At 42.5% G+C, this 144179-nt stretch overlaps 5 protein-coding genes across 6 annotated transcripts; 3 read left to right on the top strand and 2 right to left on the bottom strand.

Annotated features, from left to right (window-relative positions):
• The first annotated feature begins 30070 nt into the window (after positions 1–30070).
• Positions 30071–90955, top strand: USP24 (ubiquitin specific peptidase 24). 2 transcript variants are annotated; one of them, XM_075181721.1, is made up of 67 exons: positions 30071–30448; positions 50044–50209; positions 52179–52246; positions 52540–52683; positions 53771–53893; positions 53979–54014; positions 54487–54552; positions 56754–56819; positions 57486–57560; positions 59384–59542; positions 59713–59827; positions 60197–60300; positions 61226–61333; positions 61567–61662; positions 61737–61898; positions 62164–62271; positions 62454–62603; positions 62917–63048; positions 63358–63469; positions 64134–64210; positions 64528–64668; positions 64759–64812; positions 65091–65206; positions 65419–65485; positions 65886–65996; positions 66249–66347; positions 67240–67410; positions 67754–67839; positions 67952–68045; positions 68126–68269; positions 68514–68611; positions 68972–69067; positions 69151–69379; positions 69469–69631; positions 70509–70664; positions 71133–71203; positions 71290–71450; positions 71892–71953; positions 72410–72601; positions 72705–72822; positions 73442–73586; positions 73991–74110; positions 74580–74705; positions 75518–75616; positions 75791–75873; positions 76387–76528; positions 76856–76975; positions 77511–77728; positions 77943–78067; positions 78231–78372; positions 79042–79189; positions 79300–79395; positions 79630–79733; positions 80561–80674; positions 80833–80929; positions 81011–81127; positions 82037–82129; positions 82214–82316; positions 82840–82955; positions 84185–84298; positions 84931–84996; positions 85434–85497; positions 85635–85713; positions 86208–86283; positions 87027–87113; positions 87335–87445; positions 87949–90955. In XM_075181721.1, exons 1-67 carry the CDS (start codon positions 30194–30196, stop codon positions 88009–88011), a joined length of 7719 nt encoding a protein of 2572 aa, XP_075037822.1. In that variant the 5' UTR covers positions 30071–30193; the 3' UTR covers positions 88012–90955. The 2 variants fall into 2 exon arrangements, with proteins under 2 accessions (XP_075037822.1, XP_075037821.1); XM_075181720.1 differs by having other exon boundaries at positions 68123–68269.
• A 3266-nt stretch (positions 90956–94221) lies between these two features.
• PIF1 (PIF1 5'-to-3' DNA helicase) lies at positions 94222–102613 on the bottom strand. Its single transcript, XM_075184000.1, has 13 exons — positions 102502–102613; positions 100662–101232; positions 99447–99576; positions 98892–99017; positions 98226–98379; positions 98033–98147; positions 97071–97177; positions 96104–96243; positions 95838–95944; positions 94993–95080; positions 94753–94898; positions 94468–94659; positions 94222–94338 (listed from the first exon to the last, which is right to left on the bottom strand). The coding sequence occupies exons 2-13, from the start codon at positions 101226–101228 to the stop codon at positions 94300–94302; spliced, it is 1911 nt and encodes a 636-aa protein (XP_075040101.1). The 5' UTR covers positions 101229–101232; positions 102502–102613; the 3' UTR covers positions 94222–94299.
• Positions 102614–105270: 2657 nt separating this feature from the next.
• On the top strand, positions 105271–108329 carry CFAP144 (cilia and flagella associated protein 144). The gene is made up of 4 exons (XM_075181719.1): positions 105271–105456; positions 107350–107409; positions 107713–107816; positions 107898–108329. The coding sequence occupies exons 1-4, from the start codon at positions 105306–105308 to the stop codon at positions 108009–108011; spliced, it is 429 nt and encodes a 142-aa protein (XP_075037820.1). The 5' UTR covers positions 105271–105305; the 3' UTR covers positions 108012–108329.
• An 842-nt stretch (positions 108330–109171) lies between these two features.
• On the bottom strand, positions 109172–115145 carry EBNA1BP2 (EBNA1 binding protein 2). Its single transcript, XM_075181717.1, has 10 exons — positions 115059–115145; positions 112392–112473; positions 111928–112011; positions 111653–111807; positions 111320–111443; positions 111008–111097; positions 110812–110887; positions 109939–110029; positions 109574–109748; positions 109172–109493 (listed from the first exon to the last, which is right to left on the bottom strand). Exons 2-10 carry the CDS (start codon positions 112458–112460, stop codon positions 109443–109445), a joined length of 915 nt encoding a protein of 304 aa, XP_075037818.1. The 5' UTR covers positions 112461–112473; positions 115059–115145; the 3' UTR covers positions 109172–109442.
• Positions 115146–115166: 21 nt separating this feature from the next.
• On the top strand, positions 115167–139053 carry CFAP57 (cilia and flagella associated protein 57). The gene is made up of 23 exons (XM_075181716.1): positions 115167–115295; positions 117634–117815; positions 118749–119065; positions 119313–119599; positions 120655–120814; positions 120945–121097; positions 123192–123331; positions 124397–124562; positions 125507–125620; positions 127684–127896; positions 129320–129493; positions 131142–131303; positions 131625–131780; positions 131891–131984; positions 132277–132467; positions 133212–133385; positions 134148–134306; positions 134965–135108; positions 135784–135900; positions 136311–136445; positions 136958–137101; positions 137182–137317; positions 138801–139053. The coding sequence occupies exons 2-23, from the start codon at positions 117659–117661 to the stop codon at positions 138983–138985; spliced, it is 3678 nt and encodes a 1225-aa protein (XP_075037817.1). The 5' UTR covers positions 115167–115295; positions 117634–117658; the 3' UTR covers positions 138986–139053.
• Positions 139054–144179: the final 5126 nt, after the last annotated feature.

Here is a 144179-nt window from a genome sequence, read left to right as displayed (position 1 = left end):
TGTAGACAAAAGGTTTGGAGAACAAATGTGATGGGTAAATATTATATCAAAGTTAGAATAAAATCCTTTTTATTGATATTTATCACATTCAGGTCTAACACTTCTCATATGATGCTAGTGTGCTCTTATGGCCAATTAGACTTAGTTAGACTGAGTTATAGTGGACCACACCTATGACTATCCATTAGATTTAATTACCTTTAAATAAAAATGTATTTCTCATATGCAAGCTAATTACTAGTTCCATAAAACTGCAAATATGTGTTTGTGAATTAATTCATAGTTATAGCTTGATAAGGCTCAGAGGAACTCTGTGTCCATCCATTGGTTAAAACCTGAAACCTGAATCTAAATTAATGTATCCCTTTGTTTCTACACTTTTCTGTTTTCCCCATTAGGTATTTATGGATAAGAGAGCCCAGACATGTGGCTACAGACGAGTGTCCAGTACCTTATTTATGGCTGAGGTCTATGAAATTCAGACACCTCAACAAGAGGGCAGGGGGATTGGTAGGGGGGCCAGAGCAGCTGGAAAATGTGTGAACGAAGGGAAATAAGAACACAGGAAAATCTAATATTATATTTTCCCAAATTTCATACTTACAGGAGTCATGTTTAGTATGGAAATAAATGGAAAGGTGTGACCTGTTGTGTGGAGGTTTAAATCATCCTTGTAGGACATTCTGGTGAGAAGTTAGGCCTATGTACAGAAAATCTGAATTGATAGGTGTTTGCACAGAGGTCATAAACAACTAATTTGCATTTGCACAGACTTTGTACTTCTGATATCACAGTTGAAGGGGAGCTACGGGTACCTGCAGCATGTTTAAAAAGGTCCTGTAACTTTAAGAAATTTGTACACTTCTTTTGTGAGTCATTTTGATATTGGGAAGTGTCCTTTTATTTCATGCTCTTCTTCCAGCAAGGCAGAAACTGATCATTTGTAGGTTATTATTTCTGTTATCTTATTCCTTTTTTATTTTACTAGAAACTATTGTATTATATCTTTGTATGTCATTTTGTTAATTGTTTTTATCCTAAGCACTGTGGACTTATTTTGCATATTAAATAACATTTAATAAGTTCGGGTCTCTGAGTTCTTACGATTACAGATTCACATGTCAGACTTAGCTTGGTATTCTATGCTACAAAGTTGAAATAGATGAGACCATTTGGTTTATGATAACTCTCTGTCAGGGAGTTCATTTTGGTTTATGATGACTCTGATGAAAGTACATCGTGATAGATTAGGTTAAAGGGAGAACAGAAGGCTTCCTGAGCAAGAGAGTCAGCTCTTCACAAAAAACCTTGATGATAGCATAATTGATAAGACAAAGTTAGTGTGTGGCATAGACAGGACCAGGTGGTTGTTTTTAATTAACCCTTTGTCACACACATCTCACGCAGGCTCAGGTGAGTCCTGGATCTTAACATTATTTATGTTCCGTCTTTTTCTTATGCGCAGATCTAAACAGAGGGTAATACCATCTTTTGGGTGGGACATTTTACAAACTAACTCCCACCTCCCTTGCTACCGCTTACCTTAACTAAAAAGGTCTTCTGAGGCCATGAAGAAACGTGGGACTGAAAGAAGAAAGACGCATGTCGGCCCCGCCTCCTGTTATTACAGCGGTTTCAGCAATTAGCAATCAGGGTACACAACCTAATTACCCTCTTTCAGGCAAACTAGCATTCTCATTATTATTATTATTATTATTATTATTATTATTATTGTTGTTATGATTATTATTGCTATTAGCATTTATTCATTATTATTAACATTAATTTATATAGCGCCAATATATTCTGTAGCGTGCTACAATTGGGAGCAAACATAGTAATAAAACAAGACTGGGTATTAACACACAGAGTAGAAAGAGGGCGCTGCTCACAAGCTTACAATATGGGACAATGGGAGTGTGATACATGAAGGTAAGTGCTACATAATGCATATTGATCCAGTCAAATTGTGATTGTGTGATTGGGTAGAGTAGAATAGAGGGATGGTGATTGGTTAGAATAGAATAGAGGGATGGTGATTGGTTAGAATAGAATAGAGGGATGGTGATTGGTTCATATAGAATAGAGGGATGGTGATTGGTTAATATAGAATAGAGGTGATTGATTAGAATAACTTGAGAGGATATTTTGGGAACTTGATAAGCTGTCTGATGAGATGAGTTTTCAGGGAGCGCTTGAATGTTTGAAGGCCAGAGGAAAGTATTGTTGTGCAAGGGAGGGAATTCTACAGGGTGGTTGCAGCCCAAAAGAGTCCCCCTGTTCACTGGTATGGAGAAAAATTACACTTGTTTAATGCTATTGTGGCAGCTGAACTGCTCTCCATACAGCCAATGAACTAGAGAAATAGTCCCTTGATATAAGAAAAAAAATTATGATAGATAAATACTGAGAATCAGGTTATATATCAGCTGTCCTCAGAGGTTTGTGGGACCTCACAGATTAAAAACATATAAAGGAATAAGAGGTTTGCGCTGTAACCTGGTATCAAGGTATCATCACTCTAATACAAAAAAAAGGTTTATTAAAAGTGTTCTGCTGGGACAGCAGTCACCATAAACGGCTGTCCGGGCAAACACCTATCTCCTAATGTGGGCGCCTTTGCGATAGTGACCGGAGGGGAAGCCAGCGCCATATTCAGATGGCGTTAGCTATCAGGCACAAGTTCTGAAAATCTTTGACTTTCAGAACTTGTTCAATCACGAAAACTAGCAGTCCTCATAGAAGCTAATGCTTACGATAACAGTTATTAATAGTCATTAATTGTCATTAATAGAGGGGACACTTACATTTGTGGTGGATTAGGGGTTTGTTAAATAAGCCCCTTAGTTCTTAGTACAGAGTGTACAATTCAAAATGATTCCATATAAAAATATGTATGCAAGAAACCTCACAGGCATACAGTGCTAGCGAAAGTTTATAAAGTTTATAAAATGCCTGTACACATCTAATTTAGGGAAAAAACACGAACTCCAGACAGGTGCTTAGTTTTCAGTCTGAGCATCTCTTAAAATAGCAAATCTTATATAGGACCATCCCTGCCCTACAAATGGTGCTGTCAGACAGGCGATCTGAGCCTCTCCGCAACTTTAACGCTTATATCACCATCTGCTCATAAGTGGACTTGTCAAAGGTCCAATATAAAGATTTTAGAAGAGGAGCGGCCTTGACCCGCTTCTGTGCAGTAAGTACTGTGTTTTTGGAGTGTGGGAGGAAACCGGAGCACCTGGAGGAAACTCACACAAACACGGGGAGAACATACAAACTCCACACAGATAAGGCCATGGTGGATTTGCACAAGAATCTCACAAATCCATTTTTATATTTCTGTTGTGTAATTATACCTCTTTGCCACCCATCATGAAACAGTCGATATCTAGATACAGAATAAGAATGGACCTGTAAGATCTTCTGATGAAGACAGATAATCTCCTTCAGAGACTGGTCCTTGTCTCAGCAGCAATCCAGATTGTCATAACTATCCATTAACTTGTACTAACAACGCTGTCATTTACCTCCTTGGCCTGGTGACAGTACAGGCCCCTCATCGGTCCGCCAGTAGGACAACCTTGACCTGTGGGAAATGTAATCAACCTGTTCCAGAACAATTCACAAGAGTTAGATATCAGCTCCCGACATACGATCATAGACCACATCCCTGCTTCAAATAAAGGAGGAAACAGGGGCATTGAACTTCTCTGATGTAAAACCAGATGGATTCATTCCTTTGGAATATTGTCCCCGGGTGGTCTGAATGAAACAATACACCTTAACTTTTTTGGTTTTTGACTGATACTTAATTTTCCTAACTTTTATATGATTCTACTTTTATGCATAAATCATATTACTTACTTAGATGTTTCTATCTCTGTTGTTTTACACTATATTATGCGTTACTACTGTACACTGTCGCACTAGATTAAGTCTCTAATTTTCGTCTTTTTCTGTTTGTTTTTTTTTACATTCAGTTGTAGAGTTACTAACTTCTACCTTTCTTTATATATTTTTAGACTTTTTTATGTAAGTTGTTTTTTTTTTGTTTTTTTTAGTATATTCACATACATTATTATTATTATTATTATCATTTATTTGTTGGGCGCCACAAGGTTTCCGCAGCGCCGTACACAGTACAAACAGTAGTACAAAACAGGGTGACAAAGTACAGAACAATAAACACTAAGTACCAATACTTCAGGAACTCCAGGAAGTCATATGGAGTAAAGACGGAGCGGAAGAATCGGTATGGAGACAGGAGGGGAGGGGGGGTCCTGCTCATACGAGCTTACATCCTAAGGGAGGGTGAAACAAAAACAGGCACAAAAGGGAGCCAGTGAAGCAGGGGGGAGAGGGAGAGTGAGAAGAGTGGATGAGGCGTTAAGTGAATGGTTGGTAGGCTTTGAGGAACAGGTGGGTTTTAAGTGCCCGTTTGAAGGAGCACAGGTTGGGAGAGAGACGGATGGAGCGAGGGAGGTCGTTCCAGTGCAGGGGGGCAGCTCGGGAGAAGTCTTGGATTCTGGAGTGGGAAGAGGTGATCAGAGTGGAGGAGAGGCGACGGTTATTGGTTGAGCGCAGGGAGCGGGCCGGGGTGTGAATGGTGAGGAGGTTAGAGATATAGGGGGCAGTAGACTGGGAGAGTGCTTTGTAAGTGGTGGTGAGGAGTTTGAAAAGGATACATATATATATATTACCATACAAACACATGTGTGGCCTTTCTACTTGTCAATTTGTCATTGTGTCCTATTGTGAGTTAATTCAAACATTAATTTTCTATATAGGCAGCCCTTATACTTTATTGCTTATTTCTTCAAATTCTGTTCACCAAGCACTGGTTAGTACTATGTCAGGGGGACCCCATGCTGTGGATGTTCCTGCTATAGTACCACCAGCCCTTGTTGGCGTAGCCTAGTTTTGGGATTGTCAAATACAGAAGGACCCCGCGCATTTGGCCCATCCAATTTTGCCGATACCAGACGAGGCTGACATCTGATTTGTCTTTATTTGTCCGTGCTAATGATCATCATCAGTGCACTATATAGAGGAAGAAACTGCATCAAACTGGAGCCGTATCTGCAGCAGCTTCCTCCTCTATATAGTACGTAAGGCTTGCTGTTCTCGGGCTACGCCAGCCTCCCCCGATCCACCACTCTACAAAGGCCAAATACGTCTCAGTCTGCATACAGATGAGACGTGCGCCATTTTACTGCGCGTGTACAGTACGGAAAAACGCATCTTGCGCTTGTGTTGTGGACTTGTATGCACCTCTACATGAACCCCGTGATCCTTGTCATTAATACACTTCTACATTCTATCATCTCTTCCAACACAAGCAGAAAAAAGGAGATGTACAAAGTACAATACAGCCCTGATATATAAATGTATATAAACGTCTTTTCTGCCTGTCCGGTGACTAATGGGTAACTTACAGATCACAAATACTTATATGTATGTATATATATTAATTCCACCTGAAAGGGGGGCACTGGTGGCATCACATTAGGGGCATGGTCACGATCTCACATCTAACATGTTTCTTACCTGAACATCTGAGGGTAAATGTATCAAGCTGAGAGTTTTCCGGCGGGTTTGAAAAACCAATCAGATTCTAGCTATCATTTATTTAGTACATTCTACAAAATGACAGCTAGAATCTGATTGGTTGCTATAGGCAACATCTCCACTTATCAAACCCACCGGAAAACTCTCAGCTTGATACATTTACCCCCTGGTGTTTGTAAAGGTGATTATGGGACATAACAGGATGAACAAAATTTAAACGGACCACACAAAAGTGCTGGACACACAACAAGAACACACAGCAAAATCATATGAAAACTAAAGTGCGCTCTTGACATGTTTTAGTGACACATTATAATATGTGTTACGTGTACTTTTCATGCGTCGAACTTTCACCAATATACGTGCATGTTAACGTGTGAGTAAGAGGGTGGGCTGCTTTCTAACATTTTAAACACAGCATTAAAACTTTAGAACGCAGCGGTGGAAACAAGACCCTACATAAAACCCTCCTTTTAATGCCCTTTAGTTAAGGTTGAACAGCGCATAGAAAGTGGATAGGTGGTGAGAGAGCCCTAATAGATTTGAGACATCTGAATAAATACATTATGCTACAATATATTAACTGTTATTGTATATTTAGACTACGATATGTATGTTACTTTTGCAAAGGACCTGTCACCAGTGGGAGAAGGGGTTTTAATTAATGGATGGGAGCCCAATAACTGGTACAATCTGCAATACTAATCTAAGCATGACAGTGCCCAAAACCTCCACTGCCAGCCCCCCTCAGGGGAATCAATGCACTTAGTACTTTTTAGAGCCCAATGACAAGTGTCATACACTGTGTGGGATGGGGGTACAGTTCTAAGGGGACACAAACCTTCTCAGCGGGTACGGCCGTGTTCCGATTTGCAAAACATAAATGTTGTCAGTCGTGCGCTGATGATGAATTCAAGACATAAACGAGAAGTGTCATATAAGATAAATATACAAGTTTAAGTTCATGAAGGAGATGCTCCCAAAAAATGGTCGCAGGTTGAATTTTCAAGCGACATTTTCCCTGTTTCCACTATTCGCATTTCAGATCGGGGATAAATGTATCAAGCTGAGAGTTTTCCGGCGAGTTTAAAAAGTGGAGATGTTGCCTATAGCAACCAATCAGATTCTAGCTGTCATTTTGTAGAATGTACTAAATAAATGATAGCTTCAAAACTCTCAGCTTGATACATTTATCCCCAGATCCGCAATTGTGCACAATGGACATTCATTTATACAGAGAACATCTGCACAACATTGAGTGTGTAACATCACACCAGCATAGAGATCTGTTCTCACAGCAAAGCACTGATATATCCCTGGTTTAATGTGCTAACATGACACAATATTAGGGTAAATAAATAAAAGATTTGAATGCACATGACATAAATAATCTGCTATAGACACTGACAGTAGCAGATGTAGGTGAAGATTTACATTATGTACATTATGATGTATTATCACAATTATGTGTAAAGTACCAATATGGTTGTAAACAGTTCCATATCTCCTGTGCTGCCCCCATCTGCTGATAGCCAGAGACCACATGGGAAAATGTCCTGACGTCTACAAATTCTACTCAGTATGTGGCTGCTTAGTCAGACATTATAAGATCGTGGCATCTGTCTAACACGGGAGAATATTCTTACTAAGTAGGAATGCACCAAATGTATAATACTTTAGAAAATAAATGTTTCAATCTTCTGTCCTGGTAAATACACCCACAGCCAACGTATGTTTTTCCCCCAATAAAACATAATTTTTTTTTGCAATAAGTTCATACATCTTCCTTCATTAAAACCTGGCAGCGTCTGGCAATTACAAGTCAAAGGGCTAGATTTACTAAGCTGCGGGTTTGAAAAAGTGGGGATGTTGCCTATAGCAACCAATCAGATTCTAGCTGTTATTTTGTAGAATGTACTAAATAAATGAAAGCTAGAATCTGATTGGTTGCTATAGGCAACATCCCCACTTTTTCAAACCCGCAGCTTAGTAAATCTAGCCCAAAGTCTTCTTGGGTTTTTTTTTGTTTTGTGCTCAAAATTACAATCAGAAATAATATCAAAGTGATTGTTGCATTTCGAGGTAATGGAGGCCGCGGACGGCATCCCCAATTTATCTAGCAGTACATTAACTGAATGGAACAAGATATGTTTGGAGAAATGTAACACTCTGAAAGTCCAGTAAGAACATTAGTGAGTGCGCTGTCATTGGAAAGTCATTTATATACTGTACTAATGTTAGAAACACTGGTGCGCATCCCCCAGGCAAAAAAAAGTTACAGGGAACCCCCCCCCCCCCCATAACACACACACACGTTACTTGCACTGATGCCCCCACAAATCTTAATCCGACCTAGTTATACAAGTATAAAAATATTCATATTAAACCTGTATTTAAAAAAAAATCAGTTTGAACACTTTTTCAGTTACGTCCGACAAGAGTCTAAGCACCTGATAGTATTCAATTTTCATCTCCTGCATGTCCAGGATGTCCTTAGTTGTGAAATGAGCAGTGACAGAGCAACTTGTAGCCACAGTTCACAGCAGCACAATTTATTTCAGGAGCATTGTCTGCTGTAGGTGGTGACATGTCCACTGATGTGATTGTGTTAGTGAGGACAGGGCTGCATGTGACAGGAAGCCACAGACTGAGAGTTATATAGTGGAAGGAGCAGGGTCTCCCAGCAGCACAGAGTATATCAGGAGATGAGTGATGTGTTAGTGAGGACAGGGCTGCATGTGACAGGGGCAGTGACATGATGTGAGGAGGGGAATGGAGGCAGCAGGAAGCCACAGACTGAGAGTTATATAGTGGATGGAGCAGGGTCCTCCAGCAGCACAGAGTATATCAGGAGATGAGTGATGTGTTAGTGAGGACAAGGCTGCATGTGACAGGGGCAGTGACATGATGTGAGGAGGGGAATGGAGGCAGCAGGAAGCCACAGACTGAGAGTTATATAGTGGAAGGAGCAGGGTCCTCCAGCAGCACAGAGTATATCAGGAGATGAGTGATGTGTTAGTGAGGACAGGGCTGCATGTGACAGGAGCAGTGACATGATGGGAGGAGGGGAATGGAGGCAGCAGGAAGCCACAGACTGAGAGTTATATAGTGGAAGGAGCAGGGTCCCCCAGCAGCACAGAGTATATCAGGAGAAGAGTGATGTGTCAGTGAGGACAGGGCTGCATGTGACAGGGGCAGTGACATGATGTGAGGAGAGGAATTCATATTAGAAGAAAGCTACAGGCTGAGAGTTAGATAGAAAACACAGGGTCTTCCAACTGCACAGATTAACCATGTGAGGCTAATGTCACACTAACAAGCTCATACATCAAACTTGTGCCCTCACATTGTCACAAGTTAAAACAGTATTTCTCTGTCTATTTGTGGTTTTGCTCTCTGTTTACTGAAGAATCCATCAACCATATTGACTCGTGGTTGAACCAAATCCATACCTATAGTCACAACTGAGTGGACCTCTAAAGGGATGGGGCGTATGTGAAAGTGGGCAGAGTTTCGCCCAAAAATGTGTGTTTCTGGGTGGATCAGGGCGTGGTGTATGTGGATCGGGGGTATTGCTTACTTTGTCCCAGTCATGTCTAAGCCATCTTCTTTAGTAAGGAGACAATGGAAGCCACCAACCAAAGACAATGGATACTACCAAGAAGGTTCTACCTCTCCACACCGGCAGCTATTCTAACATGGATGGTGTTTGGGTATAAAGTATTGGAATGATCCATTGCTCTGTCTTGTTTAGTCCTGAAGGACAAGCTGTGAATGTGCGCACTGACAGTACTGACGTAAAGTGCGGTCACAACACATCAACAACAGTTCTTAACAAAATGAATAAAATAAGTGTCTCTCCATTATTTACCAAGAGAACTGGCTTGTGTACAACAGTGTAGTATTAAGTGTCTGCATATGTGACACGGTCCAGTTCCTGGGATCAAATCCTAACGCCGACCGACTGTCGCCTCGGTATAAGCAGTAATTGTAACTGTGCGATAAGACAAATATGTAACACGCAAAGTGCTTACGATAAGGACAGGGTGTCAGGACTGTAATCCATGATACCGTGCACACATTTCACACATTCTCCTGCCTTATTATACCACAGAGGCCCCGACTGGAAGTGAAAGGAAGCCCCATTAAACTGTTCCCGGAATTCGCTTGAGGTGATGCCGTTTCCTTGTGTCAAATCAATCAACGACACGACGCGTGACATGTGACACCCACAGGCCTCCTTACTTGTCCAGTGTATGAAAATAATATATACTACTTCTCTGCTGAAGTTTATTTTCAACCTTCATAAATATCCATATGTGTCAACATCTCTATACCTTGAAAGACCTTGTTAAGATATTTGAAATTCCAGCTGTGGCGCCGATATCAGTTCACAGGAGAGAGAGAGAGAAACCGTGGTTCTCTGTGTATTATAATATGCACCTGTCCTCACAAGCTCCCTGTAACTTTTCCTGGTCAAGAGAAGTATTTGGGATAGAGGCAATTTGAGCAGAAAAGTTTGCGTTTTATTGTTAGTCATAAATTTAAGTCCTAGTAAAAAGTCAGTAAGAATATACAGGGCGAAAGAATGTTGAAATTATAACAGCAAGCCGTACGTCCCTGCTCCCCACCCAAATCCAACCCACTCACTTCCCAAGGAAAGGAAAATAACCTCTGCAGTAGTCATATATGAATTACTAAACGCACGGAATCGCTTTTTTATTACATGCGGAATTTTTCTGAGCATCTCGGTATCTCAGAGGTAGAATATTTTCAATTTTTCATTAAAACAATTTTTTTTGTGGTGCGGGGTCTATGGATTTCTAGATGGCAGTACCTCTTATGGCCACTAGGTGGGGGTGTAGCTATCAGCCATCCCAGGAAGATGATTTTGCAGCAAGATCTATATCATCAAAATGCAGCATTAAGAATCATTTTTTGTCGCCATTTATCACGGTGGGAAAAAAAGCAACAATTATTGCCACAAGTTATTAAGAATATATAACGGGCCTGTGGGCGATACTTAGCTGCTCTGGCAATAATGGTGCGGAACGGTTTGGGTGAAAGCATCGCTTCAACGGGCGGTCTATGCGCATGGGTGGACCGGCTAGCAGATTTGGCTCTCAGCTTCACAAATAACAAAAATAAATAGTAGAAAAAATGTAAAAAAAACCAACAAAATGCAAAAATAATTGCAGATTGAAAAAGTGTTTTATTCAATAATTAAGCATTTTTCTTTCATCTGTTATCGCCATTGTCATACTTCCTGTTACAATGTTTGACTAAGCATTATGGGCCTGATCCACGTTCAGACGCAACCTGCGCACAACTTCCGTTTAAAAAACAAGAAGGAACTTGAGCGCAGTTATAACCATTTTCAAAGCCAAGCAAATCTCAAGATACGTTTCCAGTTGAATCTGGGTGTAAGTACGCTCTGGCTATACGGTACTTGCCGTATACAGACAGATGTAACAGACTACAAGATGCGCACATACAAATGTACAATATAAAGTCGTTTCAGAATGCAAGCAAAAATAAAAAAGTCTATAAAATAAAATAACAACTTGTTATTCTATAATAAATAAAAATGTAATAACAAAAATGTGTTTTAAAGAAATATTTTTAGTTTTCTTTCTGTTGTTTTTACATTAAATACATAAATGACGGCCATTTTCTTGTAGCACACCTTACTTTATTTACCAGGAGGAGGTGTGCTACAACAAAATGGCTGCCATTCTCTAGTTTCAGAGGTAGACCTTAACTACTCTCCTCTACCCAGTATGAGAGAGTGAGAGACAAATGGGGAGAGGGGCTGAGAGATAGAGAGAGGGAAGGGGGAAAGAGAATGAGGAAAACAAGGGGCGGGAGAGGCAGAAAGTGGGCAAAGGTGGTGAGAAGGGTTGGGGAGCAGCAAACCGTCAGTCCAGTCAGTTCTTTCCGTGGTTAGAGACATACCGAGCTACCGAATATGTTGGAGATTTAGAAAGGAAATTGGCAATTCTGTCCTTCAAACAGCAAAATAAATATCTTTTTATATTTTTCCTCCACTATTTCCAGAGGTCGTAAGGTTTCGGCCACATCTGGTACCGTCTGCCGACAGAGGGTGAATGGTTTAGTTTCGCTCCAAAACTAATAAGGCCTATTGGCGTGGGCCTAACTTGTTATCTCTGGACCTGCGAAATATCTCTAGGAAGGAGCGAGAGATAAACCCCTTAATCGTCAGAGGTTCTGAAGCCAAAAATCATATTTGATTTCATGCAATTAGTAAATAAACGTCTCTTTCATGTGTGAGCCAGCATTGTGTGCAGGACGGGGGTCCTATCGCTCCGTGGACGGGGTAATGACTTCCTGTGTAGGTTCCACTAGGACTGATATCATGGCTGGAGCATTACTATGGCTACCAGCATTTCCATGAAGCCTTATTTTTTCGGGGGAACGGAAAGATAATGTTTATCAGACGTATTATTCCAACAGCTTTGGTTCAGAGAAACGCTTTTGTGTAATCAGAAGTAACAGCTGGACACAGTTTCATGTCGGAGATCTAATGCTACAAATCTTATTTTTCCCTCTGTGAACATTATGTAATATTGATTTTAAAGCCCAATAAAATAACATTATAATATACAAATAATGTTAATATAAGTGTAAACATCTACATAAACCAATGTAATCGCTGCTGTTATTGTCTCGCCCCAAAACACATTATCCTCCTGTTCCCAACGTTGTGCACATTTAAATGTTAAACGCGGTTAAAGAGTCATTGATATAAAGCTATTATTATTGACATTAATAAAAACCAAAGACTGTGTATTACTAATACACATGAAATAGCTGGAGTCTATATACTTATCTAATTAATATGCCCATAATCACTAAACTCCATTAGGGTGCCATGCTTGGTTGGAGGTATTTCGCAGATCCAGCAGGCAGAGAGTGACTGACAGCTAGACAGACCTGCTTTACAGGAATGGACTGTGTGGATTGGTGGATTCATACGCAGGGGCGGGGCCAGTGATGTCACAGTCACTCACATTGCTGCATCCTGTACCAGATCACACAGTCCTTAAGATTTGGGAGGAGCTTCAATAATTTATAACTGAGCTGCAGTGGAAGGTCAGGGTAGCACCAAGCAGAGTATCTCACCTCGATGCTTCAGCTTGGAGCTTAGTGCTCCTCCGTGCAGATGTGGCCTCCGGACTTTAACATTTCTGTTTGAATTGCCAGAGTTGTTTAGAATAATTAGATACATGTGTTGTACAAAACTTGTTGTTCATGCAGCAATAACTTGTTTAATAAATAGACCCGTTCATGTCAAACCCCTGATTTTCATGAGTAATCCTGTAATTTCAAACAGCAATCCCACATAGAAGGGTTTTTTTTCTCTTTAAATAGCAACATAATTACCATTTAAGCATGCATCTGATAGTCATTGTTTTTGGTCCCGGTTTTCTATAGTCCCAACTTTCTCTTTCCCTGAAAATAACCCTGTTTATAACCGGTTATAGTAGTAACAACTGCATAGTATCAATTGTCATTACCATTTATGTTCTGCAAGGCTCGTTACAACTGCTTGCAAGCTCTGTATATTATTTTATCAATATTTGTATCCAGCATTCTTCCTAATGCATGGCAACATCCCCAGTACCACTTCTCTTATTGTGAAAGCTGGCTGAAATTCTCAGTATCTATTGTTTATGTATACACCTCTACAATACAACAGTTCCTTTGTTTTTGTATGTGGGATATAACACAGCAAACATTCTTATTTCACCTTTATGAACTACACAGTACCACTTCTACAGTTCTGTAAGCTGGCTGTAATTCTCAATATCTGTACTTATTCTGTTTCTATGCCTTTACACCTGCACAGTACTACTTCTCTCTTTCTGGACGCAATGTCCTTTTTGGTTTGTATTCCTTGTTATGTGTTAGTTAATATGTTGCTGTGTTTCATATATATCCAGAGACAACGCAGAATTGCTGAACCGTGAGGTAATGAGCTACAGAGGCTCCAAGTATTATCACATAACAATCGCTCAGTATTAATAAAGACTTCGATGGTTAATGGCTCTTGTTCTGTGTGTATCTCTATGGGGATGACATCCATAGTCGTCTCTAAGTGTCCTTAAATGGTGTTACAGGCTCCAGGAATGTATTAAGAGGCTGCATGAAAGGTCCTGGCGTGTTTGTAGCCTGTTTTCTGCTTCCCTTGTTCCCGTAATGTTGCATAATCCGCGGAGGACATAGGCACATTGTACTTATTACTCCTGGATGCCAGAGATCAAACCCTGGAGAAGACACGTTGGGCCCTGTCTAGAGCCACTCAACCAGCAACAGGCTCTTTGTAACCAGTCTGTTCCCTCCTTAATTAAGCTGGATCCCAGAGCACAGATCTGACAGCGTCTGCTTAACCCTCTCCCCGCCGGGAAACACACATGAAGCTGGGTCTACTGAACGGCGTTTTTTTGTTGGCGGATTCAAACAGCTGCACAACTCTGACGGTTTTGCCCTCCGAACCGCCGTACTTACTATCCAGAGGTTTGGAGGATGAAATGCAAGACACCAGCAATGTGCAGCGGATTAAGAAACACAAAACCGTGCACGGTTTATAGGGAAACGGCCAGTAATATGTACTGAGCTGCGCAGTGGCTTAGTGGTTAGCACTTCCGCCTCACAGCACTGGGGTCATGAGTTCAATTCCCGATCATGGCCTTATCTGTGTGGAGTTTCCATGTTCTCCCCGTATTTGCATGGGGGTGCTCTGGTTTCCTCCCACACTCCAAATGCATACTAGTAGGTTAATTGGCTACTGACAAAATTAACACTAGTGTGTGTGTGTGTGTGTGTGTGTGTGTGTGTGTGTGTGTGTGTGTGTGTGTGTGTGTGTGTGTGTGTGTGTGTGTGTGTTTTAGGGAATTTAGACTGTAAGCTCCTATGGCGCAGGGACTGATGTGAAAGACGAATATTCTCTGTACAGAATAATGATGATGATGTATTAACTAAATAGTGCCTCATTTATAAATATATAGTACCATGTAGCGCTCTGTAGAATTCAATAATGGTAACAATAGCAGATTAAGTAATGGTCCACTATAAAAATAAATAATATCATATGGCCCATTTATACTTTTTCAGTGATTAATATTTCCTTTTTCTTGCAGTGTAGGGTCAGACATACTGAACTATCATCTTCTTTTCTAGATCTGCAGAAATCCAATGTTGCAAAAGACAAAACATAGACGTGATTGGGACCACTGTGCAGGAAGCTGGATTAAGGCTCAGGGGGCCCAGGGTATTTAAGACAGCAGGGCCAATATTATGTAACATGGTTATCATTTTAGACAAATACACAGGCACTATTGTTAGATGCACACAGTTCTACCTTGACAAGCAGTACCTTGTGAAGCGGGACATACATCCCAACTGTCCTTGCAGTTGGACCAAATTCTGACTAAGTGAGACAGTCACCCAAATTCAGGACTGCCCCCACCAGATTCAAGACAGTTGGCAGACTGTCCTGCTCTCTCCTACCTGTCTCTGTCACTTTCCCCACTTGTAGCAGCTGGTTAATTTAGCTCAGTTCATTCTTGTCTTGATCCTGGAATATTGGATGCCCTATTTTGAAAAAAAATGGGTACATGAGATTTAGAAAATTCCAACCAGCCCTGGTGTTAAAATAATTGCACTCACGTTTTATAATTAGGCCTCCCTCCAGTCCCCACAATAATAATATTCACATTTAATAAGTAGACCTATTTCCCTCCAACCAGCCCCAACATTAAATTAACAATATACCCATTTACTTAAAACATATTTCCCTCTCTCCAAACAGTCCCAGCAATAAATTAAATAGCATTACATTTTAATAAATATAGCCATTTTCCACAACCATCCCCAGCAATAAATAATTCATATTCACATTTAATAAATAGCCCTCCTACCCAAAATCAGCCCCATATTCAACTGATAGCCCTAAACCACCCCAACATTAAATAAAGGTTCCTTCACCTCACCTTAAATAATTAGCCCCCACCTATACTCCACCATTACATAGCCTTCCTCCCACTATATTAAGATCCTCCCTTCCCTCACATATTATATTAAAATACTGTGCACACACACACGTGCACACTATAGCAACATGGGGCCACAGGCGCACACTATATCAACATGGGGCCACAGGCGCACACTATAGCAACATGGGGCCACACGCGCACACTATAGCAACATGGGGCCACACACACACACTATAGACACAGACACTTACCTTGTTACATCCGATCCTGAGCAGCAGCACCTCCTTTCTGCGCGCTGGTCAGCGGACGGAGAATCAGTGACTGCCGCCTATGCAAGTAATCACATGGGATGGCACCTGTCACGTGGTGCTGTCCCAGGTGATTACTCGCATAGGCGGCAGTCACTGATTCTCCGTCCGCCGAGCAGCGCGCACAAAGGAGGTGCTGCTGCTCGGCGGGCATGCGGACCGCCCCATCTAGCCATCGGCCCTTCTGGCATTTGCTAGAAGTGCCAGATGGCCAGTCCGGCCCTGGTTATACCCATCCAAACTGCTCCGTACCCCATTGTATTGTTCTTACCAGCAGCCGTCACAGATAAAACAAGTTATCTCATTGTGTTATGTAAAACTCCATATGTGAGTAGCTGCGATACAATCCTGAGCTGCGCTTGCAGTCATACGACGTGTAAACGTATAAAACACGCACAGCTGCCCAACAGACAGCACCAGCAATGCAAAAATACCTGTTTAACCCTAAAGATAAATTCATAAGAATTGAGACCTATTTATAAAGCTCTTTAAGGACTTTGACTATTTAACTAGACCTGATATGCGCAATTGCACTGTCAAAATTATTCATAAACTAATCTAAACTGCGGGGACATTTTTTTTGTACTAGTGGATGACAAGGAAAGAGCATATTGTCACAGTCTGTGAAAGTCATCGGTAACTATGGTGAAAATACTTGTGACCCTGGAGATATCGCCCACATCACCCTTGTGCACATCACTTAGAAAATGTTAAACTTCTTAACAATAAAATTATTTTTAGTATTTCATCATCAACATCCTTTTGTATTTCTTTTTGCAAAGTTTTTGCATGAACACAGCTTACACCCCACTAAAACCTTATTAAATATAGAAACTTATCAGGCAGATCTTTAAGAAAAAGAGTCTCTTTCAGTAACTATCTGAACTTCATAACCCATTAAAAACATGTATATTAAATTAGCAATTCGTTATTTAATACTACTCAGAGGTTACAAAGAATAAATAAATCTGAAAACTGAATATCATGTTTTTGCAACATGATTGTATTTGTTTCAGACAGACTGTTACATTTAATGTCTATTTGATAGTTTTGTCAGCTTTCTGGAAGGCTCCTTGTGAAACATTGTGACACTCTGGACAAAAACTGCTTTTCAAAACTTGAAGAAGAAAGTTTATGCAGTTAAACACTGCCACCTAGTGCTCAGTTTATGTAACAGCAAGTTGTGCTCAAAACAAGTGTTTCTCATCATCATCATCATCATCACCATTTATTTATATAGCGCCACTGATTCCGCAGCGCTATACAGAGAACTCATTCACATCAGTCCCTGCCCCATTGGAGCTTACAGTCTAAATTCCCTAATACACAGACAGAGGGAGGGAGAGAAAGAGAGACTAGGGTCAATTTTGATTGCAGCCAATAAACCTACCATTATGTTTTTGGAGTGTGGGAGGAAACCAGAGCACCCAGAGGAAACCCACGCAAAAACGGGGAGAACATACAAACTCCACACAGATAAGGTCATGGTCGGAAATTGAACTCATGACCCCAGCGCTGTGAGGCAGAAGTGCTAACCACTGAGCCACCGTGCTGCCCCATGTTTCTCCATCAGTAGGGTCATTTTGCCGAACTAGGGGCATAGGTCAAGAGGGAGGAGCTTCTTATAAAATATGGGGCAGGGGGCAAAATCTAAATATCTGAAACCCAATGTACCACCCATCCATCATTAACTCTGATACCCTAAAAAATTAAAAGAGTACAGCACATAGCAACATTTGTTATGTCTAATGCCACTGTGGCTGTGTGTTTATTAAAGTATTTTTTGTTTGTTCTCTTCCCTACTGGGAGAAGAGTCTAAGCCAAGTGCAGAATGAAAGAAGTAATAATGTCACTGTATAGGTCATTGGTACGGCCTCATCTAGAATACTGTGTTCAGTTCTGGAGGCCATATCTCCAGAAGGATATAAATACATTACAGACTGTACAACGAAGGGCAACTAAAATGGTGAATGGCCTACAGCACAAAACTTACCCGGAAAGACTAAAAGATCTTAATATGTATATTTTTAGCAGAGAAGGGAACGGGGGACATGATAGAAACTGTCATATATATCCAGGGTTATAACAAGGTGCAGGAGGGAAACATTCTACAAAGGAAGAGAAGTATTAGAACACGAGGACATGTACTGACACTGGGGGGAAGGAGGTTCAGAGGAAACTACTTCACATAAAGGGTAGTGGATAAGTGGAATAGCTCCCATCAGAGGTGGTAGAGGATAATACAGTAGAGCAATATAAACATGCTTGGAATAGACATAAGGATCTCCTTACAAAGAACTAAGGGTCAAATAGGGTTGGAGGTTACCATTAAAAAATGGGCAGACTAGATGGGCCAAGTGTTTCTTATCTTCCGTCAAATCCTATGTTATTGCCTCACGGGCTGTTCCCCGGGGTCTGGACCTGTCAGGGGTCTGTATCTCCAGTAGTGACATAACCAACACAGTGATGTTCAGCGAAATTTCTGTGGAACCTGAACTCATCAGACTTTCATCCATCTTACCCCGGAGGCTGCAGGATATCTGGTAATATATGTTAGAACTAGCACCAGTTAATGTGACGGCCGTGAGTCAGACCTGACAATTAATATGCATTGAACATTCAGCTCAGACTGATTCATCTAAAAGAAAAAAAAATATTACTCAGCTGTGGTTTATTATTATCCAGAATTATGCTGCAATATATTACACAACACTTTTATTGTTTTACTATTGAGAGGCTCCAAAGTGGGAAAACAATGTAACAGAACAATCTTGTGGGAGTAAATGGAAACTTTATTTTATTATTAATGTATATCTGTCACCTAAATACAATGTAGGCACCAATGTTGTACGCTGAACCAAACGTGGCCGGTAATTCCACTGGGTGACTAGTGACATCACTAAGGCTCAAGCGGGATTCATGTTTGGACGTACATTTGTGTATCATGCTCAGAAACAGACCTTGTGCCAATGAGCGCAATTGTCTGCAAGTCACGCTCGAAAGCACATAACAGCCTAGTACTTGAGGGGCGGAATGGGGAGAGGGACGGGGCAGACTAAGGTAGACCATGTACAGTAAGGGGGTGCTGACGTAGATGTGGCCGATTCAAGTCCTGGGTTTCTCATAATTACCCTGGTTTCAGCCGTATCATGTGCAGCAGTTACAGGACAGGTGTAAGCGCCGAATGTCATTGATGACTGATACAGCATAGTCGTTGCATTAAAAACTACACGTATGTGTGCCACTAGATAGCACAGAGTGTATACAAGTAGGCAGTGCCTGTACCTATTTTAGTGCCCTGGGCAAGACAGGGTACCGGCGCCCCCCATCTAAGTGGGAGTGACTACTCCCACTTAGATGGGGGAGATAGGAGTGGTGGGGGGCGGGGCTCCAAAATTTGTGTCATTTTGGACCCACCCCCGTGACGTAATGCCGCGAACACGTCATTTTACAGCAGGGGGCAGGGCCAAAAGCCGTGATTCCTAGTGAATTAACTTAGCACATAAATATCAACTTTAAATTTCAGTGTACAAATAAGCTATCAAGTATTTGTTTGCTACATGAAAAAACAGCCAGTATTTAACTTATGTACAATACAGAATACTAATTTGCACCCCTTGCATTGTAACATGGTTTTGTCCAGGAGACTGAAATAAGTAGTTTCTCAAGTTAAGGTCCTTAATGAATCAGGCCCCTTGTTATTATCTTGATCAGATACAGCGCTGTCATTTTCCATCCTCATTTATGAAGTGCACTGAATGTGGCTTAGATTTGCATTGATGCGTCTGGGTCCCGCCTGCTCTCCTTTAGAAGTGTAGTACAGGATCTCAGATGGATAGCTCAGAGTTGGTGCTCTAAATCGCTCCACACATCTCGTTCTGCAAAAAGAAATCTCTTTTTTTTTTTAATACTTCATAAAACCTACCCTGTACTCAGCCATGTGCCAGTGCCAAAGTTTGCTCCTCTACTAATGCTGCCATCTTGCTTCACAATCCCGTGCTCTTTGGTAGCAATGCAGCTGTAATTATCAAGGCACGCGGCACCACCAAGGCCAGTACTCTGCTCTACTCTAAACTGAATGAAATCTCGCCCAGTATGATAACGTGCGTTTTGATGCATTTTACCCTATACACCTTGACAGACAGTAACAGGCGGGAGATCGCCTAATGTTTGCGGACAAAACGTTTCCAGGCACTTCTGTTTTCAGGACTAATTCTGACACAAGCCAGGACCTCGCCCTGAATCAATCACTTCTCTGTGCATTAATCTAGTAAAATAAACATCCCGTGGCAACTGCTGAATATCAGCCTGAGATAAAGAGGCCGTCCTCATCAATACACGATGAAAACCCGTATCCAGAGTATGAAATGTCAGCAGCCCCCAAATGCTGACATCCAATCTCCCTCTAATGCCATCTGCCGGTGCGGACAACATGTTTTCTGCTAAGTATTCCTCACAGCGGCCTCGGCCAAGAATGGGAGCTGCGTACAGCTATGTTCTACACATGTCATCATAGAAATATGTGGGCAGCGTTTCTCGGAATCGTACACTGACATATACAATACATTGGTTTTCTCAATATCAAAACATGGAAAGGTTTGAAAAAATACCACTTGGTTTTGCTACATATTTTAATTACAATATTTGTGCAGCGTAACCATGTTACTTGAATGTGTTACAGTGCAGCCTTGGTGGGCCTGTGATCTGATTCCTGCAGTCTGTCCTGTGTCTGGACACTTCTGGGCTGAGAGGTGCTCTGAGGAATGGAAACAGAAGTGTGGTCCTCAGTGACTGCGGATCTCATCGTCTTTTTTTAAACATATTTTATTGAAGAAGTTCAGACTTACAAAATAAAAAAAACAATACAATTACTTATGACATGAAACATAGTTACCGAAACAAAACATATAGGGGCTGATTCATTATGGCTTGTATTCTGAGAGCAACCCGCGTTCAGTATTATACGCATGTCAGGGCAAAAGCAGGATTTGTAGAGGGAGGTTTCCACACAACGCCACCAGTGGGCGTGGCCAGCATGCATGGGGGGGCGTGGCTATAATATTAGACAGTGCTTGGCTGCTCTCCAACTCTTCCTATCCCTATAATATACATGGTTAATGCTGCGTGTACTACTGTTAGGTCCCCGCAGCTCTCCCTTTTCAAGCAGAGCCATGTGAAGCCGGGGCAGGGTCCAGCCACCTCAATTATACAGTTCCCCAGACTTAGAGGGGGGTTTCCAGGCACTAGGAACCCCCCCCCCTCGGTTTGCCTATGCACATGTTAAGGCTTTGTATCTGCCTGAATTCATAAAGGCACAACCTCAAGATATTTCTGCTTATGAAACCGGGGGCCAGTCTGCTGTGCTCTACTACACTGAACGCAACAGGATGCGACCAATCCCTATGTGGATTATAAATTCGCAAAAGAACGCGCAGGAAAAGAAAAGAAATCTTGCATTATCGGTACCTGATAATAATAAAGGCATTAATGTTAAAACATTAAAATAAATTTATTAGGATGTCTACTGAACATAAAACAAATGTTTACAGTTGCTCCTGATTGCAAACACATGTTATAGCATGCATACAGGACTGTCATCACTACTGATCAGGATTTAGACTACCCTGTAGCTGGAGCAAGAGATACGGCAGAAAAACAAGTAACTTTCAGCCGCTCAGAGCTGGATTCGGACGTGGCTGCATGTGCTTGAGTTTGGCACATCCCTACTGTAAATTCACTATGACAAAACGCCCCTTCCTCGCCCAGATCACTCCCAGAAATCGTAGGCTGTTCTAAGTGTCCTTTGTGCTCACAGGCGCACGGAGAAGGGCTGCGTTCACGGACGCTTCTGTGGATTCTGGGTACGCGCAGAGTGATTTTGTGCATGAAAGGCTCAAAATCGGCAGATACGTGTTTTACTGACTCAGGTAATGTTTGTTGATACAGTAGCAGGTTTGTGAATGTGTCAATACGTCATTATTCAATGCAACAAGAATTTAATAGATTAAGTTTACAATCAAAAGTAATATAAACATCATGTAATCGCTGGAAAAATTTGTACTAGATGATAAAGGACGTACTTTTCAAGAAGTATCGGAAAAGTAATTCTTATTGTTTGCATATAAAGACCTACAGTGCAGTTAGACCAGAGGAGGAGAAATATATATATATATCTACTGAGGGTAAACCAAGGGATCTTGTAAGAATATTCTGGAGTCATACTAAAATATCTGATGAAAGCATTCCCCAAGTGGCTCGCTCAGGGGAGCAGATAACGTGTTGATAGAACTTTCCCAGAATTTGCAAATTAATCTTTCCATCTGAAGGGAAGCCTCATCCAGTCCATGTGCATAACAAAGAATAACGTTTCTTTAAAAAGATCAAGTCTGGGTGGAGAGTCCTGGATCCACGTGTGGAGGCCGCAGCTATGATTGCTTGAAGAAGCTTTTTGTCTTCTTTTAAAGCTCTACCATTTTGAGGCAAAATACCAAAAATAGCCCATTCAAGTGTAAATGACAAATAATTTATGAATGAACTTATAATTTATTGAATTGAAAGTTATCTGACTTAGAGAGGAAGTAACAGTCCAGGCACAGAGTAGTCACCATCGCAGAAGTTGGGTAGGTGACTGGTGATGACTCTCTAGCCTCCCAGTATTTGATGTGCTCCACTCAGAAGACCTCACTCTGCTGTCAGAGCAGATTGGTGGCCTCAGGGGAGTGCTGGGGCGTCAAGGGGGGACCTGACACTGATGGGCCCCCCTCATCTCCGGACCCTGTAGTGGTTACACCCCTCACACTTCCTCCATTGAGACAGTCTCAGCTGATGGAAACTCAGTCCATATACTCAGATTTCTGAGTACTTTTTACCTTTGCTATCTGGCTGGACCAATATGCAATATGTAGCAAGTAATAATAATTGTTGATGATGTTCTCCTGTTTTGTATACTAGGATGTGTGACAGCTACATAGTGGGAGAGTTGTGAGTGGAGATGTGCATAGTGTGTGGGGTAGTGCAGTGGTGTGTGTGGGAGTATAGTGAGAGTAGTGTATGACTGTCAGTGAATGGAGACATGAAAGGTGTGTGTATGGTCAGTCACAATGGTTGAAGCCTTGGCGTGGTCTTACTGCTCACATGGAGGATATCCATCTGCTAATTCAACATGTATGTGTGGCTGGAACATCAGTGCGGGTCACTTGTACCCGGAGCTGGTTCACGCAGCAGCAAATAGTTACTAGATTCAGGGCAGACTCAGATGTAGACAACTATGTATTGTCTGCAAAACAGCAAAGAACAAAAGCACTCAATATATAAGAGAATTCACTTCTACCACTAAAAACACAACATTAAGGAAAAAATAACATGTATAACTATAGCTGTTTGCCTCCAACAATGACCATGTGGCCATCCGTACAGGGGCCAAACAATAATCTGCAGACGAGAATTGCAGAGCACTTCAGAAACCGAGCACAGGAAGCACAAACACAGCGGATTAGAGAACTTCTAGTGTCTTAGCTCTTTGTACAACACAGAGGTGGTGATTGGGTGCTGACGGCAACTGAGAGGGGTCCCCAGGGATGGGGAGGGGTGTTGGCAGTGGCTAAGAAATTCAGAAGCCCTGGATATGCCTTGAGGTGTGAAAATGTCCCCAACGCGACTTGGCCACGCATCTTTTTGGAGTGTGTATGGCATGCGCTTGATCTAGAACACTTAAATGTTGGACTGCATGCATTATAGCACTACCTGAAGTAACCAGACTGAGCACAAACATAGAAATGGATAACGCTCATGCGCGATAAACCACACTCAATTTCTGTAGTCCGCCATCTGGTGTCCTTTCTTATTATTGCAGCTTTTCTAATACCACGATGGATGATCTTCACATTAAGCACACCTCAGTGAGTGACAGTGCTGCACTCTATGTCACTTCACACCACGGGCCTGATTCATGTCCGAACACAGCTTGCAAGCAAGTTCTGTGTTTACAAAGAGCATGCAACCTGTGCGCAGTTCCGCCCGTATACAAATCCAAGGGTGTCTCAAGATACGCTGCTGTTTGATCAGTGTGGAGGTGCGCTCTGTGTGAACAGTACTTGTCATACGTAAACACAATAAAAACGCACATACAATAAAAATTCCCATCAGAATGCATAAAACATTATTTTTATCTTAAATTAAAATAACACCTGTCACAATCAGCACTCACCTGAGCCTGCGTGACATGTGTGTGACAAAGGGTTAATCAAAAACAACCACCTGGTCTGTCTAAAATTAAATCCTTCCCTATCTATGCTACACACTAGCTTTGCCTTACCTATTATGTCACCACCAAGGTTATTTGTGAAGAATTGACACTCTTATTTAGGAAGCCTTCGGTTCTCCCTTAAAATTAATCTATCACAATTTACTTTAATCAGAGTTAACATAGACCACAATGTTCTCCCCTATTTTTAACTATGTAGCGTTTTGACCAAACTATCGCGTGAATTTGTATGAACACAGAGACTTGAACTTAGTGGGTCTGATTCATTAAGAAAAGTAAAGCTATTCATTTTTTTCCCTTACTTTCCTTAATGAATAAGACCATAAGTGTACATATGGCCCAATACTGTAGATGTTATAATTATTATTATTATATATGGTTTAAATTGTATTTTATAAAGTTAAGAAAAACACTCAGCTCATCTTGGCCAACAAATCCATCCTCTTACATATAACAATGTGCACTAAGTGCACAACCTCACAAAACGACATTCATGCTGCGAGCCTGTAATTAAATAGTGTTTAAATACTGCTCTCCAGCACTTGATGACAGTGTAGCTCCTTTTTGTGGCAGTATATGAGAACGTCCTCTAGGTGGCGCTCCCATCCTACTTACCAGGCAGACTTCCCAGCAGTAATACTGCGGAGGAACAAAGACCTTGAGATGTTGTTTATTTGCTGTTTTACTACATAGTAACTTGTGCATTATATGTACTAAACGAAAACATACAGGGTCGGTCACAGGGTGGTCTGGGCTAAAATTTGCCAGCCGGGCTGGGAGGAGCATAATGCAGTTAGAAAGCTCACCCTGAAAAGGTGCGTCTGGCTGCCAGAGTAGAGTGCTAGCTCCTGGGCTGACTTTCTCTATAGCTCACTGCTGTCTAGGCATTTGGTAAGCATCCACATACACAGTGATTAGAATAAAACGCTTTCTCCCAAAGAAATGGATTTCCTGGGTAACCCTGTTGTCTGACCGGACACCCAGTCTTCTGTGCCTTGTACAACAACATCAGAAGACCTGGTGACTAGTCTGCTTTCATCTTATCAGAGTGCAGCAGAATTACTGCAAGTGTTTTACCTTTTTTCCTGATAATACGGTCACCGGTGCATTGGATGGGGTGTCACTTCTCACCTCTTTGTCTGTATTACCCAGTATTATCTATTAACAAGCTTGTCCCAATTTTAAAGCTCTACGGAATTTTCTGACGCTTGATAAATAAATGTTGGTGATGATGTTGATTTAACCCTGGCTGGACCCTCAGAATGTGAGGACGAAGGTGAATATGGAATGTAGGATCTTAGCCGTACAGATTCAGTCTCTAATATACAATTGCAGGAACAAAACGATTGTCATTATAACATGACTTAACCCCTTAATGGCTTTCGCCGTTCTTGATCAGGCCAATATTTGATCCAACCTAGTCTCAGAAGAGATGAATCATCAGACCCTCCCCCCAAAATTCTATACGATAAGATGGAGAAAGGATAAGCCATTATTAAGCCTACAGCCTTATGTGAATGTAGATAAATACGATGCTGAAGCTGGTCTGTTCAAAGATTCACTGTCCAAATATACTGACCACTCGTTTCTTTGTATGTTGACAACATTATATATTGATATAATCTTTCTTACGTGTGGTTGTGTTACTGTTCAGCAAAAATCCTTTCTTTATTTTATTTCCTTGCATGGTCCGATGATACTTTCCCTTTTGTCCAAATGAATCTTTCTCTACCACCAATTTACATTTATACTCATAGAGAAATACTTCCCTCCAATGTGTCATTCACATAATCCAACTGGTCCCTCGAAGGCTACAATGGTCACGGCTCTTCCCTCCTAACTCCTACTACCCCTTGTATGTTTTGGACAGGCAGTAATATCGCCCTACGCCCTCTCCCATGAATTTCCAACTTGTGAATGGGAAGTTCATTGGTGAGAGCTATAGACAGCAATGATAGGAACGGAATCAGACCCCGTTTAGTAGGATAGAAGAGATTCTGGGGGACCATTGCAGCATTCGTAGGACCCCCTGATCTTATGAAAGATAGAAAATATAGTTGAAATAATTTACTGAGGACATCCAATGTTTTGCACTAGGACTCGTTGATGGCCCATCCAGCACTCATGGAGGTGTATGCAGACTCTATGCACCACAGATCACTCTCTGCAAGGGAAAAGTAGCACCTTAATACGTGGGGCACCAGAAGAATATTTAGGGCAGGGGTAGGCAACCTGCGCCTCTCCAGGTGTTGTGAAACTACAAATGCCAGCATGCCTTGCCACCTATCTGCTGGTTATCTACTTGCAAGGCATGCTGGGACTTGTAGTTTCACAACACCTGGAGAGCCGCAGGTTGCCTACCCCTGATTTAGGGGGTGTTCAAAGCAAATTTAGCTCATTGGGATTATTACTATGCTTTTTTAGTAAAATGTTGATAAATCTCGAGAATATCGGCACCTTTTTGAATCATGCCAATATGTTCATAAACCCTTCACTTTACAGATTAAATATCAATATATTGAGCTACACAGGTACAGAAAAGTAGATAAACCACAAACAGAGAATCACAAGAATATACTTAAAATGTTGAACTTTTATGGAAAAAAAACAACAAGATCCTTTCTATGTTTGAAGCTGTCCACAGCAGGATCAATTATGAATAGTTTTATGAACCTCTGGAATTTGAAGGACTGTTTATTTTTTTAAAAAAAAATATTGTTTCTTTTATATATAAGTTCGGGGTATAAGGAAACTGGGTATATACATAAACAAACCAAAATAAAATATTTTCTTGGACTTGAGATAACAAAAAATTATCTCAAGCTTCTTTAAAACTACAAAACACATACAGTACAGTAGCTTTTGCAATAAGCATAAGAATAAACATTATTCTAACAATGTTTATTGTAATAAATGAATAACTAAACCACAGAGCAGGGTCACGGCCAAACAAGTCTGGTCACAACCAGCAGCAGTGGTACACAGTAATTCAGGCGACTGTGGGTACCTATTGCTCAGACACCGATCACAGGGCAGAGATGATGATATAGAGTCCGACTGACATCATAGACCTGTGCAGATACAGTTCAAGGAGCGCAACCGATGTGGGACAAGAAAAATCAAGTGCTTATTTTTGTGAACACATCTATAAAACACTGCTTGCAATCTGGCGCACGTGAGCTGTAAAGCAGACAAGAAACAAGCACCTGAGAGGATGGGACCTTAGAAATAGGTTTGATAGACAGCAGAAATAACTGGAATACACTGACTCAGACCTTCACCTTTCTCTATGATGCAGTGGTCCTCAAATCCCTTAACAAGTGTACTAGATATACCTTCCTAATCAGAACAAGAATATAAAATATATAATTCTAATTGAACCAGATGGATGTATGAGCTTTATTTCATACAGAGGTGTGATTAACACCACAAGCTTCCTGTATCAGTCAGATAGAATCCTCTGATCACTATTCTGTACTGCCGGGGGACCCTGCTCCATCCACTATATAACTCTCAGTCTGTGGCTTCCGGCTGCCTCCATTCCCCTCCTCACATCATATCACTGCCCCTGTCACATGCAGCCCAACACATCACTCATCTCCTGATATACTCTGTGCTGCCGGGGGACCCTGCTCCTCCCACTATATAACTCTCAGTCTGTGACTTCCGGCTGCCTCCATTCCCCTCCTCACATCATGTCACTGCCCCTGTCACATGCAGCCCTGTCCTCACTAACACATCACTCATCTCCTGATATACTCTGTGCTGCTGGGGGACCCTGCTTCTCCCACTATATAACTCTCAGTCTGTGGCTTCCGGCTGCCTCCATTCCCCTCCTCACATCATGTCACTGCCCCTGTCACATGCAGCCCTGTCCTCACTAACACATCACTCATCTCCTGATATACTCTGTGCTGCTGGGGACCCTGCTCCTTCCACTATATAACTCTCAGTCTGTGGCTTCCGGCTGCCTCCATTCCCCTCCTCACATCATGTCACTGCCCCTGTCACATGCAGCACTGTCCTCACTAACACATCACTCATCTCCTGATATACTCTGTGCTGCTGGGGACCCTGCTCCTTCCACTTTATAACTCTCAGTCTGTGGCTTCCTGCAGCCTCCATTCCCCTCCTCACATCATGTCACTGCCCTGTCACATGCAGCCCTGTCCTCACTAACACATCACTCATCTCCTGATATATTCTGTGCTGCTGGGGGACTCTGCTCATTCCACTATATAACTCTCAGTCTGTAGCTTCCTGCTGCCTCCATTCCCCTCCTCACATCATGTCACTGCCCCTGTCACATGCAGCCCTGTCCTCACTAACACATCACTCATCTCCTGATATACTCTGTGCTGCTGGGGACCCTGCTCCTTCCACTATATAACTCTCAGTCTGTGGCTTCCTGCTGCCTCCATTCCCCTCCTCACATCATGTCACTGCCCCTGTCACATGCAGCCCTGTCCTCACTAACACATCACTCATCTCCTGATATACTCTGTGCTGCTGGGGACCCTGCTCCTTCCACTTTATAACTCTCAGTCTGTGGCTTCCTGCAGCCTCCATTCCCCTCCTCACATCATGTCACTGCCCCTGTCACATGCAGCCCTGTCCTCACTAACACATCACTCATCTCCTGATATACTCTGTGCTGCTGGGGACCCTGCTCCTTCCACTATATAACTCTCAGTCTGTGGCTTCCTGCTGCCTCCATTCCCCTCCTCACATCATGTCACTGCCCCTGTCACATGCAGCCCTGTCCTCACTAACACATCACTCATCTCCTGATATACTCTGTGCTGCTGGGGACCCTGCTCCTTCCACTTTATAACTCTCAGTCTGTGGCTTCCTGCAGCCTCCATTCCCCTCCTCACATCATGTCACTGCCCCTGTCACATGCAGCCCTGTCCTCACTAACACATCACTCATCTCCTGATATACTCTGTGCTGCTGGGGACCCTGCTCCTTCCACTATATAACTCTCAGTCTGTGGCTTCCTGCTGCCTCCATTCCCCTCCTCACATCATGTCACTGCCCCTGTCACATGCAGCCCTGTCCTCACTAACACATCACTCCTCTCCTGATATACTCTGTGCTGCTGGGGGACTCTGCTCCTTCCACTATATAACTCTCAGTCTGTGGCTTCCTGCTGCCTCCATTCCCCTCCTCACATCATGTCACTGCCCCTGTCACATGCAGCCCTGTCCTCACTAACACATCACTCATCTCCTGATATACTCTGTGCTGCTGGAGGACCCTGCTCCTTCCACTATATAACTCTCAGTCTGTGGCTTCCTGCTGCCTCCATTCCCCTCCTCACATCATGTCACTGCCCCTGTCACATGCAGCCCTGTCCTCACTAACACATCACTCATCTCCTGATATACTCTGTGCTGCTGGAGGACCCTGCTCCTTCCACTATATAACTCTCAGTCTGTGGCTTCCTGCTGCCCCCATTCCCCTCCTCACATCATGTCACAGCCCCTGTCACATGCAGCCCTGTCCTCACTAACACATCACTCCTCTCCTGATATACTCTGTGCTGCTGGGGGACTCTGCTCCTTCCACTATATAACTCTCAGTCTGTGGCTTCCTGCTGCCTCCATTCCCCTCCTCACATCATGTCCCTGCCCCTGTCACATGCAGCCCTGTCCTCACTAACACATCACTCATCTCCTGATATACTCTGTGCTGCCGGGGGGACCCTGCTCCTTCCACTATATAACTCTCAGTCTGTAACACACAACATAATACTATATGAGAACAAGGATTTAGAAGACAGAACTGTATAGATCAGATATTACATATACTGTTTGGTTGGCAGCTCTCACAGACGCGCGCGCATCCCGCCAACCGCAAGATGTCCGCCGCCCACGTGGGACGTCATGTGTCAGCGCTGGCCACACCCTCTCCGGGCGGGCGTGGGCCGGGGCGGCAGTAAACATGGCGGCGCACAGAGTCGCTCCCGTGAGGTGCAGGGTCTGATCCCCGGTGTGTGCAGCGGGCCGGGGCCCCCGGGAAGGAGCAGTATGGAGACCGAGGAGGAGCAGCACATGACCACCCTGCTCTGCATGGGCTTCTCCGACCCCAGCGCCATCCGCAAGGCGCTGCGTATGGCCAAGAACGACATCAACGAGGCGGTGGCTCTGCTGACCAACGAGCGGCCCGGGCTGGACTACGGCTACGAGCCCATGGACAGCGGCCCCCGGGGAGACAGCGGCGGCGGCGGCAGGAGCACGGGCTTCGACCCGCCCCCAGCCTACCATGAGGTGGTGGAGCCCGAGGTGAGAGGAGGAGGCGGGAGACCTGTCAGACTGCGGCCGCCATGTGTCACCGCTGCTGGGGGTGTGCCGGGCTACTGACATGGGGGGTGTACCCTGCTGCAGACATGGGGGGTGTACCCTGCTACTGACATGGGGGGTGTACCCTGCTACTGACATGGGGGGTGTCATTGCGGGATGTACCCTCCTACTGACAGGCGGGGGGGTACTCTGCTACTGACAGCAGTGGGGGTCTGTCATTGTGGGGTGTACCCTGTTACTGACAGGAGGGGGGGATCTGTCACTGGGGGGTGTACCCTGCTGCTGACGGGGAGGGGGTCTGTCACTGGGGGGTGTACCCTGCTACTGACGGTGGGGGTCTGTCATTGGGGGGTGTTCCTGGCTACTGACAGGGTAGGGGGGGTTGTCTATGGGGGGTGTACCCTGCTGCTGATGGGGAGGGGGTCTGTCACTGGGGGGTGTACCCTGCTACTGACAGGGGGGGGGGGGTGTACTCTGCTACTGACAGCAGTGGGGGTCTGTCATTGGGGGGTGTTCCTGGCTACTGACAGGATAGTGGGGGTTGTCTATGGGTGGTGTACCCTGCTACTGACATGTTGGAGGGGATGGGAGGGGGGGGGGCTGTGCTACTGATAGGAGGTGAGGTCTGGCACTGGGGGGATGTACCTGTACTACTGACATGGGGGGGTTCTGGCCCTGGGGGGTGTACCTTGCTACTGACAGGAGGTGGTGGTCTGTCACTTGGGGGGTGGGTGGGATGTACAGTACTACTGACATGGGGGGGTTCTGACCCTGGGGGGTGTACCCCGCTACCGACAGGAGGTGGTGGTCTGTCACTTGGGGGGTGGGATGTACAGTACTACTGTCGTGCAAGGTGGGGGGGGAGTGTGCTGTGCTACTGACAGGATGGGGGGTTACCATGCTATGCTATTGATAAGGGGGGTTCTGTCACTGGGGGATGTACCTGTGCTACTGACATGGGGGGAGTCCGGCACTGGGGAGAGGTGCAGTGCTACTGCCGGGGGGGCGGGGGGGGTGAACCATGCTTCTGAGGGGATGGCTGTCATTTGTGTGTGATTACAGCAGGGGGGGGTTGGTGATTACCACTGTTGGAGGGAGTTCACTGGGAATGCGTGCCTAATGCTGCTATGGGGTTCACAGTGCATACCACTGTCAGGTTCACTGGGGGAGTGTGTGCTTATGCCGCCTGGGGTTGTATGCCTACCACTGCTGGGGAGCAATGCCTGTTGCTGCCAGTGGGTGTGCCTACTGCTGCCAGGGGGTTTGCTGTGGGTGCCTGTGATACACAGTGGTTGGAAATCCCTTGGTGATCTGTGCTAGGGGCTGCGCAGATGAAGTGAGGGTCCTTTGCCTCCTAATGTTGGTGGTTACCTCCAGGTGATGTGGGGTCCTGGGTATGATGTGCTTTAGTAGTATGCTGGAGGTTTGTATCTGCTACTGCTAAGAGACATTACTGGGGTCTGTGTCTACTAGTGTCAGAGAGAGACTGGATCCTAGAGTGTAGTATCTGAGCTAAGTATTATAAAGGTTTCTCAATTCTTGTCCGCAAATATCCACAAGGTAACGGTTGAGAATTATTGACCCTGTCAAACATATTAACTCGTTTGAAACACGACCTGTTGTGTGGGACCCCCAAGTTTATTACAAAGTTGAATCCTAAATTGTTCCAACATCATGGTCATGATTAACAGTAGTCAATCTTCTCCATCCACGCGTATGGAATCAATTTGGAGTAAATGTCATAATGGTACCACCCCATCCCGCCAAATGTGTTTTGGGGTTGGGAAGTAGGCTTTATCTCAGGGATCGTCCCGTGTATACCAGTTTGTCCATGCTGTGGCATAAGTGTATGATCTTAAGAGTACATGTTGTCATGTTATAGATAGACGGTAAATATGAAAACATTGGCATATTAGAGGATGTAATCAATCAAATGTTCAGGGGACAGTGACTTTTGTCTGCTTTCCCTGGGTCATTTACAGGAGTGAATATAGAGCTATAAATTGTACAGTGACCCCGGTGCTTGATTTGTCATCACATATATGAGGAATATTAGGCCTGGCTCTTGTATAACCGCACTCTGCTAGTAAGAGAACGCCGTCAATAGGGCTCATTTCACACACTCTCCTTTATCAGCAGCCCTCAATTAACTGTTATTGTGTGTGTGTGTGTTCAGACAGGTCTGTAATCTCCAGAGCTGAGCTATTGATCCATAGAACAATAGAAGGTCAGAAATGTCTTATATATTTGTATGTGGGAAATCCCTCTTGATCCACTTGGATATTTCTGTGCTACTTACTTTTGCTTTCCAAGCATTATATCGACATATAGTGTGTCCAAGACTGTGTACATACTGGAGTTTGCAGTAACTTTTATCACATATTAAAATTTTTATAAACCAGATTGGGTTTATGATGAGGGCCCTCCCTACCCTTTATTGTCATTTCTGCATTTACTTTGTCTACCTTGTATGTCCCTGTTTACATATGTCCTGCCCAACTGCCCATCACAACATGAAGTATTGGAAGCATTGAGTATTATATCAGGCACTTGTCTATTTACCAATGTAGCTGCTGGTAGCAAACAATCGGTAATGAGCTTTTATGGTCTAATTTGCACTAGATGGGTGATAATCAACCTCTGATCTACTTCATGTGGCTTTCTAACCTTCATAATGGCTGAACATTATCATTAATCTCTGTAATAAGTTAAAACAATGCATTTAATGAAAGAAAGAGAAGCCTATCTGTAATAACATATAAGCTGTTACTAGCTGATGTGTTGCTATGTGTGATTGCACATTCACATTAAGCAGTACATTGGACTGTAACAGGAGGTAAAGGTATCTTTAGTTATGACACTTCACTAAGAGATTGGGAAATATTGATACTTCTCAGATCCTCCAATATGACCCCCTGCAGCCATTGGTCTGCTCCCTAACTTCCCAGCTCATTTAATATAGGGGGATTACCCTAGTAGCACATAGAAGTCTTCAAAAAATATATTGCATAGAGTCTGGAAAATGGTCCTTGTTCCTGGGAATACACCAATATCTTTATTTAAAGGCTATATTCAGAGCACACTAAGTTTTATATAATCTCCAAATCCTATATAACACATCTTTTAATATAAGCGCACAAACCAGACATAACTTAACAGGTACCTATAGCAATGTAAGGAAGTTTTTACTGTTAAGCTTGTTACACATCTATGCAATTTCATGCTGATCATATGATTCACAACCTTTTGGTCAGATATTGCATTAGTGTCTTCACTCCCACAATCATGTATTATTAAACAACGTCTGTTGGTTTTCTAAACTTCCTAAAAATCTCTTGGAACGATGTCGGACAAATGTGGAAGTGTGTACGCACTCAGGACCAGCAGTGCAGGCAGATATCTGTAGTGTGCAGAGTCTGTTCAGCAGATGGTTATGAGAGATGATCACAGATCTGTAGGTAAATTGTGTAATAAAAGGAATTTGCTGTAAAATATTTGTGGATGGCTGAGGTCCATGGAATTGTAGTGTCACTTGCAATTTGAAGGAATCCTGCCCAAAATGTTGTCAGCAGATGTCAAGCAACTGGTTAGATACTTGTGCTTCATGGAAAAAATCATTGCACATTTTTGTTTGTTACACGCTGGTCGCTGTTTTGAAGTAAGCGAGGGCGGTGCAGGTGGCAGAAAACATTTCATTGCCCCAAGTTGCATATGATACATTGACCTCCTTTTCTTGCCAGAAAATGTCAATCACTGCTGCAGATAATCTTATTTCCTAAGTAAAGCTAATGTCTGATAAACCGAGACACTTGGGATGAGGGGAATATCCAGTTAAGATCATTGACATAAATCCATTTAAACTAAGACCAGCTCAGATTTTGTCTGTAAGCTGATTGGTTGCAGATGTATTTTACACCAACAAGAGCTGCTGCTGTAGAGAGAATAATTAGCGTAAAGCTAAAATTGCTGATAGTTTCTCCTATTTTGCAGGTGGTTCTAGACTACAGGTGAAAGTTGAAACTCTTGTGTTTTTGTGAGTAGCTCCATTGCATTAATGTGGGCACAGGGCGCTGAGGTTGCAGAACAGGCCTCTGTGTGATGAAATGCTGTGTGTGTTGTAAACTATTAATAGAGAAAGTCTACTGGTTACACACATGTGCATCATACTCTAGACTATGTCTATATAATCTTGCAGTGATAGAACTACATTAAAAGCTGTTTGTGTACCTTACTTCCTTTTAATACTTTGCATCGTTTGCATATCTTTAGTTCATCTCTTAGGCCACCATCGTACATTTATGTTGTGTGATTTGCATTATTCATGTTACAGATTGTTATCCTACTGATTATTAGTGTTATATCATTGGCGCACATCCAGGGTATGTAACTGTCATGTAAGTCACTGTTAGGTTCTTTTGTTTAGATAATGAAACATAGTTAAATATTAGTCTGTTACACTGAACTGTGGGCTGGTAAAATCACTCTGCACATCTGCAGCTCATAGTGGAAAGAACAGTCTCCAGAGAATACAGTAACCTCATTTACAAGATTGCATTGTAGATAAAAATATGACTTAATTAGAGATTGTTTAAATTGGTTTTAGTTTGTATTATCTACTGCAGAGATGAACAGCACCAAAGCTGCTGTGAAGCTACCAGGTTAATCATACCCTGCAGGGCATGCTGGGAGTTGTAGTACCACAACTGCTGCAGATCTCCAGGTTACATCTCTCTGCCATATTGCCTCCAGCTCTGGACCTCAATTTCAGACCACAACCCTATACGGCTGCTCTTCCATGTCAGTGGTTTTAGATCTATATAGTAGTACTTCTGTGCTTGCAGATGGTCTGGGTCATGCTGACCGTAATATACCGTAAAAGTAAAATAAACATTTTTTTCTTAGAAGGTTTTGGTCAGATCACAATGCTGGCTGCAGTTTTGTATTATTCTGCTTCATAATTGTATACAATACTGAACAGTATATAATATGGTCCTGGCTGCTGAGTATAACAGATTCTCCAATCTTTCCGATGGAAATGACAAGCCCTGAATCTGCTATATGTTATTGCAATTTGACCTCAGGTACTGTTCTGCTGTAGTTATTGATTGGCCCTTTGCTGTGTATTCAATATTGCTTAAATATTAAAGATGGTGACCAGCTCCTGTTTCAGAGGGTGCCATAAATCGGAATATTCATACCGCACTGTGTAGTGTGTTAAGCAGCTGCAAGGTAGGCTAGAAAGAAAGGAAGATGCACATATTTAAAATGACAACACACCAAGGCATTGTATGATTCAATGTGGTACATACGCCCCAGAATCTGTTGGTTTTTGGTCTCCCCTGCATGTAATCTATGTTTGAGGTTAGGTGTCTACAGTAGTGGTATTAGTAGTTTCAGTTATATATTCAGAATGAAATTGCTCGTACACTCTGAATGGGAGCCGCTCTCTGCAACTGTCGTCATCCAGGATACGTTGTATGTTCACAATCAGAATAGCAATGACCCAGTAATGTTTAGGTCAAGGAAAAAGCTTTTACTGCTGGAAATTTCACATTAGCCGACTGTTCCTTAGTATTTTTTTATTAATTAAGAATACACCTCTCACACTACACCAAAGCTGTATTCACCAATTGCAGGAATACAATTTCTATGTCTAAAAGATGAATCTTCATTTGTTTCGAATCTGCAAATTCACTATTTCTTTCAGTTCTAACGGTAAAACTACACTGCCGTTCTTAGATTAAAAAAATTAACCCGCTCTACATATTGAAAATACAACAACTTTTTACGCCACTAAAATAAAAACTGCATGATGATCTCCTGTTAGTTTTTTTATTTTGTATCACGCGGCTCAATGGGTCGTGTCCTTCTCTGCTTAGATTGGTTGCCTTGCGTGTTTACAGGAGTGTATCTGCCATGTGATATGTTGTGAATATTTCTCAGTTGTTTCATATTGCTATATTTGTACTACATGCAGTTCAAAATAAACATTTTAAAAAACACACCACTAAGCTCTATAATATAATAGGGCTATATATATATATATATATATATATATATATATATATATATATATATATATAATAAATTGTTTACACCGTTCCCAGGCTAGGCTATCCTTCCTTTTCATTTAGTAAGCACACTAATGGTTGCTGTTGGCTTTGTGTTGCGTAGCGCAGATTGTTTTTCCTATAATGAAACCTTGGACATGTTGATGATATTGCTCTGTGCTGCTGCCTGATGCAAGAAGTGTCAATATCTTAATCTCTCATGAAACACTATTACTGCAGGGACAGTTCACGTCTACTAGATTCCTCGAGTGCCATTATTTACACTGATTTTGTGTGCGGCCCCAGTATTCACGCCAAGCCGGTGACCTCACTTCATGCCCCAGTGATGTCATTAGTGTCCTGCAGTCGTATGAACAGCTGCTCAGACCAGAACATGGCTGTGTGGGTGATGGGATGGTCTCCCTTCGTAGTACAGAAAGGAGTTGTAACATAACCATGCACATCGTGCTTGTTTATATCATAGGTTCAGCAGCTTAGCAGCCCTCTACTGAGATAAATGGGACTGCAGCCAGGTCTGTGCCCTTGCAGAACGATCAGGGATTTTGCAGCAACTCCTCCCCTGCTAGAGTGGGCTGGATATTGCCGTCTTTTGTAACAGATTGTTGTAAAATAATGGTTTCAGTTGTCGGTCACGGTGTACTTGTTGTTTCGCATTCTGTTATTATCTGGGTTTCCCATTACAAGACGTGACTGTTTGTTATTAACCATGTCACAGAATAAATCTCTTAACAGCCAGCAAGGCAGTAAACTAGATCTTGTTGACCTTTTAGAACCTTGGCTTGTTCCACTTGTGTATAACCCGACTCTGCTGAGACGTGCAGCAGGTAGAGCTTTGTATTCTGTGTCGTTGTACAATATCAGTCTTTGGCTGTTTGCTACTATGATTTCCAGTACTGGACTATATACACTAAGCAGTGAAAACTCTGTGAGACAAGAAGTGTTTTGCTGTATTACAAACTGTGAAAGGGCATGAGATGTTGTCCCCATGGCATAAACTATTGGTGTCTGTGGCTGAGATGTTTGCCATTGCTGGTTTTTTGTAGTTTTGTCAACCTTGTGATCTATAAAAAAGAACAGAAATAAAATAAGTGCCCCCCCCCCCCCCCCCTCGCTCCCTCAGGATACTTTTCGCTCTTCTTCCACCTTCAAAATAATATGCTTGTAGACCAGACTCCCCTGTGGCGATGTCTGATCTCCTCTATTTATAATGTTGTTCAATATCAGACCTACATTGAAGACATGGTTCTGATTGGGAGTCTGACATTGGGCCCCCGTCATAGGATGATTGTTGACAAGAGATGATGGAGAGGATATCCTGTACCTCAATATTGACTGAGTAATAAAACGGCATATCAGTTACCCTATAGATGGTAATACTCCCCTGATTGATTGAAAAAATGTGTCCAAGCCCATTTAAGGAACTGTAGCTATAGGTGAACTCTGGTTCTGGCCCAAGATTTCACAGTTTTGGGACAAAATCCAGATTTCTAAACTCTGTGACAGATGCTCCAATAAACAGTCTCCCCAACTCTGTCAGTATACGTGTGTGTGTGTATATATATATGTATGTGTGTGTGTGTATATATATATATATCTGTAGTATATGATAGGTTTGCCTAGAAGAAAAACTAATTTTATTTACTGCTCTTGGCATAAAATCAACCCGGTCCTACAAACCGTGGACCTTTTTATATTTATCTGTTATTGTTTTGTAATTTTTGTATTTATTATCTGTCTGTTCAAAATAAAACTAGCTGACATTGCTGCTAACAGTTTACACACTAATCCAAGTGGAAGGGACATTTTATGAAAACTGGTGCAATGGTAAAATTAAATGATGCCCCAGTGTCCAGAAATGTCCCCAGCTTAGGATTTGAGATGTGCCTCAACCAATCCTCTGAATTGTACATTTCCACCTGTTGTCATTCCATTTCTGAACGGACAGATCTGTATTTAGAGGTGCAGCCGTACTGTACGTTTCCCAAGATATCCTCTGCTCTTTAAATGGCCTTTAATACAGATTACTGTGTGTGTTATTGTGTAACAGCAGAGCATGATTAATAATTACCTTGCATGGAGCAGCCTGTGTAATGAGATAAAGTATATTGGCTATTTATACTGCTGTTAAACCACTGGTGCATGTTAGTGTGTGTTATCAGGTGGTTGGGTTTTTTGCAGGACCAAAAAAATGCTTTTTGAAGCTTTAAAGCAGGACTGGCCATCCTGTAGCTCTACAAATGTTTGTGAAACTACAAGTCCCAGCATACTTTGCAAACTATCTGCTGGCTATCTGATGGCAAAGCATGCTGGATCTGGTAGTTTTGCAACATCTGGAGAGCCACAAGCTTGCCAGGCCTGCTTTACAGTGTACTTGTGGCCTAAACCTAGTAGAAGTATTCAATGTGCCTCTTAACTCCATGCTGTCAATAGTTCCTAATGAACTGATAGGCTGGATTCTCACAAATATTGCTCACGCTTATGCGGTTTAGTAAATAGAGGACCCTTGATAACGAGAAGCTCTTTGTTACCTCACCTTTCCTATTGAGTGTTCTATTCAGGTTTACAGGCAAACAGCGGGTTGTGACATTGTTACATTGACCACATTGATTGCTAATCCTATGAAGTGTGTTCGCAGCCTGTAATGTAAGTGTATTGTGCAAGTGTAGACATGCTCTGTCTGCTCACATATAATCCTCTATACCTAAAGCTCATTTACAAACATAACTGACATTCTGTGTTTATGTGAGTCTGCTTCCTTAAAGATTGTCACAAAGCTGCAAATTAAATGGAGCTATTAAAGTTTGCAACATAAAGCCCCTGGCCACAGTAACTACTACAAGATTGTTGTTTTTTTTATTGTTCAGGAAGTGCTTCCTTGAATGAAATGTGGTGATATCGCTCAGCGTAGTTAGGGACACTGTTTAAATGTACTATTTGGTTACACCTGATCAGGTGGGATGATTAACTACTTAATGTCCTAGTTCACAATCACCAGTTAGAGCCAAAAACACTGGACAGTCCTAGAAAAACAGCCAGGGGAGGTGTTTGTGTGATACGCCTGCGGGTTAGTACTGACGGACAGAAGAGGCGATGATTAAGGCAGTTTACGCCCCACTTGCTGCTTCTTGACCCCTTAATTAATTCGTATAGATGGGTCAATCCGGATAATGCTGTGTTGATATTACTAATTCCCAGTGAATTCAGGAAGTTTGGGATTTTTTTTGTTTTCTGCATTCCCCTAGTGTATTGCTCGTCACAGGAGGTGTACTAGCACTGCAGGAGGAGGAGACCTTAGTGATACAATACATTATACAAGGTGGGGTCGGCAGCTAATTGGTGGTTGCAGACTTTATTTTAGGTGGTCTCACATGGCAATGTGGAGAACTACTCTCCAAGAATAATTCAGTAATAACAGTGCAACACTATAATGTAGCTGCTTCTGAAGTCTACAGTCAAGAGGCTTAATTCTTCATGCTGTTTTCCTTATTGGTTTTGTTTAAATTGTGATGTTTATTTACAATACTTTTCATTTCTTGCTAGTATAAATTGCTCAGCTGGAGTCTTTTCTCTGGTGGCTTAATCTAATGTTCTTTGTGCAGGTAGAGCACCCCTTAGTGTAATGAAAGGTAAGCGCTGCATCTCGCGGAGACAATTTAATATGCTGATGTTTATAAATCGCTTGTATCCCTGTATTTGTGCTATTACGCTGACGGGCACAGCAGGGTATTTACATATTGGTTTCATAAAGTTCTGTTGTGTGATTTTTCCAGAATGTTATTAAACATCTTGCAGGAACCAGTTTCTTTTCACTAAAAACAATGCCCCTTTCTGGTTAAGACAAATAAACTGAACCAGCAAATTTCTGTAAATAATGTTGATGTATCCTCAAAACTTGTAAAACCAATAGCTGTAATGTAAAGTTTGCCTCTCACCATGTATATTTATGCCTGGTACCTCTGTGTATATATTTCCTGTGTCATTTATGTTTGTCAATACATTCTGTATGGGCTTATTTGTGGATGAATGACGCTGGTTCCTGCGATCTCATTGGTTGAGGACGTACTGAGCTTAGAGGTGATTAGCTTGCTGAGTGCTGGAGGGGTTATTAACCCTGTATGGGAGGCAACATTTTCACGATAGGCTCCCAATAAAATGTTCGCCTTCTATCTCTTTAATTAGAGATTAATTAGTCGTCGTCGTCCCCCAGCACTGTGGCTGCTGTGATGAGTCAGGGACTGTTGTGGGGACACAATGATCTACAATGTGGGAGGGCGAGTTTGTTCCCCACCACATGACACGGTAAAACCCAAAGCGATGTAACTTCCCTGACATCAGTTGGCTACAGAAGTGCCAGAAGGTTTGTTAGAGCTTTAATGAATTTCTGCTTAAATTTGACCTTAAATGTGTTCAGCTCTTCATCTAAATCATGAAGAGTTTGAGAACCAATAAACCAAATAGCGCACACTCAGAGGGATACTTTTCCATGTATTGATCAAAATGATCCAACATTTAGGGGCATATTCAATTCCGATCCGCGGTAACGAGCGTTACCGCGGAAAATGCGCAGTACTGCCGGTAATACGGTACCGCGGATTAGGTTCGCGCCCGTTCCAGCGCGATCCCGCGGATCGGGATCGGAATTGAATATGCCCCTTAATGTCTTTGCCAGAAAAATATATGCATGCTTTAGATGCGTTTTAGTGATGTGGCGGTACGTTTTCTGTGCCGTTTCTTGCGTTGTGCGTCTGCCAGTAGATTTTGCTGTTCTTCCTTTCCAGAACTCTGCTGCCCTGTCTTTTTAGTCTCCTGGATAAATTCAAATGACTGTCAGGGCTTCATATTAATGTCTCCAAATCAGAAGCCATGTCCATAACATTGCTTAGCCCCGCATGTAAGCAAATCGCTCTTCATTTTGGATTCCACTTGTACATTCCAGTGTGACCACTCATGGCTATTCTTTGCAGGCAAACAGAAGAGTGCTTGAGGTTTCAGCTTGTTTTAGGCCCAGGAGATTTAATGGCAGTAAGGATGACCAGACTTCTCAAAATACTTTGTTGTGTCAGTCGGGACTCTTAGAAGTGTGGTCTGCAATCTACAAGCTTATTTTGAGAGGAATAGGGACCAGGGGGTAAATGTATCAAGCTGCGACTTTCCAGGAGGTTTGAAAAATGGAGATGTTGCCTCTAGCAACCAGATTCTAGCTATTTATTTAGTACATTCTACAAAATGACTGCTACAATCTGATTGGTTGCTAGAGGCAACATCTCCACTTTTCAAACCCTGTTGGAAACTCGCAGCTTGATACATTTACCCCCAAGAGTTTGTAGGTCTGACTTGTATAAGTCAACTAGGACTATGGCAGTCGGGTGGTGCTCGCCAGATCTTCCAATTGCTAAGAACAAGAGGAAGATTTATAAAATGGGAACTTGGTGGTATGTGGAACACCTGCTGCTAAAGTATAGTCCAACTGGAGCTGCATCATTCACACACATTGTGCACAGTTTTCTGTGTACTTCCCAAACTGGAGGAAGTGTAGTATTTATTTATTTTTTCCTGTGTAAGAAAAATAAATATAAATAAATAAAATAAAAATGCATTAGTTACAGATAACAGGTCACCTGTAATTCAAAAGTTAGCAATACCTTGACCTTTGACAACTTTGCTCATTAATAAAATGTATGGTTCAGATAATATTTGCAACATCCTGTAATTTTAGCAGTGTGGTACAAAGAATAGTTTCTTCTTTGTTGTTGTTGTTGGAAGATGAAAGCTGTATGGTACGTCTGTGGCCAGACCTGGAGGGCACCGCTGCCTGACATGAGGCTGATTATTCAGTGGCTTTCATGGTTCAGAGTGGTTTGAATAGAAACTAAAATACAAGTTGTATTATTAAAGTACATGTGACCTTCTCCTGCCTCCCAGCTTGGGGTCATTTATCTTACAAATAGTGGGTCAAGGGACCATTTCACAATGCAGCCCTAGGACCCAATTCTGCTCTACAGAAAGCTCTATTGTACAGCTAGTAAAGGCAACGGCAGGAAAATTCTGGTTAAAGGTTCTATATAGATTTACAATATAGGTTAGTGAATGCTACAGAGACCCCTTTACTGTGAGTCAGCTGTTAGTTTTACTAGTACTCTTACATCATCCCATACTGCATTGTGTTCACTCTATGGGGAACTTGGGTTGAATTTTGGGTGCCGTTCACTTTTATAATTGCAAAGTTTGCCTTACCAGTGGTGTGGTCCCCGTCAACCCCAAACCCAGGAGGACCCTTATAATTTAATTTCTTTTCATTTGTCCAGATTTGGGAATAATGACATGTTGTATTGTCAGTACATTCCTCACACTCATCAGTAGATCACTAATGTTGATGTTTGGGTAAAGCACTCAGGTTATTGTCTCACAGGCGATCTACTAGCCCTAGGAAAAATATAATTTGCTCCCACTTTATACCACCCGACTTTATAGTGACACAGTTACTTACCAAGGAGTACATACTCTACCTAAAAGGTAATCAACACAGATTGCTTGTGCAATGTCACCCTCTATACAGCACCAACCTTGCTATAACACCAGTTTTTGCTTGTTTTAGGCTAGTATTATAGACTAAATTATAATTATACTGTATTATCGTGATGTCTAGGTTCAGATTGTGCAGGATTTCTACAGCTTTTCAGTTTGCCATTATAATCCGTTTCAAATATTCTATATTTTTGTCAAGGTATAAGAACTGATACCACTGTATTGGTAATTAGTGGTCTTTAATCTAAAATAAGTTAAATTCCATAATGAGTGACTATAAAACACAAATGGGTCTATTTACAAAGGTGCGCTGAGCCATATAAACAGAAAATAGCAATTTTCTCTCATGTTCTTTACTAAGGGTTAACCGAAAGAGAAAACATAGATTTTTCATAACCTATTTTATTGCTTCTGAACGCAGCCCCATATTTTAATATTGGGACTGCGAAACTATGTAGTTTGTAAAGTTGCAAAAAGCTTAAAATCCTGACTATTTCTTAAGATGGTGTTAAGCAGCAATCATCCAGAGAGCCCTGTGCATCATCATCATCATCTATTTATATAGCACCACCAATTCCGCAGCGCTGTACAGAGATCTCACTCACATCAGTCCCTGCCCCATTGGAGCTTACAGTCTAAATTCCCTAACACACACACACACACACACACACACACACACACACACACACACAGAGGCTAGTGTCAATTTTAATAGCAGCCAATTAACCTACCAGTATGTTTTTGGAGTGTGGGAGGAAACCGGAGCACCCGGAGGAAACCCACGCAAACACGGTGAGAACATACAAACTCCTCACAGATAAGGTCATAGTTGGGAATCAAACTCATTACCCCAGTGCTGTGAGGCAGAAGTGCTAATCACTGAGCCACTTACCTTTATCCAGCCGGAGCCTTTTGCATTCATGAACTGCGCATGCCTGGATATTTTACCATTGCGTGCTCAGAAGATTTCCTAATGTTTATTAGATAAATAGCTATAAGTCAGTTTTTGAGATGGCATTGTTGCTGTTTGTTCACAGTACTATATAGGAGTTTTAGAGGCTTGGGGGCCACAGACCTGTTGAGGTTTGTTCAGTGTACGGTATATATTAAGGGATGACAATATGGAGTGTGACAAGATGTTCCTTTTTATTCCCCTTTGTTCTGCATTGCAATCCTGCATCTCATCTCTTTGTGTAATGAAATAATTCCCTAATCTCCACTTCTCAAACACTGTTAATTAACAGGAGCGACCTCACTTTTCTAAAGCAGAAGCTAATTACGCCTTTTGTTCCTCTCGTTTTGTCACGGCGTTGGGGGTTCTGCATGAACAATCTCTCTGTAAAGGAGTCTAATGTGGATCACAAGTTACTGTGATTAGGGGTTAGATATCTACAGCTAAAACTACATCAGTATTTTATAACCTCAAATAAGCATTTGTCTACAGTATTGTGTACAAGTTACAGCTGCTTCTTTCTGTTTATCATTTTTCCAAAGACTGTTCTTTTAGACGAAGGCTGAATCGTGTTTATATGTGTGTGACTAATGGCGGAGGAGTGGTAGGTGGGAGACAGGTGGGTGTCACATTGGCGTTCAACGGCATATTTTCCAGCCACAAAACTGACTCAGGAGGTGACACAAGCTAATTTATTAACAAGTGTCTTACATTGGGAAACTCTTTTTCTTTGTCAAAAATACATGTAGTTTTCGCACATCTGAATCGATCTTACGTTTCTATTTATGACCCATCGCATATTGCTCATGTTAATAATCATTTCTTAGCGCAAGGAAAAGAAATGCATTAACTTGGTAAGTTATCAAAATATTGCAATCACTTTACTTATAGGTTCTTATGACCTTGCACAATTTGCGATGGGGAGGAGCACAAAACCTGCCAAGAAGGGATCCGAAGATCCCTCCACTGCGATGCCCTCCCCACATCAGCTAACGGCAACTTCAGATGACATTATCTGTTGGGGTCAAGCTCCGAATATCAGAGCTTGTGCAGCACGGTGGCTCAGTGGTTAGCACTTCTGCCTTACAGCACTGGGGTTGTGAGTTCAATTCCCAACTATGGCCTTATCTGTGTGGAGTTTGTATGTTCTCCCCGTGTTTGCGTGGGTTTCCTCCAGGTGCTCTGGTTTGCTCCCACACTCCAAAAACATACTGGTAGGTTAATTGGCTGCTATTAAAATTGACCCTAGTCTGCATGTGTGTGTGTGTGTGTGTATATATTAGTTAATTTAGACTGTAAGCTACAATGAGGCAGGGACTGATGTGAGTGAGTTCTCTGTATAGTGGTGCAGAATTAGTGGCGCTATATAAATAGATGATTGATAGGGTATTCGTGGCGCTGTATAAATAGATGATGATAAATAGGGTATTTTCACAGTCCCCATAGACTGCTCTCCGACTGGTGAAGTAAAAACCATTGGTAATATTTACAGATGTTTGTGAAATATTAGCGTACACAGCAAGATATTGTGTTGTAGAAAGTAAAGTTCTGTTAGGTCACTGAATAGTACTGCAGAAAACCGCTACAAGGCACTTGTAAAGCATTTCCATGTGAGTTTTCTGGCTGAGGGTGTCTGCGGTCTGGAATTTGTAGCAAAGCCGTTTGTGACATTAATGCAGTGTCTCCGATCACACACAAGCCTCGGAGCGGGCTCCGATCTGTAATTTGTAGTTGTGACGCTCTGCGGAGTCTTATAGCTGTGCTTAGAAATTATGGCACTATTTAAAGATGTTCTTTCATTTACAACATTGCATTGTTTTGGGAGCTTTCAGAAATGTACATTTCAAACTTACAATGAGTCATATTGTCAGTGGCTTTAGTGGTTTCTGATCCCACTAGTGTGGGATTTATTCTGAACGTGTCATCATTTTCTTGTTCTACTTCCCCTGTAAGCCTCAATATAACCACCCCCCTACCCCATTGCACTTCAAAATTGGGCTCTTAAATCCGGCAGATGACATCAGTCATCTTAGAGAAAGTCTTATTCCTTGTCGCTCAAGCAGCAGCTATAGAAGAAGATACAGGAAGCTGAGGAGTCTGTGACCTTGCACAGGAAACAGCTGAACAATAGCAGAGCTGGAACAGCACTTAGTAACTTTGTTTCACTTTTGTATCCTGTCATCTTAAGTCTCCCCTCCAGCTGCAGAAGCTGTTTGCATAGTTCTTGTGTAGAGGACTAATAAATATGTAAATGCATGCCTTATGGGAAGACACCTTAAAATTAGTTATGTATCTTTAAAGGGCTGCGGGAAGAATATGAGAAATTCGCAGGTTAAGATTAAACAGTAATGTTGTCGTCATCATCAACATCATCATTTATTTATATAGCGCCACTGATTCCGCAGCGCTGTACATAGAACTCATTCACACCAGTTCCTGCCCCATTGGCGCTTACAGTCTAAATTCCCTAACATAAAAAGACCGACAGAGAGCCTTGTAATCAGCCATAGTAGACTTCAGGTGACGTCCTAACCAGGAAATAAAATACATAGACACCCCACGGGGGACACAGGTCTCAGATTTTACTGATTATATGGCCAGACAGTGGACTTCCAGCAATGCGACTGGTACGGGAGGCATCTTGCAGTTTGGCGCAGGGGGCTAAAGCTCCCATCCACTGTTTAGTAGGAACATTGATGCACCCCCTGATATGTTAAGACCTAGAGCGACAGAACGTAGATCTGCTGTGAGGGCAGACAGGGAGACAGGCGGTGCTGCTCAGTCTGTCTCTGGTCTTATTTGCATGGCATGTTTCTGGCATTATGGAGATGCTGTCGGCAAAAACCAAAGTCAGATTAGTATATAAAAAGTAAACTTGTGTAATACTGACCGTCTTAGAGTCTACCTTACACCTAGCCACACAGGAGTGGGTAGGTGTTAGTGACTTGATAGGTTGAATATTGGTCTCGCCCCAATAATGCCAGTACTGTGCGGACACATTCATTGTGACAGCGTTTACTTTCACTCCAAGTCTGAATTCTCCGTCCTGCAGGACACATTGACATTTGGGTCGCTCACAGGACTTCCTGGGCCAGCGGATAGCACTCTGCGATGCACAATGACTGGCAGGACCTTGAAAGACCGGTCTCTTCCCCACACTGTGGCTGTTCCGTGACTTCTCACAGTGTCGGCTTTGTTGTTCCAGCTGCGAGGATGGCACGGAGCCCTGTTTAATGATCGTGAATTATTCAGTAGTATCTCTGTAAATAAGACATCGTATAATCTGCCTCTTTCTCCTATTCAGGCCTTTCATTTAATGCAGCAGATTACATGATGTCTGCTATAAAGGTTATCCGTATATAAAATGCATTAATTTGCCGGAGGGGATGGAAGTGGAGGGTACAATTCGCTCACCTCCGTCTGCAGGTGTACAGTGCAAGTTAAGAGTGATACAAGTGCTTCCTGTCTCTTAGCTGTGGACGGTTCTGTCTCGTTTGACATTGTTAGAATCTTGAGTCTTTGAATAATATTCCGAGTGGTACTTTTAGTATATTTAGTTATAGTGATTAAAAATGTTTAACAAACTTCTTGAAGCGGTTTTTTGTTTTGATTTTTCAGACGCCAATTTTTTCCACTGAATATAGGTTTTCAAGATAACCGAGTCATTATATTAATGCACGGAAGGCTGAATTGTAATGTTTTAGATTGTTTCAATCAGCTTATGGTCTCCCTATTGGATAATTTCTTTTGGGAAGGTCGTCCTGAGAAGACTTCATGACTAGAACTGTTTCCTGTCCATCTTTTTCTGTGATTTTGTGTGACCTTTACTCTGGTTAATGTTAAAAAGATATCCTGTATTATAATTGGTTGATAAGAATTACATTCCGTTCTATTTTATTCCAATTGGTTAATTATTAATTGTCCCTCTCGCAGGGGTTTGGTTCCTTGGGAAACCAAGTGCTTTATAAACGTTGACCGCCTTATGCCAGGGCACACTCCTTAAAAAGTCCTGTGTGAAACGCGTCGGGTCAGGCTGGCGTTTAGTGATCCACAATTGGGTAACAGATGAAACTTTGTTGTACCTGTCGTCTTCCCCAATGGTGGCGATCTGCTGTGATCTTTGTTATGTCTACATGCCTTGTCATTGTTATCTGGTATAAATATTTTCAGTTTACATTAAATAATTTTAATAGTCAAAATATTGCTCAAGGGAGCATCCTCTTTCTTTTTTTTTTTTTTTTTTTTTTTCTTTGAAGCCTCAGATCTTTTGGGTTCTGGTGGACTGGTCTTTTGCACACTTTTTGATCTCCTTCAGGCCCCTCTTGTATCTCAACTCCTCCAGATTGGTATTCCTGTACTGAGCTTGGGCAGTGGCTCAGTGGTTAGCACTTCTGACTCACAGAACTGGGGTCATGAGTTCGATTCCTGACCATGGCCTTATCTGTGTGTAGTTTGTATGTTCTCCCCATGTTTGCATGGGTTTCCTCCCACACTCCAAAAGCATACTGTTAGGTTAATTGGCTGCTAACAAATTGACCCTAGTCTGTGTATCTTTGTGTGTTAGGGAATTTAGACTGTAAGCTTCCTAGGGGCAGGTACTGATGTGAATGAGTCCTCTGTACAGCGCTGCGGAATTAGTGATAAATAAGTGATGATGGGCGATTTCATTGGTTTTTTTTCTTTTTAGAGGAATATTATCCACTGGTTTTTGTATTTTCCTTGTTCAGTTTTTACTGCAAGCTGTGTTTTGTGTGAATGTCTGCTTTGTCGTACTTCATAGAAGACGTGTGTTTTAAATCTATCTGTGTTGAGAGGTTGTGCGTAACAGCAAATACTTAGAATAGGATTACTGAGAATTTTTCTGCAGTTTTGGGTGACATGGGGGGGGGGAGATATTTTTAGATTGCTTTAAGGAATACTTTCAGAAGTAACTACACTTTTACCTTCAGCAGTGGAGGGCAGACTGTGGGTTACGTTTATTTCACTCCTAGGAGCAGGGAATGGACGGACTCCTCATAACTTACCTGCTTCTCCTGCGTTTACAACTAGCCCAGTGCAGACATTAAGGCAGCCAGGAACGTGTCTCTGGCCTACTTTGCGTCTCCTTGCTGGGCTAGTGTCGTCGTCCGTTCTTTATAGTGTCCTGCCTGCCACTCACCTGTGTCCCCGGACATCTTCCAAGAAGGGGATTTAATGGCAAGTGTAAAAATCCCCCTTGTAAACAGCTGTCTGCTTAACATGAATGTCTACCAGGCGTTGGAGCATGCCGTTTAATGTTCTGCTGTTCATGATTGTGTTTGTGCGCCTAAGTTGTGTTCATCATTTGTAAAACAATACCTGGCCAAGTACCGCAGGCAGCTATAAAGCCAACAATGAGTCTGACAATTTAGTAATTTCTGAAGTATTTATAATCTCTTTATTGCAGTCATATTTAGTCCTTGAACATAGTTATTGTTGCAAGTGACAATAGACACGCTTAAGGCCTTATAAATGAGCGGCTGCTTTATTACTGCAGGTCTACAGCAGCCACTAGATTAACACAATTGATAAAAGCTTAAATGAAGCAGCCAATGTGTACATAGACTTTATTTGTATGAAAAAAATGGATAATACAAACCAGCTCCTTATGTGCTCGATTAGTTTTCACTTAACCCTTTTATAGCCAGAGTTATTTTCCACCTCAATGACCACAGCTGTTTTGCTATCCTTGCAGTGTGGTCAGCAATACTTAAGTGAGTTGTGTAGGTTTTGTTGGGACTGATAAAGCTTTGAAGAATTTGACACCAACTTCATTTGGGTGGTTAACGCTTTTTATTTATAACAAAACCATAAATCTAGTTGCAGGTGTTATACCTAGTCCTATAAACAGTCCGGTCAGTGAAGAGAAGGGTGGGCGGATGTGAAGAGATGTAAAGAGATGTCCATTCCTTTACTTATACCTGTCTTCAGGCAACGCAGTTAAACTGGTTCTAGGGGACTGTTTTTCGGAGGAGATTTCTTATAACGTTACTATTTTTATTCTCTTTCAGAAGAACGATGAGAATGGAAACAGTTCTAGAGAAAGTATCGAGTTCCCCACCACGAACCTCTATGAACTGGAGAGTCGGGTGCTCACGGATCACTGGTCCATCCCCTACAAGCGGGAGGAGTCCCTGGGAAAGTGCTTAATAGCTTCTACCTATCTGGCGAAACTCGGTAAGCCACGCCTCCCCCTTCTGACTTCTGTACACAAAGCTTTGTATCGACTTTCTACCAGAATTCATGCAGCAATTCACTTATAAAATATAATAATCAGCATTGTCCTGCACTCCACTGCAGCTCTGTTTATAAAGAAACTTCTATTCGAGCCCCTCTGTTGGTAAAGCTTTACCCGCGTCTTTAGGGTCGTGTCCTCTTGGGGTTTCATACAGGTAAATACAGCTGAGAGTTCAGTCATGAGAACTGTTGAACTCACTGGCCCCTCCGCTCTTTATGAATCAACCAATCCACATAGTGCATTTCTGAACAAATCTGCAAAGCTGTCACTGAAACTCTGCCTGCTTAGAGAATCTCCTCCCTCCTAACATGTCAGCTTGCTGCTCGGTTCAGCTGTTTAGTTAAGTTTAAACATTCCACTAATGTCATGTATAATAACTCTGTAATTAATGTAAAATACTGCATTTACTTGCTCTTTAAGGCCGTGTGTGATAAATACATTTACATTTTTATCAGAATTTGGGTGTTGAAATCAGATTTGCGCATAACTAATAGCATCTCAAAGTTACAGACCAGACATGTTGTGGCAGACGGGTACTGAAGCAGGATCCGTGTTGTTTTATCACTGTTTATTTAATCTCCGCAGTGATGATGAGGCTGGCAGCGCTGCAGTGGGTGTCGGTGATGCTGCGTATGTGCCAGACAGACACTTACTTGGTGTTTATGGTTTTATATGATGTTTGCACCATTCCTGAGCATCCTGTGGTTCTCTTGTTTCATGCCCTTCTTGCCAAAAACTTATCTGGGCAGCCTGTAGCTCTCCAGCTGCTGTGGAACTACAAGTCGCAGCATGCCTTTGTAGTTCAGTAACAGCAAGTGAGGTACATGATGCCTACGTACGATCTGTGGGTCATAGACCCAGATTGTCCAGTATGCAATAGAAACTGTTTTTTTTGGGGTCCCAGAACAATAACACTCTGGTGTAAATGAATAACACGTGGCAGATTGTGTTAGCACATCTGCAGTTGTGACATCTTCGGTTATTGTAACCTCATTTTAGGTTTTCCTCCTTCCATAATCTTTGTTCCAGTTAAAATTGAAATATTTGTATCTTCACACTCCAATAGCACGAAGAGGCTTCTGTAACCCAGCTCTTAGTTTATGGAGTTGGTCTGTAGCCAGATGTCCTCTTGTGTACAGAGGAAGCACAAACCATTCATACTGTCACATTTGTATAATCGTTTCTTCACTTGTCTAATTTTACCAGGAATATAATGGCCTGTTTATTATAGCAGTGATTATACACTATACACAGACTCTGCCTCTTTCCTGGCTTATGAATCTCTTGCAGATGGGTAAAGTGAAATTCTATGGAGGATGACTGAAGAACTATATTACTTATATTTGATTGCGCAGAGATAGTGTTTCTGCAGAATAATAAGTTGGAGGAGACTGTACAATGCTGAGTGTTCCCAGTAATGCTCAGAGGATTTGCTGTGAGATTTCCGTAGTATGTTCTAATAATCTGAACCCAGGGGGCGGGGCGTTGGTTCAGCTGCAGTGTAGCTACAACCTCTACCCTCCACTACACCCCAGCTCCACCTCCCATTGTGCCCCCCAGACTTTATATTACAGGAAAATCAGGATGCTGAATGTGGGGGATGAAAGTATACGTGTTAAGTGCTTTTGTTTTTAGCTCTTATCTTTTGTACCCTGAGTATTTCTTCTTTGATTTAAAGAATCCATTTATAACCTTCTCGACATAACTATAAAACGTGATTCATCTGTCGGTCTTGACGACTCCGTCTTCCCTCCGCACTCTTTAGGTCAGGCTCCTGTCTGTGTGGGGGTTTTCTAATTGGTAGAATATTATATGTTGTCGCTCACGAATAATATACAGAGGGCTGTCTCTCTTGTTGTACTATGACTGTTCTATAATGTTACTCTGTTTTGTGTGACTTTCGGACAGGTCTCTCCGATTCTGACGAGAACTGCAAAAGGTTTATGGAGAGATGTATGCCAGAAGCTTTTAAAAAGGTAAAATGAGCTAATCTTGTACTTTGTTCCTCGTTCTGTAGTCACTTAATTCCTCTACTTAATAGGTTTTCTGGTCAGATACTTTCCTCACGAGGATTTACTTGACAGTGGATGCTGGTTTAGCCCATTAAATGTCAGCCTCCACTGTGTGTGTGATGGGTACACAGTGTAACTAGTCATGTGCTTATGCCACGATCCCTAGAGCAGTTTGTCTGAATGATGCAACACGTTCTGCTTTTATTACTCCTGTTTTGGACGGATTCCAAATTCTGTTTTATTTTTGTTCTTTGAAGTTGCTGACATCCAGCGCTGTCCATAAATGGGGCACGGAGATCCACGAGGGGATCTACAACATGCTGATGCTTCTGGTAGATCTGGTGGCGGAGCGGATCAAGCAAGAACCAATTCCCACGTGTCTTCTGGGCGTGCTCACCATGGTAACGCGTCTTCCTGTGTGGTGTTTCCACACACAGTTATACAATGCTCAGGGCTTTCAGTAAGAGCTCAGACCATTTACCTGCTGAGTTATTCATCAGGAAGTGTCTGGTTATCCGCTGTACAGACAGTAATGTGCTCTGAAACTCTCCATCTTGTTCCCCATAGTACATTACCTTCATAACGATCAATAACCGTATCTGGATAAGTGTCTTAATTTATGTTCTCCATTACTTGTGTGTTTATCCCTGTGCAGTATCAGTTGCTGATATAATCAGGGCTTTTCCCTATTGGCAAAGCTGTGGTTTATTTAATCAGATAACTTACAGCACAACTGAATCTCCAGCTAACCTGAGTTACATCTCCCATAGTCCCATGCAGCCAGGGCCTGGATACAGATGGTTGGTTATTTGGGGGGGCACTGTTCACCATGGGGTATAGAGGGCACTGTGCTGATGTAAGGAACCACTGAAAATAGACTTGTCTGTCCTGCTCCTCCCCCTCTAGGACCCTTGCTTGGAGACCAGTCAATTTTGGGGTTTTTTTGGAGGGGGAGAGTTAGTGCCCAAGGGGGCGTTCCCTTTTCCCCCCCAGTTATTCTCATTAAATAATTTTTCCTGCAAGAGAGGTGTTCTCTGCTATATATATGTTTTTCTGTTACAATATGTTTTTCTATGTACACACAACATAATTTCCTGCACAATAGAAATGAAAGCACAAGAATTAAAGAAAACAATATTTGCTCCGCTAGCTGACTAGGTTACATGCATTATTATAGCCTGACTTTCTGAATGTGAATCTATGTCCTTTAGTCTTCTCGCAAATTATCCTTAACATGAACTTGTCACCTACCCAACATGGAGGCATTTCGTGGACCGAGCCATTGTTCAGTCTGTTTCACTAGGAAATAATAATATCTTGGAGGCTTGAGGTGCCTTTATGATATTACTGATTGTTGGTGAATTTCTTCTGTATTCCTGTAAATGTTGCGGCTGCTTCCGGTGTGTGAGATATGGGTGCACTGCAGTGTATGCTTCTAGGATAAAATAAATACTAATTGGAAGTTTGTATCTTCCTTCATCGCACCAGGCCTTCAATCCTGACAACGAGTATCATTTCAAGAACCGAATGAAGATGTGCCAGAAGAACTGGGTGGATGTGTTTGGTGAGGGGAACACTTTTGCGTTGTCACCGGCCAGCACTCTGCAGAAGGTGAGAATCGGCCGTCATGTTCTCATCTCTTCCGTTTTAAGAGATGAAGGTAATGAATTTATATTGTCCCTTTTGTCTTTCGTAGGAACCCCATGGCTGGCTGGTAGACCTGGTCAACAGGGTAAGAATGGTGGCTGACAGGGAAACGAGGTGGAAACATGGCACATTTAATGAAATCCAATATATAAGTCAATTTCGAAGTATGTTTGTTGGTGGCGTAACATAAAAGGACTTTGCAATAACCAGTTTAGAGTCAAGTTCTTAAGCAAAAAAAAAAAAACCTAGAAATCTATTTTTCCAAAGGTGACTTTTTTTAAAAAAGGAAAAGAAAACGTTTTTATCAAGTTTAAGTTGTTAAAAACTAGCCAACTTCCCCCTCGTCTGGCAGTGTTGGACTACTATAGGACAGTTGAGTGGCAATATGCAATACTTAGATATATAGGGTACAGTTTGCATTTTTAAGGGTTAATCCTGTATCTATAATGGAGTTCGGTGGTGGAAGTTTTTCTTTCCAGCACCTACAAAATGTAAGTTTTTAAGATGAAGTACAAAGAACCTGTCTCTTGTTTTACTTTTTTCTTTTTTCCCTGCAGTTCGGAGAACTTGGTGGTTTATCAGCGATTCAGTCTAAGCTGAACTCTGAAGATATAGAACTTGGGGTAAGACCTCTGTTTACTGTCTGGTTTCTCAGTGCGATAGTTCAAGGCTTTTCTCCAGCCCATAGGTCTGATGTTGTGCGTTTGTTTTACATCAGGTCCATCTTCCTCTGTTGCTCACTACACAACTTAAAGGGCATCCATCATGTCATGATTTTTCTTTCTTTTATAGATAAAATAAGTTCTTAAAAGAAATCTGTTGAGAAAAAAGTAGTATCCACATTGGCTAATTATATATGTTGCCAGATCGCTCTCGCCTGACTTCCGTGTCGGAGCTATTGAGGCTCTGAGTCCATACTGCGCTTGCTCGCTGTAGCTGAGCTGGTGCTTTCTGCCACCGTTTTATCTCTGAGCTGCTCCATCAAACTGCTTAGCTACCTTTGTCAGCAGATGATCAGCTAACGCCGTGTAGAAATAGACATGTTGGATCTTCTAAGGGGGTGTCACAAAAGCGATTCAGCAGAAAGATCGCTGAAGGAAGTTGTTGTTCAATAGGCCTTGTCCAGTTAAAAAAAAATAAAAAATGCTGCTTGTAAAGTTCTTCACAGAATCTATTTAACTTTTCTGGAACTAGTTCATCATTTGTATGACAGGTGCAGGGAGATAACGGATTTCTGTGAATCGATTGTTTGCATGAGCTGTTTTGTTGTTGGCCCTAAACGCTGCTTGAAGCTTTTCAGTAGCTCTCATAGAAGTAAATATACCTGTGTCACACCCTCTAGGGAAACATAGATTTCAGTTGATTAGAATCTTAAAAAAAACAAAGCACTGCAGGAAAAAATTGAACAGAGAACTCACTTGGGTCGTCTCCCTTTAGCTGCCCACAAACATTGCATTGTTTGTAGATAAGATTGAATTATCGCTAGGTGCATGGCACACAATTGATGATCGTTGTCATCATTATCCTTTATATAGCGCCCCTGATTCCGCAGCGCTGTACAGAGAACTCGCTCACATCAGTCCCTGCCCCATTGAAGCTTAGTCTAAATTCCCTAATACACACACACACACACACACACACACACACACACACACACACCAAGAGACTAGGGTAAATTTTGATAGCAGCCAACCTACCAGTATGTTTTTGGAGTGTTGGAGGAAACCGGAGCACCCGGAGGAAACCCACGCAAACACAGGGAGAACATACAAACTCCACACAGACAAGTCCATGGTCGGGAATTGAACTCATGACTTAAATATATGGTCATAAGTCTGATGGTCCAGTTAATCAACCAGCAGTTGAATAAAATTGCATTGGGGTGTTTGTGGGCAGATTGACTGATCAAGGAAATATCAAGTTTAGCGGATTTTAGATGGTTCTGTTTGTTCAAATTGTTAATTGAAAAGATATTACCATTAATAAAGGTTTAGTCCCTATGAGTTATATATTTTGTAGCACTGTGAAATGTGTATACATTTTCAGAGATTATTGGGGGTGTGATACAATTATATTTATTGGAAATATATATTTCTTTTCTAAGGCTTGTTTCTGTATCTCAGTAGTCCTGTGAAGATGTAAAAAATGCACTTGCTGAAGTATGTTCAGATGCGCCCCCTAGTGATTCTTGTGTAAAATAGAATAACATACCATGGTTACTTATTTGCAAATAAAGATTAAATTAACATTAAAAACAGTCAAAAATCCATGGCCAGTCCCTTTCAAAAGGAAAATTCATAATATTTACAAACCATTTTTATAGTGGCAGTTTTTGAACCACTTTATGGTGGAAAATCTAATACAGAGGCTATTTGGCTTCTAACAAAATTACCCTATTGTGCATTGTAGGGAATATAGATTGTCAGCGACTCTAGCAGTTTGATAAAGATCCACTGCATGTACCGTTACAGACATTGTGGAACCTGCTGGGTCAGGGGAACACTATTCTACATGGGTCCTCCACAAACATAACATGTTTTAGCTTTTGGATAAAGTTATACTGGGTTTCCTCCATAAGTCATTAAAAAACTGGTCAATGGTGTCTCTTTATTCTAAAGCTAGTAAATGCAGGATTACATGGTGAAGGGGTTAATCATTGTCTGCATTTCCTATAGTTCATGCCTCTGGGGTAAGAGGCCCTTAGAAACAGTTTAGTCCTTAGACCCTTATCGTTGCTGGATTGTTGCATGTTTTGAGCGTATGTATTGCTGAAGGGAGAACGGATTTCACCCGTCATAGGACTTATGTTCTGTTTATCCACCAGGCAGTGTCGGCATTAGTGCAGCCTTTTGGAGTCTGTGCAGAATACCTCAATTCCTCTACTGTACAGGTAAGAGAGCTCTATAGTTCTAGCAAGTCGTACAATTGTAATTGAACCTGTCAGGTGACCGCTCTGTGCGTCTTAAGTGCAACAATTGTAGTTTCCTTTCTTCATTTTCAAGGGTCCTCTAATCAACTGTAAGTTTGCGTCAGAATACATTAAGCTTGTATTAATTTCCTGCCTGGCATTTTCTATTCACCGCACATATCGATCACCTGCGCTGTCTGTTCAGGGGCCACGGGATGAATCCTGTTGCTGCATTGGCCGATACACGTGTGGCTCACAGACCAAATAACAAATGTCACATTTGGCCTCTGTGTAGCTAAATAGATGTCAAAGGACTGGGTCTGTGGCCCAATTTAAGCTTTGAACACCCATAGACTTGTGTGCTCCACCGAACGGCATTGTAACATGTCTCTAAAAATCAAAACACTGAATAGATATTATACACAATATGCATTTTTATTGTTTTGCAAAAATATCCGATCAATTTTAATTTCCATCTTTCTTTCACATGCTTTAGTTAGCCGAGTAATATATGGTAATGTAGACACCGTCCTGTGTATATTTTTACCTATGACGTGATTATTTTCTGCATGTATTTGCTTGTGCGGCTATTTCTAGCATGTGATTACTGACATGTATTGAGATTTGACGTGAAATATTTCTTATCAGCCAATGCTGGATCCAGTTATACATAAGATGATCAAGTACGTGCAGGGCGTAGAAGAGAAGGATCTCAAGGACAAGGTAATGTTATGTACATCTCCATGACAGAAGTGTGATCGTCTAGATTACAATGTAATGGAATATACTGATTATTATTAATTCACAGTATTATTTCTGCTCCACCAGCCACCTATAAAGTTCCCCATTCTTGTCAATCTGACATTTCTGGTTGGTTCATTTGATAATTTAAACTAAAATGTGCTCCCTGCTTCTGTGCTTCCATTCTATTAATAGGTTTTAGAATTTTTACCCATAAACTTCCACCTTGGTTAAATGTACATTCTTGGGCTTTTTTGTCAGTATGGACAGTACCCCTGGACTTACCCCAGAATAGTTATGCTAATAACACGTAAGAGTCCAGCTTTCCCTGCTCTCTTCCTGTACTGTAAAATTAGTAAATGTACATAGAGGGGTAGCCCTTAAACGGTGCAAATAAGTAACTCCTACTGAGAAGTGATTTATGGGACGTTATATTTACATGGCAGAATCCATCCTACAGTCGTACTCTTCTCATTGATCGATCCACCCACCGCAGCAGTAACGGTGAGAAGCATCCGGGGGCATAAACCTTTCTATAAAAGGTGATTCCCCAGAGTCAGAACGCTCCTGCGGGGCTAAGGGTCTTGTGAGGGTCTCTGAATCTTCACATGCATCAACAGAGGTAGGAGGCTGCACTACCTGCGGTACGGGACAGGCCTGTTAGGAATGCTCATACGCCTCATTTCCAAATGGGGAAAATTTATTAACAAATTGAGTGACAAAAAAGGCTTTTGGTAAAGCTGCAGCCTTCAGCCATGATTCTAAATATGATCCAGCTCAGCCATAAGCTCCTTGCAGAGGAAAGAGAGTGAAGCAAGTAGAGTGTGATACAAAGTCTTACATGAGAGGTGCCTACATAGTGTGATAAGGAGTTTCCCTCGGAATAAAGTATTTTATATAATATTTAAATAGCAATTCCCTAGTTCCTCCTTGACATGTAAAGGGAGGTTGGAGAACAAAGAGAAAAGGCAACTTTACACAAATAGTGCAGTTAAACCATTTATATTTGTCTTTTTTATCTCTAGTATGAGTAGTGCTCCCATGTCTGGTTCAGTCTTTCAGCTATATGGTGCGATCAGCTGGTCCACAGTCTTTCACGATTAGTCCTGGGGAGCAGTCTGACGGTTCACCGGATGATGTAATCTGTGCAAAGTTTGTTAATTAGGTGCATTATTTCCCCACTGCCATAAATCTACACCGAGAAACCAGCAACAGACCTACAAGTCACCCACACGTATGAAATTCTAGGAAGGAAAAGAAAAAAACAAATGATTGCAAAGTAAATGCAATAAAATAAGAACTATGAAGTTAAGGCACTTGCTTCTGGCTGGAATTATAAAACTATTTCTTGCCCAGTGAAGAAAGTCTATCTTGGTCCTCTGGCCAGAGGGGTTTCCAATCCCTCTTTGGACAGTCCTACTCTAGGTAAGACTTCTTGTCTCATTGTTCCTGAGGCTTATCAAGGTAAGGAGTTGTATGCTCCAGATATTGAAGCTTTAGAGAGAGAGAGCCTCAATGGAACAATGGCTAGGGTGTGTTTGAAGCAATTCCCTAGTTACAATAGGCAAATAAATTCCTATTCAGGAGAAATGTGGTAAGAATCTGCCATGCATTAGTAGATGTTATTGTTAAAAACGTTGACTCAGAAATGCCGTAATTCCTTGGCGTTTCCCAGAAATCACTGGTGGGTAACAGTTGCTTATTTGCACAAGAGAAGCTTAAAGCTCTCCATAACCCTGTTCTGTACAGGTAAATGTTTTCACTTGCTAGTTATGAGCTATAACAGATGTCTGTTTTGCTTCCAGAGGTTGGTCAGTATTCCAGAGCTGCTGTCCGCCATTAAGCTGCTCTGCATGCGATTCCAGCCGGACCTTGTGAACGTTGTGGATGACCTCCGGCTGGACATCTTACTCCGAATGCTCAAATCTCCTCACTTCAGCGCAAAAATGAATTCACTTAAAGAAGTAAGTCATCTTTTCTGCTGTGCGGCCCGATTACACGTGCAGTTCTCTGGGTGCAGATAAAGGAAAATAGAATTGTTTATTCCATTGAACATTGTTTTCTCACACTAGTGTTGCTCCATTACAAAGAACCATCTTCTTGCATTATTCTATATACAATTTCTCTTCCCAAGGTAACCAAATTAATAGAAGATAGCACTTTATCGAAATCTGTGAAGAATGCAATAGACACGGACCGGCTTCTGGACTGGCTGGTGGAAAATTCTGTCCTTTCAATAGCACTGGAAGGTCAGTCCATTGTACATCCCGTTACGTTTTATTCTGTGTTATGGCAGTTTGCTGAACTTGGCACTCTGGATAGCAGAATGTGCAGCGACTTGGGGTTTAGAAAACCAGCACAGCTGCCTAACCGTTGGGTTCGGTCTGACTATCAATGTTTTCTCCTTAAGCAGTTAGGGAGCACAGACTGTGGGTTATGTTTTACCACGATGAGACTGGAAAAAACAGAGGATTCCTCCTCCTTATAACCCTACTAGTTCCATGTTCTTCCTCGGTTGCTTGTCCGGTGCTCTGCATTAGGAGGTGGGCTCAGGGTTTTTGACCTTTTTTAATTTTTTTATTTTTTTTTAAACATATCATTGTTTTACCCCCCAACAGGCAACATTGACCAAGCCCAGTACTGTGACCGGATAAAGGGAATCATCGAACTGCTCGGCAGTAAATTGTCCTTGGATGAGCTTTCCAAAATCTGGAAGATACAGGTACATGATTGCCAATGCTCTTAATGTAACACATTGATTGCTTCTGTTACATTACACCAGTGCATTTATAATACATTCTATACACATTTAGAACAACATTGTCACTTTGTTTTGCTACTAGATGTTATTCCTCTTACGTTTTATTTTTAAAGATGTTTTTCACTGTTAGATTACTTTCATTAATTGACTTTACATGCTCTCCTTCTAATTTTACTGACTGCATTGTTTCTCTCTAGCTCTGGTCTGAGTTTTCAGCCATGTAGTAGTATCATCAGGGGTAGTTTTATATTTCTTGCCACTTGCAACACAACTCTGCCGCATCGTATAATATTGTATCTAGTGAGCAGTTCTGAGTTGTATCCCCACAGTGAGAAATATGCTTAAATGTGACCAATCTATAAGGATGGCTGGAAAGCATTGTATTTAATAGAAGTTTCAGGAGAGAATGTAGAGCTGCTAAATTAATCCTCTGCGGGTGAAAACCCCACTGTAACTCCACCATTAACTTATGGAGACACCAAGCTGGCCTAAATGGGACAGAGTAAAAACTCTTGCATGCTGTACAGTGCATTACATTACTGTATTTATATAGCGCCAGTCATATTGCATAATGCAGTACAGAGTGTATGTAATCATTCACATCGGTCCCTGCCTCATTGGAGCTTACGTTCTAAATCCTTACTGCGCACACTCCCTTTAACCTACCAGTATGTTTTTGGAGTGTGAGCGGAAACTGGAGCACCAGGAGGAAACCCACGCAAACACGGGGAGAACATGCAAACTCCACACAAATATGGTCCTGGTTGGGATCGTACTCATGATCCGAGTGCTGTGAGGTAGCGATGCTAACCACTGTGCATTCTTTGATTCTTGAAGTTGACTCTTTCTGCTCTCTAATCCAATGTTCTCTTTCCCGGTTCCCCAGGCAGGACAGTCCTCCACTGTGATTGAAAACATTCATAACATTATTGCTGCTGCGGCTGTGAAGTTCAGCTCCGACCAGCTTAACCATCTCTTTGTGCTTATTCAAAAGGTAAAGTCTGCCTCCAGGCTGCCTAATTTTATATTTAGGGTCAGTGGTATGTTCTCTTTCAGCAGTCGTGGGACACAGACGGTGGGTTATGTTATAGAACATAGTAGAATACCTGCAGGTCTGTACAGCGAAAGAACGTTATATCCGTGTATGTAAGGGATGAATGGATAGAACGTTGCTGCCTTCTACCTCGGACCTCGCCATTGTGCCCATTGACCTTTTCCTCTCCACAGAGCTGGGAAACAGAGTCCGACCGGGTGCGCCAAAAATTACTGAGCTTCATAGGTCGTATTGGGCGAGAGGCACGCAACGAGACCACCACGGGGAAGGTGAGCCTCCAGAACAAGCCAAGGACCCCTCGTAACTGATAGGGGCCACATGACTCACGTCTGTTGTTTCACAGGTCCTGGAGGTCCTCTGGGAACTAGCCCACCTGCCCACACTACCGTGCAACTTAATCCAACAAGCCTTAGAAGAGCACCTGACAATCCTTAGCGACGCCTATGCAGTGAAAGAGACGGTGAAGAGAAGTTACATCATCAAGTGCATAGAGGACATTAAGAAGGTTCGCTGTCTTGTGTAGCTCTGGGGTCTGTTATTTGGAATACACAATGGTGAGGTCCACCCCTTCACCCAGGGCTGGAACAGTGCATTGCCCTATAGCAAAATTTGGGGTAGGGCTTGGTAATACCACTACAGCCTCCCTGGCCCCACTCTTGTGGTTCTGTCACTGACCTCGGCTTACCTGTCATGGTACAATAATGAGTTATGATTGGAATATTTATAAAACTGTCCCTTACTGAAAGTGTCTCATCTCATTCTCTCTTTAGTCATCTCAGCACAACAACCCGCAGGTGGTGTGGGTGGTGCCCGCTTTACGCCAGCTTCATGAGATCACTCGCTCATTCAACAAGCAGACCTATCAAAAGCAAGACAAGGTAAACGCTCACACAGTTCACAAATGTCTCCTGATGGTGTTAGACATTTGTGTGGTTGCGTTTCAGAGAGTTGTGTTAAAAGGATTTGTCCTAACCTGTTCTATGAAGTATTTATTCCAAACCAAAATACAGTTTGCCTGCAAGGAATTAGTTTGTGTTAATATTGTGTTCTTTGTTTTTAGAGCATCATTCAGGACCTGAAGAAGAATTTTGAAATCGTTAAATTGGTGACGGCGAGTTTAGTGGCGTGCCATCGATTGTCAGTAACCGCTGTTGGCCCTGGTGGGCTGGTCGGATCCTCTTTGGTTGACGGCAGATACACTTACCGGGAGGTATCTGACATTGAACGTCTTGCTATAGAAATTTGATATAATTGGAGATGTTTAGTGCACCCCCCAATATTAGAAGGGTTTAATTCAAATTGTGAAGTTTCTGAAACTCTTTTCAGATTCTTTTCTTTATATGATTAAAAAATGTTCTACGTACGCATCCGGCTACTGACCTAGTTTAGTATAAATAATGTGCTTAAATATTGTATATTTTTTATTTTGAAGAGATGATTGCTTTGGGTATTACTGCTGGAACAAGAACTTTGTCTGGATGTTAATTGCGCACAAAACAAAATAATTTCAATAAATATTTCAGTATTTGGAAGCACATCTGAAATTCCTGGCATTCTTCCTGCAAGAAGCCACGCTGTATCTTGGCTGGAGCCGCGCCAAAGAGATCTGGGAGTGTCTCGTGACCGGCAACGATGTCTGTGAGCTTGACCGCGAAGTAAGTCCTGAAAGCGGTATAAATTTGCCACGTTCAGATTTGTTTGCCAATTGCCCCAGGTACTCTGTTCTTGTGCACAATGAGTGAAGAGTATACTTTTTAGGGAGTGTGTGATTGTTGGGGTCAGAGCACGTATGGTATCTATTCTTCAAAACTGTTTTCACATTGACATGTAGGAGATGAAGTGGGCAGGGCAACAAGATCTTTTAGCCAATCGGCGCATTAGAACTTTTAACAGCAACGCAGATAATTTCAGCTCGTGTGACTCCTCCCTCTACTAGAAATTGCATTAATTGATTTTTTTTGCAGATGTGTTTTGAGTGGTTTACAAAGGGGCAGCATGACCTCGAGAGCGACGTCCAGCAGCAACTTTTTAAGGAGAAAATTCTGAAGCTGGAGTCCTACGAAATCACAATGAATGGTATGAGAAACGGGCAAACTCCTTGGGCTTAGTGGGGGGCGGGGGTCCGCTTTATAGGGGGGGGTGTTCCTGACTTATTTTTATTAAACAGGTCAAATCATTATCTGTAAGTTTATTACATGTTCTGCTCCTCGCATCCCTGACTCCACTAACCTTTAAATCTCCTGGCCAGGATAGGACCCAGACCTCAGAGCAGCAGTACCGCTGCTGCCACATCCAAAATTCTGAGATTTGGCAGTGGTGCTGTGCTCCCTGGTGCCTCCAGAGGGCAGCATACTGTCGGGATTCATTTGAATCCATCTGGTTCTACAGGAAAGGGGTTTGGCGCTGCTGATGGTGGACAGTGCTTGTCTGCCTGATAAAAGGGCGGGTTGGAGGGAGCAGTGTTAGTGCAATATCTAGGTCCCTTCCTGCCAACCCGGTGTCCTATCAGACTGGCAGTTTGTTATCCATCAACAATGTCCTACTAGCGGGAGTGAGCGAGCGCACCAGGGTCTGACATATCCTGGTAAGTAAACGTGTGGGACTAGGTTTTAAATTTTCAGTTTTGGATGGAAATATCTCTTAAATAAGCAAATGTTTCAGATTGTTACATGTAATGTAACAGAATTTACACATAATTCTATATAAAGTTTAGAGTTTCTCTTGTGTGTATTGCTTGCAGGTTTCAATCTTTTTAAGACCTTTTTTGAAAATGTAAATCTTTGTGATCATCGGTTAAAGAGGCAAGGCACCCAGCTGGTGAGTATACGGTGGTCGCCCAATATGTCACTTAACTAACTTTTGGGCAGAAAGATGTGTCGCGTTATTATTTTATTAGTTGTTGTTAATGTTAATCATAAATAATACCTTTCTGCTCTCCAGATACTGTTTTTATGCACATGCCCACTTGTGTATTACTACTGCTTTGTATTAATGGCTTTTTATCTTGACACCAGTAAATATACAAGACAGACTAGTCTTCTTTGCAGAAATTTTGTTTTGTCCCCTGTTTTCCATCCCACGTGTCAACGTCTCTGTAAAGGAGGGAATCAGTCTGTCTCCTCTTATATTGGCAGCACGTGGAGAAACTGGAATTGATCGGCATGGATTTTATTTGGAAAGTTGCTGTGGAATCTCCTGATGAAGAGATTGCCAATGAAGCCATACAGCTCATAATTAACTACAGCTACATCAATCTGAACCCAAGGCTGAAAAAAGTTAGTGGGAGTCTTGTGGGCGGAGACAGAAGCCTGAATGTATAAACCTTACAGTGATACATTGTAACATATATCGTGTCTCTTATGCAGGATTCTGTTTCATTACACAAGAAGTTCATAGCTGATTGCTACACACGATTAGAGGTAAGAAGTTATTTACCAGCAAAGCTTGGCAGATTTTATAGAGCAACATATTGGGTTATAGCCTTTTATTATAAATCTCTGCATCTGACATATGTGTTGTCATTTGTGTGTACACTGAAGGTCATAACCTTGCTCCAAGGTGCAAATCTGTAATAAGCGAAAACAACCAATCCGCATTTAAATTTTATCCATCTAGTGCAAGTTGGACAATGATGCAAATGTCTGATTGGTCTGAGCACTGTGAAGAAGTAACCCGCAATGTCTTTATTGACCTTTAGGCAGCTAGCTCAGCCCTCGGAGGTCCCACCCTGACCCATGCAGTCACCAGAGCTACAAAAATGCTGACTGCGACTGCTATGCCATCAGTGGCTACCTCTGTACAGTCCCCGTACCGGTGAGTATCAGTCTGCAGTGGAGGCTGGTTTGTTCTGTGTATCTCTATCTTTTGAGATTGGAAACTCCTATTCTAATGTTTGTTCCGTATAAACATACCGCAGTGTGTCGCTGGCATCTGTCCCCAAGATCGGTGGTACCCAAGAAGAGTTCTGATAGGCTAGTTAGATGCCTGTGGGCTTTACACATGTTTAATCGTTCATCTCTTGGCAGGTCTACCAAACTAGTCATAATCGAGAGACTTCTGTTACTGGCAGAGCGCTATGTGATCACTATCGAGGCAAGTATTTTTTAATTTTATTTTTTTATAAGGAAAAAGAAACATTTAAGCGTGTAATTGACCTCAGTCGTCGTCGTAAATTTGAGGCTTTACGGCCATAAGAGTTCATTTAACACTGGAGTCGGCCTGTTGGTGCCGTCGGAGAATAATTGCACTCGTAGTTCTATATCAGCCGTCTTCCGGTAGCTTGAATCAGCTATAATTATCCTGTTGACTCTTGTCCACACGTTATAATATTGGGCCTTATGTGTTGTGTGTGGTTGTGTGTAGCTAAGTTTCATGAGTTGGCTGTCGCCTTGTTAATTAGTAAAAAGTCATTGAATAAGAAGATAGTGGCTGTAAATATTCTCTTGTTAGGTACTTTATAGGTTAAGTTGAATATTTTGTATTTTTGGTGCAGGATCTGTACTCCATTCCCAGAACAATTCTACCTCATGGGGCCTCTTTTCATGGACATTTACTAACTCTGAACCTTACTTATGAGTCTACCAAAGATACTTTCAACGTAGAGGTAAGTTTTCACACCCATAATTATCTTTCTACAGAGTGAATTATACAACTAGTTATTAGATCATAACTTAATTGGCTAATATAACAAATTATAATATTATAGTAGGATTAATCTGACAGTTGTATGTTTTTGGCCGTTACAAATGACACCCACAGCTGACATGGCATGGTATGGTATACACATGGCATGGTATACACTAAGTCCGCAGGATCTGACTTCTGCGCTGTTTTATGTTTCCTGTCCGTCTTCTAGGCCCACAGCAATGAGACAGTTGGGAGCATTCGCTGGAAGGTGTCCAGACATCTGAACTGCCCGATAGAAAATATGCAGATATTCGCTAATGAGAGCTTGGTAAGGAATTGGGCCTATTCTTATTTGGATAAAATCGACTTTTGGAGCAGCTAATAAATGCAAAATTTATCAAAGGGTCTGGTTTTATGAATGTGGTTTCTCTTTTAAATAGTCAACCCCACGACATCGTTATCAGGACAATGCTTTCAGTCTGTGCATTACTCGCCAGAGCGAGGTCAAAACCCCTGATGCTCCCTTTTTAGAAGACGTTACTATCGCCCAGTAGGTTTTTCTCCAGATTAGCTCTTTTGTCTAGTTCAGATCCACACATTCTCCAGACACCAACTCAGAGGCCAGATTCTCTGATAATCCAGTGTTTTGAAACTGTCCTTCAGAGTGTGTTCAGAGTGCACTATCGTACAACACTCTAGTCATCAAAATGCCCCTCTCCATTCATTGCACAAGTCTCTCGGGTATCTCAAAAGACCACATCCAACTGACCACACAGCGTAGTTTACTCCTTGAGGTGGTGGATGGATATCTCCAATCAGACGGGAGGGAGACCCTTCTCAGTTCTGATGTGCCAGACGCATGGGATGGGTAGTGGTTTCCTCAGGAGTCCATCTACCGATCAATGTTTTGGAGTTCAGGGCCATCTACCAGAGCTACGGGAAGCATTCTTATGTTCTAGCAACTCTTAGCAAGCAGCACTGAACTTCTTGTATGATGCGTGGTTGTCTGTCAGACACTTTGTCCTTTACGTGATACATAGGACTGGATGCAGTGGCTGTTCAACTCCTGCTGGTTTAGAACTGCAAAATGTCACAATACTTTCTTGTAGATGTGACTCAGCCATTGGAGTGCTCTTGTTTAACTTAAAATGTGTTTCCTATTTAAAAAAAAAAGCACTAGGTCACTATTGTTATGTAATATGGCCTCTGCTCTGTCCTAGTTGACGGTGAATAAAGACCAGAAACTGCTTCATCAGTTGGGGTTTTCGGAGGACCAGGCGCTTACTGTAAAGACTTTGGGGAGCGGGACCCCATCAGGAAGCTCCACGGACGCCTCTGCCAGTTCCAGCAGCAGCGGTGCTGGCTTCAGCTCCTCCTATGCCATGGAACAGGTGACAATATAGACAAAACCACACACATCGTGTTCCTTTTAATGTTGCCCAGGTATAATTGCCATCTAAATTAGAAACTCCTATTGGCCACGTTTAAAAAAAAAAAAGTGGTGGTCATAGTTTCCAAGTCCGTTAATCAAACTAAGTAGACCTTTTATTCTATAATGTGTTATGTTGAATTGTGTATTTGTAAATAAAGTTTGTCCTATGATATCTGCATGTATGATGTCATCTCTCAGCCAAACCCAGGAAGATTCCTATAGCTGTTAGATCCAGCTGTTCTTCTGGTGACCGTATAACTGCAGCAATGTCTTCCATCTAACGGATTTCCCTCTGATTTCAGGAAAAGACACTTCCAGGAGTGGTGATGGCGTTGGTCTGTAATGTATTTGACATGCTCTACCAGCTTGCCAACCTAGAGGAGCCAAGGTAATTAATTTCTAGAAGCTTATCAGCTAGAATTATTCTCATACACCCATACATAGGAATATATACAGCAGTTTGGTGTTGGATATTCTGACCGTTCGTGGTGTCTCTACAGAATTACATTGAGAGTACGGAAACTTTTGCTGTTGATTCCTACTGATCCGGCAGTGCAGGAAGCTCTGGACCAGCTGGACTCGCTGGGTAGAAAGGTATGAGAGGGGTCTGTCCTCACTGCTGTTCTCCATCCACTCTGTGTTCTTCTACTGATTGTCCTTATTCCACCCAGAAGACACTGCTGTCAGAATCTCAGTCTTCAAAATCTCCATCTCTGTCCTCCAAACATCACCAACCCAGTGCCAGCTCCATCCTCGAGAGCCTGTTCAGATCTTCTGCCCCTGGCATGTCCACCTTCCGCGTGCTGTACAATCTGGAGGTAATAACGTCACCAGCACCAAATTATGGAATAGATTTTATTTTTTTTAACGCAATCCTCGGAATTGTTGGTACAACATTTGCTATATTACTGTGCAAATAGATGTGGGCTTAGTCTAGCGCTACTGTCTATAGGCGGACATCTTAAACTTGTCTATATATATATATATATATATATATATATATATTATTATTCTGTATTCGTAATCAAAATCTCATTTGATCGATCTGTTCTTTTGACGCAGGTTCTCAGCTCCAAACTGATGCCAACTGCTGACGATGAGATGGCAAGAAACTGTGCCAAGTCCTTCTGTGAAAACTTCCTCAAAGCTGGAGGATTGAGGTCAGCCATTGTTCCATTCTGACCTCTGTCCTCTTCCCGACCCCTTTCTAAATATGGTACACAAGTCCCATAAGCACAGAGATGGCATCTGAGCCATTATTCATGAGCCTACCCATTCACTAATGATTATTGACATCACTAAGGCTTGGAGAACAATTTGCTCTGTTCAGTGATATCACTAGTTCCTAGTGAAGTTTCTCTTGTTGTCACTCTGTCTACGAAGAGGCCACTTATGCTCTCTGTATGGGACATTGGTGATCACCTAGAACAATGCTGATGAGGACCCCATTTCCACCAATTAGAGGACTATTTCAAACATACTATTGATTTGCTCAGCGTAATTGTCTATTTGTCTTGCAGTCTGGTGGTAAATGTTATGCAGAGAGATTCTATTCCTTCTGAAGTAGATTATGAGACCAGACAAGGAGTGTACTCCATCTGTCTACAACTTGCCAGGTTCGTATCGTTGACCAGTATTCAATAATTGGCCACAAGTGGGTTCTAGGCGTCTGTTCTAAAGTGAGCTGTCACCTCGGCAGGTTTTTATTAGTAGGACAGACTATGCCAGCGACTTTCGATGATGACCTTACGAAGGATGGAGTTGAGGGGCTGTCGTCAAGACCGTTCCGGAATGCGAGTCGGCAGTCTAGTCGCCAAATGTCCCTTTGCGGCACTCCAGAGAAATCATCTTATCGGCAGCTCTCTGTGTCTGATCGGTCCTCCATCAGGGTCGAGGAGATCATTCCTGCTGCTCGTGTCGCCATTCAGGTGATGTCTGATTTCAAGGAGTCATACATTTTATTTTAGGTCATATGTTACCTTACTAAGCTTCGACATTGTTCTTGGTATGTCTGCAGACCATGGAAGTTAATGATTTCACGTGCACCGTGGCCTGCTTCATGAGATTGTCTTGGGCAGCAGCAGCCGGGAGGTTGGATCTTGTTGGCAGCAACCAGCCCATTAAAGAAAGTAACAATACTTTGTTTCCTGCCGGACTTCGCGGAAGACTGAGCAGCTCAGGTATGAGGCAGTCACTTCGTTATAATGTATTCTTACTCTTACGCTTTGTTAACCTTCAATATTTAGATTGTGAAGGCTGGCCATTTGTACATAACCTTTCTTTAACCCTTGTAATGGGCAGGTCTGAGCACCTTTTAATATATTCAATTTTCTCCCGCTCAACCAGGATGTCCTCTGTTGTGTAGTTGGTGGGGATGAATCAAACTGTAGCCTGTCAGATAATGTGCTCTGCAGCACAGAGTGTTTAAGGGGACAGTGTGCTGCTGATGTGGGATACTGTGATATGTCCAGTTGTATGATTGTGTTAGTGAGGACAGAGCTGCGTGTGACAGGGGCAGCGACATGATGTGAGAAGGGGAATGGAGGCAGTAGGAAGCCACAGACTGAGAGTTATATAGTGGAAGGAGCAGGGTCTCCAGCAGCACAGAGTATATCAGGAGATGAGTGATGTGTTAGTGAGGACAGGGCTGCATGTGACAGGGGCAGTGACATGATGTGAGGAGGGGAATGGAGGCATCAGGAAGCCACAGACTGAGAGTTATATAGTGGAAGGAGCAGGGTCCCCCAGCAACAGAGTATATCAGGAGATGAGTGATGTGTTAGTGAGGACAGGGCTGCATGTGACAGGGGCAGTGAGGTGAAGAATGTTAACGAGCAGGAAGTTGGTTGGATAGTGGAAGCCGCAAGGTCCTTTAACAGCACATAGTAAAGATGCACATCTATGTGAGACATGGTTTATAGATCATTAATACCATTCAACAGATTTCTATGTCAGAATACTGTAAATAATTCTGCAATGTTTTGTTTTACTCCTGTTCACTTGTATATTTGTGAAGGACCAGTATCCGTATTACATAAGAACCCCTTGTTCTTGCAGGAAGTAATTGCAGCTCTGGGAGTGAAGGGGAGGCCACCTCTCTGCACGCCTGGATTTGTGTCCGACAGCAGTCTGTGTCTACCAAAGATGCCATAATTGCTGGAGAGGCCTTGTCCCTGCTCGTTACATGTCTGCAGCTGCGCAGCCAGCAACTGGGTGCGTATCGGATGGCGCTAACCCACCGGTCAACCTGTGAAAGCCACAGTGCACCTTTTCTCACCACTGTGTACCAGCCGGGCACCTCACAGCTCTGGACTGTTTGCCTAACACAGAGTTTGACCCCAAAACGAACTAGAAGTTGGTTTATTTAAAACATTGTATATATAAGGTTGTGATAGTGGCGTAAGATATCTTCCTATACGTTGCAGACTCTCAGTCAGTAATCTTATTGAAGGGGCACAGTCATTAGGCTACTTTCTCATCAAACAATTGATAGCAGAGAACAATACCGTGGGTTTTCCTGAGCACTTTTAGAACTATAATGGACAAACATGTTGTTTTATTATGTAGGAATAAGTTGGAGATGTTAAGTGTTCTACAATGGGGGTAGAACCTATTGTGAAGGAATTAGTTCTCTTTAAATCCTAGTGTCCAACTCATTTAAATGGATCACTTATTTTGCAGGATCTTTCTACAATCTGCCTTCTGTCGCTGACTTCACAATCGATATTCTCCTCGGGTCTCCGAGTGCAGAGGTAAGTGTCACCGGGTGGAGTCTGTGTGGGACGTTAGTACTACGTCCGCTGAGATTGTAATAAACGTGTTGGTGTCGCTGTCACAGATTCGGCGTGTTGCCTGTGACCAGTTGTACACACTGAGCCAGACGGACACCTCCACATACCCAGAAGTACAGAAACCCAACCTCTTCCTGCTGAACGTTATCCTGTCCGCGCAACTGCCGCTGTGGTCGCCGACCAGTATAATGCGTGGCATTAACCAGAGGTAGGACCCAATCCATGTGAGGGTATGAGATTCCTGTTTTCTTGTAATAAGCGAAAGTGTGTACGCAAGAGCGCAATGTAAATATATACACTATTTGTTCCATTTGTACGGGCACGTAAACTAATTACATTTCCAGTACTGTTTATTGTCAGTTTATAATCCACTGTGCAGAATTATTGGCAACATTTAAATTACAATTTTCAGGTTCATCTACTGTTTGCCTGAAGCTTAATTGGTAAAACTAAGAGCATCCGCCTGAGCTCTACAACTTCTGTGGCATTATAAGTCACAGTAGCCCAAGGCTGGTAGGTCTTTCTGAGATTTGTAGTTCACTTATCTATGGCTTTCTGTGTGAACGTATGGCATGCTCCGACAGCTCGTTGATTAATTTTGATACGTTGTAATTGAAATTAATCACTTTTCACTGTTTTTGTATTGTAGGCTGTTGGCCCAGTGTACGGAGTATTTTGATTTGAGATGTCAGCTCCTCGATGACTTAACCTGTAAGTTTAGCTGCTATTTTGATTGAGGATGCAATAAAATAAATAAAAATATGACTATATCTATGAACTTATTAGTCTATTCTCTCCTGTAATGCAAGAAGGCAGAGGGGATAAACACTTATAGGAGGGGATTCAATCCTCTTACTGAGTCACCTGACATGACGGCGATGTCTGACCGCACTCTTTTTTGGGTACCCCAACAATACTGATTTTCCTGCAAACCTCTTTGGTGATCAATGAAAAATCAGTGAGGTTACTACTCCACGTAATGCCTTTACACCGTTCCGGAGGCGCTCTGCGGCTCATCCCGGGGAATTGAATTCCCGCCGTAGATTGTCCAATGCGTCTGAAGAACCAAGTAGCTCAGTGATTAAATGCACTGGATGAGTAACGGACTGACTCTGTGAATACCTTAATTACCTTCACTCAGCATCTATCATTATTTTACCCCCACAGCATCGGAGATGGAGCAGTTGAGCATTAGTCCGGCAACCATGTTGGAGGATGAGATCACGTGGCTGGACAACTTCGAGCCCAATCGCACAGCGGAGTGCGAGACCAGCGAAGCGGACAACATGTGGCTGGCCGGTCACCTCCGTCTGATAAAGACCCTCCTCTCGCTTTGTGGTGCGGAGAAAGAGATGCTTGGTGAGTGTCCACCCGCTAGTACTGCGCCCAAACACCCCCTCCGATGTGTCATACCCTCTTTCTGAATCATGTCTGTCCCCGTTAATGTGTTCTTATTGTACAGGTCCCTCTCTGATTAAACAGCTCCTGGATGATTTCCTGTTCCGTGCCTCAAGGATCATCTTAAACAGTCACTCACCAGCTGGCAGCGGAGCATTAAGCCAGCAAGACTTCCACCCCCGGTGAGATGATTACGTATCTAATCTACCGCTGTGTACGTCTATAAGGACTCTACGTATATATTAATAGATGGCGGAGACCTCATGCTCATTGGTTGCCATAATTCAGCTCTGCTAGCTGAATCAAGTTTTCCTGTTGTCAATGCCCAGTGGAGGCAACACCCATGGTATTTGGGAGAACGCAACCTCTCCATTCACTAGGGACCATCACTGAGCCCCATAGCTAAATTTGACCAGACGCAGTGATGCCTCTGGTCCCCCTCTATGCAGAGCTCGCGCACCTACATTACATGCTGCACCAGTTCATAAGAGGAATCCTCTCTGCTTTTTTAAGAGTAGACTATGGGCCATGCAGGTGGGAACAACCTGGACCCTCTCGCCTCCAGGCCTTGTAGCAGACTTAACTACACCCTACCCCCTGCAGTAGAGCTTTTGCTACTGAACCAGAGATAAGTATATAGATTCTAGTGGACGTCTGTCTGTTGGTGACCGGGTCACCTTAATGTTTTCGGATGTACTCTCTGTTCTATGATTGCTATGAACTGCTGGATGTTAGGTTAATGAGACCAGCGTACGTTCAGGGTTTAGCGCCCCTCTAATATTGTTCCTCTCCTCTGTTCAGGTGCAGCTCCGTGAACAGCCGGCTGGCAGCGTACGAGGTCCTGGTGATGCTGGCAGAAAGCTCCCTGGCTAATCTCCACCTTATCACAAAAGAATTGTTGTCAATGCACCATCAGCCGGACCCTGCGCTCACCAAGGAATTTGATGTGGGTATAGTATAATTATATAGAATAATAACAAGTGTTATGTAACAAGTAACCAGCACCATATGGCGAAGATTGTGGTGCAAGTTGTTTATCACAGATAACCAGATTTGTTCACATACAAAGGTTGTGAGGTCACACAGCTTGTCCAGCTTAAGTTCATCTAGTCTGACACTGGTGAAGAATGGCAGCATTATGTGATTGTTTTATGATGACAGAATAGGACACATACAATGTTACTGTAGTATTCACTTCCTGTCACGGTGACGCAGGTCCAGAAAACCTGACTTCACTTTGCCGTCATACGCTACATTTCTCAGCAGTTTGCAAGTTTTTGGCTGCTTCATTTTACATCTATACGTTGCGATCTTCATAGTGATATAGGTTTCCCTCTTTTGATGTTGCAGTATCTTCCACCTGTTGACAGCAGGTCAAACTCAGGATTTGTGGGGCTGAAGAACGGAGGAGCCACCTGCTACATGAACGCAGTCTTTCAGCAGTTGTACATGCAGCCGGGTCTTACCGAGGTCCGGTAATCACTTGAAATCTGTGTCAAGTAATCACTTACTGTGTGATCATTTTACTCTCGGCAGGAGCAGCTGTCATGAAACTCAAAACACGACGTAGGAATTGTGAAATCTCCTTTTAACAATGTTTGCAGCTTTGTTAGCGGCCCAAAAAAAAGTTCCCATTTAAAGATTGCGGTCTGGTTACATTTTGTGTCATAAACCACAAGAGTTCCCCCTCCAGGACACAGCAGTAACCTTCTAAAGAACTTTATTGACTAGTCCAGTTTTATTTTTCATACACCAGTCACAAACTGGCATTCTGTGTTCCAGATTCCTGTTCTGTTTTTTTAATCTTTTTGGAGACTTATGATTTTTAAAACGAGATCGTAATAGCAGACCTCCCCCAGCGTGTTTTTAAACTAGTCCTGAGATAATGAATTACTTTATTTTATGTCCTCCTAGTTACTGAGACTTTTGTGTCATCCAGGCCTTGCTCTCCATGGAAGATGAAACCGATAATCCTGATGACAGCGTCTTCTACCAGGTCCAGTCTCTGTTCGGCCATTTGATGGAAAGCAAACTACAGTACTATGTGCCGGAGAACTTCTGGAAGGTCAGCAGACGTTCTATAAAGAGATCTGTTGTTGGTTTAGACTCTTAGGGGTATATTTACTAAACTGCGGGCTTAAAAAAAAGTGGAGATGTTGCCTATAGCAACCAATCAGATTCTAACTGTCATTTATTTAGTACATTCTACAAAATGACAGCTAGAATCTGATTGGCTGCTATAGGCAACATCTCCACTTTTTCAAACCCGCGGTTTAGTAAATATACCCCTTAGTGACTTACTACATGCAGACTGCTTCAGTAACCGTGCACACAGGAAGACTGATGTGCACTGGAAAATGGTTCCCCCGGAATCATAGCCTTATCTGGAATATTTTCATTGCTATGTTTCCATGTATACCTGGGAATGTTACCAGTAGCTCTTTTTAAAAGGCCACTAGAATCAAAATTGAATATTTAAAATGTATCTTTAAATATACTTAAAAGTGTAAAGTTGATGAATATTGTAGGTTATAAATACTTTCCTTGTTGGAGCTGCAAACAATTGACTCTTAAATTATCACTAATTAAACTATAATTGTTAAGCGTAGATAACCTGAGAGCTGCTTGATGAGAGATATGAGATGTAGCTGCTCCTGTAGACAGACCCCAAATCAGGAAATGTTATCCTGACGTTTTATTATCGGAACATTGCTATTCTTGCGCCATACTTAAAAGCGTTAATAAAATTCATGTCACCGCTCTCCCTTGTGTTACATTTTGTCTAATGACCGGGTGTGGTGTTGGTGATATGCAAGAGGATTATAGAGTAATATGTGAATAGCAAATGTGTAACTTTTGTGTCACTGCAATGTTTAGATCTTCAAGATGTGGAACAAAGAGCTGTACGTCCGAGAGCAGCAGGACGCCTATGAATTCTTCACCAGCCTCATAGATCAGATGGACGAGTACCTCAAGGTATTGGTCCAGGTTTCTTCTATTAACAGTTTGTGTTGTTGCTATTCAATGTCCTTGTCAGTGTTGTGATCCATTGTTCTGCACGGACAGTACGAGATGTCTCGTACACTGGTAACATCTGGTTTACATGAGATTATCTGACCTATTCTGGATTTTGTTTTCATCTCCGTCCAGAAAATGGGCCGTGATCAGCTGTTTAAGAACACGTTTCAAGGCATCTACTCAGACCAGAAGATCTGTAAGGATTGTCCCCACAGGTGAGTGCGGAGATCGGACATTTAAGCGCTGTTTGTAAAGCAGTATGTATGGTCAGGTGTCTGCCATTTGTGAAGGCCTGATATGCGGTCTTAAAATCTCCCCTATTCCTGGATGTTGCTATAAAATTGTCACATTTAAAGAGCCACAACATCTAAATTACAGGTTGACCCAATATAAAAAGGTGTTTTTTTTTTCACAAACAGTAAACTTTCTGAACCATGCCAAGAAGCATGCTTGTCCACTCGGGTGATTCTGTTGGTATCTTGGTGGCAATATCCTAAATTGGTCTTTAATAGCGGCTGTCGACCAGCCATCAGACTATATATTCCATGGGTTGATTTAATATGTGGATGTTCCCCTGTATAATGCCAAATATGTAACAGATGTACAAAAATGTAAAACAAATCCTGCATCCTGCTGTGCACGGCTTCCTGGTAGTGATACATGTAATAATGCCAGTTACAGATCTATGTTCTTTGCTGATTTATTTTGCACTGAAATGTCTGTTTCAGATATGAGCGAGAAGAAGCGTTTATGGCTCTGAATTTAGGGGTGACCTCCTGCCAAAGCCTGGAGATCTCTCTGGATCAGTTTGTGAGGGGAGAGGTCCTGGAGGGCAGCAATGCTTACTACTGTGAGAAGTGCCAAGAAAAGGTGAGGATGGAGGGCTATGGAGAGATGTGTTAGGGGCAGTGAGCGGTCTTACTACTACTATCGCTGATTGTTTGGGCTTTTGGGAATCGGTGATAGACTTTCTCCGTGACCCGATGAATACACTGGTAACGTTGGACTTGTGTTTATTCGGGGAAGTAGTTCTTCGTCTCCCGTGACCTAATATTCTTACATGAATCCTCTATTGTTTTATTTTATAAGACACTATCAAAATCACTGGCGCCTTTCCTTGCCTTGTCCTGGTGGGAGAACAGAACAGAGTTGACACTAATGTGTTGTCTTCTTATCCATCTTTCTGTTTTGCTTCAGAGGACGACCGTGAAGAGGACTTGTATCAAGTCTCTGCCCAGTGTCCTCGTCATTCATTTGATGAGATTTGGGTTTGACTGGGAAAGTGGCCGCTCTATTAAATATGACGAACAGATTAAGGTAAGAATCATGCTGCAGTTATTGTCAACATATTGCTGTGTTGCCACCTAGTGTAGGTTATTAGGTATTGCATGACATTTTCTGCTTCAAAGCGTCTCCACCTTTAGATGACTTTAATTTAATTAGGTGTCCATACCCTCCTATATCTTGCCTTTTATGTTTCTGGTTTCTTTAATTTCTAGTTATGTATTTGTTTCACCAGAGCCGTTTTCTTTTGGATACGACAATGCTCTGCTATCCACTCCATGTAAGAGCAGGCCAGGCCAACTTGTGGCTCTCTAAGTGTGGGTGAAACTACAAGTCCCAGCATGCACAGCCAGCTATGGGCTGGCTTTCTACTGGCAAAGCATGCTGGGGTTTGTAGTTTAACAACACCTGGAGAGCCACAGGTTGGCCAGGCCTGGATTAGAGTGTTAGCTTTTATATGCAGGTCTAATGTTTATATACTGTAAGAGGTGGGTTGTAGAGGAAGGGGAGACCCTGCCACAGAGATGACCTGTACCTGCCTTATAAGTGCTTTCATTTCCTCTTCTAGTTCCCTTGGATGCTCAATATGGAACCGTACACAGTGTCCGGCATGGCGCGCCAGGATTCCTCCTCAGAGGTGGGGGACAATGGAAGACACGCCGATCCCAGCGGAGGGTCTCCCCGGAAGAAAGTGGCCCCAACAGAAAACTATGAGCTGGTCGGAGTGATCGTGCACAGCGGTCAGGCTCACGCCGGACACTATTACTCCTTCATTAAAGACCGCAGGTAACCCGGCAGCCTTGAAGCCCTTTCCATGCCGTTTGTGCCGGCAGACCACGCGTTTCGATTAGATTGGTGGATATTTTTTGCTTATTTATGCTTTAGTTGGGGCCAGAGTGAAATCTCTAGCTGTGTGCAGTGGTTTACGGATTTAATATAAATACACTGGATTTATTACAGCAAAATCCGTTTGTGTAATGTTACCCGTTCTCTGATGCAGGAGCTGTGGCAAAAGCAAGTGGTTCAAATTTAACGACACTGTGGTGGAAGAGTTTGATCTGAATGACGAGACCATTGAATATGAATGCTTTGGTGGAGAGTACAGGCCTAAAGTTTACGATCAGTGTAAGTTATTTCCTTACGATCATGAATACTTTCACTTTGCCCTTTACAGAAGTTATTGGGAGTACTAAAGTGGTAATGGTTAGCCGTTATTTTATGTTGCTATAATAACATCAGCAGTACCGGTCGTCTATATTTGTTGACTTGATCCTTTTATTCTGCACAGCCAACCCCTACCCTGATGTCCGCCGGCGCTACTGGAACGCCTACATGCTTTTCTATCAACGCGTGTCTGACCAGAACTCTCCGGTTCTACCAAAGAAAAGCAGAGTCAGCGTTGTGCGCCAGGAGGCCGAGGATCTCTCGCTGTACGTATTTACCCTCATGCACTCGTCTCGCGCTTCCATTAGCGAATAAACCTTTTAAATAACCTTGTTATGCATAGATCATCATGGAAATAATAACTGTATCCAGTTCTTATTTGAGAAATTTATATAATCCTTAAAACAAAGTTCTTGCTAGAATTGCGTTTATTGAAATAACTAGACACACTCAAGATGTTACCGGCCATTGATTTCAGCGGTGCAGCACTCCTAGTGGCCAAGTGATGTATAACTCTGTAGTCTTCGCTGGTCTTTACCAAGCAGTAACTTGTGAATGATCTATCGGGCAGGGGGGTGTCCATGTTTTCTGCAGCAGGGAAATCTTTACAATATTTTTTTCATTTTTAGACCATAATATGTTTCATATAGAATTTATGAAATAAAATAGACTTGTGTTATTTTGGATAATTTATACATTTTTGGTGCAGCATAGAACCTTCTGATTTTCACTGAGGCTGGCTTCAGGGATATCCGTTCAGAAATATTTCTTGTGGTTTATTAACTGCCCCATCTTGTAGGATTGTAGCTGGATCAGACAGATGTCTACTTGCTGTTTACATACTCTGCTTGCAGGTTATATTTCACCTCTTCTATATTCTGTTCCTAGTAATAAAATGATTCAGTGTTTGAGCTGAATTGTGTGCTGTGTTCTAGGTCTGCTCCATCCTCTCCTGACATTTCACCCCAGTCCTCTCCCCGGCCTCACAGGCCTAACGACCGCCTGTCTATCTTAACCAAGCTGGTAAGAAAAGGAGAGAAGAAAGGTCTGTTTGTGGAGAAGATGCCTCTCAGAATATACCAGGTATACAGACGTGGTAGCCCCCGTGAGTGGGTATATATCGTGGATGTGGGTTTTCCTGTGGAACCTGGAGTCTGTTTTGTGATATTCTCACGTTCTTGTGTCATTTATAGATGGTAAGAGATGAGAATCTGAAGTTTATGAAGAACAGGGATATTTACAACAGCGACTATTTCAGCTTTGTGCTATCTCTGGCTTCTGTGAATGCAGTAAGTGGCTTTTTTGGTATATTGTTTTATATGAATCTTGTGTCCTAACTGCACTGTTTGGGATGTGTGGTTGGGTCCAGGCTCCAATTCTCACCCACATTATTTCTTCTCCAGTCACACACTGCATATTGTTTGAGAGCTTTTCCTTTTGCTCCCAGAGCCGGTGTCTTGTTAATATACTGATGTGCCAGCAGGTGGCGTGCTGTTATATTGACCTATTCTACTTCTTTCCAGACCAAGCTGAAGCATCCTAGCTACCCTCCAATGGCCAAAGTCAGCGCACAGCTGGCCATCCAGTTCCTCTTTCACACCTACCTCCGGACGAAGAGGAAACTCAGGTAAAGTAGACCAGACATTCATTTAAAAGTTGGTGGAGAAAATTTCTAGTAACTTCGTACATGATTGTAAAGTACAGAATGAAGGTGCAATTCTAGCTTCTAAAGAGAAATCTGACTTTGCCATACCATGTGCTCCTATCGCCAGCACACAGTGGATGGAGCCAATCTGCCATGTGAATAACTTTTATTTCTGAGTGTTTCTCATCCATTCACTGAGGCCGCTGGTTCCTAGATCGGGACCTGATAAGGTCAGAGGAGAGCAATCATGGTCTATCTGCCTTAAGTGGGGGACGGGCTGCAGGAAAGGGATACATCTGCTCTGCGAGTGCGGTCATCCTGTACAGCGATACAGCTGAACCACTCGCTAGTGCTAATAGGGGCAGTGACCAGGTTTCCCCTCTGACAGCCGTCCCACGATAGAATGCAATTAGGAATTGAGTCATTTTGTATAATTTCAGGTTTCGTACAAACATTGATGGTCTGTTCAGTACTAGATTTTTGAGGGGTTTTGTTTTTTCAAATTAAATTCCTGGGAACTCCCTTGGTCATATAGTAATGTGCAGTAAATAAAGTCCTCGGCTCTGTTCATCCCACAGTTCACCAATATACCTGATTTTCCCTTCGGTTCACAAAATACATATCCGCGAGGATATAAAGAGAGACCGACCTGCATATTGAGTCGTAATAACATGTCCTCTGTATTGTGCAAGGAGAGAAGTTTTACAAACTCTGATTGTTGGCCCTGATCATGTGGTCGAGCGTCACTTCCTGCCGAGTCTCGCGGTTTGTGCGTCAGGCAGCGTTTATAACCTGTGTTTGGGTTCTAGGGTTGACACCGAGGAATGGATCGCCACCATTGAGGCCTTGGTGTCTAAGAGCTGTGAGGCCTGCCAGTGGCTGGTGGAGTACTTTGTCAGCTCCGAGGGAAGGGAACTTGTCAAGTAAGTTCAAGCATCTGATCTGAACTTTTCCTATCATCTAGTTTGCTTTACATTTCTTGACTCTGAAGATAAATCGCTGAGCTTTATGTCTGTACTGGGTCACTGACAACATTATCTATTTCTACACATTATTTACACGTATCTATGTTATTCCGAAGGGTGTTCCTGCTGGAGTCCTGCGTCCGGGAGGTTCGCTGTGCTGTGGCCACTATCCTGGAGAAGACCTTAGACGGGGCCTTACTTCACAGAGACAAGGTAACTTGGTGTCCTCCCCTGTGCTGTGATAGGCACTAATATCCGTTCTAATAACTGATTGCAAATGGTCTGTTCCTCCAGGTGAACGGTGTCCATCTGCTCATCGAGATGCTGCTCAGTCTGCTGGACAAAGATGTTCCCGAGAGCTGCAAGAATTGCACTCAGTACTTCTTCCTCTTCAGTAACTTTCTGCAGAAGGTAAAAGTCTGAGGATAACAATTATCTCCCCGTCAGCCGTCTGTCGGACCTAAACTAATTAGTATGTTGGATAAGTAAATGTGAGAACGTGCTGTGTACCCAGTGGGAAGGGATTTGTTTGTTTTTTAAAAGTATCTGAAATGATTGTTATGACAGGTCCCTATATGTGCAAATAAGACACATGGGGATTTCTGTGCCAAAGCTGAAACATTTGAACAGAAACCAGGTTTTAGAATTGCATAAAAAGCTGCTTTTTTGTACGTGTATCCAAGTTGCTCTACAGTGGTTTCACCATTTGTTAGAAAGTGCCTAAAATGCTCCTAGTTTGTGCACTTTATTTGCCTTTTAGAAATCTTGCGCTGCAAAGCCACGCCCCTATATGATGTCATCAAATTGTGTTAGATGCCGGTGTCACATTGAAAATTACTGAGCAGCTTCTTTATTTATCCCATTAACTTTTCTTTTTATAAAGTTTTTCTTATGTTGGAAGTGCTGCAGTTTTCTGTGTTATATGTATGTGTGTGTGTATATATATATATATATATATTAAAACTGCAGACTTAAAGGACCTTTCCCCATATGTGTTCACTCTCCCTATGAGTAGCGAGACATCCAGGTTTCTTCCTTTAGTCCTCTACCCCTGCCACAGTTTTATCAAGATGACAGGATGGGATTTGCAGCATTCATTGTTCCGTGACACGGTCCTGTCTTGTGCCAAACTCTGTAGATTCCCCAGATGACATAGAAATCAGGGCCATGTCTAATGTGAGGGTCATCCTGCTTTATTTTCAATAGCAAATATCCCTACTCTCTTTTTAAATATAATTATTTAAACCTTGTTATGTTAAATGCGTACATTTACACTGCATTATTGAGATTCTAGTATCCGCTCTCTTCTCCACAACGCAGCAAGGAGTGCAAGCTGTTGAGCTCCTCCTGAAATACTCAGCTCTGCGGCATTTCATTAATTTCCTGCTTGGCCCCAATCGAAAGAACAACCAGGTAACGGAACTGTAATAACAGGCACGTGGCAGCTTTAAATATATTTTATAGTGCCTGTGTTTTAACAATTTTGTCTGTTCCTAGAATCGCCGGTGGAGTCCGGCACAGGCCCGAGAGTTTGGCTTCCTGCACAATACAATAGCGTTGCTGGTCCTATATTCCGATATTTCCTCCCATCGGACTGTCGGTAAGACGTGGCTTCTTTGTGCATATGGCCTAATGCTGGGTGGAGGGGGGAGGAGTTTTGTTTTGTTTTTATAAATGTCCCCAAATTGCCAGTGGGTGAGTTTTACTTGTTGGAAAGTGGCTGAAATACTGCAGTTCTATTTGTGTGTGCTTACTTGCGCTGTAAATCCACATTATCCGGAATTGTATTGTTTATAATACTACAGCGCAGTAATGCAGCGTGAAGCCTAGCCCTTGTTGTTTCTACAATAAATAATAATGTCTGTTAGATTATTGAGCTTATGAGACTCCTGTGAGTTTTCGGTTATTGCCTTCTCCTGGGTCATTGTTGGGTTATACAAGAAGTTAAAGTTGTTGGAACTAAGTGTTCTAGCAACATGTCCTTGCTAATCTCTGTATGCATTAAATGACCTATAAACACAATGCGGTTAGAATAGCTGTTTGGCGTTTTACACCTTCCGCCGATTTCTAACTCCTCATTACAAGCGCTTGTCTATATGTCTGACCTCCATATTCTGCTTCAGCTCCTGGTGTTTTCGGGCCTTGCCCTCCGCTAAACACACAGAGCCCCCTGCTGGCGCTCCATGCCGAGGTGGAAGCTTTGATGTTTACGCCAGAAGGAAAGTCCTACTTGCTGGAGGTGAGCGACTGTGTATTTTATTTTAATTTTTACAATTTTCTTCCTCATTGTTTACATGCGTGATTTCAAGATCATAATCGACCTAAAAAAAATACACAAAAATACACATTCTTTCATGTGATTCATTGGAACATTACTACATCAACAGCAACAGGGTCCCGTCTTGCGCTAGAAATCTGATTGTTCAAGTGCACACTAGGCTGACCAGGTTGGTTGTCCACCACTCGTCCTGACCGGGAGCCTCTAATTCCTTCCGCAGTGTGTGGCTGGAATAGTTTGTCAGAGGACTCTTCCCTACTGATCTAAAGATTGTACTTTCCACCCTGGCCGGTCTCCTGTGCCTATGTACACTCAACTATCCTGCAGCGGCAGAGCCCCATGTCAGTGTTGCCCTAGCAGGGCTCCTGATTGAAGAGAGAGGGGGCAGGGAGTATATTTGTTGTGTTTAGTTTACTGAACCTTTAGTCTTTTCCCATCTGTGATCTATATAAGCAGAGCCCTAACTTCTCTTTGCTCCAATAAGATGTAATAAGCTGATCTACTTTCAGTGTTGTACCTCAACTTACACCTTATGTTATATTGATTGTAAGTAAAATGTACAGTTTTACAACCTCTCAGTGCTTTCCCTCTCTGCTACTGTATATCTACCTCATCTCCTATCCCGGATACACCGTTACATACATGATTATAAGGGACTGAGATGCATTGTATCCCTTGGAAGATGCTTTGTGTTAAGTCTATGTAGTCCATGTTTAAATTAATTGACGATTCCTGTTAATGAGACAGAATAGTAGAACTTAGTAAGTTCAAGTTTGATGCATTACAGAGTGTTTGAAACTGTTCCTGTAACCATAGAAACTTCTATTGTGGAAGGGAACTGGGAGAGGTTGGATGTGCAGAAGCTAGATAGTCCCTGCAGACCAAAGAGAGATGATGCCACCTCACGCAAATCTTGTGCAAAATTTCTCTTGCTCAGGGTCATGACTGTAACCAAACGTGTATGGACGTTGTCATTTCAGATTACTCACACACAACACACAACTGCAGTCTGATAGAGGAAATCTATTCTTTGTCATTTTGGTTGGGAAAGTGCAATTTTCCATTTCAAAAGCAGGATTCATTTAAATTGTATTCTAGGAGTTATGAGTGAAGAGAGCAATATATTAAAGTGTTGAAGATTATATGGAAACTGTATATATGTTTGTCACCGGTGACTACTTCTGTTGTAGGTGATGTTTGCAATGCGGGAACTGCCGGGGTCGCTGTCCGTTCTCATCGAGATGCTGGTTTATTGCTGCTTCTGTAATGAGCGCTTCTCGCTCACCGTGCTGCACTTCATTAAGGTATCGGTCAACGTGGAAACCTTTTCTTTATAGCCCTGGGATCTATCAGTAGATGGAATGAGATGTCTGTTTTGAAACGATAGTACACTTGCAGGTTTTGCAAACATACGAAAAATGGATTTTGGATTTACTGTGAAATTCGTTTCTCCTTTAGCGGTAGGAGACATAGATTGTGGGTTATATGTTTTGGAGTCTGGACTAAAGTGACTCCTCATCTCCTCCCTATAAACGCCCTCTTCCCCTGCTCCTCCTTGGTTCTCTTTCTAGTGTGGTGGCAGGGTTTTCTTGTGCCCATATTTGGTTTGCTTTGTTTCTTTACACTAATCTGAGGAGCAGCCACAGCTGTGCTCTCTAACACGTGACAGGCTGGTTCGTCTCCAACCCATCGATCTGTTTCCATCACCCCCACCTCTGTCCCTCGTCTCGGTCTCTGGTCAGGTGGAGCCACTAGCTTGGGCAGGGGTTAGTCTTTGCTAGAGACCTCTGCAGCATTGTTGTTCCTCCCGGCCGATACAGTGACCAGGGCAGGGGTCGCTGAATGACAGCCACAATCGCCGGTGGAGGGTTACTTTAAATGTGTGTATATTTATTGTTTATATTTGTATCAAACATTTTGTGTATTTATCCTACAGAATCAGCTGGAATCTGCTCCCCCACATGAGCTGAAAAACATGTTCACCCTCCTGCATGAGATACTGGTACGTGAGCCTGATGCCTCCATATTGGGAGGAACTGAACAGTCTCCCTAAATTCTACTCTGTTCTTCGCACAGGATATCCTATAAGGAGAATGAAGCTTTCCTTTAAAACGTCATGTATAGATAGTGTATTCCCAGAAGCAGGTGAAAATTGGTCACACCCTGTCCGCCCCTGATCTTCCCAGCAACGCCTTACTTTAGAGGCCATGTTCCCAAATACGTTGTCCAACAAAACTCTGAACTGTTCAAGGGTGGGGATATCTATCCATGGAGTCATTTTGTGAAAGCTGGAAGTGGGATGATTTGATTTGTTTTCCTCTCTAAACTATAAGTCATCAGCTTTGTTGCAGCCACCGACCTCTCTCTTTATACACGGAGACGCTGATTGAAGTTATACATGTGAATCGCACACACTGACTTTCCTTTTTATTCTTCAAGGTGATGGAAGATCCAATCCAGTTGCAGAGGCTGCAGTTTGCGTTTGAATCAGACGGTTTATTGGGTAAGTCTGTACATAAAATGCTTTTCTTACATCGATGTACTCGGGCACAATGCTAAACCTCTGGTGCTGAGTTCATACTTCTCCCCCTGTACCTGTAATCTCCACTTGTTCACCAAATGTCTTTTCTCCTTCCACAGCCCTGATGCATCACAGTAACCATATAGACAGCAGTCGCTGCTATCAGTGTGTGAAGTTCCTCGTCACTCTGGCCCAGAAGTAAGTCTGAGAATGCAGTATGTTGTGTAAGCTCTTCAGGTCTTCATAACCCTCTTATGTACATGATAAAAGACGTTGCGTGTATCCTACTAAATATAAGGGGAGAAAGCACATTGTCCAGTAAACAATAAATACAAGAATGCAGCATGTAAAGGCCGCAGGAAGTCTGAGTGTAGCTCACAGATATCCGAGGAGACGTCTGATGTAGGCAGTGTTTTATTCTAACATTGTCACCTCTTATATACTGATTATATTTACAGTTTATACTTATTTGCATCATTTGTCTGTTGTGCAGAAAAGGACAATTGTAGTAATAGCTGAAGTGTTTGTGCCAATTTATGGCAGAAAATTGACTGCTTATTAAGTTCATACGTCCGTCATTTATGGGAGTCGTTGCAGAAAGGGGATCCCTAGTGTGTTGTGATATCTGGATATCCTGAAAGCCGTTGTTTGTCTGCAGCATAGAATTCTATTACATTTTATTTCCATAATAGGTGTCCGGCCGCTAAGGAGTACTTCAAAGAGAACTCTCACCATTGGAGCTGGGCGGTGCAGTGGTTACAGAAGAAGGTAACGGGATATTTGTATACTTCCACCTTTGGCTGCTGGTTTATATAGTGTGAGAGAACGTCTGTAACTGCTCATACAGAACTCTGTTAAAGGATAACGCCACTTAAAATGATGAGAAAAAAATATATAATTTACTTTAAATCACTATGCTGGATAGACTTCTGCCCTACATTGGCATTTGGAGGAGTCTGACGTTTGGTTGACATATTGTAAAAACCGGCACATGGTGTCTATTTCCATGATAGATTTTTACTAAGGATTATCAGGAATTGCTAGTGACAGTCATGGACTACATTGTCGCACCTTGTAGAATGATTTAAAGTAAGCGAAACAATTTTTGAATTTTTCCGGGGAATTACCCTTTATTTAAGCTGCTATTACGTGTTTGGAACGGCGCTGTCAGTCAGGGTCATGTGTTCCTGCAACACTTGGCGGCAAGTTAGCATAACCATATACTGTACTGTAGCATCAAGTAAGCTTGCATCTGCATGATTGTATCACTATGTGCTGCAGGACACACTTGTGATTTTTCAGAGTTTCTATAAATAACAAAAAAAATAGTTAAATTGTATATGAATTTCTACAACTAAAGAAGTTTAACATATGAAGATTTGTTTTACTAAAGCAACATTAGACCATACTACAAGCGGAGCTCTCGGTCCGGAATTCAACAAGTTAGTCTGAACGAAAACTCTGCTGTATTTTATTCTGCAATATAATTTACTGTGTTTCCTTCCTGTCAGATGTCTGAGCACTGTTGGGCTCCTCAGAGTAACGTCTCCAATGAAACCTCTACGGCTAAAACGTTCCAGCGGACAATCTCTGCACAGGTACAGTACGGGCATGCGGCTAAGGGCTCAGTGACTGGGGGGCATACTTCAAACTAGTCTAGGTGATGGGAAGTATTTTGGTGACATGCGGGTTAGGCTGGCTTTTCTGTTGGGTGGAGGCATGCTGGGTATCTACTTTAAGTATGGAATTAAATTTTGTACTTTATACTGTTCACTATCTGAATATGTACCAATGTTTATCCATGCCTGTTTTGCTCCAGGACACATTGGCCTATGCCACCGCCTTGCTCAACGAGAAGGACCAGTCTGGAAGCAGCAATGGATCAGAGAGCAGCCCAGCCAATGAGAACGGAGAGAGGAGTATGCAACAGGTGAGGGGTTTAATTCTCTGTTCCTGAGAAATTGTGGAATTGACTTACCATATAGTTCAACTGTATTACATCTAAAAAAAGGTGGGGCAGAAAATGCACACAATTAAGATATTAATAGGAGGTTGTTTTCGTATCTGTTATACACTATGTACATTGGCAAATCGCAGAACTCAGAAATTGATCTACTGTTCAAGTGGACTTATAGCCATCCAGGAAAATATAGAGCTTTATAGAAGTTCCCAACTGAATAACTGTTACTCTTGCTTTTTGTAAAAAGTGACCCTTTGGGTAATAGCGGGGGTTGAGAAGGAGCAGATGTAAGATGGGCTGGTTTGTGGGTGTGATGGGTTTCTGCTTGTGTAGGTCAAGAGTGAGGCTACGGTGGATGTAATGACGAGAGAAGGAGATTTAAGATGTTATGGGAGGCTTTTTTAACAAAGTGGCACCAAGCTGTATAGATGTGTTCTGGTGGCATAACACCTTTTAATTTGCCATTATTTTAGGGTCCCGACTCGCCAATGCTAATTGGAGATACGAAAAGTGACCTTGAGGACGTTGATCCTTGAACACGTTTTCCAGGTACAGAAGAGGAATTTGTCACGCTGTGAAATGAACGCACTTTGAGAACCACAACTGATTAATTTTAAGAGTTCCGCTGGAGTCTGCGGCCCAGTAAGTTCTACGGGTCCCCCGAGGGGCGACCTCCCTGGATCCTCTCAAGGCCATTTCTGGAACAGCCTCAACGAGCAGAACTTTATTCTTATTGCTGCAAAAAACACACAACGGATACAAAGTATTTTTGTCAAGATTTTAACAACTGGCAAGTGGTTAAACTTTTTTTTTCCCTTTTTTCTTTTCTTTTTAAGATCGTGAGCATTGAAGGAGTGAATGTAAAATTGTTGCTTTTTCTGTAATGCTGCGAAGATTTCATTTTGGTTTTATACAAAATATTAAAAGAAAAAAAAATCTTGACTGCTTTTAGGTGCATAAAACAACTTTTTAATCTTTCGATATTAGGAATATTAAAATGATGTAAAAATATGTGTAACACTTGTACAAATTTAGTTTGGAATTGATCTTTTTAAAAAAAAAAAATGAAGCTTTGTATTTAATATGCCTCCCACCATTTGTATAGAGCCACAGGAATCCGCATGACTCAACAGAAGTTGGTTTTCATAAAGTTTTTCCATGTAAAGTTTGTCACCTAGTCAAACAGGTGGCCAGATGGTCTGTCACTGATCTCACCGAGGCACCTTGTGCCTCTTACCTCAGTGATGTCTCTAGTTTCTAATATCGTGATAGGCTGAATGCTGGTTCTGCCTCCAAATGACTGTCTTTAATTATGAGTAAGAGATGGGAACTTATAGGTTGGATAATAATACAGCGTAGTATAAAATTTTCGTGACTTTCAAATCCTCGTATAACTGCCAAATATAAAAAAAATTGTATTTGCTCTGTACAATTTTTTTAAGCTTTGTCTTGGTAATTGGAATGAAGTCAATGAGCATTTTGATCAGATTGACTTCTTGAAGTATCAGACCCTAAGCTCATGTACCAGAACGGTGGCTTGTATTTCTGGCCAGTTTTACAAGTCCCTGTTGGCAAGTACCCCCCCTTTGCACACAACAAAATCAAACCTTTTTTTAGGGTTGGTCTTTTTCTCAACGCTTAAGACCTCTCTTCATTGTATTAGCTATGTTATTAAAAAAAAAAAACAAAAAAAAACAGTTTTTCATAATGATGAGCCATTTATATTTGACTTCAAAATACAGAATTTACAAAAAAAATTGAGACACCGCCGAAACGTTTTTAAGAACTCCACCCTATTGACGCACTTTATCCTTTTATATTTTGTTTTGCCCATAATCCAGGACTAGACGGGGGAGGCAGGTGTGCGCTCCACCCAAGTACTGCTTGTGATGGAGCCTCGCTCTTTAAAGCGACCAGTTTGCTTTTAGGTTTGTCACAAACTTGCACGTAGTTTTGTCAGCTCATTTTCATCACACGGAGACATATTGAATAAAGTTCAGTCTAAGCTCGAATCCCAGATATTGATGCTCACTCTGCAGTTTCTGGGACAGTGTTTATAGTCCCTGCACAGAATAAATGAATGCTTAATGGTGCAGGAATCTGATTTGATTAATGTAATATATAATGATATCAACTTTTTCAATAATCGCTCGCAAGTAACTGGAATTTACTGGACCCCGCTCCAAGATCATGCAGTGGAAACTCTGGGGTTGAGATGTGTAATTTTACAAGTCCAGAGAAAATGATTTGTATGTTTTGTGCCAATTATTTTTTATTCTTTGTGTTGTATATTTTCTTGATTTGTTGCACTGATAGTTTATTTTTTAGGTCTTTCCCAAATAAATGCACCATATTATACAACAGACCCTTTCGCATGGGAGGCATTGCTTGTTCTTTAGCCTTACTAATCCACTGCCTATCCCAAATCCAGGGATACCCCCAATGACGTTGCTTGGTCTTCTATTCTGAGGCTCAAATGCTTATCTTAAATTATTTCAGTTATTGCAGAGGAGCGTTCATATATAGTGCGGTAGGTGTGTTATATATTTACCCAGTTCCCACCTGCTGCATTAGGAGTCCGTTTGCACATTTTCAGCTGTCTGTTTTTATAGTTCTATCACAATGTTCATGAGAGGAATATGGATATTACAGACCAAAGCTAACGGTGTCCGCACATACAGGCACTTGGCTGACTGCAGAGAGACTTGAGACGATCAAACTCCTTCACAGCTAGTCCTAACAGACTGTCATCTGCACACAAAGGAAGCAGCCATTTTGATAACTGATATTTCATTATACAGTCTGCAAATTCATTAGAAATCGGAGGCATCACTAAGCCATGATGCCCGTCTAATCGGCCTGATGCCTCAGTCATGTCACCGGCTTCTAGTGAATGGGTTGGTTGCATTCTCATGAATAAAATGACTGCCTCCAGTGTATAGGCAGAAAGTGTCTCATGCCTCAGTGTTGTCACAATTTCTTTTAGTGCATTGGTTTAGGAAGTGGGTACACCTTACCTTTGTGTATAGTAGGACATCAGGCAGCTGCTGATAATGACTGTGGTATTATAGCCAACACTAGTTTGGAGATTTGTCAGTAGATGGAGTTGAGACTTGAGCCTTATCCTTCTATAAGGATTAAACACACAACATGAGGTAGGTGGGTCTGGTCCACCAACCTTCCTTTTATTTAATTTGTCAAATCTAAGGCACGACTAGCCAGAAGTGCCTTTTTTTATTTCCATAGAAGCATTCGCCATTCATATCGCTTGAGCGAGTGTCGCTGACCAATCAGACATCTCCTACCCTGTGTATGTCTAACGCCAGGTTTTTCACATTTACAGAAGCAGAGTTATGTCTTGTTTTATATGATCTACCGTGCAGTTCAAAAATGGAATAATTTTGATCACTGTTAAATAAAATTCTGGAAAACAGTTGCTTTTAATTTTATGACGAAATAAACTTATTTGAGTATTGCAGAGATTCTTTAAGACAAGTTCTACACTTATTTTGTGTGTTATATGTTCGGTATATCTTGTTTGTGATCTGCATTCTGTGCAAATGGCTGTTCTTGGGGAAGGCAGGAAAACCCCATTAGGTCAGACGATGGCCAGTTTGTATCCAAATGCTAAATCTTTGCTGTCACTTCATCAAAAACTCTCTGAACAGTAGGAGTAAGTGGACCCTTGTTTCATAATGTCCATGGGGGCCACTCGTTTCTTAGCAGCTATTTATTATCTATTTTGTGGGTGAGATGAAAAATAGGCAATAGTTCATTCGTTGTCCACTAAATACTCAGTGGCAGCCATTAATTTAGGTAGAGACAGATTAAGGAAAAAAAGCTTTCTCAAACCCTATATAATCAAGCTGGGGCAGGAAACTGGACTGCCATAAAGTATTTATTCAGAGGAAAAGAAATTAACATTAAATGTAATTCAATAATGGCAGCCATTACAATGGGATGTACCCAGGCCATAGAGTCGGGAGTTTGACAAAACAACTAATCAGCCATCTATGCTACGTAATCATGAATTTCTTCATAAACTGTTTTGAAAACGTGTTCCAAACAGGCCATAGAAGACAAGACATCCTCATGATAATGACTAGTGAATAGATGGATGTCCATCTTTCTTTACAATGCTCTGTCACTGAATCCTGAACCCTCCTTGTCCAAGATGTTGTTACTGCTCTTGTTTAGTTGCCTCTTCGTATCTCTGCGACAAGAATGTCCGTTTCGCTTGTATTCCTGTATAATTACTTCTCTCATCAATATGACAATGACTTGTTTAGAAGGGGCATACCCTTTCCAAGGTTCTGGAGGAATCCCTAAAATTTGTTCCACGCTCCTAAGATCTGTCCTGAATAAATAACTGGAACTTGCCCTAACCAAGGTCTGGGTTTGTCTAGTATCTCTCTGCCTTAGTAGTAGTAACACTATGTAATCTCTGGCTCAGATCCTTGGAAGCAGGTGCAGAGACTAAGACATGAGGTTTTACCCTTTGAGGGGGTCAGTCCTTTTTGGCACAGAACGGGACAGGATCATTTCTCTTTTCCTTTCTTCCTATTAATGTCCCAAAGACCAGAAGGAATTTCTGACTTCCTTGGATATTAAGGATGCATATCTTCACATCCTGATATGGGAAGGCTACCACAGCTTTCTCAAGTTTGCAGTGTACATGTCCCATTACCAATTCAGAGCACTACCCTTTGGTTTAGCTACAGCATCTTGGGTATTTACAAAGGTTAGGCAGTCCTTTTACAGACAAAAGGGGTGACATACCATACCTAGATGACATTTTACTAAAGACGAATATCCCTCTTCTTCGGTCCCACTGGCGCATGACAGCAGAAACGCTGGAATTGCATGGATAAGTCCTAAATCGGTTAAAGTCCAGCCTTGTCCCTGACAGCACATGATTTTTCTAGGTCTCCTTTGTTGACACCAGATGTCAGAGGGTGTTTTATCACAGGAAAAGATTCTGGCCATTGTCTCCATCCTCCATTGCATGAAACTGATGGGGAGGATGGTGTCTTATTTGGAAGCGTGCCATTTGCTCAACCCAGTCTAGAGCATTAAAAAAAAAAACCTCGCCAGGTGGTCGAGGTCCAATCCTCAATTGGCAGCATAGTTTTTTTTTTTAAAAGACCATTGCAAACAACCCGTCAGTCCTTCCTATGGTGACTGAAGGGGAGTCTCAATTGGGGCCATCCTTTCTCTGTGGGGGATTGGACTAGCGTGATCACAGATGGAGTGTGGTGACTGAAGGGGGCTTTGGGCCCAGGAGGAAGCAAAGTTACCAATAACTATCCTTTAATAGTTTTCAATGCTCTGCTGCAGACTCGGTTCCTCTTGAGGAACAGATGCATCTGAATCCAGTTAGACAAAGCCATGGCTGTAGCGTATATAAATCACCAAGGGGGAAGGGGAGACCAGATGTCCCCTAGCCCTGAAGGAGACAGCCAGGAGCATGTGCTGGTGGAACATCATGTCCCAATCATCTCTGATGGTTTTAGCTCAGGGTGGACATTGTGGAAGTCAAGTTCTTAAGTCTCCATGCTATTCTTCTTGGGAAAGACGCTTCATCTGGCGCTGTTCGCCCAAATTGTGAGAAGGATGGGGCAGCCTGAGGTAGAAGTGATGGCCTCTCTGCTGAACCACCAAGTAACAGAGTATTGTGCCAGAACCAGGGATCTTCAGAATTCCATGATTCTTCTCTGGTGGTACCATCTAGTGCAGTGTTGGCTAACCTGTGACACTCCAGGTGTTGTGAAACTACAATTCCCAGCATGCTTTGCCAATATAAAGCAGCTTATTTCTGGAAGAGTATGCTGAGACTTGTAGTTTCACAGCGTCTGGAGTGTCACAGGTTAGCCAACACTGATCTAGTGCATCTTTTACCTCTGATTCCTATGTTACCTTGGGTGCCGAAGAAGGCAGAGGCTGCAAGTAATTCTGGTGGTACTGGACTTGCCAAGAAGGCCATGGTATGCTGATCTTATCAGCATGGTGGCAGAACTATGATGGAGACTTACTCTCAGAGACTTCTAAGCCAGGGCCCATTTATAAACATGACTTAGCACGGCTTTCTTTGACAATCTGGCGATTGATGCGATGAGTCTCCGTAAAAATGGTCTTACAAGATCATCCAGACTATGATCAGGGCCAGGAAACCAGCCTCTTCCAAAACTTATCACAACAGGATATTGTTATCCCTGCCTTGGACTAGGATTTGACATCAGAAAGAGGAGATTTGCTTCTCGGGTTGGATGTGGTTTGTGGGATTATGTGGCCCCCTTAGTACGACACACAAAAAGTGAGATTACAGCTCACTACCAGATCGGTGAGCGCCTCCTGGACGGCAGGTAATGGAGCCTTGGTTGAACAATTGTGACTGGCAGTAACCTGATCTTCCATCCACACTGTCAACAGATTCAACAGCTGTTTCTGATGACGCCAGCTTTGGCTGAAAGGTTTTGTATGCAGCAGTGTATGAGTGTACCCAGCACTAGGGGCAGCTTTGGTATGTCCCCATGGTGAGCAGTGCCCCCCAAATGGAATAAAAAAAACAAACCCACCACCACTGAATCACACTGTACAGGGAGCATAGAGGAGAGGGAGCGAGCCAGACCCCCTCTCCCTCTCCTTTTTTTATAGGGCAACTAATACCTCTGAAAGGTACAGTAGAAGAGCAATCCGAGCAACACAATAAATGATTAAATATGAAAAAAAGTTCTTAAAAAGCTTTATTAAAAATACAGTTGAAATTTGTTCTGTACACTAATATTTACACAGTAAACAGTTAAACGACACACAGCACTGTGACATCAATTCTCTTTGTCCACCAGAAAAGGGTCAAGACAGGTCTGGAAAAAAAACAACAGCAAATTGCAGCATTATAGTTCTTCTCCAGCCATAGGGGGAGACACAGAATGTGGGTTATGTTTTACCCTTAGGAGGCCAGGTACAGGGAGAATATATAAGTTGTTTCTCACCTGCTGCAGCGCTCTCTCTTTCTTGAGTCTGGCGTAGAAGTGGAGAACGTAGGGATTGGCATTTACAGCTTTGGGATCAAAATCCATCACTCGGAGGCCTTCTAGACTGCGAGCTCTGGAGAGAGCAACGTAAGCCTGGCCACTTTCAAACACACGCGATAAAGAGATCTCCACACAATCCAAAGTCATCCCCTGTGTGGGAGCAAGGTTGCCAGTAAGCACATAGGATGTTTGTTTTATTTGTTTGTCTTAACACATACGCATTCTACAGGAAACGTTGATTACCTGGCTCTTGTGTATGGAAATGGCCCACGCTAGTTTCAGCGGTAGCTGCTGACGGGTCAGATAGATTCCACCGTGACCTTTTATGACCCAGCGCTCCATCTTCATGACCTCTGTGACCCCACACAGGAAACGTACTTTGGGCAGAGCTGAACAACAGTATAATGTTAGGACGAGACATAAATTACTATAGAAAGCCTGCAAGCCCTTTGTTACTACCCGAAGTCCAATTGTTCAACTCACCTTTCCCTGCTCCCTCGAACCCAATGACCACACCCCGCGCACCATTGACCAAACCTTGAGCTACATCCAGGTTCTTGGCCAGCATGACCTGCAAAGTATTTAAAGAGTTAAATTAACATATCAGCTACAGAGTGGGTGAGCTGAACAAGGGAAGTTTTTAATTCCAAATTTTGTTTAACATTAAAACCCCACATTATTAAAATAAAATTATTAATAAGTGGTTGGTTGTACATAAATTCCATATTCCTACTAATAAAATGATTTATCACTATATTCAGAGCAAGTACCTTCATTGCCTGCTCATCTGGATGTGCCCAGTTTATAAATTCGTATATACCTGCACTAACTTTCTCTGCTGGGTCAGGAGGACCCTAATGAGGCATATAGGACAGTGTTAGCTAACCTGTGACACTCCAGGGGGTAAATGTATCATACCCTGGTTTGTTTGAGCTGCGAAGACGCCGAACTCCCGCGAGTTGAACAAACCGGGGTATGATACATTTACCCCCAGGTGTTGTGAAACTACAATTCCTAGCATACCCTTCCAGCAATAAGCTGCTATATATTGGCAAAGCATGCTGGGACTTGTAGTTTCACAACACCTGGAGTCTCACAGGTCAGCCAACACTAAGGTAGGACATGCCAAGGTGTACTCGGCCTCTACATACAGTGGAGTCCGACACTTTTTGGACTGAACCAACAAACCTTAGACGGTAACTTATAAATTCACTAGGAACATTGGTACTGCCCACAAATGGTCAATACTGTGTTGGGGCTGTAGTGTGGGCTGAATCCAGAGCAGTTGAAGCCCTTGCTGCCCCTATAATTACACTTTCCAGTCTCACCTGAGCTCCTTTCTTCAGCTGAATCTGCTGCGCAACAGGACACTGCGTGTTCATGGTCTTCACCAGCATCGGATCGCTGTCCAGGGCATCATAAGTATGAATTTCTCCTGTACGAGTGTAAACAAATTATTTAAACAAACCCACCAATCACAGAGTCTGTCCTTCCTCCTGCACGTAGAACGATCGTCCTCTAAGAGCCATATCCAGGAATGGAGAACATAGTGGCCTATTTAAAGAACGTTCCTTGGACCGCAGCCTAGTCATACCTGGTAGCTGCTGTAACCGGCGCTCGTTCGTCAGGTCTACATCGTCCTTGTGAGTGCACAGCCGGGTCGCCAGGATCCCATCCCGCTCAATTTTGTGGTTGCTGGTTAGAAGCAGCTGCCTGGTGACCTCTTCAGTGCATCTAGGGGTGTCGGTATCACAATACATTAAATAGGTCATGTTGGGAACAGCAAGGGGTCAGGTGTTTTATTTCAGTTCAATATGCAAAGCAAGGGAGTCAGAGGACACAGCGTCTTATACACAAGTATCTACTGTACAACACTTTATTATAGGGAGTCATTTTTAAAAAGTTAGAGAAAGTATTGTCCATATTAAAAAAAAAAATACCATCTCCTTGTCTCAGTGCAAACAAAGAATGCAGAGATTTGAATTGTTGCACTTGGCCCGGCCGGCCGGCCGGCCTTTACATCAGTCTTTAGAAATGTCCCACAAAGTATTTACTAAGGTGTAGAATTACCTGGACATAGATTGAAGCATCAGATCATACATTACAAAATGACATTAAAGTTTATAGACTGAGACTAATATTTGTAATACTCCTAATCCTAGATAAAAGGTTCGGTCCTCAAACAATTACACAGCAGTCATGAGATGTTCACATAGAGGTATTTTGCCATTATTCCTCCTCCCCCACATCCCAGAACAGCAGATGGGGGGGCTTGATAGTGGGAGCCTACGTCCTTCTGGAGATAACTAGCTGCAGGATGAGGATTCTCGGTAAGAGGATTAAAATTCTGCAACTTGTAAAATTGTCCAGAACATGATGATCTACAATCTGAAACATTTAATGTGAAGGTTCTCCTGCCTGGGGAATCGGTCATTGAGACTAAATGGTACCGACGAGACCTCCAAACATTAGTACCAATAACGCAGGAGAAGCAGCTTGAACGTGTCACAGATAAACCAATCTGCGCACAGCGCTGCGTGCTCACTACGAGGGACACTTACCTGCCCAGACGAATCGCTTGTAACAAGGAAATAAACTTTTTATCCGTCTGTCTCCTCACTGCCGTCAACTCCATGTTCAGGTGAATACATTTCCTCCAACTTTTTGCCTGCATGGAACACAGAGCCGGAGTCAGATTCGCTGAAGGTTGTAGCACCAGGAAGACTTAACAGATTAGAAATGCTCAGTTCATTAGAGAGAATAATGGACTGGCCTTGTTCATGAAATAGGCAACATTAGCAACATAATTCACTGGAAAAGGGTTTAGGACGAAGTCAAAGTTGACATGCGGTTCTCCCAGCAGGGACTACGTTAGGAATAGAGTGCAACAGAACCAGCTACAATACATTGTATACTACTTGTATTGCAGCAGGAGACATTGCACGCATGGAGGAGTTAGTGGGATTCAAGGGTAAAGACTCCATCCTGTTACCTTAATATCACTACCAGGATCTGTTGAATGCTGGATGACTGAAACGTTGGGGGAACATAAATGGACTGGGGGTATGTAGCCTAGGTGGTTCCTGTCTCTCAGCATTCTGTGTACATTGAGGGACATTAACAGAGAGCAGAGATCCCACCAAACATCGTTAGTTACAGTCTAGAAGATTAGTAAATATTTTACAACTGGTTTTCCATAGACCAGATGTAGCTGTCAGATAAATCTGACTTTTTAGGCACTGCATGTTTTTTTTTTTTGCTTTTTAGAGGCATACGATGGAGGAGGGGCAAGAACAAAATAGGGATCATTGATCTATATGACTATTAGCCCATCATCACTTATCAGCATGCATATAATATAAAGCTATACATGAAATAGACATATATAGGCTTTATCTATAATGAAGTAACAGTTGATCATATTAAGGATCAATGATCCCTATGAATGGAGAGCTCACCAGCACATAGAACACACGTGGCCTCTTGATGTAATTACAGCTCGGACTAACACTCTAGTTCCCACCTGAAAGCAGAACTTTGTCTGACTTGAAGCTTGAGTAACTGGCGGAAGCTGAAGGAAGTCCCCGCACACAATAAGCTGGATCCCCCCGAAGGGCTCATCCCGACACCGCACTGCCCTGCACGAAACATTGTTACCTGTCGGTGACAACAGCTCAACATATCCGCCCTACTGGAATATTCCCGTCACTACATACCTGGCGACGGCCTCCAACTTGTCGAAGAGCTCCCCTTCCACCATGGAGATCTCATCAATGATTAGGTGCCGGCAACTTATCCAGTGCTGACGGACCCCTGGCCGATGCGCCATTTCAATACACTGCTCCAATGGTGCCTTCCCAGAACCGATACCTGGAACACATGACCAGTATACGGTTCTAGACATACAGGAATGTACCGCAACCACCAGCTTCCATTAAATAAATCGGGGTTTTTTAGCACAAAGTGTTTGTTGATGCCAAGATGCAACAAAGTGTTTTCATCTTCAGAAGACTTCTTATGGTGGCCAAACCCTCCTCTAAATCATCTGATTGTATTTAAGAAAGCCAAACAAGATTAGACAGGGTACACAATTCACAAGAATTAGTTATCACTTGTAGAAAGTCCAATTCAATCCTACTATTAAATCCTAATACACAAACCCCAAGTTACAGTCATATTTACATTAACAGGTCTTCGTGGTATAGACATATTTCTTTCACGTCGGAAGTAGATTGAAAAGACTACAATGGGCCAGCGCCACTAACGCCAAGGTCGTGGAAATGACAGGATCCTTCCATTAGTTTTGAAGCTTTTGTCTTATGAGAGAACCCCAATTTTCTACACCATGGACATTATAAAATGGACATGGAGACCCTACTTACCAGCAAATGCATGCAACGTGGTGCCACCAATGTGACAGGCTGCCACCCCTGTACTCGCCGTGGCATAAGTGCTTTTTGGTGGCAGAGCGCCAATAATCCTCTTCAGCAAAAACGACTTCCCGGTGCCTGTAGGGTAAGAAACGGGTGCTGATATTTTAAGCCAACACAAGGAACATTGCAAGTGCATCAGTCCCATAGCACAGTGGAGGCAGGCATTTTGTAGGCGGAGCTAATATACATGAGAACCCAGCCTACCAATTCAATAGGAAGAACGACATCACTGACACAACTGGTTCCTAGCGGGGTGGATTGGCTGCAGCCCCACGCATACTGGTTCAGCCCACAAAGTGACCTCCTCCACGGTTTATCGACAGGTGCAACTTAAATGAACAAAAGGTTTCTAGTCTGGATCACACTCACACTGAAGAATCCAGGATAGTACAAATCGTTGATGGACGTTATTATGGACTCGACAATATTGAAAAAAAACATTCCTACTACCCGTGTCGCACTATTAGGCCCTGTGAATGAGGACTTCCAGCCGTCTCCACCAACCTGCACTCCCGGTGAAGAACACGTTCCGGCCACTGAGGACGGTGCTGAGGATCAGGGACTGTTCGGAGGAGAGCTGCATTTGCCGGGGCATGGTCAGAGTCAGCTTTTTGCTGGGACGGAGCTCTGAGACCTGAGGGAAGATAGGAGACGTTATGCAGAGTTCATTCAGAAAACACAACAATTATCAGAGGATGCCCATAACGCCCTCCATCCGGGAAATAATGTGTAGCCAATTTTAATCCACTCCATCCAGCATATCAAAATATTGAAGTCTGCACTGGTTTTAGTAGCCAAATTACTGGAGTTTATTGAATGCTATTACTCAAAGGTGATCTGTAATACAGATCATTGCCTGCTGGGAAAAGAATCAATGTCAAAAACATTTTCTAGTACTTCTTGGCACAGATACAGAGATCTGTGCAACTACAGCTCAGCTCATAGCGGTCAGTTTACTGCAGCCGTGACTAACGGAAATTAGGGAGAATTTACTAAAGATTCTAAGTAAAAGTGGAGGTGTTGCCCATAGCAAGCAATCAGATTCTAGCTATCATTTCTCTTGCACATTCTAGAAAATGAGATCTAGAATCTGATTGGTTGCTATAGGCAACAACTCCACTTTTCCTTTTCAGAAGTCTTAGTAAATATACCTCTGACTTTTACTCATACTTGCCAACTCTCCCTGAATGTCAGGGAGACTGCCTGAAATAGGGGTGATCTCCCTCACTCCCTGAAGAGTCTGGCATTCTCCCTGATGCTAAGCCAGTACAAGACGTGGTTGGCTTCGCCATCTGTGGCATGATGACAGTTCAGAAATTGTGTCCTATGTCCATGTATTGATGCCTATGGAGGTGGCCATTTTCATGGAGACCAAGATTTAATCAAAGACTGACCGGTAAAACATAACTTCAGTAATGGAGACAGAAATGTAAAAGACACTTCAGTCTCTAGAGCAAATATCGTATCATCTTAGCCCCAAAAGGATGGGATTCGTCAAACCCCATCCCCACACGCCCACCTCCCCCGGGATCTCCCTGAAGCCAACAAGGAAAAGTTGGCAAGTATGCTTTTACTGCCAGAGGTTAACGAGAAACGTTTTGAGGAAAAGTAAATTATCTCTGAGAAATTAAATGTTGGGTTTAGTTCATGCAAGAATGATGGATCATGAGCAACAGTTGCAAGTTTAGGGGTTCGAGTCCACCCAGCGATTTGACTTACTAGACTGTTCTCCGAAGACTCTGTCCTCGGCCGTTTCTGCCGACATCCGTTTGCTGCATTGGGTCCTCTGTTACTGAGTCCTTTCCCCTTAACGGGGGTCTCTGTGTTGCACTTGGCGCGCATCTCGTTAGCCTGCAACACATCTTTCTTCTGCACTGGACTGATGGTCTCAAACATTCGGGGAAGCCCCGATAACAGCCGCATCCGCTCATTAACCGGCTTTTCGCTCTTCCATGCTTCATGCTTAATCATGAGGGTCTTCATAAAGTGCTTCAGTTTGTCCGAGGGGCAGTTGGAGATCAGCAGCTGGACGTTGTCTGGTTGTAGAACAATTGAGCTTTTTCCATCTTGGATGAAGCGACTAAAGAGCTGGATCTGTTTCAGAGTAAAGTTCTGAGATAGTTTCCCATCGCTCACCTTCAACACCAACTCTCGGAACTCATTGCGTCCCAGCGTTGTGAACGCGTTACGTATAACTTTGCGCTTCAAGGCCTGTCCGGATGCGTTGAGATACTCTATTGCGACACCGCACTGGATCTCTGAGGACAAGTGATCAGCCAGATTCATCTTCCTGAAAAACAACCTTTTTGGTTACTATCATAATTTAAAGGGACATCTCTTTGAAGAGCATAGGCAAACCAAGGGGGGTTTCCTAGTGCCTGGAAACCCCCCTACAAGCATGGTACACTCTAAAATTGACGTGGCTGGACCCTGCTCCCGATTCACACGGCTCTGCTTGAAAAGGGAGAGCTGCGTGCACTACTGTTAGGTGCACTGCCCATGTATATTATAGGGATATGAAAAGTTCGAGAGCAGCCAAGCACTGTCTAATATTATAGCCACGCCCCATGCATGCTGGTCATGCCACTGGCAGCGTGGTGTGGAAACCCCCCCTCTACAAATCCTGCGTTTGCCCCTGAAGAGGGTCATTATAAACACATTACACAGAATGGTTTATTCAAAGTAATAGCAAATGTTACTTTCTTGCATTTACAATATGGCTCTTTAAATCTAAAATTAAACAGAATATTGCAAGACCTACTTTAGTTTGTTACAGGTTTCACAGTCAGCAAGCCTAGAAGAGGCGTCTTGCAACATTGTAGCATATTCTAAAGGTTTCTACACTGTATCCAGAGCTGCAAATCTAGATTGATCAGATACGATCAGATCTAGATACGCACAAGAATTTCTGCATTTATATAAAAAAAAAATAAAAAAAAATATTGGATGTATGAGCTTTGTTACATAGAGATATAATCTTCCTCCATCAGTGTGATAGGACAATTAACCCTGTCATATACAGCCCTCTCCTCACTGACTCAATCACCTAACTTGACAGGTCAATGCCTCCCACAAGATCAGCAGAGTCTTATCAGAAATTACTCTGTGCTACAGTGACCATTCTAATTATTTAATTGGCTTAATAGTAGCAGTGCACATACAGATGAGCGGGAGGGTGCTTACAATAATGTGCTCACATTTTAATAACGTGCTTATGCACACATGCCTTCCAATAATAACATATGTATGCATTTTGTTAAACTCCTGAAATTTTAACGAGAGAGATGAGAGAGATGTGATTGCTGGATAGGAGATAGATACATAGTTATACTAGGGATCAGTCCAACACAGGACAAATAATTGTCCTTTTCACGTCAGATCGGTCCATAGATCGAACATATAATTAGCTATATCAGAGCTCTGGCTGAGACTTGTAGTTCCCCAACAGGTTGCTCTTTATAGATCACCATCATATAACGCCCTAGATACCAGGGGAGAAATACAAGATTTCTATAGAGAGACAATATTAAGCTCTCCATGCAGACCTTACGGGACTTACCTTCCTACAGCTTGTGACGGAGAGATAACAGTTTAAGCTGCTCCTCTCCCCACTCCGAGCCCCGATCTACACTCCGGATCACACATTAGAAGGGATCGCACACATTGAGAAGTTTAAATCTGCCGGTAGGGAGAACCATCCAATCAGCGGCTGGACCTTTAAAGAAACAGCCAATCGACGCTCAGCGACGTCACGATTGTAGAACCGTTAATGCGGAATTGTTTTCGTCACGTGACTGTCACTGAGGCCGCGGCGTCCATCTTTGTTCAGGGAACGTCAGGCTGTCATCCCCATTCATCTCCTGGCACAGTGACAGCGAGTCCTCCCGGCCTCTGCGCATGCGCAGAGATTAGTGCAGGCGAATGGTGAAAGCTGCAGACAGGGAAATGCTCCTGATGTCATTATTGTAACAGTTACAATATCACATCAGCAGAATTTCCCTGGCTACAATGTAACTTAGCTAAAATGTGTATTTCATATGTGTCCGGTATTACATGGCTGATCTGACATGAAATGTTATATCTGTCAGTTGCAGATGATGCTCCATAATGATCACATAATAAAATGTAACACAAAAAAACAAAACATACCGCTGTATCTGGTAGTGCCCAGTCTTCTTTTATTACTGTATATGTCCCCATTTGTAAAGCGCAGATGGGTATGTAGGCACCATATAAATCAATGTTAATAATAAAAGTAATATTGATTGACATATAACAAAAAATAGGTTCTGGTGTTACATGGAAGACAGTACACCCACCCTCCCTGTAGCAGTCCACAGAAACACATGGACTCAATGTTCTTTCTCAAATCTCTGCTCATTTTTCCTCGTGTACCATAGAGACACGCGGAGAAAAGGAGCGAAGATCTGTTACCACATTGGCCAGCGATGTGCGCAGTTGGACATTGAAACAAATTCCCCACTTAGACTGTAAGTTATTTGGGACAGAAACCTCTTTTCTATTGTAATCTAAATGCTGTTCTTTCACATTTGCTTGTCATACATCAGTGATAGGCGTCTCTCATCCACCCTCATTACATCCTCCCATTCCCGGTTACAGGACTTTTTTCGGGCTGCACCACTCTATGAAATTCTCTCCCTCGCACAATAAGACTCTCCTCTGGTCTACAAACTTTCAAGCGTTCTCTGAAAACCCACCTCTTCAGACAAGCTTATAATATTCCTCAACCACCCTCTTAATCTCACTACTTTACCCTATTACCACCCGTTACACAATTTCACACAAGACAACTACCCCCTGACCAGCATTGTTGTGCGACAGGATCATTTAGTTTATGAGTCACTTTTACCTTTGCAGTCTGGCTGGGCCGGAATGCAAAATGTAGACTTAGGGATATATTTACTAAGCTGCGGGTTTGAAAAAGTGGGGATAGCAACCAATCAGATTCTAGCTGTCATTTTGTAGAAAGTACTAAATGAATGACTGATTGCTATAGGCGACATCTCCACTTTTTCAAACACGCTTAGTTAGTAAATCTAGCCCTTAGCCTCATGTATCAAACTCCCATTGTCCCATAGATTGTTAGCTTGCGCGCAGGGTCTTCTCACCTCTCTGTCTGTGTTACCCAGTTTGTTTATTAGTTTACTGTGTTTGTCCCAAATTGTAAAGCGCTACAGAATATGTTGGCACTATATAAATAAATGATGAGGATGATAGGCAACCTGATACACTTAAGAGCCCGCATGGTGCTGCCCTCTAACCTTCGTAAGGGCCGCACATTTCCCATAATCTCAGTGATAAGGTGGGGAGGGGGGGAAAGGGGCCCCTGTGCTGGTATACTGTATGGGGGGGGGGGGCTGTGCTGGTATACTATGTGGGGGGGGGGAAGGGAAGGGGCCCCTGTGCCGGTATACTATATGGGGGGGGGGGGCCCTGTGCTGGTATACTGTATGGGGGGGGGGGGGGGGGCTGTGCTGGTATACTATATGGGGGGAGGGAAAGGGCCCCTGTGCTGGTATACTGTATGGGGGGGGGCTGTGCTGGTATACTATATGGGGGAGTGTCCCTGTGCCGGTATACTATATGGGGGGGGGGGGGGCCCTGTGCTGGTATACTGTATGGTGGGGGGGGCTGTGCTGGTATACTATATGGGGGGAGGGGAGGGAAAGGGCCCCTGTGCTGGTATACTGTATGGGGGGGGGGGGGCTGTGCTGGTATACTATATGGGGGAGTGTCCCTGTGTTGGTATACTATATGGGAGAGGGCTCCCCATGCTGGTATACTGTATGGGAGGGGGAGGGAAGGGGCCCCTGTGTCGGTATACTATATGGGGGGGGGCCCTGTGCTGGTATACTGTATGGGGGGGGGGGGGGGGGTGGGCTGTGCTGGTATACTGTATGGGGGGGGGGGGGCTGTGCTGGTATACTATATGGGGGAGTGTCCCTGTGTTGGTATACTATATGGGAGAGGGCTCCCCATGCTGGTATACTGTATGGGAGGGGGAGGGAAGGGGCCCCTGTGTCGGTATACTATATGGGGGGGGGCCCTGTGCTGGTATACTGTATGGGGGGGGGGGGGGTGGGCTGTGCTGGTATACTATATGGGGGGGGGGTGTCCCTGTGCCTGTATGAAGAGTGTCTGTATTGGAATACTGTATATGGAGAAGGGGGGTAGGGAGTTATTGCGCTGTAATACATGGGTTGTAAATCAGGCGTAGCTCAAGCAGGCAGAGGGGTCCTTGGTTACCATAGTTTTCCGATCAGGCACAGCTCTGGGCAGGCCGGGACGGGGTCCTGATCGGTCTCCTTGGTAACGGACCGCACATAGGACGCAGCCGGGAAGATGGCGGCGGCGGCGGCGGCGGCGGCGGCACCGGCACCGGGAGCTCCGCGGGACGAGGTGACTCTGCACGCCATTCACCGGGAGACCATCCGCAAGGAGGACCGCTGCCAGAGGCTGGTGACCGAGTTCTCCATCAACCCCTTCCATAAGAGTAATGTATCCGGCGCTGCGCTGCTGTACACTGTCCGTACAGGGTCATATGTACATACTGTGCCTAGAGAGACATTACCACAGCCCGTGTACTGGAATAACTGTATATTATACTGACTGTATAGTGCTCTATATACTGGCCGTTGTAGAACTCTCTAACTCAGTGTTGGATAACTTGTGACACTCTAGGTGTTGTGAAACTACAAGTCCCAGCATGCATTGGCAAAATATAGTAGCTTATTGCTGGAAGGGTATGCTGGGACTTGTAGTTTCACAACACCTGGAGTGTCACAGGTTATCCAAAACTGCTCTAACTCATCACACATTGGCTGTACTGTAGTTAAGTATTTGTAGCGTAATATACTTCCCCCATAGTGATAAACAGTCTATATAAATTTACACTGAATGTTTATTACCTTCAGCTAATAAAGGTTACAGTAGAACAATGATAACATTTACAATTCAACCCAGGTCAAGTATAACAGTATATACTACATTAGTATGGTAGGTGCAGTTCAAGTGGGTGAAATATAGATTGTTAAATATTGAAACAACATTTTGCATGTTGAGTGTGTAGCGATGTACAGGGCACTATTAAATATGACCCTAGACAAGGGGGTGCTACCACAGAGATTGGGTGGTAACGGAAGATACACACAATGGTGCTATAATTCATAGCAAACATATTCTAATTCATTTTTGTAGTGCAGTTTGTGAAACAAGAGCAAACATCTAAAGCTCGAGAAAACTTCTTCTGGTGCAACATCTTTAACGTTAATTTTTTTTATCAATGACTGAAAGTCCAAATCAGTATGTCGATTCCTGTGTACACAATATACGTTTTACGCAATTTACCTTCAGATCTGTGTTCTTCATCTGTCATAACCATCGGCTGAAAAGATGGTGACTCTGCACACTCCATAGAGATCTATGGACACTGCCGGTCCTGAGTGCGTACACACTGCAGGATTGGAACGACATCGTTCCATTGTTGAATTAAATTTTTAGTCCAGTTTAAAAATCAAATGAAACGATACAATGAGCTTTGGAACGATAATCTTTGGAGCGTACACAGTAATGCGATATCAGCCCGAATGGTCGTTTATTGTGTGATTGGCCCGATAAGCGACTGAAAAGCCTGTAGTGTGCACCCAGCTTAATTGGTCATTATATGTAACAGTACGTGTGGGCACACAGCAGTTTATAGAAGCTCTTACGATTTGTCTTTTCATGTAATGTGTCTGCAGCAGATTTTCAGCACCTCTTCACCACATAAAGATGCTGAGTGCTTGAGTAGACACCTGACAATCATAAATCACCTACAGGACACCAGTTCTCCCAGTTACTAATGTCCTGGGAATTTCAAACCATTAATGCATAGGTGTAGTTGCAGTCTGAAGCTATAGGAGGCAGAATACTGCGTTACCCCCATGGCTAATTTGTAATCGGTGTTAGGATGCAGTTCAGCCATTCAGTTGTAGATAGAGGCAGGACAGAAAACTGAGAAGTCAGCTGAGACAGGGGGCGGTTCACAGTCTTGGGTTTCTGTACTGTCTGCTGCCAAGAGAAATATGAACTGAAGAAAAAACAAAACCAAACTAGAAACGCGAGACATACAGGGTAACCTGCAGTCAGATATTATAAAGTACGCACTAGAAAAACCTTAGGAAAGATACTGCAAGGCATCATATGACTGTTTAAAATCACACAGCCACACATTGCTTTAAACAGGACAATGACTCCTAGCGTTCTGATAGTATTTATAATATATTCTGAATATTAACAGTTACAGTGACTTAAAATGTACATTACTATACTATACTATAAACCATTCGCTTGTAAACATGCATCATAAAGTACAATCAGAGTTCTTACTCGTGTCTTGTTTCTTCAGTTCATGCAGTTACAGGAAAGCCGATGGCGTGGCACGACAATCAGAATGAGGCTACCGATGGTAAGATTCCTTGGAGTTAGTTTCACCATGGTGCTGATAGTACTTAGTGACTAACATGGACCGATCACCCTGCATTAACGTCCTTCTATTCTATAGTAATCTAAAGCATACGTCATCACTTATGTCACCATACAGAACTGTGCATCAAGTTGACTAATTTACGATATTAAGAGGAAAAAAAAACTTTCATTCCCTAGACAGGTGTTGTTTCTATGCTTTATACCAACAAACACTTTACAAACTTGTTCCTTTCAAAATAAAATAATTGGAACACGAGATCTATGCGTTTCTTTTCTTCAACAGACAACTTCCTGAAGGTTATCCATCACAACGCATTGGAACCCACCAAAAAATACACCGAGCCTCAAACCACGAGTCAGGAAATTGGCTGGATCTCACAACCACTGGTAGGTAATCGCCTCTACTATGGGTCAGCGGGAGGAAAGGACGTCCTACGGCTGCAATGACTTAATGTTTTTCTCTTGTAGATTAGCATTGACAAGACAGACAGACGGCTGCATCACCACCGCCTTAATACAGAGATCACTACATACATGGAATCAGCGTGGCGGCTTAAAGAACAGCGCGTGAATCTACAGTAAAACTCGTTATTGCTGCAACACCTGCAGTGATCATGTACAACATCTGTAATATCCATTGTTTCAACCTCCTCTACTGTCTACTGGAGAACATGCAGCTACCTGGCTGTTGTGGGACCAAGTCTCATCATATCCTGCTGACCAGAGAATGAGAGCATGCTGGGAACTGTAGTCCATCTAGAGACACAGGTTATCTACCCCTGGTCTACAGGACTTCAACAGAATCTCTTTACCAGTTTCACTAAATGATGATTGGATTTGATGCATTTTAAAATGAAATAAACACGCATCTGACAGTTCTCCTATAACAATCTAATTAAATATCGCCGGTCTCCATATTTATCTACACGTATAAAACATTTTTTCAATGGTATATTTTATAAATCATATTTTGTTTTATTTTCTCTATTATTCCCCGAGTGTCCAGCTAGTATTCAGTTACAATTAAGTATCCATACAACAAATGAGACATTTGTCATTTTTATTGTAACCCCTCTTAGTAAGATCCCCCCCCCCCTCCTCCCCCGCATCCTAATTCCATGACTGCAGAGAAACAGTAAAATCCAGCTCCACTTACAGTCTATTTGCCTTAACAAACAGCCTTCCTGTCTGTCCTACATTTGGTCTATAGTCCGGGGGAGTGTGGCAGAGTATAACAGCAGGACCCCTCTCATATAGAATACAGTCAGTAATGTACGCAGTCGCCATCTCTGCAGAACTCTATAAGAGGGCGGAAATGAATACACTCAGCTGTCCAGCAGGGATTCTAACATTTTACAAAGGGGAAGATTGAAATTAAATAATTTATTTTGCTTACTGATCCTTCAACTTCTGTATTTATATATTACTGGACAACTTTTTCCTATACAGCAACTTGCACTGAAACGTCTCTTTAAAGCTGCACTACCACCTACAGAGCAATCCCTGTCACCATGTCTTTCCTGGGCTCTGTGGCTAGTCTCTCAGCATGACAGAAAGCCAGGAGACAATGGGGGTGAGCGGGAGGACCAATGACAATGCAAAATCATGGACTCTGCGGCTTCTCATTGGTCCTCTAGTTCACACTCCGCTCACCCCTTTAGGAAGCAGTGCAGATTTAAGTCGGTATAACCAGGACAAAAAGCAGCCACCGTCCCTGAAAGAAAAGAGCTGGAATACATAGGTCACTTCGTTCCATTTGTGTTATTTAATAGAACCAACAGCAAATACTTCTGTATAAAAACAATAGTTGCAGGAGAGGACTGATACTAGCTGTGTCCCTGGAGTAATATACATCCAATGCAGCCACCGAGGAACGCGATGCTCAAGTGAAATAAAAAGTCTCCAGTGTCCTCTCCAAATACCCGGAGAGTAACAATACTCGGTCATATCTTGTTCCAGCCAATAGCCCACAAGGCCGATAATGTCGGTGATGTCCCAGATACAACCAGACAATTATCTTCTCTTACTCTTCATCTTCTGTCTCACGTTCTTACCAGGTCTTTTCTGTATAAAGAGAGAGAAGCGTTAGATAGTGGGAGGGACGGGTCTCTCGTTACACTTCCGGTTCCTTTTCTTCTACTCACATTGGCATTTCTGCCGCTCGCTTTCTTCCCAGGCCGGTGAGGGCCCCTTCCATGTGCCATGCCCGCACGGAAACCAGACACATCATTAAAACTTTCTTTTGTGTTCCTCTTTGAGCCTTTCTTCCTCCCACCGAAGCCGAACTTCTGGTCCTTGTATTGTCTCTTGGCACTAGGTCTTTGCAGACAATGGAAACACAATGTTTACAACTAGCTGTAATCTGACAATCAAATCATCCCATAGATTGAGAGAGAGCATCTACCGTGGACATCTCATACAGTATACTGACAAATAACAAGTAACTTCTGGTCTTCACCAACTGACATGTTACAATATCTATAGCCACAGCCAATTCTCGTACTCTCACCCTTTCTTAGCCTTCATCTTATTTGGTGTTGCTCCAGCAGTTTTCTTTTGAGGTTGATCACCCTCTAGGAAATCCAGTTTATCGGAAAGGCCTGAAGATAGAGAAGAGATCTCCTGTTAGTATTGATACTGTCGGGGTTATTGTCCAAACAGGACCCAAAATATTTCCGTGAATCCTTTTACCAAACCTTTCTCCTTCCACTTTTATACAATAATGTACTTAAGTTTAATTACTTTACTTCTTTTGGAGACGAGAGTAAATTGTTAAAAAACATGTAACAAAAGAAAAATTGGGGTTTGTATAAATCAACATTAAAACAATGAGCATATGATTGGGTAGCACATAATAGTTGTGCAAAGGGTGAATTCATGTGAATCTGTAATGAATGAAAGGACGGCCCTGGTCTTGAACCCTGACTCAGTCTATTATTCATCATCATCACCATTGATTTATATAGCGCCACTGATTCCGCAGCGCTGTACAGAGAACTCACTCACACCAGTCCCTGCCCCATTGGAGCTTACAGTCTAAATTCCCTAATATAGACACACAGACTAGGGTCAATTTTGATAGCAGCCAATTAACCACCTACCAGTATGTTTTTGGAGTGTGGGAGGAAACCAAAGCACCCGGAGGAAACCCATGCAAACACGGAGAGCATAAACTCCACACAGATAAGGCCATGGTCAGTAATTGAACTCATGACCCCAGCGCTGTAAGGCAGAAGTGCTAACCACTGAGCCATCGTGCTGCCCCCACATTATTATTCCACTAACATTTCAGAATACACACCCTGTGCTAGAGATTAGGAGAAGAATAATAGTAGTATTTCCTCTTGCACCATTGTGTACAGCTGTCCTGGCTTATATTTACCTTTCTGGTATTTTTTAATTTGAGTCATCATATTTGATTTCTCCTTCTGTCTCTTCTGCAAAACCTCAGTTTGGACCTGAAAATTAAAACAATAGAGTTTTAGGATGTCTGTCCCGGAATATGAAATGCACCTCAGTGACAGGAAGTCACAGACTAAAGTGACCTAATGTGACTGTTCATCAACTGAGCTGCTCACCTTTTTGCCGTATTTCCTCAGAGCTCGAAGCTGTTTGGCTTTTTGAGATTTCTCCATTGCCGTCTGTTTGACTTGAAGTTTGTGTCGAACCTGAAAATACAAAACAGAAACAGATGGTTGGGAACGAGAGAGGACGCGCTCGCTGACCACCACCGCTCTTGGGAGATTGACACAGGACCGGCTTCAGAATGTTGTCAGCCTCCAAGCTACAAGTAGCAGTCAGGTGACAAAACCAGGCTTATTCTACGAGAGACATTAAGTTTCTCAAAGAAGGAGACGGAAGATCTGATGGCTCAGTAAAGGCGGACATACCTTCTGCATGTGTTGGTCTGTTTTTGCCATCTCAGCGAAGTAATCGTCAGGGCGTCTGGTAGCAATTTTTAACTTATAAAGACGGGGTAGAGCGAAGAGCGCGGCAGCCTGCGCTTGTCGGTAACTGAGGGAGAATAAAGAGTAAAGTATTCAAATTAGTAAGGATGTCCAAATACAGGAACTTACCCATTGGAGCCACAGAGCTAAGTAAGTACTTTTATAAAGTATTTCCAAAATCTTTACGGTGCAGCAGAGTGCGCATTAGCCAACAACAAGGTCTGGACACCCCCTGTCTCCCAATCACAGCTCAGACAGTGCGCTATGCTGACTTACAAGCACATCTCCCTCTGAAAATCATCCTCTGCGTCGACCGCTGGGTCCTGAGCACCGTTCTCTCCGGTGGTCTCTGGTACGGCAGTCGTCACATCCAGGCGCTCCGCCCAGGGCAGCTCTTTCTTCAGATCCTTAAGACATTGTTTCAAACCACTCTAAAAAGGAAACAGACGTTTGCTTAGGAAATAACTATAAATCAGGGAAATAATAGCTTTACTCACTCTAAGTATAGGTCCAAGAACAGGTGTAATAAATGCAGCACAGCAGCCACTTACCACATTATTCGGTGCCACCTTCTTTCCTTCTAGAACCACATTTAATCCAGGCTTCAACTTCCCCTGAGAAAATGCTTCTTGCAACTACAATAAAAGTAGAACATGTCTGTGTGTTACAATGTATAGATACACACAAAATACTTCACAATATTGAATTGCAACTTTGTTAAATCGGTAAAATCTACAATAAGTGATCAACTATTAGGGAGAATGTTACACAGAACATACAATTGACTAGGCATAGTCAGGTTCCAGGATTAAGGGCATATAGATACAGAGTTGTGAACGTGTTGAAAAACCAGCAGTTAACGAGTTAATGAATGCACTTACACGCCTGTAATGCTATTTTTATCTTTTTTTAAAATCAGGTTTCATGTATTTACCATTTGAAAAACATGATAAATGGAGAATACGTAGCTTCATAGGCACCCTGACAGATTGAAATGAATAGTTATGACACGTACCTCTTTATCTGTCAGTTCTGAAGGATCAATGTCAGAGTCTGATGCACTCTCCTCATCGTGGTCTAACATAGCGGCGTTTATTCTGTAAGATATTATAGAACGTTTAACGACATATACTGCGGCACTCAGAGACATATCAATCTGTCGCAGTCCATGAGGGGACTACAAGGCGAGAAGACTATCCACAAAAACATGCATTAGATGTATAAAGTGTCATTTTTATATTTTCTGTGGTTCGAAATAGGATTGGTTATTCAAAGCTACTGGATGCAGCCTTGTATAACATTGTATGTACTTTATCATCATCATCACCATTTATTTATATAGCACCACTGATTCCGCAGCGCTGTACAGAAAACTCATTCACATCAGTCCCTGCCCCATTGGAGCTTACAGTCTAAATTTCCTAACATACACAGACAGAGAGAGAGAGACACACTAGGGTCAATTTTGAATGCAGCCAATTAACCTACCAGTATGTTTTTGGAGTGTGGGAGGAAACCCATGCAAACACGGAGAGAGCATAAACTCCACACAGATAAGGCCATGGTCAGGAATTGAACTCATGACCCCAGTGCTGTGAGGCAGAATTGCTAGCCACTTAAGCTGGGTACACACTACAGAAAAGTAAATGATTAACAATGTACCAACGACAGAATAAATTAAAAAAATCCAGATCAGCATACCGATTGACGTGTACACACTATACACGATCATCAGATCTCTGCTCTTCATCTGTCAAAATTATCGCTGCAAAGTAGTCCATAAAAGGCAAAAGTGACAGCTCAGGTCTTAATTCATTGAGACATTCAGCCCGGCAATTGTATTGGGCAGCCTGTCTTGACACAGCACTGTGCGAGTGCAGTACTGTAAGCTGCCAGTAAATTCAGTGCGACAGCTTTATCTCCGGCAGCTGAAGCTTAACCACAGGAACGGACGGATGCTGCTCTAATCTTATCCCTTTCAGCCAGCACACAAAGGGTTAAGACTACATGTGCAGGGGGAGAGAGGGGGGAGCAGCCCGTACCATCGATATCAGTCTCTTCTCTAAAGCAAAACAGCAGCAGACAGTTGACAGAAACCGTGGATCATGACAAGATCAGCAGCAGGCAGACTAAGACCTGTCACTCTGAGATACATTATTGGCCGATAGTCGGGTGAATTCATACACACTGCAGGATTGGAAGGTGATTGGTCAGCAAAAATTAAACAGTACGACCAACCAAACGACACGATGATCGGCACTTTGGGGTGACTTTAGATCATTGTGTAAGTATACACACTACACGATATCTGATCAAACAGTCGGATGTCGGCTGATTTGTCCAATTATTGGATGAAAAACCTGTAGTGTGTACCCAGCTTTAGCCAGCGTGCAGCTGTTTGTAAGTACAGACCGATACGTTCATACTGAGATGGTCTGTGCTGGAGTGAAACTGCAGACTGATCGTTTATATATTTATTCAGTTTACATTAACAAATCAGAAGGATTCCTACAACATCCTTTGCACAGTTACAATAGGTAAAACTACCCAGGTGATACTGATGTTAATACATATTGGATCCTGGACTTGTTTCAGAGTGATCTATATTATGCTGCTATCCTGTCTGACCAAATAAACTAAACTTATGAAATAAGTGTCATCACAACTTGGGTAAACAGCTTTACTGTAAAGTAAATGTCAGCTTAACACGAAGACTTTACCACAAATACAGGAGGCGTTTTATATTTCATTTCACTTTAAGGGGCCAATTCAATACGGTTAGTACGGTAAAAGTGCGCAGTATTACCGTTAGTACGGTAATTTTAATGCCGATTTTTCCTTGCACCTCTCAGGGCCGTGAGTAAAAATTTGGGTTAAAATCAACCGTATTAAAGGTAATACTACGAACGCTGCGTTAATCCTAGATTAAAGTGGCCGAATTGAATCTGCCCCTAAGACTCATATAACATTTTCATCTTAGGTGCCAAAATATTACACGTGTATAGCATAGTAGTATATTTTTCAAGTCAATAAATACATTGAGTAAGGTTGTCAATGATCTGATCACTGCTACATCTAAAGGTCATACATTACTCACTTCTAATTCTCCTGGATCTCTCTGCTGCAATTGACACTATATAAATGCAATTGATAATAATTCAGCGCCACAAGTTCAGTGTTGCTGAGCACCTTACAAATAAGCACTAATAATAGTGACTGCACTTTCAAAGCGCCATATTAAAAGGAAAATATCCAGCAACCGGTAAGTGGAGTCTATGTGCAGGGAATACGAGGTATGCTGATTGGTGGAAAAATACAGGATGGATGTCCAGATTGTAAGTTTGAGGCCATTGACACTTTGCTATCAGTGCATCTAAACATGTTATGTACAACACTGGGCTCAATGGACCACGGAGCACTACAACCCCCATCATGTCATATATACACATTTGATTATTATGTATTTTTGAAGTCTAAAATCTAATTTTCAATAAATACTAAGGTGTGTGTGTGTGTGTGTGTGTGTGTGTGTATTTATGTATGTGTGTATATATATATATATATATATATATATATATATATATATATATAAAAATATAATAAAACGGGATATTCGTTAACACCTGGGACTGCCCGTGGAAACCACATAAATCATCCTCCACATAAACCGGGCCCCACTCACCGGTAACACGCAGCAGCTCCTCACGTGTAGCCTGGCGGAAGTCCCCCAGTGTCTTACTTCCGGCTACGTCACTAGACACTGGTCACGTGTGGAGCTAGAACTACAGGAGAACTACAGGAGCTATAGCGACACCTCTGCCAGGACTTCATGTCCCGTGATGCTCCGCGGCCCCGGCTTCCCCTGCTGCAGAGCGTCCTGTCTCCATGGTAACCGGGGACACACAGCGAGAATATCCAGGTAATGTCCCCATATCTGTCAGCTTCATATCCCCATAATATATCCTATATGTATCCCTTATACATATATCATATCTACCCCTGTCATATGTATCTCCTATATATAGATATATCCTAATGTGTCTCCTATATATCCCATATGTATCTCTTATATATAGATATATCCTAATGTGTCTCCTATATATCCCATATGTATCTCTTATATATAGATATATCCTAATGTGTCTCCTATATATCCCATATGTATCTCTTATATATAGATATATCCTAATGTGTCTCCTATATATCCCATATGTATCTCCTATATATAGATATATCCTAATGTGTCTCCTATATATCCCATATGTATCTCCTATATAACCAATATTTATCTCCTATACAGTATGTATTCCTTATACATTTATCATATGTATCTCCTATATATAGATATCTCCTAATGTATCTCCTTAAGTCCCATATGTATCTCATATATATAGATATCTCCTAATGTATCTCCTTAAGTCCCATATGTATCTCCTATATAACCAATATTTATCTCCTATAAATATACAGTATGTATTCCTTATACATTTATCATATTTATCCCCTATACATCCAATATTTATCTCCTATGTATCCTATATATATCACTTATACATGTATCATATGTAGCCCCTGTATGTAGATATCTCCATATGTATCTCCTATATATTCCCATATGTGTTTCCCATATGTATCCCTTGTGCATGTATCATATGCATCTGCTGTATATTCTAATATGTGTTCCTGCATATCTCATATATATAGCATTTATATACCCATATCTATCCCCTGTATATCCCCATATGTATCTCTTATGCCCCCATATTTATATCCTATATGTATCCCCTGTATATCCCCTATACATATCCCATGTATATACCCTATGGGGAGCACTCAGTTTCCCAACCAGGGGGTAAATGTATGAACCTCCGGATTCTTCAACTCCGGCGAGTTCAGCGTCTTCAGCGCTTAAATTTAAAGCGGCGCTGCCTTGTAAAGGCACTGAACTCGCCGGAGTTGAAGATTCCGGAGGTTCATACATTTACCCCTAGGTATTAATCACTTACCTGCTATAAGGCTCATGTAACATTAGAACTGTCTGTTTTATACCAGCTGCTGCGGAACGACAAGTTTCATCATTCCATGGTATATTATTTTTATCCTATATTTATAAATATAATGCAGATCTGTATATTGAAGAGATCATAGCAGAAATTATTTATTGTTGTGTAATTATATAGCAGCAATCATATCATGCTGCGCTGTACAGATATGTAGTAATTCACATCAGTCACTGCCCCACTGGAGCTTACAATCTAAAATCTCTAACACACAAACAGTGTAGTGTCCATTTTGTCAGAAGCCAATTAACCTACAATAAATAACAATAAAGATGGTCCTTCCCAAATGAGCTCACAATCTAAGAAGGCCAGATGTTGGTACTTGTAGTTCCACAACATGCTATGTTTTGTATGATATATATGTAAATACTAACTACTAATGACAATAGACTGGAAACATGACATGGATAACATAGCAATTATATTAAGTACAGTTAGAGATGCTCGAAAAGTTTGTACCAGTTCAGTGGCCATGGATATGTTCACTGTACAAATGTCGATAGACCTTGGTTCAAAATGGTTTAAAATTTGCAGCTTCCATTTTACATTAGATGTTTTCAATTAAAAACCAACAAGATGTATCAAGTTTAGCTGAAACATGTGTCAGCCGGTCTGCACATGGTTTAACGTGTTTGATTCTTTTTTTTGCTGTTTTTTTTAAACAATCCATAATTTAAGATATGATTTCTCCCTATTTACTGTGTAAAATTACATTTGTGTAGAATAATGTATAAGAATACACACATGATACCATTGCTGGTATCTGTATCTGCACCATTTATGTTGTTTTATGAATGTTACATGTTATTCTCAGTAATAACCCTGCTTAGTTATTTTTTCAAAACACAAAATAATGTTTGTTAAGAAAACCCACAGGGAAAGATAATGTTAAAGATATATGTACCAGCAAAGAGCTACCAACAAATGTTGCTAACATATACAGTGTATGTTTGTATGTATGTATGTGTATATATATATATATATATATATATATATATATATATATATCAGTGTTGGTTAACCTGTGACACTCCAGGTGTTTTGAAATTAAAAGTCCCAGCATACCCTTCCAGCAATAAGCTGCTATATATTGGCAGGGAGTGCTGGGACTTGTAGTTTCACAACACCTGGCGTGTCACAGGTTAGCCAACACTGATATATATCTTGTCCCTCCTAATCACCAGTCTTGTTTTTCAGGTTATTCCGTATTCGTTAGTACAACATGTCGGTGATTGTGGCTCAGTCACATTATATCTTTGGACTCAGGTCACAAGTTATCAATAACATCTGTTACTTTGATGAACAAACCATCATATTCCCATCTGGTAACAACTGTATCAAGTACAACGTTGAACAAAAATGGCAAAAATTCATTCCAGGTAAGAGCCTTGAGAGCACTGATACCTCTACCTACAAGACCAATGTAGAGAACCTACTCATCATCCACTATATGGCCCTTAAACATAGAATACAAAGACATTGTAACAGTTCCCATACCATAAGAGGAAATACAGTGCTTCCTATTATACAGGATGTGTTCTTGTTATCTACGTAACTAAAAGCTAGTCCTGTGTTACTAGTTATTTCAAGGTCCAAAAAGCGTCTCACATCGTCCGTCAGTAAAGTTACTAGGCCTAATGCCAAGTTGGACACCTGTTGGGCGCAATTCACGCTCAAAAAAGGCACCGTAAAATCAGCGTATTTATGCCCATATGCTGGATTACACGAGTTCAAGAAGCCCCTCGCTCTGCACCTGTCGTGTATGTGCCACATTTACATCAGACGTACACACAACCAGGTCATAAGCACAAAAAGGTTTCTTAATATTTGCTTGATAGCAAAAAAGCACATTTGTTCTGAGGCTTTATATAATATAGCAGACCTCCCATTGTCCCGATAGGACAGCTTTGCACATGGCACGGCAATGAAGGGGTTTGGAGAGCAGGAGATAACGTAGCAGCTTAGTGATTCCTAAGTGTAGGTACATGGTGAGAGGTTCCATTAATATTGAGGAGAGGAGAATTGTTTGAGACTGGAAGTTATCAGAGAGTAGAAGACTTCTCGTGGCACAGAGGGCACGTAGGAATGTATTTCATGATCATTCCAGGGATGTCAGGAGGGTCAGAGTGCTTAGTATGATTACTGTGAACGATCTGATACATTTCAGGAACAGGGGTGGAAGTGGATTGACTATAAACCCTCTATTATCAAAATTTAGTTTCAAATGTATCTTGAGTATAATCACTCTGCTAATCTAGAGTAACATTTTGAGGTGGGATCTCGATCTCATGTGCCACCGCTTGTACTCACAGGCTCCGACAAGAGTCTGGGCATGCACGCGCTAGCGATCAGCCCAAACCGTCGCTACCTGGCCATGTCCGAGAAGGGCTCAGACAAGGCTACAATCACAATCTATGACGTGGCATCCATGCCCTTCAAGAAGCGGAAAGTTCTGAGCTGTCCTGACTTCGCGGCCCAAGAGTTTGTCAGTATCGCTTTCTCCCCGGACTCCAAGTACCTGGTGGCTCAGTCAGGGGCTCCCGAGTGGCAGATCGTCTTCTGGATGTGGGAGAAAAACAAAGTGATGGCAACTGTGAGGATAGACAGTCAAAATAACTCCACATATCAGGTAATCATCATCATCATCATAATTATATATATATATATATATATATATATATATATATATAGTCATCGCAACATACAGACTAGAAATGAATATAACAATATTTGTGTCATTGGAGTAATGGGTTTATTAGAGATGGGGAACTGTTTGGACTCATCTGTTGATGAAATATAAATCCCAGGCTCCTCCACCAATCTAATTTACCAAAATGTTGAGAACGAACCTCAACATTCACCTTTTTGCATTGTAGGTGAGCTTCAACCCCTACGACAACACACAGATCTGCGTCACAGCCAACGGAGTATTCAAATTGTTCCGCTACATCGAAGGAAACTTGAAACAAATAAACTTCCAGAAAGTGGAAGCCCAGAACTATCTGTGCCACGCTTGGCTTTCTGAGGACCGCGTCGTCTGCGGAACGGACAGCGGAAAACTCTGTCTGTGGGAGTCTGGGGATCTGCGGTGGGAACATAACATCCAAGGAGAAGACGGCCGCCATCACCTGTCTGAAAGACAGAGCATAACCGAGGGTGGCCGGTATATAGCTGAGCCTGATAGAAATGTCACGTAGCCTGTGCTGGATGTTATTGTCTCTAAGCTGATCTGGAAATGAAAGTGTGAAAAACTGAACTCATTAGGAAATATTGTGCAGAGTTGCCCTGAACAGCAGATTGCAGCCATATAAGACAGAACTCTCATTAGATCAGCTTTTAACGCTTTCATCTCCAGATCCCTCAACTTAGATGGAAATTTGGTGCCATGTAGTTATAAGCGGTGGGAGATGTGGTAAGACAAAGCATAGCTATTAGATTGCACCATCTTACTTACATTTTATATCAGCTTAAAGGAGAACCCCAGGTACAATGTGTTTTGTAACTGAAAGTGCTTCATTCCAACTAGTGGAATTCGATTGCAACTCAAACTCCCCACCCTACACCCCAGATCAGTGTCATCTCCGGTCATAATGGTTTGAAAGGTTTTGAATGTCAGCCGATCTGGGTGTTACTTAGTTCAGATTGGATCAGCTGCCACAGCTCGTCCAATAAGGATGCTCGAACTCAGACCTTGTAATAGTCTAACATTTTTCAGGCAGTTGTAACAGTTATAACTACAACTATATAAAACCTGATATCTCTCACTGTTCTGTTAACTACAGGAACGGGGCTTTTAGTAAAAACTATTGTGAATGGCGTTCTCCTTTAATCTTTCCCATTAGCAGTGACTTTTATATCAGATCTCAACACATACTACAATATTTATTTAAACAATTCTTATTTTTATTTTGTCATACCCTGAATTCCAGTAATACATAGAGTTATTGGTACTCCCATGTTTGTGAGATGTACATTGACCACGTAAGTGTGTATTCTATATTCCCTGTTGGGCTCTATGGATGATTTAGCTGAGCAAGCAGTTGTTCAATTTCTTTTATTAATTTATGTGCATATGTAGAGAAGTAAAGCTCGTTACACAGAATGAAACGTCCATTTACTTTACTGACCGATCATAGAAAGACTGGATACAAATTGTGCATATAAATCCATTATATTTTTTACTGTAAAGTTCCAGAATTTATCCCCATCTTTCTACAGCACTCGCTCTACACCCGACAGCGCCGAAGCGCCCTCCGTGCGCATTAACGCTATTGCGGCCTATTCCAAAGGATTCCTGTGTTCCGGCGGCCCTGGCAGAGTCTGCATTTTCGAGAAAGTCGAAGACCGAGAACTTTACAAGAGAGGCCGCAATATCAGAGTAAATAATACCAATATGATATAATAGATCGGAGGTTGTGATCAATGTGGAAGATGCTGTTAGATGAGGTCATTACTGAATGAGCAGTGACACTTACATGTGTGTTTTCTTTACTATCTTTCTCTGACAGATCCCACAGAATGAGCACAGTAATGACCCCAGCCTCTCCGAGCAGCAGGAGGTTCTGTGTATGTGTTTGAGTCCCTCGGAGGAGACACTTCTCGCCAGTACCAATAAGAGTCAGCTCTACAGCATCGCCTTGTCCTCTGCCGACATCACCAAGGTGAGACGTGTCTATATAAAGTCAGATCAGTACGTTAGACTAGTTGAGCATACACGCCAATCAGTAGATACATGGTTTGATTTGAGAAGAGGGTTGTAGTGACGGTAGATATATACATTACCCAACACAGTCTCAAATTAATGGTGAGTGAGGACCAAAACACAAAACATATACAGACGGGGATATAAGATGGTGATGTTTAATCTCCTGTTAGATGGGCATGGGGTAGTAAGATCAATAAGACAAACCAAACCCTGGTGAGTCACTCATCTAGAAAGAACTTAGTGAATTATATATATATATTGTGCTCTGTGCTTCATTTGCTCATCACACAGTTGTCAATTATTTAAAATAAATCAACTTAAGATCAGACGCCAGTAAAGCACAGAAAGCCGCCCAATGTAAAATGGACAGGAACCCGTACTGATGAAAACAGATACTTTGTGTCACTTCAGGCATCAATGCAAAAATAAAAAACAATTCAGAGTAAGTATAGTGTAACAACTAGAATGTATGCAGAATGCATTTACTGTGCTGAAATTATCTAATAAAAATCTGACAATATCTCTGTGTATCTAATATCTAAACAAATCTATTAGTTTTCTTACTTAAAATTCAAGTTTCTTAGTCCTCAGACACATAGTCAAAATGTATCAAGTTCAAATGCAAGAATGTAACAGTCTCAGTGAAACGCGTAGGGTTACACATATTCACTAACTATAGAGGACTGCAGCAACAACAACATGGGGCTCCTGTACTGAGGAATGACAGCGACAGAGGCGGGACTAGGAGGATTCGGACTTCACAAACACCCGCACCTGAGAAGTGCGATCGGCACAACTCTGCTTGATACACTTGTTTTATTCAGCTCATATAGGGCCTGATTCATTAAGGAACGCAAAGTGAAGGCAACTTGCGTTTAAAAACAAACACAGGCAATGTTAATGCTCGTACGCCCGTATTCAATAACAAGCAGATCTGAAGAAATGTCTCCTGTTGAATACGGGTATAAGTACGCGCTGCCTATGCTGCACTTGTCGTGTGCAGACAGACACAACACACTGCTGGATATGTACAATGCATATTTGTAATACCAAGTCCCATCAGAATGCACAGAAAAAGTATTCAGTTATTGTCACCTGTTAATAATATGGGGCCTGATTCATTAAGGAAAGTTAAGTAAGAGATGAGTAAGTTTTCTCCTGGACAAAACCATGTTACAGTGCAAGGGGTGCAAATTAGTTTTCTATTTTGCTTATAAGTTAAATACTGGCTGTTGTTTTCATGTAGCACACAAATATTACATTTCAGTGTACAAATAAGCTATCAAGTATTTGTGTGCTACATGAAAAAACAGTCAGTATGAGCAAAATAAAAAATAATAATTTGCACCCCTTGCTTTGCAACATGGTTTTGTCCAGGAAAAACCTTACTCAATTTTTTACTTCACTAACTTTCCTTAATGAATCAGCTCCATAGTGATTAACAAAAAGACATTGAAAAAAAACCTTATACTGTACACTGCACATAATATGAATTTTTACTGTTGCTCCTGATTACAAACACATGTTCTAGCATCCAAACACAGCCGTCACCACTAGTAATCAGCAGTTTCACCCAATTTGTAGCTGGTGCAAGTGATAACATGTACCTGAGAGATGCCCAAAGCTTGTATAGCCCACTGGTGCTTGTGCTCAGCCACGGCACGCCCTCATACTGTACATTGACTATGTTAGCCCAGCGCTTCCAACTCCTGTTCCGCCCTTCAAATCGTAGACAGTCGTAAGGGTTATTTTCGTGCGTAGATGTATTGTATGTTGCTGCGTTTTTTGGCGTACGTCTCGTTTTTGCACATGAACAGAGCAGAAATACGCAAAATATGCCGCGCAAGTAGACTTACATTCCGTAATGAATCAGACCTATAATATCCTGAGAGGCACAGACCGATATATATAAAAATGGTTGTGGAGACTTTTGCGTTTATTCAGCACACTGAGATCTCACTGGGACTGTTACATTGATGGGTTCTGTGGATGTTGCTCTTTCTGCCGCAGCTCTGCCTGTCTAATGATTTACTATTCATTCTTCTTACAGGGCGATGACGCCCATTTCGAGTTCCTGACAGAATCGTGGCATTCCTCCGCCATCACTGGGCTGAGCGTCTGTATCCGCAAACCGCTCATCGCTACCTGCTCCCTGGATCATTCCGTGCGCATCTGGAACTTCGAGAACAAGTAATTGTCTGTTCTTACCTCCCCCCATTCACTATCTATCATTACTCCCCTTCCCGGTCTGAGATCACTGGTAACTTGTTTCTCTATGACTGTGATGTGGATCTCGTTCAACAGCGAGATGTAGAGGAGAGCACAATCATTTATATCCAGGTATTCAAAGTACACTCATCACTTACACATAGTGCAAGTAGCCACAATGTAATCTGAATGAATGTAAATGAGTATACCAGGGGTAGGCAACCTGCGTCTCTCCAGGTCTTTGTGAAAATACAAGTCCCAGCATGCTTTGCCAGTAGATAACCAGCAGAGAGGTGGCAAGGCATGCTGGAATTTGTAGTTTCGCAAACACCTGGAGAGCCGCAGGTTGCCTACCCCTGGACTATACCATCCATCGATATACTAGGAAACAGTGCCTCAGTGACATTATAGGGTAGTGATAGTCTGCATTGTGAAATTCACAAAGCGCCTCAGAGTTGTCACTCATTCCTAGTGAGTTACTAGGGCTGCATCTGAATATTGGTTGAGCTACACTGAGTACATCGCAGGTGCCTCAGTGACAGTACTAGCTTCTAGTCAGTTGATTGGCTGCATGTGATGAATATTGGTTCTCCAACAAAATGGCTGCCCTCATCATGTGGAGACCACAGATGCCCTTTAACCTCCAATTATCGCTCTCTGATGATCAGCAGGAGAAGGCTGGGCTGGGGTGCATCTCCCCTCCCCCCCAAGCCGGTCCCATACTGGGCTACCTTAAGCTGGGTCACTGGGCCACCTGCATTTTTTCTCCGTTAAAATGTTCCTAATAGGCTGCTGAGTCGAGTCTTGCACCCCCGGTCTGAAATTTGCCAGCCCTCCCCTGCTGATGATTCACATATAGCAGTTATTTATTATCTTTATTATCTTCACTGTCAAATAAATGGTTAAATGACATTCATCATAGTTTTAACACCCACATTAGACAGCTAACATAATACCTGGAGAAAGGCCATAGTGACTTCAGTATAAACAGCTTCATCCTAATCTTGTCTTTGGTCCTGAACCCCGTTGTCTCCTATTGACTGACAGCACTCTGGAGCTGTACAAGGAGTATCAGGAGGAAGCGTACAGCGTGTCTCTGCACCCCTCTGGACTATATGTTCTGGTGGGATTCTCCGACAAGCTGCGTCTGATGAACCTGCTGATCGATGACATCCGTCCAGTCAAAGAGTTCACAGTCCGTGGCTGCCGAGAGGTAATATGTTCAGAGAGAGGGATTTAGAGACTATTCTCTATCGACGTATAGAGCATCTGATCGCTACTTTCAATGAAATCAGAGGGAGTGCTCTTCCAAATTTACAATATGGCCACTTAAACTACAAGACTTGAGTTGAACAACAGAAGTCACTCCAGTTCACTGAGTATTTAAAACAGGCCTGTCCAACCTGCGGCCCTCCAGCTGTTGTGAAACTACAAGCCCCAGCATACTTTGCCAGTAGACAACCTGTTGATAGCTGGAAGGGCATGCTGAGACTTGTAGTTTCACAACATCTGGAGGGCCGCAGGTTGGACAGGCCTGATTTAAAACATACAAGTTTTATAATTAATTAGTCTAAATATTAAAAATAGAGATTGAGAATTAAGTGAAAAGAAAGAGAATGTGCTCAATTACTATGAAATTGATTCAAACCCTTAGGTGGGGCAGAGATATCCTGTCTGGCAGACTAAGGCCTATACTTAAACTTTCCTGCAGTAATATTATAATTCACATATGCATTATGTATAGATGTGTACAATGTGTTGATCACCCACACTTATCCTTTTGTTTGCATATGTAGCAAATGAAAATGATCACTTTTATTACTTTATTCAAAATTCCTCCCTGCGTTCTGATCAATTGTTATTGAACGGAACAGATATAATCTCCAATTGAGCTTTAAAAAGGGATTGTTGATCCCTATGAGGATTGGATAAGCTGCTGAGTTTACTCTGACATTATAATATGTATATATTTGTATATATTTAGTGATGACCTCCACCATTTGTTAAAACTTTCCAGGAAAAATATTCCAGTGCCCCATATATTATATATTAACGGAAGGTGTCATGTGTATAATTGATGTGTCTGTTATTCCTACACCGCAGTAGATCCCCCGGATCTCTCAGCTGACCTGTGTCTCTCTCTCTGTCTCGTTGCAGTGTGTATTCAGCCATGGAGGTCACCTGTTCGCTGCTGTAAATGGAAATGTCATCCACATATACTCCGCAATAACCTTCGAGAATGTATCTAACTTGAAAGGCCACAACGGAAAGGTATATCTGACTTATTATGTGATTCTAGAATTGTGATCAGTGTCATTAGGGTCATTTCTATGAATCTTGAGCTACCTCCATTCAGTGTCTTATTAGCGCTGTTCCAAGTAAAGCCGTCTCATCTGGAATGATGATGTTCAAATGTTTTAGTTGAAAAATAATAAAAAAATTAATTAATAAATCAACATCTACCCCCCAAAGTGAAAATAGCACCAAGGCTCACAGACTGGGTTACTAACAGCTAGAGGAGGGGGACAAACCAAGGGGTTCCTCCATGTAAAAGTCGCAACCAGCACACGGATATAACAGAGATAGTGAAGTCCCAGGAACACCAGGCAGCCATTACAGATGAGGGTATGGTGGCACTTGTAGAACTAAAAGTGCCACCATAACCAGGGCTGCCAGAGCATGCTGGTGCTTGGAGAACTACAAGTGCCAGTATGGTGAGCGCCTGCTGGAACCAGTAGTTCAATAAAGTAAAGCAACACTAAATAATCACATTGGTGCTGCGTAAAAAAATCTTTTATTAGAAACACTCATCCATTCCCTCGTTGACATCTTTATTGCCCTCCTAAATCTGAAGGGATCTTCTCATCTTCTTTCCTGATTAAAAAAATAAAAAAACATGTGATCATCATCAGTTATTTATATAGCGCCACTAATTCCACAGCGCTGTACAGAGAACTCACTCACATCAGTCCCTGCCCCATTGGAGCTTACAGTCTAAATTCCCTAACACATATACACAGACAGACAGACAGACTAGGGTCAATTTGTTAGCAGCCAATTAACCTACCAGTATGTTTTTGAAGTGTGGGAGGAAACCGGAGCACTCGGAGGAAACCCACGCAAACATGGGGAGAACATACAAACTCCTCACATGGTCGGGAATTGAACTCATGACCCCAGCGCTGTAAGGCAAAAGTGCTAACCACTAAGCCACTGTGCTGCAGTGATGACAGCATGAGGGCCTCTCTGCCAGTATCCAATCAGAACGGATTTCCTCTGATTAGCTAGAGTGTGAGAAAGCCGCTCTGATTTGACTACTTCTGTATATGAATGAACTACCATGAATTGTAATAGATTGATACAATGAACTTGATGTATTGTAACTTTATATATGCTGATGACCGTTAGCACGTGTCTGGTTTACATTAGAGCTTTAATTAGCAGCTTCCTAACAGAAGTATCTAGCGATGCAGCCTGCTCCAGGTGTAGGGGCCACAAGAGCAACTTACCCAGAAGTCTAAATTCCATGTTGTTTACTACGAAAACCCAGGAAATGAAAGTAGAAATTTACACCTGATGTTCATCCCTAAACCAGGCCCCAAGATGTGATAATCACTTTTTGGTTAGTTATTTTGGTGATTGTTTTAGCTACATGGACAGAACTTGTGATGTCAGTGCACATTACCATTGTTATACAGAAATGTTTGAGAGCAGGGAGGTAACTGGAGGGGCAGCGTTCTCTGACACTAAATGCAGATGTGCAGGACGTTTTTAAGATCTTTCTGTCTTGTTGTTTATGAAATTTAGGAAAACAGACCCTTTGTGCAGCAGAAGTGTTATTATGTCCCAATTAGCAGCACCTGATAGTTTTTTAATGATGTATTTAGCTCTGTGTGATTTAAGACCTACATATGTTTACTAAATATTCTCATCGGTTTTATTCTGTTTGTGAATCAAGCTTTTGTTAACCTGGTGTTTCTACAATGACGTTTTCAGCTATTCGAAGTTCCCATAATGTTAACAACATTATTTAGTGATTTTTTTTGGGGCTAATTGCTGTATTTGCCACCTCTGTTTATAGCACCTTAACATAATTTAGCACTAATTATAAATTCAGCAACAGAGGAAAACAGACGCTTTGCGCACAGATTGCTTTTTACATGAACTAGTCTGAAGAAACTCACATTTGATGTCACATACCCATCTGTAGTGATCAGTGACAGTCTCTAGTGACCGCTGTACATTGTTCCTTGTCCATCACTGTATTACAATATGTTCATGATCGTTGCTTGATACGTAAAGTGAATTGTTATTTTACCTGTGACCGTCTGCAGGTGCGCTCCGTCGCGTGGAGCGGCGATGACAGCAAGCTGGTGTCTTGTGGCCTGGAGGGAGCTGTGTATGAGTGGAACTCGCTGACCGGTAAGAGGGAATCCGAGTGTGTACTCAGATCCTGCAGCTACAGCTGTGTGGCTCTGTCTCCCGACTCTAAAACCATCTTTGCGGTTGGATCTGACCAGACGCTGAAGGAGATTAGTGATTGCCAGGTAACGTTCTCAGGTTCTATCCATTGACCAGGGCAACCAGGGCCGCCAAGAGAAATTTGGGGCCCCAGTACAGCAACCTTCTGGGCCCCCTCCATACATAGGAATGTGGGTCGCCGCCGCACGGTGTTGTAGAAGGGGGCGAGGCCACATAGTGATGGGGGCGTGGCCAACATGAGCTGTGGCTGCGCCTATTTACGCATGACATTATGGGTGGAATTCAATTGGCCACAGAGTGTCTCTGAAACGTGGGCAAGACACTTCACGGCGGAGATTTTGTCCGAAATTTCTACGGTAATTGCCATCAATACGTTCAGCGCGATGTCCGCGCGCCACATTGCTGCCAATTCAATTCTCCCCATTATGTATTAAAATGGTGTTGCTCTCACCTACCTGGTATTGCAGTTTTCACAATCTGGTACTGGATTCTTGTCTGGATCCTGGAATGTTGGGACCTGTTTGGAAAATGTACATGAAATAAGGAAAATAATTAGTGAACACAGAACACAACACAGAGATGTGCACACCTTGAATAAAAAACATAAATATATATATACATATAGGTCATTTTCATTATACAACGAGATATACAGAGTACATAGTAAGAACTTAAAACGTGCAGTTGGTCAACATGTAAATTGTCTTTTATGACATTCAGCTATCGAGACACAATGTCTTGAAGTACATTATGTAGTTTTTATTATTATTGAGATGGAAATGCAAATTTAAAAAAAAAATACAACTCATAAACAGATTAAATATGCTTTTCTGCCTCTAAATATGTTATCACAATGACACAAAAGTCTTCTGCATCAGAGAGACTTGCAGATTGCTAACACAAACACAGCATATACCAGTAATTGTTTTAATATTGTACATGGCTGATGTCTGGCTGTGATCTGTGACCTTTACATATATTTTCTACAACACCAAAAAGAGACCTAAATGCCGTCTCCATGTTGGGTTGGAAGTAAGATTACTGTATATGAAGAATATCGTGTTTGTGTCAATGAGTATTGTAGATTATCTGCTGCTATAAAGGACTGAAATCAGCAGCGATTATCAATATGGAGAGTCAAATAATTCCACAGTCATGGACCAGACGTATTATAGGGAAAAAAAGGTTTAGCAGCAAAAACTTCTCAAAGTTTTATTGAAATAGGAGGGAGCAACACACAGGGACATTAACTAAACCCTTTCAAAAATTACAAAACCTGGTAATGCTTCAAAGATTTGTTTGGAATGTTTGTAAGTAAAGATGAACCTTTACCTAACTAATCTTTTTTCTTTTCAACCAACATTCAGATCATTATATTTAGAGATAATTTTTACCAAGTATAAAAACGTGTTTTATTTATTATAATGAAACATGTAGTTGCCTTTTTGCAGAGATTTTACCACCAGGTGTTACTTGTATCTGTATTAGATAAAGCAGGAAGTCCCATCCTTTGATGCCACATATACGGCGGTTGCCATTTCACACTCTGGGCGGATGGTTTTCACGGGTACGTCTAGCGGTACTGTGCGTTCCATGAAATACCCACTACTTCTGCCCAGGGAGTACAATGAGTACCAGGCTCATGCGGGGGCAGTGACCAAGGTAAGAGGCCTTTATTAAGTTTATTAAAGATCCACCACAGGGCATTCAAGGAATTAAGAAATATTTTAGTAAGAACTACAAAATATTAATATGATTGAATTGCTTCCATATCTTAAAGATTGTGTTCAGTTACAGTCTTCAGCTCTATACGCCTCTAGTCTTCAGCTCTGTACGCCTCTACTCCTCAGCTCCGTACACCTCTAGTCTTCAGCTACGTAAATCTCTAGTCCTCAGCTCCGTACATCTCTAGTCTTCAGCTCCGTACATCTCTAGTCTTCAGCTCCGTACATCTCTAGTCTTCAGCTCCGTACACCTCCAGTCTTCAGCTCCGTACACCTCTAGTCTTTAGCTCCATAAATCTCTAGCCCTCAGCTCCGTACATCTCTAGTCATCAGCTCCGTAAATCTCTAGTCCTCAGCGCCGTACATCTCTAGTCATCAGCTCCATACATCTCTAGTCCTCAGCTCCGTAAACCTCTAGTCATCAGCTCCGTACACCTCTAGTCTTTAGCTCCGTAAATCTCTAGTCCTCAGCTCCGTACATCTCTAGTCTTCAGCTCCGTAAATCTCTAGTCCTCAGCGCCATACATCTCTAGTCATCAGCTCCGTACACCTCTAGTCTTTAGCTCCGTAAATCTCTAGTCCTCAGCTCCGTACATCTCTAGTCATCAGCTCCGTAAATCTCTAGTCCTCAGCGCCATACATCTCTAGTCATCAGCTCCGTAAATCTCTAGTCCTCAGCGCCGTACATCTCTAGTCATCAGCTCCATACATCTCTAGTCCTCAGCTCTGTAAACCTCTAGTCCTCAGCTCCGTACATCTCTAGTCTTAAGCTCCGTACATCTCTAGTCTTCCCCTCTGTACAGCTCTAGTTTTCGGTTACGTACATCTCTAGTCTTCAGCTTTGTATGTATTTGATCTGCAGCTCTGTACATCTCTTTACTTCAGCTCCATACTTCTCTAGTCTTCAGCTCCATATATCTCCAGTCTTCAGCTTTGTGTGTATTTGGTCTTCAGCTTCGTACATGTCTAGTCTTCAGTTCTGTGCATCTCAAGTCTTCAGTCCGTACATATCTACAGACATATCTAGTCTTGCCCTCTGTACATCTCTAGTCTTCGGTTACGTCCATCTCTAGTCTTCAGCTCCAGACATCTCTAATCTTCCCCTCTGTACATCTCTAGTCTTCGGTTCCGTACATCTCTAGTCTTCAGCTCTGTACATCTCTAGTCTTCCCCTCTGTACATTTCTAGTCTTCGGTTCCGTACATCTCTAGTATTCATCTCCGTACATCTCTAGTCTTCCCCTCTGTACATTTCTAGTCTTCAGCTCCGTACATCTCTAGTCTTCCCCTCTGTACATTTCTAGTCTTTAGCTCCGTACATCTCTAGTCTTCAGCTTCAGACATCTCTAGTCTTCCCCTCTGTACATCTCTAGTTTTCGGTTCCGTACATCTCTAGTCTTCAGCTCTGTACATCTCTAGTCTTCCACTCTGTACATCTCTAGTTTTCGGTTCCATACATCTCTAGTCTTCGGTTCCATACATCTCTAGTCTTCAGCTCTGTACATCTCTAGTCTTCGGTTCCGTACATCTCTAGTCTTCAGTTATACATTTTTAAGCCTCCAGTTTCACACAACTCCCTTCTTACAGCTGGTGGTGACATTTGATGACCAGTATCTACTGTCAATTTCTGAAGATGGGTGCCTGATGCTATGGAAAATTTCTGATAAGGAGAGCAGAGGACTGAAGCGTGATAAAGAAGTGGGATATGCTGAGGAGGTCCTAATCACCAGTTCTGATCTGGAGGAGAAGGTGATGAATACCTCAAGTGGCCACACCACTTCCATGACATGAGTGGTCAGATTTTATAAAATCCATACATATGGATCCATCCATTGACCTTCAACAAATCATGTCTGGAAAGTATACATTATGCAACTCATATTTATAATAAAACCACCTTAAGCAATGCCGAAGTAAAATAATTAAATTAAATTACAGAGTAACAGTTGAGTTGTCCTCCAAGTCTCACATAGTAACAATGTAAAACTAGAATTCTGCCCAACGTGTTACTTCGGAGCTTTGCCTGGGGGTGAAATCATGTTTTAAATTTCTGGTACTGTCGAATAATAGAACCAAGTGATGTTGGAGCTAAAGACTCGGGTCGAGGAACTGAAAATGGAGAACGAGTATCAACTGCGACTGAAAGACATGAACTACAATGAGAAACTGAAGGAGCTGACGGAGAAATTCATCCAGGAAATGGAGGTGCTGAAGACCACAAACCAGGTGGGAGCTTCTTATACGATTATATCAGATACATCATACACTTTATTTTACCGTCACTGGATAGAGGGTAGAGGATAATACACATGTGTCACGTTCCCCCCGTGTTTCAGATACTGAAGGCTGAAGCAGAAAGACAGGAAGTGAAATATCAGGAAGAAATATCTGATCTGATAGAAAAACAATCTCGAGAGATTCAGGATCTGGGTACGGTATACAACTTATAGAGATATATATTTAATATATATATACAATACTACATTGGCTCAGTGTTTAGGTGACACTGGTGCTTTCATTTAGATTTTTTTCATATTTTTAATAAGGACTTTTAAAGAAGGACTTCTATTACAGTACATAGAACTAATGGGTATCCAGAATTATCTGTATTTAGGATTCATAGTAACTGATACAAAATATTGTGTGTTTACATGTCCGGGTGTCTAATCAGCATTGTTGGGCGTTCTTATCCCGCGACTCTTTCGTTCCTTGTCGTATTTAGAGATGACCAATAACCAAAAGCTGTTGCTGGAGTATGAAAAGTACCAGGAGCTGCAGGTGAAATCACAGCGGATGCAGGAGGATGACGAGAGACAACTGCATGACCTGGAGGAGAGTAAGACCCAGGCCTTGGAGGAACTGACCGAATACTACGAGGCCAAACTAAACGAGAAAGTGTCCCAGCTGCAGCAGGTGAGAGGTACAGAGCTGGCATTACCGTCAGGTCCCAGAGGGTAATCACTGTCTGTACTGAGTTCTGTCATTACGTTCCTCAGTTCTCCAGAACTGAGAGCCTAGTCAGGGCCATGGCCAAAGAGCTCTGATCTTTAAACTGTAAGTGTTGGGAGCTATGAGAAACACCAACATGACAATTATAATTTACTAAGCTTAGGCAAACCGAGGGGGGGGGGGAAGGGGGGTTTCCTAGTGCCTGTAAATCCCCTTCCATGCCTGGGGCACTGTATAATTGAGGTGGCTGGACCCTGCCCCCGCTTCACACGGCTCTGCTTGAAAAGGGAGAGCTGCGTGCACATAACAGTAGTGCCCATGTATATTATAGGGATAGGAAGAGTTGGAGAGCAGCCAAGCACTGTCTAAAATTATAGTCACACCCCCATGCATGCTGGTCACACCCACTGGTGGCGTGGTGTGGAAACCCCCCTCTACAAATCCTGCGTATGCCCCTGCCAAGAACCGTGCTGTCATTCTAAAGGAGGGAGAAGGGCCGTCTGACATTCAGCAATTCAGTGCATGGACCTGTAGAATCCGGCGTGTCCTGCGTATGTCCTGTTGCTGGTTGTTAGTACAGCCATGTTCACGGTTAGTTGTTCAGCGCAGTCAGAAGTCCACAGCTATCAGTATGTGCAGGAAGATGCTGAACTTTCGCCCCACAAGTTCTCACCAGCCCCTCGTTTTGTTATGTCGTGTTTGTCACAGACTCAGGACGAAGCGCGTCAGCAGCTTAGGGAGTTTGAAGAGACCAAGAAGCAGATAGAAGAGGACGGAGACCGAGAGATCCAGGACATGAAGATAAAATACGAGCGGCGTCTGCGGGAGGAGAGAGAAACCTCGCTGCGTCTGAAGGGAGAGAGCGGAATCATGAGGAAAAAGGTAACGGACATCTGTTCCATGTTCCCCTACAGCCTGAGACCACCTGGGGAGTGGGTAAACTACATTTCCCAGAATGCATTGTCAGCGACTAAATTAGACAAGAGCTGGGAAGCTAATGATTGCATAATACTTTCACTGTGTTCTGTCATTGTGTGAACTTTTAATATAATGTTACTAATCCGAAGAGGGGAAGTAATGTGGCAGTTAATTTGATCCTGCCCCTCGACAGAGCGCTCCAAAAATATATCGGACACCTTGTTTTTTTTTTTATATAGAAAAAGTCTGCAAGATTAACCGATATATTAATAGCACAAAGGCCAGAATTGTCATCAGAAGGTATAAACCAATGAAGAGTAGCAGAAGATGTAGCACTAATAGATCTCAAAGTGAGATAAAGGCTGATTAAAGGCATATAGCTGAGTGTTTCATTAGATAACATCAAGAAGTCATGTAGAAATCTAGTAAAAATAAAGTTCATGTAACACAAAACTTAGAATGCAACAAAAAAAGAGTAAGAGATATACGAAACATATATTGAATTTACAATAAGCGTTTTCAGAGTATAATGTCCATTTTTAATGATTTCATGTCTCGTGTTCTCTCACGTGGATTTCTAAGGTCCACATATAAGTGGGGTGGATATTTTGTTTAGCTGCAGATAGGGTGCAGCAGGGTTTGGGGCCGGGGATCTCTTTGGGTGGAGACCACAGTGAAACCTGCCTGGGTGACTGTAAATCTCACCTAACACTGTCCCCTACGCAGTTCAGCAGTTTGCAGAAAGACATTGAGGAACGCGCCGCAGACATTGAGAGGATGAAGGTGGAACAGCAGAAGTTGCAGGGTGTTATCAAATCTCTGGAGAAGGACATCCAGGGGCTGAAGAGAGAGATTCAGGAGCGGGATGAAACTATACAGGACAAGGTGAGAACTGGGATGGGGATGGGGGAAATATCACATCTTCCTGGGTTAAAGTCTCCAAGTGGCAAACAGTGTATGAGCAGACGCTAGTCCATGATGACCGGTGGATCTTGTAGCTTTCTATATCAGCTACTGGTGTTTTAGGCTCCCAAACCAATGTGGACCTCAGGCTGATCTGGTCAGAGTATGGCTTTAAGAGAATTGAGTCTTCCAAGGATTAATAAAGATATTAGTGGACACGGACACTCGTCCTTAAGCCATTGGTTGGGAAACACTGACAGATAATAGACAACAGTGCAGGCTGTCGGGATCATGTCATAGGTACAAGAATCAATCAGTTGATTGTTTGTCCATTGTTCAAGCACCTCATGTGCGGGGATCAGAATAAGTACAGTGTCTAGAGATGCTGTACCAGGGATTACAGTATCAGGATCTGTGAATTACTAGAAACATCCTCTACTTATAGAGAATAACTTCTTGCTACCACCATAGCTCCACATGTCTTGATGATCAGTGTATGTGGTCAGTATCGCTGAATAATAAATCTGAATCTTCCTCTAAATCCTATATTATGGGCGCTAGTAATACATAGAAGGATTATGGTGGAAATATTAGGTCTTTCACCGAGCTCTAACCCCAATATCTGTCATTTATGGTCCAGGAGAGGAGAATTTATGACCTAAAGAAGAAGAACCAAGAGTTGGAGAAGTTCAAGTTTGTCCTGGACTATAAGATCAAGGAGCTGAAGAAGCAGATTGAGCCTCGGGAAAACGAGATCAAAGAAATGAAAGAGCAGATCCAGGAGGTGACGTCTCCGTCTTGTTGCTGGAGTCAAACAATACAAATCAAGTTCATTTGTTCCACTACACTGTACAATTATTGTATTATAAAGCTATTACTTCTACCATTGTACTAGTAACTATTATATATATATATATATATATATATATATATATATATATATATATACTGTTTATAATCTGTGAATTCTGACATCATCACTTCATTGTTCATTAGGAGGATGTGTGTATTATATGAGATAATGCACCCCCTTCTGTAAAGTTCATTTGTATCAGTCACATTGGATCTCTGTAAGCTGTATAATAGCACATAGCCTTCAGCCTAATGCCTTTATATTTGTGCCTGGAACTCCTCTGTGATTTATAATCTATGGGGGAGATTCAACTCAGTGCAATGTTACTTGGAAACGTCCACAGAGACCCATCACGCTGTTATTATGGCAGGAATCTCTGCTTATTTATCCTCCCACCCCATAGATGTGCGCAGAAAAATGAGCGGAGATTCCTGCCGTAATGGCTGGCAATGTGCGTAGCCGGATATCGCGGTGACAACTGCGCCGAACACACTGCCAGTACTTGAATCCCCCCTATATGTGTAACTTTCCCCTACTGTAAATGATATCTGTTCTATAGAAACTGAGCTTTCCTAGTAATAAACCGAGTTTCTGCCTGTACCCCAGATGGAAGCGGAGTTGGAGCGGTTCCACAAACAGAATACACAGCTGGATCTGAACATCACGGAACTGAAACAGAAGCTGAACGCGGCCCATCGCGAGATGCAGAGGGAGAGACAGAAGGTGAGCGCGGCGGCGAGCGCGGCGGTGAGCGCAGAGAGCCAGAGATACGATAAATTGCGTTATCCAATCTTCACACAGATCTCACAAAACATCACATCCAAAGTGTCTTGTCTTGTTTTCTTGTTATTTCTTTCTTCAAAATATTTTTAGAGTACACAGTCTACTTTATTAAACATAAATCTGTCATGTTTTTAACTCCACTCTTTTCTGAATATATCGGCATTTTATCTCTGATTACGGAGTATACAGTGACTTTACTAGGATGGGTTTGACGGACAGAAGCTGGTTGTAAGTGATGTTATATTCTGAGACCATAATACAATACTAGTATAATTATATCATCTGGACCTTACAAAGCACATTCTGTTCACCAGGAGCAAGAAATAAATTCTGTGTTTCCCTTTCTGTAGGTTCGCGATGTTGAAGCCGTCGTCAAACGCTTCAAGGTCGACCTCCATAACTGTGTTGGGTTTATTCAAGAGCCTAAAAAGTTGAAGGACAACATCCGGGAGTTGTACTCGAAATACGTGCAGGAGAGTGACGTAGTGAGTGCTGGTCTGTCCGCCAGGGGTCTGAACCATGGTGATAATAACTAGATCCGCCCGGGCCTGAACTTTGGGAGGCCATAAATGCACAGGGCGGCAATGTTTATGGGCATCAAACATGGGCAAAAAATCCACCTATGCTACCCAGTGCCGCCAAGAGGAAATTTGGGCCCTTGTACACCATCTTCTTGGGGCTTTTTCCATAGCCAACGAAGGGGGTGGGGCCACACCAGGTTGGTGGCTCCTCCCACTACACAACTTGGGTCCTTGTACTATCTACCTGTTCTCCCCTCCTCTCCAAACAGGGACTATTATATATATATATTTTTTTATTTTAAATTTCCCACATTATTCCCATTCCTCTACTGTATCCTAATACTTACGTGTTACCTATATGTTCTCTGTGAAGTCCTATATAATGATCTATGCAGCCATTGTCGGTCAATGTGACGTGAATTAAACATTCCAATAATATTACGCAAGAGGTTTTCCTAAAATCCTGTGTTTTTCAGGCAGAAATAGTCGGCATAGATGCTGACATCCAGCGGGAGTACGCCCAGCAGCGGGAACATCTGGAACGCAGCCTGAGCACGTTACAGCGGAAGCTGGTGAAGGACACCGAGATTCACCGTGCGGATAACGTGCGCGTCATGCAGGTAAATACAGCTACTGGGGTGATAGGAAAACATGTACTGCCATCAAACGCCTCTAACCAGGTCACCTTTGTCTGGTGCAGGAAAACGTGACACTGATTAAGGAAATTAACGAATTACGGCGAGAACTAAAAGTCAGTCGTACAAAGGTCCACGAGCTGGAGGTGACGCTCGGATTAGACCGAAAGAATCGGAAGAGCAGCGTGACGGACTCAAAAGGTAACAATGGGAGGTCACTCGGCTGTTTTCCAAAGCTGCGGTTTTCATCTGCACGCAGGATTCTGGTGAGGATGGGGAGTCGCGCTCCTCATGCAGGAATCTGGTGAGGATGGGGAGTCGCGCTCCTCATGCAGGAATCTGGTGAGGATGGGGAGTCGCACTCCTCATGCAGGAATCTGGTGAGGATGGGGAGTCGCGCTCCTCATGCAGGAATCTGGTGAGGATGGGGAGTCGCGCTCCTCATGCAGGATTCTGGTGAGGATGGGGAGTCGCGCTCCTCATGCAGGAATCTGGTGAGGATGGGGAGTCGCACTCCTCATGCAGGATTCTGGTGAGGATGGGGAGTCGCGCTCCTCATGCAGGAATCTGGTGAGGATGGGGAGTCGCACTCCTCATGCAGGAATCTGGTGAGGATGGGGAGTCGCACTCCTCATGCAGGAATCTGGTGAGGATGGGGAGTCGCGCTCCTCATGCAGGAATCTGGTGAGGATGGGGAGTCGCGCTCCTCATGCAGGATTCTGGTGAGGATGGGGAGTCGCGCTCCTCATGCAGGAATCTGGTGAGGATGGGGAGTCGCACTCCTCATGCAGGATTCTGGTGAGGATGGGGAGTCGCGCTCCTCATGCAGGAATCTGGTGAGGATGGGGAGTCGCACTCCTCATGCAGGAATCTGGTGAGGATGGGGAGTCGCACTCCTCATGCAGGAATCTGGTGAGGATGGGGAGTCGCGCTCCTCATGCAGGAATCTGGTGTGGATGGGGAGTCGCGCTCCTCATGCAGGAATCTGGTGAGGATGGGGAGTCGCGCTCCTCATGCAGGAATCTGGTGAGGATGGGGAGTCGCGCTCCTCATGCAGGAATCTGGTGAGGATGGGGAGTCGCGCTCCTCATGCAGGAATCTGGTGTGGATGGGGAGTCGCGCTCCTCATGCAGGATAATGTCACAATACAAGAGCGTTGAACACATTAGAATTCCACTGTTTTCTAGACGGAAAGTCACCTCCCTCTAAAACACCTGCGTGCAAATCTCTTTTAGCATTTTATAGTTCTGTTCAAGCCCATCTGCTGTTTCATTAAAATGAATGGGTAACACAGACTTTTGTTCCTATTCCAGTGATTTTTATTTTACAGTTATTAGTCTATGTTACGCTTCATAGGCAAACCAAGGGGGGGGGGGGTTCCTAGTGCCTGGAAACCCTCCTCCAAGCCTGGGGCACTGGAAAATTGAGGTGGCTGGACCCTGCTCCACACGGCTCTGCTTGAAAAGGGAGAGCTGCGTGCACCTAACAGTAGTGCACGCAGCATTGCCCATGTATATTATGGGGATAGGGAGAGTTAGAGAGCAGCCAAACACTGTCTAAAATTATAGCTACGCCCCTGGAAACCCCCCTCTACAAATCCTGCACTTTGCACTAGTGTTCTATAACATCGCTGTCTATAACAGGCCAGATATACTATATTAGCCTACTGTGTTCTCTCTAACAGGGTCCTCTATTAGCAGCCAGCATTCCCCAGGGGTCCTGCGACTAAACATCGAGGAAGAGACGGCCAGGATCATTGAAATGCAGAAACTGGAGATCAAACGATTACGGGATTTGATTCAATCACAAGAACTCACAGTGGGGATCAGACCCCCCTCTGTGGGTAAATTACCCTCACTTACCGCCTGATCAGACGCATCTCACAGCAGATAAACTGAAATTATACAAAAAAAATAATAAAAAAATATTTGTATTCATTTCTATCTTATAAAACACAAGTCTGTGATTCTCCTGCATGTTGTGGTTACATATTATTAGTATTGTATAAATAACATTTAGTTATGTCCTTAAATAAGGGGAACAAAAATATTTCTATATCCTGTGTTCTATCTAACAGGGGTCAGGTCATCTGTACGGACAGAAATGTTCTTTGAATGATTACACTGTGGGGCAGGTTGTTAAAGACGGTGATGGTGGAGACAGCGCATTTTTAGGGACGTTCCTTACTTTGTGGAAGGGCGTACACCCGTTATCACATCGCAGAAAATAGTTTTGCACCAGTTATGGCGGAGACCGGCTGTCTTTCTATTAATGGGACTTATTTTACACCTCAGTGGAGAAGACATTTCTAGGTGAAGTTTTCCCAATATAAAAAAACCGCAAATGGCTCCACGTAATAAAGACACAGGGCCTGATTCATTACCAAACGCAAAACAAACGTAATGTGTGTGTTTTTAAAAAACAAACAAAACGCACGTACATCAGGCATACGCACATCTGTATATAACAAGAAGCGGATCGTCAGGTGATTAATACGGGAATAGGTCCGCTCTGCTCTAACAGACAATACACTGCAGGATACGTCCAATACGTATATGTGTAATATAAAGCCCCAAATGCACAGATTTTTTTTTTAATAATGACTGTTAATGTGTTATGTGGCGTATGCCATAGGCAAACCGAGGGGGGTTTCCTAGTGCCTGGAAATCCCCCTCCAAGCCTGGGGCACTGTATAATTGAGGTGGCTGTACCCTGCCCCCGCTTCACACGGCTCTGCTTGAAAAGGGAGAGCTGCGTGCACCTAACAGTAGTGCAGGCAGCATTGCCCATGTATATTATGGGGATAGGAAGAGTTGGAGAGCAGCCAAGCACTGTCTAATATTATAGCTACGCCCCCATGCATGCTGGTCACGCCCACTGGGGGTGTGGTGTGGAAATCCCCCTCTACAAATCCTGCGTTTGCCCCTGGTATGTTCCGGTACTGGGCATGTGCAGAGCAATTGTACACAAAATACGCAATGTAACGCCATTTATTCCCCCCCCCCATGTCCCGTCACTCTCTGGAAGAAGTTTAAACTTTGTGTGACGTGTAAACTTTTGCGCCGTGCGACTCTTGAGATCTTTTTTCATCTCCCCACAAACTTAGGCAGACTTCTAGTCTGCGGAGGCGTCTCCTGAGAGTGGGGAATAGGCGTGCTTGTTGATCCCTTATCGCTGCAATTTATCAGGGAAACAAAATCAGGATTAATTTACTGCTTTCATGGGCCAATCTCTGGGATTTCACGCGCAGTGGAACTAATATCCCAGATTTAAAAGAAAAGTAAGATGCAGGTCTAATATAAACACAGAGTATTTGGAGAATCACTGTGGAAGCACTGAACACTTTGAAAATTAGGCTAATTTGTTTTAAAATAAATAATTTTGTGGAGTACAATGTTAAGCACAGATTAAATGGACCCGATCTGTCGTTTTGAGGAAATGTCGCTCTAGGCAGCCACTTTGAAGTGGGACAGGCTGATACATTTCCCGGTCTGTACCTTCCTGCTGTGCAGACTCACGGTCAGAGTGGATGTTCTACACAACTATTTATATTCAATTATCATTTTCAAATTCTGCATTTATTCTTTAATTACTTCTTAGGAATAGAGGAAAAGACTAAACAAAGTTCTCCATAGATCCTGACACATCCTGTCGGTGCTGAACTCTCAGGACACGACAATGCCTATTTCTGTGAAAAAAATACACTAAGTGACCTTGTGCTTTAACTGATGTCATTTTATTTGGCTAAAATACTGCCTATAATTAATATGTGCAGCATATAGAATAAAACAGTTAATGAGAACTCTGCATAATGGAAAGAATATTTACTGTGCAGCTGGAAACGTCTCTGGTTACTGGTGTCTAAAAAGTAGAGATAGTTGGTGACTGTAGAATTCTAATTGATGTGATCCGACGTTGCACAGTTATAATATAATAGAGGTACAGATGCACAGGCTGTCATCTAGGAGAGGGGGAAATGAGTTGTGTTTATTGAGCTGGGACAATAACCTGAATGTACTGTACCGAGCGATGGACAGATGACAATGTCCTATTGTTGTCTGACGTTTCACTGGTGTCCTCAGGAACAATGCAGGACCTTAATGTGCCGGTGCCAAGAGCCACTGGCATAATCTGTCTAATTTATATCGCTGCAGGATGATCAGAACCCCCAGCATGGACCCGCTCTTATACAATGATGGGGGTGGGCTGATCATGGGGTCGGTGTATAGTTAGGTACAGATTTTGTCCGGGTGTAATATTTGCAGCTGAGCAAACCATCTTTCATCTTCCCTTAGAGGGAAATTACTGCATGTTACACACATACCAATCAGCTGCATCTTAGACGTACTCTCCCAGATGTCCTTCCGAGAGATCTGCTGGATTCTTGGAAGAGCAGGCAGCCTCCGGGATCCAGGAATTAAGGACTCGATATGCATCACATGGCCCCGCCCCCCCCCCCACAGCGCACTGCAGCGAGTCACCGCACCACCTCACTTGCTACCACCTGACCTCCCCTCTGGGGGTCTCTTGGAGAGGAGCAGTGTGATTTTAGAGTTGAGCTAGGGCCACGATTTCCCAAACCCAGTCCTCAGGAGCCGCTAACACTGCAGGTTTTCCAGGTGACAAGTGCTCCGATTCAACTTATCGGCATTTATGCTCCTTAGCGAATCAGGCCCATAATCTGGTGCAACTCACCTCGAAATATCGCGAGTCATCCATGTTCGGGAAACTGCTACTTCCTAAGGAGCAAAATTCCGTTCCCCTTTCTGTTCTCTTTCACCATATTGGTGAAGGAAACAGACGCAAAAGGCCAAAAAATCTGCAGCAAAAGGAGAAGAGTCGCTTTTCCATAGCATATCCTCGCGGTTTTTCCATTTTGTATATGACACCCAAACTTAAAATAAATACCCGCATAACAGGTTGATTTGTGATTTAAGGAATAATGTCATGTTTTTAATGAAAATATATTGTATAACATCATATATTTGAACCTTGTGCAACAATAGGAGGTATTTAACTGTCAGAGAAAGGATGCAAACAGGGTTACACATTTGTGCACCAGTGCACCTAGTTTAAAGATAAACATGAGGAGGACATATGTGTGACAAAAAAAGTGTAGAGTTTGACTAACTTACCTGCTTTGGAAGTGTCTTCTCCCGTGCAGCAATCAAACAGAAACAGATGATGAGAACTCTCTTTTAAAGGGAAGGTGGGAGTGTCACCTGCCCAATCAGCTAGTGCTGTGGGAGGAGTGTCAGGTATAAAAATCTATTTGCTTCACTGTTGAGTGTGACCAATGCTAGAGAAGCTGGCCAGTGTCTAGAGAGCTGGTCTCTGGTTATTTAGTGTTTATGGTCACAGGAAACCGTATGGGATCTTTATGATGTCAAACACTTTACCATCCTGACATTAAAACAAATCAAAAAGCAAGAAGTTGTTCTCGTGTGTTTCACCAGATGTGTGCTATTGCCGCACTGGACATTTATTTAATTGGAAAATAAAACATGGTTATATATTTACAGTTTTCTAGTAAATACATAGCAACCGATAATTATTTACAATATAGTACAAAATGTATTTTAACAAAAATGTTCCTTTACGTTCATCAGTAACAATTGTATCACCTGAAATATCTCTAACTACATTGTGACCATCAACTTCTGGAAATGCATTTTTTTAGCTTTAAATAAGATGTGTATAGAGTCTCCTTTTAGATTAATGTCCCATAATATGGATTATAATTATCATCATTTTGTCCAGTAGATTTCCTGCTCTCAGGTTGGCAATAACTTGTGCAGGAATTCTCATTAGCTGTGATAGAAAAGTTGTTTTATTTGTTTTTACAGCGAGTTCAGTCACATTTATATTACATTTGTCACACAGCTTGCTATGTTGTTATTTATTGAGTGTTTTATCTGTTCTGATTATAAACCGCTCCACCCTCTGACCTTTCATACAACGTCCTATAGCCGTAACACCGAGCCACTTACATAATACATTTACATAAACATTTATACAGTTGGTATAAAAAGTCTACACACCCATAGTTAAATTGCAGAAGCTTGTGATGTAAAGTCTAAAATCAAGATACATCATGTCAGACCTTTTCCACCTAAAATGTGACAATGCAACCAAGAGAATTCAAGTCAAAAACAAATAGTCCTTTATTAGGGGGAGTGAAAATTAAAACCTGTAGGAGAGAGCGAGAGAGGAAGAGGAAGAGAGGGAGAAAGAGACAGAGGGAGAGAGAGATATAGGAAGAGAGACAGATTGAGATGGAGAGAGAGAGAGAGGGAGGGTAAGAGGGGAAGATAGAGAGAGATTAAGAGAGGTAGAGAGAGGGACACAAAAAGAATAAGGGGGTAGATAGAAAGAGGATGAGAGACATACTGAGATGGGGAGAGAGAGGAGGAGAAAGAGAAAGAAAGACAGACTGAGATGAGAGAAAGAGAGAGAGAGGGAGAGAGGAAGAGAGACAGATTGAGATGGGGAGAGATGAAAAAAGGAAGAGTGTAAGACGGAGAAAGAGAGTAAGAGAGAGAGAAGACAACAAGGAAGTGTTCAGACAATTAGTAACTTTGTATAACACCAGAGTGAAGTAGTAACATTTTATAACATCAGAGTAACGTTGTCTAACACCAGAGTGAAGTAGTAATGTTGTATAACACCAGAGTGAAGTAGTAACGTTGTCTAACACCAGAGTGAAGTAGTAACGTTGTCTAACACCAGAGTGAAGTAGTAAAGTTGTCTAACACCAGAGTGAAGTAGTAATGTTGTATAACACCAGAGTGAAGTAGTAACGTTGTATAACACCAGAGTGAAGTAGTAACGTTGTCTAACACCAGAGTGAAGTAGTAACGTTGTCTAACACCAGAGTGAAGTAGTAACGTTGTATAACACCAGAGTGAAGTAGTAACGTTGTCTAACACCAGAGTGAAGTAATAACGTTGTCTAACACCAGAGTGAAGTAGTAACGTTGTCTAACACCAGAGTGAAGTAGTAAAGTTGTCTAACACCAGAGTGAAGTAGTAACGTTGTATAACACCAGAGTGAAGTAGTAACG

Source organism: Mixophyes fleayi, chromosome 8, assembly GCF_038048845.1.
Source record: "Mixophyes fleayi isolate aMixFle1 chromosome 8, aMixFle1.hap1, whole genome shotgun sequence".
NCBI classification, from domain to species: Eukaryota; Metazoa; Chordata; class Amphibia; order Anura; family Limnodynastidae; genus Mixophyes; species Mixophyes fleayi.
The sequence above is the reverse complement of the archived record's forward strand: the minus strand, read 5'-3'. Positions and strand labels throughout refer to the sequence as shown.

Excerpts from the sequence above, each read along its gene's own strand:
- USP24 (XM_075181720.1), top strand. The coding sequence starts at position 30,194 with ATGGAGACCGAGGAGGAGCAGCACATGACCACCCTGCTCTGCATGGGC. Across the intron at positions 82,956-84,184 it reads GAAAGTCCTACTTGCTGGAG|GTGATGTTTGCAATGCGGGA; the intron begins GTGAGCGACTGT and ends CTTCTGTTGTAG. Across the intron at positions 87,446-87,948 it reads GAGAGAGGAGTATGCAACAG|GGTCCCGACTCGCCAATGCT; the intron begins GTGAGGGGTTTA and ends CCATTATTTTAG.
- PIF1 (XM_075184000.1), bottom strand. The coding sequence starts at position 101,228 with ATGAATCTGGCTGATCACTTGTCCTCAGAGATCCAGTGCGGTGTCGCA. Across the intron at positions 95,945-96,103 it reads CCGGTTACAGCAGCTACCAG|GAGAAATTCATACTTATGAT; the intron begins GTATGACTAGGC and ends ACACTCGTACAG. Across the intron at positions 94,899-94,992 it reads GTTCGAGGGAGCAGGGAAAG|CTCTGCCCAAAGTACGTTTC; the intron begins GTGAGTTGAACA and ends ACTGTTGTTCAG.
- CFAP144 (XM_075181719.1), top strand. The coding sequence starts at position 105,306 with ATGGCGGCGGCGGCGGCGGCGGCGGCGGCACCGGCACCGGGAGCTCCG. Across the intron at positions 105,457-107,349 it reads CATCAACCCCTTCCATAAGA|TTCATGCAGTTACAGGAAAG; the intron begins GTAATGTATCCG and ends TTGTTTCTTCAG. Across the intron at positions 107,410-107,712 it reads TCAGAATGAGGCTACCGATG|ACAACTTCCTGAAGGTTATC; the intron begins GTAAGATTCCTT and ends TTTCTTCAACAG.
- EBNA1BP2 (XM_075181717.1), bottom strand. The coding sequence starts at position 112,460 with ATGTTAGACCACGATGAGGAGAGTGCATCAGACTCTGACATTGATCCT. Across the intron at positions 111,444-111,652 it reads TTTCAGAGGGAGATGTGCTT|TTACCGACAAGCGCAGGCTG; the intron begins GTAAGTCAGCAT and ends ATTCTCCCTCAG. Across the intron at positions 109,494-109,573 it reads CGAGCGGCAGAAATGCCAAT|AAAAGACCTGGTAAGAACGT; the intron begins GTGAGTAGAAGA and ends CTCTTTATACAG.
- CFAP57 (XM_075181716.1), top strand. The coding sequence starts at position 117,659 with ATGTCGGTGATTGTGGCTCAGTCACATTATATCTTTGGACTCAGGTCA. Across the intron at positions 131,985-132,276 it reads TCGAGAGATTCAGGATCTGG|AGATGACCAATAACCAAAAG; the intron begins GTACGGTATACA and ends TGTCGTATTTAG. Across the intron at positions 136,446-136,957 it reads ACGTGCAGGAGAGTGACGTA|GCAGAAATAGTCGGCATAGA; the intron begins GTGAGTGCTGGT and ends TGTGTTTTTCAG.